Source organism: Cyprinus carpio, chromosome A3 (genome assembly GCF_018340385.1).
Source record: "Cyprinus carpio isolate SPL01 chromosome A3, ASM1834038v1, whole genome shotgun sequence".
NCBI lineage: Eukaryota > Metazoa > Chordata > Actinopteri > Cypriniformes > Cyprinidae > Cyprinus > Cyprinus carpio.
In genome coordinates, this window is record NC_056574.1 from 32,491,199 (window position 1) to 32,612,247 (window position 121,049).

General features: G+C 37.9%; 5 protein-coding genes across 8 annotated transcripts; 2 read left to right on the forward strand and 3 right to left on the reverse strand.

Annotated features, from left to right (window-relative positions):
* Positions 1–4,029: 4,029 nt before the first annotated feature.
* LOC109083670 (Na(+)/H(+) exchange regulatory cofactor NHE-RF1-like) lies at positions 4,030–30,146 on the reverse strand. Its single transcript, XM_042730622.1, has 6 exons — positions 29,464–30,146; positions 16,525–16,695; positions 14,445–14,598; positions 7,621–7,664; positions 6,321–6,446; positions 4,030–5,346 (listed from the first exon to the last, which is right to left on the reverse strand). Exons 1-6 carry the CDS (start codon positions 29,947–29,949, stop codon positions 5,200–5,202), a joined length of 1,128 nt encoding a protein of 375 aa, XP_042586556.1. The 5' UTR covers positions 29,950–30,146; the 3' UTR covers positions 4,030–5,199.
* A 2,814-nt stretch (positions 30,147–32,960) lies between these two features.
* On the reverse strand, positions 32,961–58,922 carry LOC109065589 (ras-related protein Rab-37-like). Of its 2 annotated transcripts, XM_042730640.1 has the most exons (10): positions 58,698–58,922; positions 46,028–46,138; positions 43,163–43,168; positions 38,084–38,119; positions 37,479–37,545; positions 36,911–36,963; positions 36,670–36,735; positions 35,551–35,607; positions 35,384–35,460; positions 32,961–34,124 (listed from the first exon to the last, which is right to left on the reverse strand). In XM_042730640.1, exons 1-10 carry the CDS (start codon positions 58,905–58,907, stop codon positions 34,016–34,018), a joined length of 792 nt encoding a protein of 263 aa, XP_042586574.1. In that variant the 5' UTR covers positions 58,908–58,922; the 3' UTR covers positions 32,961–34,015. The 2 variants fall into 2 exon arrangements, with proteins under 2 accessions (XP_042586574.1, XP_018938103.1); XM_019082558.2 differs by lacking the exons at positions 43,163–43,168; positions 46,028–46,138; positions 58,698–58,922 and adding exons at positions 42,130–42,240; positions 43,509–44,119 and having other exon boundaries at positions 38,084–38,125.
* Positions 58,923–62,695: 3,773 nt separating this feature from the next.
* Positions 62,696–85,550, reverse strand: LOC109065557 (xylosyltransferase 2-like). 3 transcript variants are annotated; one of them, XM_019082518.2, is made up of 11 exons: positions 85,352–85,550; positions 71,692–72,214; positions 71,424–71,599; positions 69,140–69,342; positions 67,995–68,075; positions 66,340–66,556; positions 65,939–66,115; positions 65,454–65,710; positions 64,306–64,501; positions 63,749–64,082; positions 62,696–63,358 (listed from the first exon to the last, which is right to left on the reverse strand). In XM_019082518.2, exons 1-11 carry the CDS (start codon positions 85,508–85,510, stop codon positions 63,039–63,041), a joined length of 2,643 nt encoding a protein of 880 aa, XP_018938063.1. In that variant the 5' UTR covers positions 85,511–85,550; the 3' UTR covers positions 62,696–63,038. The 3 variants fall into 3 exon arrangements, with proteins under 3 accessions (XP_018938063.1, XP_042586586.1, XP_042586594.1); XM_042730652.1 differs by having other exon boundaries at positions 62,696–63,361; positions 85,352–85,549; XM_042730660.1 differs by lacking the exon at positions 85,352–85,550 and adding an exon at positions 74,217–74,572 and having other exon boundaries at positions 62,696–63,361.
* Positions 85,551–89,121: 3,571 nt separating this feature from the next.
* LOC109073904 lies at positions 89,122–99,508 on the forward strand. The gene is made up of 5 exons (XM_042730668.1): positions 89,122–89,419; positions 90,769–90,878; positions 96,081–96,179; positions 96,472–96,642; positions 98,325–99,508. The coding sequence occupies exons 1-5, from the start codon at positions 89,341–89,343 to the stop codon at positions 98,514–98,516; spliced, it is 651 nt and encodes a 216-aa protein (XP_042586602.1). The 5' UTR covers positions 89,122–89,340; the 3' UTR covers positions 98,517–99,508.
* A 2,448-nt stretch (positions 99,509–101,956) lies between these two features.
* On the forward strand, positions 101,957–109,040 carry LOC109073902 (butyrophilin subfamily 3 member A3-like). Its single transcript, XM_042730674.1, has 10 exons — positions 101,957–102,095; positions 102,817–102,917; positions 103,480–103,578; positions 104,782–104,883; positions 105,522–105,656; positions 105,808–105,945; positions 106,040–106,088; positions 106,289–106,318; positions 106,449–106,475; positions 107,201–109,040. Exons 2-10 carry the CDS (start codon positions 102,861–102,863, stop codon positions 107,800–107,802), a joined length of 1,239 nt encoding a protein of 412 aa, XP_042586608.1. The 5' UTR covers positions 101,957–102,095; positions 102,817–102,860; the 3' UTR covers positions 107,803–109,040.
* The last annotated feature ends 12,009 nt before the right edge of the window (positions 109,041–121,049 follow it).

Below are 121,049 nucleotides of genomic sequence, written 5' to 3' on the forward strand. Positions count from 1 at the left end.
TTAACAGCAGCTTGAAAGATCAGCCTTCAACCCGGCGTGGTTGCCTTTCTGTCATTGCCTCTCTTTATGATCCACTTGGATTCATCGCTCCATTCAGCCTAACTGGAAAGCGTATACTTCAAGAGCTGTGTCACAGAGGCATCGGATGGGATGATCCACTCCCAGAAGATATAAGGCCACGGTGGGAGGAGTGGATAAATGGGCTTCAGAGGTTGAAAGAGGTTTCAATTCCGAGATGTTACCACCCATATGACTTCCATAACATTGTCAGAGTAGAGCTGCACCATTTTTCGGACGCCAGCTGCGTGGGATACGGTGCATGTTCTTACCTCAGGTTTAAAAATAACAAGGATGAAGTCCATTGCAGTCTCGTGCTGGCGAAAGCAAGGGTTTGCACCCTCAAAGGTCAAAAGTATCCCGAGACTAGAACTCGCGGCAGCTGTGGTTTCTACGAAAGTCAGTGTCATGTTAAAAGGTGAACTTGACATAGCGATTGATGAAGAGGTTTTCTGGACAGATTCAAAAGTTGTGCTTGGGTATATTAACAATGATGCCCGTAGATTCCACATATTTGTTGCAAACCGTGTTCAGCTGATAAGGGATAACAGTGATCCCAGTCAGTGGCACTATGTGGACACCGCAGAAAACCCGGCAGATCATGCTTCCCGAGGTCTTCGTGCTCCAGACATTCATTCAACAAACTGGCTGCGAGGACCGAAGTTTCTCTGGGAGAGTAAATTACTTCTAACACCCAGCGCTCCATCAGAATTACTTGTTGGTGATCCTGAAGTCAAGACAATTCAGGTGTTTGCAACAGAAGTCAAAAACTACAATGACATCCTCAGGCGTCTGTGTCAGTTTTCCTCCTGGACAACAGTTCTTAAGGTGGTGTCTGGGAACGGCAGATCAGAACTGTTAGAAATGTGCTGAATGCCGCCTTTGCACAGTGCCCAGGTCGACTTGATGATGCCTCCCTCAGAACACTGCTATATGAGACCATGGCTATCGTTAACAGCCGCCCGTTAACAGTGGATGGAATCAATGATCCACAGGCACTGGAGCCTATAACACCAAATCATCTCATTATGATGAAATCTAAAGTTGCTCTTTCTCCTCCTGGAGTATTTGTCAGGGAGGACCTGTATGCGACAAAAAGGTGGAGAAGAGTTCAGTATCTCATCGAACAGTTTTGGAGCCGCTGGAAAAAGGAGTATCTGCTGAACATATCATTGAGACAAAAATGGCACTCACCTCAGCGCAACCTCAAAGTGAATGACATTGTCATTATTAAAGACGACAACCTCCCAAGAAATCAGTGGCAACTTGGACGGGTGATTGAGACTGTTCAAAGTAGTGATGGCTTGGTTCGTCGAGTTAAAGTGCAAGTTGGTGAGAGGAAACCTCATAAAAAACAAGATCCACCCTCCAAGCCCTCAGTTATTGAGAGACCAATCAAAAAATTGGTGCTCCTCCTAGAGAACTGATTAAAAAAAAAAAAAAGCGATTGACAACACTGCACAAACTGCTTTATTATGCATAATGCCATATAGTTACGCCTCTGATAGCTTAACTTCAGGCTATTCATTTCTTAGAGTCAAGAAATCCTGCACAATTCACTTACTCTTTGTATATTTGTTTATTCATTGTACTATTATTTTGAAAAACTGTAAATGTCTTATAAATCGCATTCATTTTCTCCTACACAGTTTATAACATATATAACATTTTATATTTATATGTTAAGACATTATAATTCTACAGTGTCACTTTGTCTGTACCGCTTTTATTTTGAAAAGCGCCGTTTTTCTTCGGATGTTTTTTTTTTTGTGACGCTAGACTTCCGCTACTCTCTCTTCACAATGTGGTGTTCACGTATCGTCGGAAGAACGAGCTCCGAACTGTGAGGGAGTGTCGAGCTAGAGAGCATGGTAGCTGATGGCAGAAACTCTTTGATTAGCGCCCTTGGAGAAGCAGAATGAGTTTTCACGGTGTTCATGGTGCATGGTGCTCGTTGAGAGGAAGAAATAAATTGACACCCGTTTGAAACTCTCTGCGTCTTGATCAATATATCCGAGGGGCCGCTACACAGTATATGACTTGTGACACTGGTTCTGAAACTCTCCCGATAATTGCATTGATTACATTTTGCAGCAAGAAGAGGAGCCAGATATCTGCGACACTACTGCTGCTCTCCTGACATCTGGGACAGACCCCTTCAGTGCTGAGAAAGTCTTTGTTGTACTTGAGGGGAACATTGTTTTGAGGGATCTTCCCAGGTTGGCTGAGGCATTTGTATTGTTATTTGGCCTTATCTATGCTTTCAAGTATCCAAAGAAACTCATCCACATATTCACATTCATTCAGAAAATGCTGGTGTGTTTAAATAGGGCCCTATGATTTCCGCTTACTACACACATTCTGAAACGCGCGTGACGCTCGCGGTGATTTCAGCCTCTGTCATCTCACTAAATAAGGACATAAATACATGAACAACATCTCCAAAACTGTTCTGAGAGTCACTTCACGAGCATTTTACCGTTTGAGTAAAATTAGCGTCATATCATATACACACAGAACTGTAAAGGTATTCATGCAACACACCAAAATAAAAGTCCGGTTTAATTTGAAGACATTTGTACCAGAAATATATTACTAATGTCCAGTAGATTATGCATGGACTACTACTACTACTACTAGAATGAAACAAACATTCATTTTAATTGTAAATCCCCTTTGTTTGCCAAAAAATAAAGTTAGCTTCATTTCCAATAATTAAAAGATAAATGAAATTAATGTTAAATGCCTTCATTTGATAACCAGAAAAATTTAAATACACACTAATAATAATAATAAAGGGATAAAAAACATTTCATAAGGCTATTTTGAGAATAACATGCATTTAAATAATTAGACATTCAAAAAAAAAACAGAACTAATCACAGAAATGGCTTTACTGACTAAATGCGCATAACAATCGCGATTAATCGTGTTCGATTAATCGTGCAGCCCTACACTTGGTTGGGTTAAATCAGTATTTTTATATTTCTTGTTTTAACTCAGCTGTGTTATGGTTTAGCCTTCGTGCTAATAGATGTCCATAGTGTTCATTTTAAGGTGTTTGTTTCAATCTGCACAGCAGTCCTGTCTGGTACTTTTTCCGCAGTGAACTTTGGTGAAAAATGACCAATTTGTGAGTGCAGGTTTATGGCTGTATAAATCAAACTAAATTACGTACAAATAGAATAGCTGAATAAGTCAAGACGACTATAACTTAGGATATTTACATGACTAAATTTCTTCATCTTAATTATGCATAGAACACTGCTTTGGATTTCCTTACCAACGGGTATGTATAAAAGTTTGATATTTAAGTTACAGCACTACATTCAGCAGTTCTTCAGCTACTGAGTTTTAGAGAGAAATTAATTTACTTACCTGTCCAACAAGAAGCAACCTGGGCATTTTCTCTTTTCGGCCCATTTTCTCAATCCGCCATCAGAGCTTCACACTTTGTGCATACCCAGTAATTACGCTCGTTTTATCTGTCAATCCTTCTTTTTCCTGTATTAAGACATAATCTACTTCTCATCCGAACATGTGCTGATTATGTTGTCCCCGCTGGTAGAGGATGAAAAACTGGTAAAGCATAACGCGCTGTTAAAGTGCGTTTGTTGACTAATTTTCGCGCCTCGCCAAACAACACTAAGCTACTGCCGTATCTACAGAGGCGTCAGCCAATGAGCGTGAGGATTGTCTCTGACGTTTATCACGTCGTTTCAACATGGCGAAATACAATTAAAACACGTTTTATAAAACTTCTCATATAAACTATTATGATCACAGTCTTAATGTCACGTGAGTGTACAGCATTCATAAAAAAACTATTTCTTTTTTTAACTATGAAAATTAGTAACAAACTAAGGAGTGCACATTTAAAACCCCAGGATTACTGAATTAAAATGTTGCATTTTCCTTTTCACATAAGGAGCAAATGAGCAACTTGGAATCATTTGTGACCCAACAACTGAGTAATTTCCCAAAATATATTTTCTGAACAAAATGTATTGTTGCATGTAGAAATAACATTCACATGTGGACATATGTAGGACAAGAAGTGCAGATTATGTAATGACATGCCAACACTGTACTACATAGAGAGAGACAGAGAGAGAGAAAACAGAAACAAACAGCAGGTGTCTCAGAAAGCCTTACCCAGTGGGCTCCAAACATCTCAATCCCTTTTCTATTTAATGTTGTATTTAATACAAAATGCTTAATTGCAGATTATAGCCTATTTCAGTGTCTTTTGGGCATCACTGTATCTGTTCATAATAGAAAGCCGTATTACTATACATATTCAGTCATTCAAAATCATCAAACACACTCATTGGCTGATAGTCAGGAGTTTAGGATTCACTTCTCTTCACTCTTCATTCGGTCCTTCATTATAAAACAATGAAATGCATCTCAGCAGAATTGGAAGAGAAATGAAACTGAGAGTGGCTATAAAAAAATCAGTCAGAAACACACATGGCAGAATCACATCTGCTCAATGTCAAACATGCTGGATTTGGAACAATGGCTCTGTTCAGAATAGCATACTAACATAATATTATCTTCTGTGTGATGTATTGTGTGCACAGTTGCTGAAATATCCCACAATGCAATGCGACTTGGCTTTCCATTGCCAATGAACTTGGAAGTTTTATCTATTGTTTGATCAAATTTTAAAAGTCATTTTCACACAACATTGAATTAATACAAAATAAACTTTATTTTCAAGATGATAACTGGATGCTGCTCATTAAATTAAACATGCAATGTAGTGGTTGTGTGACAAAAGTCTACAATACCACGGTATGCATTACAGCATAACACTACTACTACTGTTTTACTATAGTCTAAAACAGTACACACTTCAGTTTTCAGTGAGCAGTCATATTATAAGTTAGTACTTCTTTCTGAACACAGCCAATGATTGTAATACATCACAGTTGTACAATGTTACATTCCATTTCCCCTGTAGCTGATGTAATCTAATATAATCTGTTAGTAATTAATATACATAATTCTGAATACATATAAATCTGTGTGTACATATACACACTGTAGATACATCATATTGAGCCTACTCTCTGTTTCATCAAGTCTTGAACAAAGCTGATGGAGGGATACATGGGTGGACGGACGACCAGAGGTCTATAGGTTACTGAAGAGTTCATTTTTCTTGCTCCAGTCCATGGGTGGAGCTCTCTTATTGGAGCGTTTCTGGTGAGCGCGCTCTTTCACCTGCTGGAGGGACAGACTGAGTTCTGGGATCGCATCTTTGATGGATGGCTCCACAGCCTGAGAGGAGGAGAAACAAACATAAACCCATGAAATAACCTAAAATGGTGACTTTCAGAGTGTGTTACGAGCATGTGCTCAAGTGACAGTGGAGTTTTTTGAAACGATTTAAAATATATTCCTAATGGTTGAAGGTTGATGTGCTTTAAGGTACTTATGTTATGTTATGTTTGAAATGGAATACCAGCTGCTTACCACACAATACTTACATACTTTATATGGCTTACTATTTTTAAAAATAGTTTGTGAAAGAGTATGCGATGATAAATGTCAAAGAGTAGTATGCTAGATTCGTCACACAACCTCGTTATGTTTACTCCTGCAAAAAATGTTTAATTAAGTGTACTTGCAGCATAAAAACTATTAAACTAAGTATGCTTCAGTACTTTCATAAACTAAAAAGTGAACTAGAATCATATAGTTCACAGTATAGTTGCACATGTAAACATGTAAATATACATTTAAGCTAAAATTATACATTTATAAACTAAAAAATGGGCCAATTTAGTCCCCAAAAATATTGAAATAGTAGACTTACAAGTATACTATTAGTACACTGATATTAGTATACTTATTACATTAAGTACATTTGGAAAATATCCTTGAACTCACATGTACTTTAAGCATGCTTATTTTGTGAGTATAATACATTATACATGTTTGATTTTGTGGCACATCTTTAAAATTAGAATATTTTTGCATTTTTTATTTATTTTTGTGTAAAAAAATATCTTAACCCTATATGTCAAACAAAAGTCATTAAAAATCATGGCTGATATTACTTCTACTTCATTCGTCACATAGGAAATGAAAAAAACCCTGAAAAGTTCATGTTGAGCACATTGCATTGTGGGATTGAGTACCCAGTGTGCAGTGTGCTCTGTAGTATACTGCATATTTTGGCAACTGTAGTACTAGGTCACCTGGGTATTCTGTTTATGTAGGAAATTCTAAACATCATAGGTCAGTCTCACCTCAGGGGGTGGAGTCCCAGTGGGCGGAGTCGTGAGGGAGGCATTGGAGGATGCATTGGATAGGGACGGACTGATTGATAACTTTGAGTCCTTCAGCTCCACGTCTTTGGCCACATTTCCATTAACCTGAACAGCAGACGGTAACATGTCAGATCACCATAGTATGACTCTCCTAAGGCTCAGTGCTTGGCTTTGTGCACTAGGGGTCAGACTTGAGCCAGTAAAGTGCTGCATGGCAGCTGCAGTGTGTGGGCCTCAGGCTGCTGGAGACAGAGCTTCATTAACTGTAGGATTGGGCAGCATGAGCCAGGCATCACTACTGCTCCTCTGACAGGTGACAGCGCCCTCTTATTACCTCCTGCCAAGTCAACCATTAGCCAGAGCCTCAAGAATCCCTCTTACCTTCCCCAACAACCCTCTTTATAGAAACCGTCCTCAGCGTCTCTCTCTTCCGGAGACACAGGCTCTGAACTTATCTGTACCTGATCTGTCCATAAATATACATAAATAACACAAATGACCCATGAGCTCCAAGCACCAGTTAAATGAAACCAGTTCAATTAACAACAAAGGCCTTTTTGAATAAGCCTGACTGAAAACGTTAAAACCTGATAGAGATTAATCCTGTCAAATTCTGAAAAGAGATTGATCTTCAACCTCTAATGGGCTTCTTTCATGCAGTGACTTTAATCATTGTCACAATCAGAAATGAGTGTGTAATACAGACACAGACTTCCCTTCATATTTGTCTAGAGGGCTGACTTCACTAAACACAACGATATGCTAATATTTCAGTAATAGTCTAATATCAAAACATGCAAAGGTTTCCAATGACCTCTGAGAAACTTGCTTTAGTGTTTGTTCCTGCTGTGAGAACCCAAGTTCAGGAACAGGTCAACATAAACAACTCAAGTTGCTGTATTTATTTGGGAACGAGTACATTGAAAAACAAATTAAACCCAAACTGGAAAGTGCACATGGCTGAAAACTGAGAAAAAAAATTGATCTCGATATCCATGTACTCTATTTGTTCTAAAACAGCTTCGAATTGTGATTTTTGTTTTGTTTGACATTTCATTTGTAGCCAGATTGATTCAAAATATCAAATTCCAGAACTTTGTTTTTTACTAAATGAAAACTAACATTATTTAATGAACCCGATTTTGACAATGATGCTCAATGTTATTAAAGCAACGAGCCTCAAGATACCATGAATAACGACATGAATAACGTTTTTGGATGAACTATCCCTTGAATATGGCCTGCTAGTATTCTGTATTCATCTGATCTGTTGTCTTACCGTGTCCTCCATGTCTCCGTTGACCACAGGTTCAGGCAGCGGTCCTGCGGGCAGAGAGAAGCAGAACGGGTCAGTCACAGATCAAACCTAGTACATCTGCATCCTTCAGATGGGACTCTAACGCTCCTCATCAGAGACAGCGAGGAAGCACAGATAAAACAAGACACTTCCAGACCCCTAGAGAATAGCTAGTATGACATTCACTCCTTCTCGTGTTGCAGTGAGCAGATGTCGACTCTGTTACATACAGTACCACAGGTATGTGCTTCATTTATTATTCAGATGACCATCATCACCCTGGTGAGAGCCATGGTACCTGGATGCCTGCCGACCCCCGCAATTCTATATGGAACAAAGTCTAGAGGCCGTCATAGTGGATTACACATTACCAAATGAACTGACATGAGAGACGAAAGACGTATGTGGAGATCTGCCAAGACTTGCTTGTGAAAAAAAATGCACACATACTTTTAAAAAAGAGCACTTATTAGGGAAATAATACATTTTAAAGAATAAACTTAAGTGCAAACTTAATTAAATGTTTTCGGGCACTTAATTGTAAGTTATTTAAGTGAAAATTACAATAGTAGCTGTTTACAGTTAGGTGAAAATTTTTATTAAATGGAATTAGCTGAACATTAGAGTGCTTTTTGACCCACTTTAGTACATCTTAAGTGCATCTTTATATTCCTATTGTCTTTGAAATATGTTTTAAGTGTACTGCCAAATGTACTGAAAAACATTTATGGTAAACTAAACAATACTTGAATATAATTTCTGTTGAAACTTGGGTAACGCTTTAGTTTAGGGACCAATTCTCACTATTAATTTGTTGCTTATTAGCATGCATTTTACTAGCATATTGGCTGTTTATTAGTATTTATAAAGCAAACCACCATATTCTACATCCCTAATCCTACCCCATACCTAAACTAACAACTACCTTACTAACTATTAATAAGCAGCAATTACAGTAGGAGTTTATTGAGGCAAAAGTTGTAGTTAATAGTGAGATTAATTTTGAAGGGTCATAACAAAGCACCAGTGACCGGTGGAGATGCAGTGTAACTGTAGGTTGCTTATGGTTACCAAGAAACACTACAACTTTCTGCATTAACATTCAATTGTAATCGACTAGATTATGAAAAACTATGCATTACTTCATGCTTACATAATATTAAATATTTCAGAACTATACTAATGTTCCTACCACCAGATGGCTACAAGGTTTTTAGGAAGAACAGCAAACTAGTAAGGCAGATAAGAGAATTGAAAAATAATCCCAACACCCTTACCGTCTTCTTGTGTCAGAATTTCTATCTTTCTACCGACGTCTGAACACTACATGAGTGGTAGAAAACTGCAGGGAAGATACGATAACACTCAGCCCTGCTCAGATCCATCTGGCCCCCAATCGGCCCAAAACACACACATCACTGGCTGTTTGGACACTTCTGACGCCCTTCAGTCCCAATACGGCAATCTGAGAGCCACTCCAGACCGGCACCTTGGAAACCACACAAATGCTGCTTCCAAATTTGGGTGACAGGCAGCAGAGAGAGACAGAGAGAGTGAGTATGAAGTGTGTGTGTGAGAGAGAAGAGAAAACCGCTGAATGTACGGCTGTGTAGAAAATAGAATCCTACTGTATCTCACTACTTACTATTGAATACTGCACAGTATACACGGTATATATATATATATACAGTATATTGCCTGCACATTTGGAAAAAAGTAGCAATAGAAATAATAACTATTCTACAAAAAAAAAAAAAAAAACAGCAAATCGTTGTCATATGACTTGGCATCCATAATTAAATTTTGTATAAGCATATTTAGGCATTTGTTTCAAATAGATGTTAAAAAAGATGGCTGACATGAATTCTATTTGTTTCATTTGTCACACTGGAAATGGAAAATCACGTGGAGCGCATTACAAATTATGGCAAATGTAGCAGGTCAACTATATACTGTATACTGCAGAGACAGTAGGAGTAGTAACAAAAAGTAGCAATTTTCACAAAAATATGAAGCAGCACAACTGTTTTCCACATTGATTAAGAAATGTTTCTTGAGCAAATCAGCATATTAGAATGATTTGACACTTATATGACACTGAAGAATGTAGTAATGATGCTGAAAATTCAGCTTTGAATCACAGGAATAAATTACATTTAACATAATACAAATTAAAAAAAACACTAATTTTAAACTGTAATGATATTTCACAATATTACTGTTTTACTGTATTTTAATTAAATAAATGCAGCCTTACTTCTTTATCTTACTCACACCATGAGGCAGAAAGAGGGACACGCCCCCCCCCCTTTAAAAATTATTATTATTATTTTTTTTTTTGTAGTTTTACTACTATTTTTTTTTTTACTACTTTCAGTGCTGAGAAGTAAGTGTATTAGGTTGGAAAGTGCATGATAGTCCAGGGTCTGTCCATGGAAGCATGTTGTATGACTGCTGCTTATTCAGTGTATCAGTGAAACTGCAGTAAGGTTGCATAAATACAATACAAACATTAAGACTGAATAATACTTTTAAAGGAGTACTATTATATCCTTTTTACAAGAAGTCTTAGGTGTCTCCAAAATGTGTCTGGGAAGTTTCAGCTCAAAATACACCACAGATCATTTATTATGCTGTAAAAGCCCCCTTTTGGGTGGAAACAAAAATGAACTGTTTTCATGTGTCTCTCTTTAAATGCAAATAACTGCTGCTCCCCACCCTCTTTCCAGAAGAGAAGATGTTTTTCCTGTCCGCAGGTTGGAGTGACCCCTGGAATGTGAATTGTACCAGGGGAACCCTGCCAAAAACTTGTATTTTACCCTCCAGAACACGATTGGGCTAGTTTTGGGTAGCAACTGGGTGGGTATTGTTGTGAAAGCCTGGCAACCCTGGCCTTGCCTACTACCGTAACAACAAACAAAACCAGTGTTTCTTTTGATTATCATCTCTATCGCAGGTGAAGTTGCAGTTCCTCATCATTATTAAAAGTTTATTATTTGTATGAGTTTAAAAAGCCTTGTTAGTATAAATTTCTGATATTCGTATGTTTTATTTAATATTGTGACATACATTCCCAAAAGAAAACTCAAGACTGCATGTTGAGTTGTTTGAAGGAGTTCAGAAACAGTGCTTACTGATATAGACATTGCCTCCCTCTGGAGTGACTTTGTGCTTTGGTAACTTTGCAGATCTTTTTCATGCACAAACAACATTACGCACCAAAGACAGTTGAAAAGGAAAAAAGCATAATAGGACCCCTTTAAACATTTGTAAATGTTGGCTTGTGCAAATTCCTGCATATGCTAATTTATTTTTAAACAAAATGAATAATTCAGTAAGATGATGCAGCATTTTTTAAGAACAAATATGAACTAAGTAAATGATGACAAACATTCATTTTTGAACCCTTTTACTCCTACATATCCTCACACTCAGCTATAGGCTGCCATCCATTCAATCAGATGTGCCATTATTACCAGTGTTGTGGGTAATGCATTACAAGTAACGCAAATTACTTAATCAGATTTTATTTATCAAGTAGCAAGTAAAGTAACTCATTACTTTTTAATTTACAATGAAATATCTGAGTTACTTTACTTGTTTTCCCATTTATTGACTGACAGCTCTCCTGTCCTCATGCTGAGAGAAACCGGGGAGTAAGTGCAGCGGCGTTGTGTGTGCTGTGTGAACATGATGTTACTGTAGTTCTGGACTGAATGTGAACTTGATGTTACTGTAGTTCTGGACTAAATGTGAACGTGATGTTACTGTAGTTCTGGACTAAATGTGAACGTGATGCTTACTGTAGTTCTGGACTAAATGTCAACGTGATGTTACTGTAGCTCTGGACTAAATGTGAACGTGATGTTACTGTAGCTCTGGACTAAATGTGAACATGATGTTACTGTAGCTCTGGACTAAATGTGAACGTGATGTTACTGTAGCTCTGGACTAAATGTGAACGTGATGTTACTGTAGCTCTGGACTAAATGTGAACGTGATGTTACTGTAGCTCTGGACTAAATGTGAACTTGATGTTACTGTAGCTCTGGACTAACAGTGAATGTGATGTTACTGTAGTTCTGGACTAACAGTGAACGTGATGTTACTGTAGTTCTGGACTAAATGTGAACTTGATGTTACTGTAGCTCTGGACTAAATGTGAACGTGATGTTACTGTAGCTCTGGACTAAATGTGAACGTGATGTTACTGTAGCTCTGGACTAACAGTGAACGTGATGTTACTGTAGTTCTGGACTAACAGTGAACGTGATGTTACTGTAGTTCTGGACTAACAGTGAACGTGATGTTACTGTAGTTCTGGACTAAATGTGAACTTGATGTTACTGTAGTTCTGGACTGAATGTGAACGTGATGTTACTGTAGTTCTGGACTGAATGTGAACGTGATGTTACTGTAGTTCTGGATTGAATGTGAACGTGATGTTACTGTAGTTCTGGACTAAATGTGAACGTGATGTTACTGTAGTTCTGGACTAAATGTCAACCTGATGTTACTGTAGTTCTGGACTAAATGTGAACGTGATGTTACTGTAGTTCTGGACTAAATGTGAACGTGAAGTTACAGTAGTTCTGGACTAAATGTCAACATGATGCTTACTGTAGTTCTGGACTAAATGTGAACGTGATGTTACTGTAGTTCTGGACTAAATGTGAACATGATGTTACTGTAGTTCTGGACTAAATGTGAACATGATGCTTATTGGAGTTCTGGACTAAATGTGAACATGATGTTACTGTGGTTCTGGACTAAATGTGAACATGATGCTTACTGTAGTTCTGGACTAAATGTGAACATGATGCTTATTGTAGTTCTGGACTAAATGTGAACGTGAAGTTACTGTAGCTCTGGACTAAATGTGAACGTGATGTTACTGTAGTTCTGGACTAAATGTCAACGTGATGCTTACTGTAGTTCTGGACTAAATGTGAACGTGATGTTACTGTAGTTCTAGACTAAATGTCAACATGATGCTTACTGTAGCTCTGGACTAAATGTCAACGTGATGTTACTGTAGTTCTGGACTGAATGTCAACATGATGCTTACTGTAGTTCTGGACTAAATGTGAACATGATGCTTATTGTAGTTCTGGACTAAATGTGAACGTGAAGTTACTGTACTTCTGGACTAAATGTCAACATGATGCTTACTGTAGTTCTGGACTAAATGTGAACATGATGCTTATTGTAGTTCTGGACTAAATGTGAACATGATGCTTATTGTAGTTCTGGACTATATGTGAACATGATGTTACTGTGGTTCTGGACTAAATGTGAACATGATGCTTACTGTAGTTCTGGACTAAATGTGAACATGATGTTACTGTGGTTCTGGACTAAATGTGAACATGATGCTTATTGTAGTTCTGGACTAAATGTGAACTTGATGTTACTGTGGTTCTGGACTAAATGTGAACATGATGCTTATTGTAGTTCTGGACTAAATGTGAACATGCATTTACTCATATCTCAGTCGCACAAAAAACAGATTCAGTATTCCTCAAAATTAATAAAAACAGTGAAATGCAAACTCAGAATATGATGCAAACCTGTAATAATTAAATGTTAAAATAACACAAATATCCTTTATGTATTTAATCCTATTCTAATAACTAATGTCTTTGCTGCTGACCTTCGATGATCCAATTCAACCACACTAAAAAGGCAAAAATTATTTTAGATAAACACATTTGTGTTTCATTTTTTTTAATTGCTGAAGAGTGTTGAACTTTCTTCTCCTGTGTCTTATTCTTAATCCAGAATAGCAGCACAGCTGAAAGGTTTCTTTGAGCTGCGCCCTCTACTGTTCAGATGTGAATTTACATTTCCTTCAGCCTGAGGCTTGTTCATTTCACTTTTGGTGTGAAAAGACTTTTACAAAACTTTATATATTAAAAACAAACAAGTAAGCCCAGCCCAGATGAGAAAAAGTAATGCAAAAATAACGTAACACATTACTTTCCATAAAAAGTAACTAGAAAATGCAATTAGTTACATTTTTAGGGAGTAACGCAATATTGTAATGCATTACTTTTAAAAGTAACTTTCCTGTTATGGAAATGCAACACTGCCCTAGTGGGCCCCTCGTCACAGGTCCTGGGACAGTGTTCCCAGTTTTCGGCTAGTCTAATGTAGAGTGTGACAGCTAATCCCACGGCCTGACTGTGAACTGAAAAGAACTATTCACATCGAATCACAGATAAAGAGTGTGATTCTGGCAGAAAACAGACTTGTCATGAGTATAAAATGATCCTCGGTGAGAACAGCAATACCTGAGACATCTAAAACATTCGACTGCTCAGTCCTCCCATTTTCACTCAGTCTCTACGATTGAACTGATTAAATGTGATATTAGCGATAGCAGCTAATGCAAGTTTCCACTAGTGCTGACGCCAAACGCTTGCTCTGTAAATAAAATGAGTAAACATTGTCTCCACTCACTCATGGCTAATCTTGTGTCAAACATAAACACACACACACACACACACACACAAACTTTTGGTTTCCATGACTGCCGTTGGCACTGCACTTTCACTGGAGATCCTTGGCACTGAGTGATACAACGAGACAAACTAAATTGCTTAATAGGAAACCCAAAACCAGTGCAGTGTGAGAGACCAGAGAAAAAGCAGTTACGCATGTCTGAGTGACCCCTGCCAGACAATGACTCTGTGTCAGACGCCACCTAGAGGCAGCGTGACACTTACAGCTGCTGGAAACCTGTCGAAATCTTCTTTCACAAAACAGTTTTACTTTATATCTTGTGTCAGGTGAGAGTTTTGTACCTGTGAGGTGTTCTGCAGTGGGCGTCACTCGACACTTCTTGAAGAAAGCATCTGTGTCTGGATCTACGACGAAGAGTGTCGTGCTGTCACCTCCGGCTTTAATAGCAGCCACCACCTCAGCATGCTGCTTCCCCTCCATCAAAACCCCATTGACCTGAGAACAAACAATGACACATCTGAAGACACACACAGGACTAACTGACTCACACATAAAGGCATAGTTCACCCAAAAAATACAATTCAGTCATCATTTACTCCCCCTCATGTCGTTCCAAACCCAGTTTCAAGACTTTTCATGAAACCTGAGAGATTTCTGTCCCTCCTTTGAATTCCACCAAAATGTTGACGCATTTAAAATAAATGAACGACGTTTCAAAGTCTTATGGGTTTGGAATGACATGAAAGTAAATGCTAAAAGAATTGAGATTTTCTGGTTGAACTATGCCTTTAAGTGTTAAAAAAAAGAGACTGGGTATACTAAGTATATAGTATGCAGTGAAATTTATTTCAAGTAGTAGTATACCATCCACCTTATATTTGAAAGTGGAAGTAAGCTGTTTTCTGTGAATGTGCAAGAATTACGATTCATTGTATTCCATGTATATAGACCATTATATACTATGCACAGTATACAACATGCTGTAGAAATAGCAGGAATATGTAGTATGAGTAGTATGCAACTCAGTCAGCAATTGAGATTTCCTTATTTTAATTAACTGAAGATCAGCCAGGATAACTGCTTCTCATTGTCAAATGAAGAAAAACGGTCACTTTTTAGCACTGCACTGACATCTTTTTTTAGATGCATTATTCACATCTGCATTGTTCCAACAAAGAAAGTGTTTATCAAAGCAAGGATTCATTTTTCAATATTATCAGTCTGCTTTCCTGCTGTCCGAGGAAAGGACATCCTGTGCCTTTAATTCACAAACACTGAAGCATTGCATGTTTGCCGTGATTGCTATGCTGTCATTCCTTACTCACTCTTCAGCTTTTCTAACCTCATATTTTCTTTCCTCTTTGAAACAACAAAAAGTAGAAGGTGATTCATGCTGCATAACTTCAAGAATGACAAGCCAGAGTGTAAATATACAGGAGCTCTGGGAACAGCTCTCTCCGTCTCTCTCTGTGGGTCTATATGTGGAATGAGGGTGTGTCTGTTAGTGGAGCCCAGGCTCCGAGAGGAAACGGACAATGTGCGCTCAGCAGGAACAATAGCTGCCTGTCCAACACAAAGAGCCCGGCCCGCAGTAAGAGGCCCCCTCTGGGACAACAAAGACCCCTCCATCTCTCTCCTCCCTCTGCTTCCTTCCCTCCCTTCACTTGTGGCCTTTCTGTGGCTCTCGCTCCGGATGAAGCGGCTAAACTCAAGAATTACAACAGGACAGAGAAAACCTCACAGAAAAAAACACCTACTTGTGCTTTATTTTCAGTATTATTTACATTGTCTACAAAATGATTACGTATTCGAATCCGTTCAGGAACAAAACACCATTGTGTGTTGATCAGAGATGCACAACAGTTCTTGAAATAGAGCAAAAAAAATAGAGCACGATTGACAATGTTGTGTCTAAAATGCAAATCACTGGATATTAATTTCTTTTTAAGCCCAAAGCCGAATTCTATACAAATTTGAAATAGGTCATGTCACGTCACATCATGCTTTGAAACTGATGGGTAGTGTAACTCTTTACTAGGAAGTGCAAATGAACAATCTGAAGTGCACTTATTTTGATGTGCTGACTAACATACTAAAGCATATGTAAAGTACTTCATTATGATTTTACTCTAGTGTGTTATTCAACATTAGTTAATTATTTTAAATGTAATACATGACATAAAACTTTCAATAGAAATTACAGCAGTACACTTTAACCATATTTCAAAGACAATAGAAGTATTTATGAAATTATACATAAAGATGTACTTAAGTCTTCCTTAAGGGGGTCAAAAAAGCACTCTAAAGTGCTCAAATGTAAACTATAATTCATTTCATAGCAGTTATAGTTTGCTAAAGCGTGCTGCGTGTTCCTAAGTGTGTCTGTGTTTGGTTAGGAACACGTCTAATGTGTCTCTGTACCTGTATTAAGCGGTCTTTGGGCCTCAGGCCAGACCTCTGTGCTGGCGAGTCGTCATCTATAGCTCTGATGAACTGGCCGGGTCTGGACTTCTCGCTGTGCAGGTTAAAGCCGAAGCCACTGGGACCTTTCTTAATGACACATAGCCGGGGTCTGAGCTGGGTCTTCAAGTCTTCAGGACAGACACAACACAACATCAGCACAATGAAACACAAGCACGTGCCACAGCAATGCAGGAAGTTTGGCATCTCATTGACAGTGCCTTTCATCTTATAGGTTATCGTCTTGTATAGTATCTTAAAGTGCATAAGTCCTTAACCTCAGACTCCAAGAAGGCCTCACTAAATCCTGAGGCTGGTTACTGCTTAGTCTAGTCTTCCAAGTTAATCATCTAATTATTTTTTTCCATCATTTACATAAATAGGTAGACTGGTCTATTTGAATCTGAAAAGTAAGACTCTTACTCATTGACAAGTGCTAGCTGGTCAGACTAGCTCTTAAGACACAGTCTAAGCATATTGTCTGTGTTTATGTTTTTGGCCCTTGACCAAATCCAAATCACTGTATAAGGCACAAAAAAGAGCACTTAATGCCTAAACTTAAATGTGGATTTAATCTAATGTTTTCTTGTAATGTTTATACAAATAAAAATAACATGTATTAATGTTAAAATTTATATTAAATATATATTTTGTGTGTATTTATTTGTTTTTTGAGCAACACTAAGTAGGACCAAGGACACATCTTCATATTACTTCTACTGTCTTATGGTGATTAAATATACTGTTGAATGTACTAACAAGCATATAATTTCTATTATATATAAACTTGCATAACATATTTATTTATATTTGTATTTTTTTATTATATTTACATATATTTGTAATTACATATTTGTAATCATCAAGATGCAATTTAGTACATTTAAAATACACTATATTAACTGCAAATGTAATATCAAATAACAAATGAAATTTAACAAAATTATAATCAGGTACTTTACACATGCTTTAGTATGTCCGTCAACACATTAAACTAAGTGTATGTGTACGTCTTTATAACATCACAAAAGGTCATTAAAACATAATTTAAAATCTACTTTAAAGTAAACCTTTTAATTCGACATTTTTACAAAGGGCAGTTTTTAAAAGTGTACTTAAGTCATGAAAGTACACTTAAGTGCCTTTTTCTCCATTATTTTTATATTACAGTACCTGCAAGTACGGTTTACTTAATATTTTTAATCACATTTTTTATTATTATTTCATGGTCTTTTAAACATACGGAACAACATAGACAAACAAAAAGCTATACAACAGTAAATGGAAGAAAAAACAACAACAGCAAAAATAAATAAAACTGTAGACTTGTAGAGCACATTCAACACAATTAAGTGCACTTAATTTTCATAAGGGTTTTATTACGGGCTCCAGTCCTGTCCTGCTGGACTGAGGAATAGACCCAGACAGAAGGATGTTTTCCCTTTGTCCTGAATGTGATGGAAGTGGACAGCATGCAGGATGAGGTCACCTGATTATGAGCCGCCCCTCACTGTTCTCACACAGCACACGTACAGCGCATTGTCATCCAGGAAAATAACACCCTTCCGCTCCAAGTTGGGTCTTTTTATAGTTTTTTTTGGACAGAGATTCAAACTACTATTTGTGTTTAATGCACCATTGATTATATTTAGCCAAATGAAAAAAAAGAAAAAAAAAAACAGATTTCAACACTGGTAGGTTTGTAATTACACCCTTTATTGTAAGGGGAAACAATTTCACTTTCCTGGTAGGTACAATAAACCTAAGTCAGGGTAGGTGGCATATTTAGTTTAACACAAACAAAAACGAGGCTGTCAGGGACTGTCCATACAATATCACACTTTTCTGATCCAAAGTTTAATACGTCAGCAATTTGTTCATATGACTGCAAATATAAGCAAAAATATAAAAACAGGATGAACAAAAACGTCCTCCAGCATTCTCACTCTTTCACACAGCACTACGCCAGCATTTCCTCTCTGTTAGGCTCAAGCGCAGGAAAAGCTGGACTTCCTGTGGACCACACCTGCTTTCCACTGTCAGAAACAATGCGGAACACCACCCGCCTTCATCCACCCTGAACCACAGCACAACTCACACGCTCCATCACAGAGCCGTCAGCCTGGCGCTCTGCCCTGAGGATGGGTGGACATCGTGATCAGTATGAGGGGTGTAACCTGCGCTGATGAATAGTTCTGCTGCTTTTTAGACACATTTTAACCTCCACTCTGAAATCTTTAAATAAATCACAACATGATCTGGGCTGAGTTTCCCAAAAGCTTCGTAAGCCTAAGAAGTTCGTAAAAACGATGGTACGACTGATCTTAATATTACGGTCTGTTTCCCAAAAGCATCGTAACTTAAGTAGCTCTTGAAAATCATCGTAGATCTACGAGTGCTCTGGAGTAATAGTAAAGCCCTAAGTGCATCGTAAGAAGACGGATTTATGCGGTCACCTGCAGGACAATCGGCAGATTACACCTTTAACTTGATTCAAGTGCAATGTGATTATAATATAAGGATTTGATTGTGCTTTATTGTACACTTTATGACTTGTTTTCTTAAATTTTTTTATTAATTTATAAATGAAATAATTAAAAGGGGCAAAAAAAAATTAAATACACATCTAAATTAAATGACTGAACAAAATAAAAAAAGAAAAAAAACAAAAACGAATAAAAGAAGTAAAGTAGGAAATGCTTCAAAGACTGGGGGAAAAAAATGTCAATGACTTGCTGAAGTGCACGAAAACCAGCTATGTATTAGACCCGGAAATAACGTCTCTCTCTCTGTACTGTATATAAAGTATATTATATATTATTATGTAAATATATTAATATTATACACTATAATATAAGATAATATTTGTATTGTATTATAGTTATTATATCAGAGTTGTCTGGCTGGAAAGCAGCATTATGTTAACGTCAATAAACGATGGTGTACTACAATTATGAGCCATTCTAGAAGGTGACATTTCAGCACTTGATAAACGGATAGCGACTCCTAAGAAGCACTTAAAACACAGCTACGTGGGATTGCTTTACGTGCATTTTTGGGAAACGCACGTGAAACAATAACGAATGATCGTAAAATTACTCGTAGAAAACGCTCTTAAGCTCTAAGATTAATCGTTATCGGGAAACCCGGCCCTGATCATTCTGCCCACTTGAATAAATCAATCAGACTTTTTACAGTGGATTATGTAAATGTGGATCAAATGCTTTGAAATAACATTTGGTTACGTAGAAGACAGATTTTTAATATATTTTGTTTTTCTGCGATACATATTTTGAATTTTTCACCAGTTGACTTGAATATATGGAGCCCCGCACATGGCATGCAGGAAAAAATAGTAGGCTAAATCGTGCACACGATTTACTTTTTTGTTGCCTCGATTTATAAATTGTGTGCACGATTTACTAATTCGTTCCCCTGATTTGCTAAATCGTGCACACAATTTTTATAACGACATAATGAATTAGTAAATTGTGCGCACAATTTAGCAAATCGAGGGAACAAATTAGCAAATTGAGGGAATGGATTAGTAAATCGTGTGCACGATTTTATTTATTTTTTCTTGCATGTCATGTGCGGGGCTCCGTACGAATATGTCTGTTTTAAAAAAATTAAGTCCTGTTCACGCCAAGGATGATAACATTAACTATAATGTTTTTAGAATGGTTCTAATAACAAAACAGAGGAACTATATTGTTGGAATCACTTTCAGGATGCATTTTCCAGCTAATGAATGGAATCAGAAATCCACACAGCTTTAAAGCGGCAGACATCAACACTGCACACTTATAATATACAGGACTTTATCACCTATTGGGCCACCCATTCATTTATTGAACTGATGAATGGAACAGATGGACGATGACTTTTAGGGAGCCATTCTTTTAGGGCAGAATGATTTGGTGTGATTTTTCTGATAAAATTTTTTAACTGTGATTTGGCAAATATTTACCATGCCATATTGCTGATGCCTAGACATGCACACTTTACAAAAACTAAACCTCTGTCAGTAACCATAAAGTGAACAGTTAAAATCTTTCCACTTGAGTTATCATAGGCCACATTCCCACTGATTTTGACACATTCATTATGACTATAAAATAATAATGATCATTATTACAAGCAAAATTATACTGTTGTAATAAAACTATCAACTTATTTAACAAAACATTTATTTACTAAAAATAATTGTATTGTTCAGAACAATAGTACAATACTAACATTTATGCCTTTCTTTAAAAAAAAAAATGTGTATTTTCAAATTTGTTAAAGCTTTTATTTTGCATAGAAATGAGTTCATGTGGAGCAGCATTTACTGTGAACCGAGCCCCTCTGAGATGCTGAAACACCGGATCATCAGCTGCTCGTGTGTAAATGAACACCATGCCACGCTTATATTTAAATTGCAGTGATTTCATAAGCCATATCACAATTTTGATTAATCGCCTGAACAAAATTAAATGTCTGATCCCATTTGTTTTGTTTTTTTTTTTGTTGCTCAGCCTCAACAGTAAATGCTCTGCTGCCATGCTGGGCCACGGGCCACGGGCCACATCATCAGTTCAACAGAGAATGTGTTGTGCATCTCATGCGGAGGAATCTCAGAGAGGGCATGGAATCTGAGGAATCTGCTGCAATCACAAAAGCCTGTCCATCTTGTGAGGAGGAAACATTGAAATGAAAATGGGAGGAACCAAGGTTTGGCTTCCACAGAACATCCTGTGTACACAACCCCAGCCTTGACCTGAGATCAGCACTGCCAACCCGAAACAATCACTGCAACTGCCAACACCAAAAGCTCTTCCAAACTCTGAAACATGGAGGGAGTTGGTATATATTTTGGGTTGCTTTACTACTTGGAGTTTAATGGGGGACCAATGAATAGTGTTAATGAAACACTGCTGAGGTTAAATCAGTCAAAATCCAAGAAAATATGCATATTACAAAAGTAAATCTCTGTTCAGGCCCAACAGAGAAAATTACACATACTGTATCACAACGTCCAAATCCTCCAATGCACAGACATGATGTACTGTTATCTGAAACAGGCTGTTCAAGTAAGAAAAGCAATGGAAAAATATCAGAAGAAGCCATCTGGAAAAATTAATCACAATACTTTTTCATTTTCATTTCATCTTATTGTCATACACTCCAAATGCACATTAGACAGACCATCCAGAATTTTTTTTTTTTTGATACATTAGAATTAAAGAACTAAAATTTATCAGATCTTTTATTTATCAGAACCTACTGTATCTATTACATAACATTTGATGCAGACAAAGAGCAGATCATTTTTTATGCAGCCATACAAGCAATTTCTTCAGTCTCCAAAGTGTCCATGAAAATTTTCTCACAGCTGAAAATTTCATGACACAGCAAGATCATATTTAGTAAACTGTGTCAGCTGATTTGATGTTAAAGGAGAAGCTGAACTGAAATCTTGTTGACTGCTGATTCAGTGATAAAGGATTGCCCAGAAAATTACATACCATACACAGTGAATCATAAAGCCCAAAAACCAGCCATAATTATTAGCTTTGCTTATTTAAATGACTGTACCCAATACTATGCAAGCATTTAGCTTTGACTAGGCACACATTTAGCAAAGGAGCGCTAGTATGTAGCTGCCTGTTCAGACTGTGACAAGCTTATCAACCATTTACAATTCTACAATCATGCCATCAATGTCTCTTCAGTCACCACTGTATTTCTTACATACTTGAAAATACAGTCCTGGTGGAGTGAGCCCTGTCTTAGCCAGGAGGTTGTTCTACATTCAGTTTGCATGTTCTCCCCATATTGGCATGGGTTTCTCCCACAATCCAGAATATAAGTTTGTGAGTGTGTATATTAGCCCTTTTATTGACTTGCCATCCATCCCACCCTGGAGTGTCCAATACCGCTCCTGGAGTGCCAATTTCCTGCATAATTCAGCTCCAACCTCCCCAAACACACCTGCCTGGAGTTTCTGGTAATCCTGAAGACCTTGATTAGCTGGTTTAGGTGTGTTTAATTAGGATTAGAACTAAACTCTGCAGGACAGTGGCCCTCCCACCTCGGTTCAGGGTGTTTCACAGTGTCAACCAGACTTGGACTTGAGATGGACTTGAGTCTGAGTCTGGTATTGTCTGGAGTACTACAACACTATTTATTCCCTGTCTACAGCCCGTGATACTGGGATAGACACTAGCATCATCAAGACCCTACATAGGACAAGCGGTTTGGAAAATGAATGGATAGATTTGTGGTGGTTTATACCAGTGTTTCTTAACTCTGTTCTTTGTGGCACACAAACAGGCACAACATCCTATTTTCAAGCTCTGTCTAACACCTGATTCAACTCAGCTTGCTAGCAGAGACTCCAAGACTTGAAATGGATGAGCCAGATAAGGGAGACATCCAAAACGTTGGTGTCTATACACCATCTCTAAACAGGGTTGAATAACACCGTATAATCTACTGTAGACACATACTGTATGGTAGATGGGTTGTGGCAACTATATTCTGTAGGTTTTCTAATACAACAATCTTGACCAACAGTTTATTAGGATACACTGAAAAGTAAACCATCGGACAACAAATATTTACACATTGCCCTAATATATAAATAATTCCCTAGTAAACTTCCTGTAGATGAACTGCACGTATTACAGTGGACTGATCTCCACATGGTCACTGTATAACACAAGTTACATCTGTGCTAAGATATAAAGGCTTGATGAGACAAATTAAAGCTTCCACAAGTATTAAAGATGTTTCTCAACAAGGTGAAAAATATTTCCATTCACACAGCTTCATTTCGCCCTGTTGGGTCCAAAGTTCACCCATATTAGACTAAATGGTCTGCAAATGATCAACCTCACTGTCAAGCTAACCCAGCTCTAGGCTACAAGACTACAGCTGATGTAAAACAAAAACAAACAGTGTGTGTTCATGAGTCAATAATGAACTTGTACTCTTGTTCTGCTAACAGGTGGTGTATTACTGTACTCTCCCGGAATGGTATCAGAGCTATTAAATATACAAACATATCCCACAACTGAGCCCTATTATGTCTTTAACTAAACTCCAGAGAGAACAGAGACTATTCCTCATCTCTGGGAGCAAATCTATCACTCTCCATCCACTCAACTGGTCTGATTCCCAACTTATGGGCATATCCTTTGTGGTATCCTGTAAGGGAGGAGTGTCTAAGGACACATTTACACTAGTGTTATTGAGTCATTTCAGTAAAACTAGAATTGTCTCCTAATAAGTCTGGCTCATGACAGTATTCGTGTTGATGACGCAACCATAAGGTTCTGACCCTAAAATACAAACAGTAAGAAAACATCCTAAATTACATCAGAAACCCACTCGGGGTACCTCAGGGTTCGATACATGGCCCCTTCCACATTTTGATGTACATACACTCTGTTGGACCAATTATTTAGTTAATTATCTCCTCTGTCTCAACACATTGTAATGCATGTATTCATGAACTGGTCTACACAAGCTCTTTACATGCTTCTGTGCTTGTAGCAGTGTGATTGGCCATAGTGAGGATACTAATCTATTTTAGATTAATAAAGTTTGCCATTTCAAGTCAGACTTTCTTCAATAAAAGTTTTAGCTTATTTCCAGAGTAGATTCCATCCACAAACCCCAAGAGGAAAAAACACTCTTCACCTGCCCTTCCTCTGACCAGCCATCCAAAACCACTGACCTGTCTATGAGTGTGAGGTGGGTTTGGCCTGTTCTCACAACAAAAAGATCAGATCTCCTCCCTTGGACACTAGACAGAGAACACACACACACAAGCAATCCCGAATACCTTCAGAGGAACCTGCACCCACCCACCTCCATCTATACAGTCTGTGTTTACATGCTAACAATAATCCGTTTCAGGTCATTCCACACAGAGACTGGTGTTTGTTTATTAAAGGTACAGTGCAATTTGATCTCTAAATCCTTGGCTTTCAAACTGACAACAATGTAGCAGGTCAAAAAGCTACAGATCTAGGACAGAACGTTACCAGATGCTGGTAAATCAAACTGACATGGATCAATGAGAATAAAAAAAAACTGGTTATTTTGATGGTTAAAATTATTTTGACCTGAGTTTCACCTAGTTTCAGTTCACTGGTGCACACCAGCTTTTGCAAAACTGGTTTCATGCCAACCAAACAAAACATTTGCTGATGTCAAACAGACCAAAAGCTCTATTGTGAAAGTGCCGGACTAAACAATCATCAAAAGTGAGAAGAGTTTGTTGCATAAAGTTCTCAAAGAAAAGCCATTTACATGAAAAGAAAAGCTTTGCTGACCACACTACAACTACAAATACTTCTGAATATTTACTGAGACAAACTAAATTTTAAGTGGATCCAACCACAAGACCAAAAGTATTTCCTTTGGACCCTCTCTGGACCCTGAACTTCTTGGCAATTAATAAAGACAGATCCCCAGTCAGATGTTCTTCTTGTTTCTTAGATTAAGAGTGGGAGCACTGCTCCTAGATCAGTGCTTAAAGACAGGGGAAGTGTGATATCTGCACATCCATGAAAACAATCAGAGGAAACCGTTCACAGCTTTCTGGAGTGCCTGCTCTGCCAGCGGCTCCAAGAACAGATTCCCACAGACTGACTACAGCCTCTTTGAAGATCTGCTTTCAAAAACACCCCGATCACATGTTCTTGTCTCTCCATGAGTGTTTTCAGTATAAATGTGATTATATTTAAAAGCTCAAAATCAAAATGTACTGAATTTCATGCAAAAAAAAAAAAAAAAATGGAACAATATAATTAATCTAATCTTAATCTGTTCTTAGTTCTAGGTTCTTACATTAAACATTTTGAATCAATGTTTGTTGATGGCTCCTCTGAAAAATACCCAGGATTTAGCCCAGCCCAGCCTCCAGCATGTTTACACAAGAAATGGCCATTTGATCATGATGGCTCAAGGACTCCAAGTCCTTTTTGTGCCAGCTTGCTTTTACATCAAGTTAATATGAAGTAGATCAGGGATTTCGCCCGGTCACTGAGATTCCAGAGTAAATGTGCCCGGCCACAGGATGACGTACCCTAGTTCTTCCTGACAGAGGAGTTACGCAAGAAACAGCAGTTGACCTGGAGAGTCACAGTCAATTTAACCCAACACAAAAGCACTTCCACGCAAGTAATTGCCTCAGAGAAAAAGGCTTATGTAAGACCAGTCATCTGAACATGATCGAAAAACAGCCCTGCTATCCTCACAGATTTCATTCTGACTTCCCCTCGGAGGAGTACAGGAAAGCAACAGGCTCTTAACATGGAAAACTATGGGAAGAGTCATGTGGTGGTCATGAAAACATCAGAACACAGCCCGGGTTTTCTCAGTTTCTCATTCAAATGCTCCTGTTGTAATACCAAAGAGAATTACAACTCTTGTGCGATCACAAAAGCAAAAAGATAGAACTTGCAACATCAGCAGGTTTTAAAGAGTAGTTCTTTAACCGAGGATAAACTCCGATCTAAGTGGAGTCCTGTGTAGCATGTGATGTATTTTTGCCTATTTTGCCACTTTATAGTTGACCAGGAATGATTTGGAGAAGTAGGGGGAACAGTACTGGGACTTAATATGTAGTAGGACATGCACTAACTACTAGGCCACTAATGTGACTCCTTTTAAATCTTTTTAACTAAGGAGAAAATATGTAAATTTACATTTGTCTCACAAGTACTCACAAATACTAAACTACAACAAGACAAACTTATTGTTGGCTTGACAAAAGGCTAGTTTGAAGAAAAAGAAGTATGCTTAATTGTATTGAATGTGCACTTCAAACCATAAAAGTATGTTTTTTTGTTTGTTTTTCAACTGTATTTGCAGATAATATAATATTAATGAAATAAGAGGCCACTTAAGTGCACTTAAAGATTTCACTTTCAGACTACTGTGTTAACACAATTAAGTCAAAGTGCACTTTTTTAAATAATGTAAAATAAAAGGTTATAAATAAGTATGTTATTAATCTTTTGTCATGCTTTAAGAATTACAATTATTTTGATGTGTTGACCAACATACTAAAGCACATGTAAAGCACTTGATTATAATTTGAACTCTAGTGTGTTATTTGATATAATAGTTAATATATTTTAAAAACTACCTCATTACAAATGTATGACAAATAAGTTTCAATAGAAAGAGTTTATCATAAATGTTTGTCAGTACATTCAGCAGTACACTTTAACCATATTTCAAAGACACCAGAAGTAATTATGAAATTACATATAAAGATGTACTTAAGTCCTATTTAAGAGGGTCAGAAGGTTCAACTAACTGCATGTAATATCAATTTAAACTATAATAGATTGTAATTTAAATGCAATTAAGGGCCCAAAAACATTACATTCAGTTCACACTTGAGTATATTCTGTTAAAGTATATTATTTTCATAACGAGTAGGTCTTTTAGTCTATAGCGTTACTATTAAATTCTCAGAAAAAAGGTACAAACGCTGTCTCCGAGGTTAACCTTTTCAAGAGCTTCCAAAATGTACAATTTAGGTACTAACATGTACACTTTAGGTAATAATATGTACTGTACTTTTAAGGTACTAATATTTACTATTTATGGGTAAATATGGTGCACCTTATTGAAAGATACAACCCTCAATGTACCTTTTTTCTCTCCGAGTGTATAGGCGATTGCTTAAATGTTGGATTTGATGGACAAAAGCTCTAGGGAAGCTCTAGGAGGAGTAACAGTCACTTGTTTTTTAAAGAAACTATATGGAATATTTTTGATCCTCAGCTATGGGTATATATACCCATATAGTACAAAAAGTCCAGTTTGTCAATAAAATTAACCAACATAACTAAACTGGAGGCTTATATTGTTTAAAATATAGTTTAACATATTGTCTCTGACGTATCAGAATCTTGCTTTTCTTTCAGCCTGAACTCAAAATTGTCAATGTGACCCTCAGAGAAGACTTTCTCTCGTGGCATCCCTCATACATACCTGCCCTCATCCGATCAGACTGTTTAGACTAGTGCATCACTACATTACACAGAAGATCACTACAGGTGCAGAACGCATCCACACACTGAGAGCATAATGCCAGAAGGGCATTGAGGGTAATGTGGTTATGCAGATGAAATGGGAATGAAAAGGGGGTTTAGGCGGTCAACAGGACTGTCACCATGGGGAGCCCAGCTGTTGTGGAGTCTGGCCTTTTTCCTCCTTGAGTAATGTGCAAATCATTATCATGAGAGCAGTACACACACACACACACACACACACACACACACACACACACACACACACACACACACACACACACAAGATAGCAGAAAACAGAGCCATGCGTGAGAAAAACACAACAAGAGCTTTCTCAGACAGCTGCACTTCATCTGAGCAAAATATAATCCTTCATCCCTGAAACACAGAGATGATCTGTTCATCAGGTGAGCAGCTTTAAATGATGGAGTTCCAGGTAACAGTGTTCTCAAGACATCCTGGAACTGTGTGATGTGGTGTGAAATTGTGTTTACTCTGGACCGAAGCTGAATGGAGTTGTTTGTCTTCTGTGAGAACACTAACTGTGTTCCTGTGGAGGACGTTCTCCTCAAACACGCCAGCCACCCACAGTCAGTGACTGAAGCACTAGGTATGTGATCTGCCAAGTGCACTACAGTGTGTAGGTGTGTATTTCACAGTTGTCATAGCACACTGTTATAATTGCTTAAAGCAATTTTTCAACTGCACATATGGACAAAAAATCAATCCGATTGATATTTCTGTGATGTGGTTAGGGTTAGGATTAGAGTTTAGGGTTAAGTTTAACCTTTACTTAAAGTACTGTGGCAGTACCATGTTAAAGTGATTACTTTGATAAACAAGTACCATATTCATTCACAATGTACTGTATTTGCATGGTACTTTAGTACTTTCTTAGTGGGTTATACGAGACAACTAGATATTTTAGTATAAACTTGCATGAATGTGCTAGTATATTTACAAAAATTTAATATCAATGTACTTTGATATATTAGGGGTGTTACAATGCCACAGATGTGGCCCGATATTCAGATTAGTGCTCAACCAGTACTTTTTCTTCAGTGGTGGATTCTTATTACATAACTTCCCTTGTGAAAAAAAGAAGTACACTTTTAACATAGTTACAAATATGAAAAAGAATATACATAAGCGTGAACTGAATGTAATGTAAGTAAATGAAAATGTTTAGTTTCAATTTATTTTAAACACAATTAGCTTAACTTTAGAAGTTCAGAGTGCTTTTCGACCCACTTACTGTAAGCAGCACTTAAGTACATCTTAGTATATAGTTTCATTGTGGTAAAATATACTTTAATGTCATTTCTATTGAAACTTGTATGTCCTATATTTAAATATATTTTTGGTATTACCAATTTATAATGCTTAATTTGCAATTATTTACTTTTAAAAAGTTACTTTCTTTAGTATGCAAGTCAACACATCAAAATAAGTGCTCTTAGTAAACTTAGTAAATCTTCTGCTTTGACTTTTTAAAAGTGTACTTAACTGAATTAAGAAAGTAATTAAAGTGTCTCTGCTATAAAAAATATATATACTTTTAAGATTTGAAGTCCACTACAAGTGTTAAAAGTATACAGTTAAGCATACTTCTTTACCTTTATCCTTTATGTGCATTATACCATGATAAATGATTATCATAATCGCGTTTGCATGATGCATTAAAGTATACAGAAAAGAGCTAAAAACTTCATAAGTACCATATTTTTTCTGTCAGACAAACTTACAATAGGAGTATGCAATCTATAAGTGTATAAAACACAACAACCTGCTTATTAATATTTTACTTCTAAAATTAGCACGGTACTTCTGAATCAGAGCGCTCTCCTCGTCTCTCACCGTTTCTGAGCTCACGGATGTTCTGGGTTTCTCCACCGCGGGAAGGTGAACGGGAATGATTTCTCCGTTCCTCTTCGGCACCGGCGGCGGCGGCGTGTCCTCTCGTATCATCTCGTCGCTGATCTCGGCCTCATCATCACACTCGGGCACCGGGACGCCCTCCGTGACAAACTCCTTCAAACACTTCAGCTCGTGTTTCTTCAGCAGCTGGTCGGTGTCCACGTCCACCACTATAAGCTCCAGGTTCCCGGCGCTCGCGCGTATCCTCGCCACGACCTGCTGGTGGCTGTCGCTCTCCACGCGCTCTCCGTTCACGAACACCAACCTGTCGCCGGCGCGCAGACCCGACACCTCTGCGGGGGAGTCGGGCTCCACCAGGCGGATGAACTGGCCGCTTTTGCCCTTCTCTCCGTGCATATGGAAGCCGTATCCGTTCTCGCCCTTCTCCAGGACGCAGAGACGCGGGCGCAGAGTCTGGCTGGGCATCACGCGAGTCACCTGTTGATTTAATCTGACAAATAAATAGAAATGAAGGATAAATGAGAGTCCTGCGCTCAGATGCTCACGGATGAAGCATGTTAACACGCTCGGCCTCAGTAAATGAAGGGATTTGTTGTTGATAAAGTATGAGGGGAAAGTTCTAGTGTTCGAGTGTTTGATCGGCAGCACACCAGCATCCAAATCCAGCCCATGGAGGAGTGACTCCTCCTTCTCCTCCTCCTCCTCCTCTAATGGCTCTCCGCACTCAAAGAGAAAGCAGGGTGAACTCGGGTTAAAGCTGGGACTTGTTTTTTGCACTTTCGACTTATGTTATTTACTGTAATGCCATCATGATCACAAGTCACAAATGACATCTCTCTTGGGAATTGCCAGTTTTGGAAGCTTGCTTTGACAAAGGAAATAGATTATCATACATAAAATACGATTTTAAAAAGATATTGAAATGATGAATGCCATGTTAAATGATATAAATAAATGCTGCAGCAACTGCAGTTATGGTTTCAATTCCTCTTGCCAAAGCCAACAATGGTTTCAAAATTTCACATCAGTGTCAGTGAAGATCTTATAAGGCGTGTGATAAATAGAAGACAAAGCAAAACCAAGGTAAACAACACTTCTAAGCAGAACATTTTCCAATCAAATATCGTCCAATGGAATTTGAAAAAATGTAGTTTGACTATTCAAATCAATATTTTGTTGCATTTTTATTTATGAAGGCTACTCGTGCCAGATTTTTGGGTTTCTTGCCCTCTGAAGGAGCAAATGCAGGCTACTCATCAGACTGTAGTAATACACATTACCAAATGATCCATGTTATTCATATACAGGTGCTGGTCATATAATTAGAATAGCATCAAAAAGTTGATTTATTTCACTAATTCCATTCAAAAAGTGAAACTTGTATATTATATTCATTCATTACACACAGACTGATATATTTCAAATGTTTATTTGTTTTCATTTTGATGATTATAACTGACAACTAAGGAAAAAAAAAACAAATTCAGTATCTCAGAAAATTAGAATATTACTTAAGACCAATACAAAGAAAGGATTTTTAGAAATCTTGGCCAACTGAAAAGTATGAACATGTACAGCACTCAATACTTAGTTGGGGCTCTTTTTGCCTGAATTACTGCAGCAATGCGGCGTGGCATGGAGTCGATCAGTCTGTGGCACTGCTCAGGTGTTATGAGAGCCCAGGTTGCTCTGATAGTGGCCTTCAGCTCTTCTGCATTCTTGGGTCTGGCATATCGCATCTTCCTCTTCATAATACCCCATAGATTTTCTATGGTGTTAAGGTCAGGCGAGTTTGCTGGCCAATTAAGAACAGGGATACCATGGTCCTTAAACCAGGTACTGGAAGCTTTGGCACTGTGTGCAGGTGCCAAGTGAAGTCCTGTTGGAAAATGAAATCTGCATCTCCATAAAGTTGGTCAGCAGCAGGAAGCATGAAGTGCTCTAAAACTTCCTGGTATATGGCTGCATTGACCTTGGACCTCAGAAAACACAGTGGGACCAACACCAGCAGATGACATGGCACCCCAAACCATCAGTGACTGTGGAAACTTTACACTGGACCTCAAGCAACGTAGATGGTGTGCCTCTCCTCTCTTCCTCCAGACTCTGGGACGCTGATTTCCAAAGGAAATGCAAAATTTACTTTCATCAGAGAACATAACTTTGACCACTCAGCAGCAGTCCAGTCCTTTTTTTCTTTAGCCCAGGCGAGACGCTTCTGACGCTGTCTGTTGTTCAAGAGTGGCTTGACACAAGGAATGCGACAGCTGAAACCCATGTCTTGCATACGTCTGTGTGTAGTGGTTCTTGAAGCACTGACTCCAGCTGCAGTCCACTCTTTGTGAATCTCCCCCCACATTTTTGAATGGGTTTTGTTTTCACAATCCTCTTCAGGGTGCGGTTATCTCTATTGCTTGTACACACTTTTTTTCTACCACATCTTTTCCTTCCCTTCACCTCTCTATTAATGTGCTTGGATACAGACTCTGTGAACAGCCAGCCTCTTTTGCAATGACCTTTTGTGTCTTGCCCTCCTTGTGCAAGGTGTCAATGGTTGTCTTTTGGACAACTGTCAAGCCAGCAGTCTTCACCATGATTGTGTAGCCTACAGAACTAGACTGAGAGACCATTTAAAGGCCTTTGCAGGTGTTTTGAGTTAATTAGTTGATTAGAGTGTGGCACCAGGTGTCTTCAATATTGAACCTTTTCACAATATTCTAATTTTCTGAGATACTGAATTTGTTTTTTTTTCTTAGTTGTCAGTTATAATCATCAAAATTAAAAGAAATAAACATTAGAAATATATCAGTCTGCGTGTAATGAATGAATATAATATACAAGTTTCACTTTTTGAATGGAATTAGTGAAATAAATCAACTTTTTGATGATATTCTAATTATATGACCAGCACCTGTATATCCTGATCGCCTGTGTGAACATGCCATAGTTCTGCTGCAGGAGGCACAAGGACTGCAGATGTGGCCAGAGCAATAAACTGCAATGCAATTTAAGACACTTAAGACAGTGCTACTTGGAGACTGGACATACAGCTTATAGTCACTGCAGTGGCAAACCACAAGTGACCATATGTACTCCCAGATGTCTTGCAAGTGAGATCTTGAAAGTGCCCTGGTGGAAGAGTGGAGTAACATCTCACAGCAAGATCCGTGTGTGTGTGTGTGTGTGTGTGTATATATATATATATATATGTATACTTTTAGGATAATTTGCATTTGTGACATTCTTTTTATGACAATTAAGCACATTTCCTCCACCATTTTCATTATCATAATGCACAGTAAGATCCCTTTCTGGCTCATCAAGTCGAGAAGAAAAAATATGACGCCCTTTCTAACTCACTCTTTGCCATGAGCCAAATATTTAGCAAACAGGTGCAGCGTGAGGTCACATGACTTATGATGTCACCAAACACACACACGACCAATAGCAGCCTTCAGACCAATGTCTCGCCAAGATCAAATAACATTTACATTTATTAATTTGGCAGGTGATTTTATGCAAAACAACTTACAAGAAATAATACAACACAAGCATTTACTCATTCAACTAAAGTTTGTTCGTCGTCTCTTGTCCCAAACCGAGACCATTAACCTGATGTTCACGTAATTCACTTTATTATTTAAAAGTACAGGACACATATTTGAAATTTCAAAGGTAAGGCAATTCAATCATTAAGCTCGTTATTATTGATTAGCAATTCTCAATGTGTAATACCGCCCCCCTGTGGCTTTAAATATTAAATAAATCAAACGATGGAAAACACCAGAAGCACAAAAAACCCTTTTACAAAACACAAATGTGGTTACATTGGACTTTCTCATGGCACTTTGTGATCACTATGAAAAATGTAAAGCATACAGATGAGACAAGTCAAAATATTGTAGGATACAACCCAGATTCACATTTCAGATCAATCTCTAAGTCATACAGTGAGTGTGACAGGTATGAAAGTGTGACATGCTTGTACGCGGAGCAAAAAGAAACCTATATTACGTCAGAATCAGGCCTGACTTGGTCAAGCTGTGCTATGATTGTTTTTAAGTCGTCAATATATACTGATTGTAAACATAATAATCTGATATTCTGACTCTGCAAGACACTCAAATGTACAGTAAAGAATTTTATATATATATACAGTATATATATATATAAACCCACTACAGACACAAGCTCACCGCTCCGATTCGAGCACATCTGCGTGGCATATAATGTAATACAATACTAATATATCTTATGCTGTGTGTAGATAGAGGCTATAACCATCAGAGAAGAAACCCGGAAACCACGTTACACTAGCAAACGTACCTGGAATAATCAGACACATCTGGATACTGTACACACCTGGATTAATACAGTTTGTAAAGCAGAAACGTATTACTCTGATGCACCTCAGCAGTATTTGGCTGTATATTCCTGACTATAAAGCGGACAGGGGTCTGGGGGATCGGACACATCAAAACAAAGCACGTTTCATTCACACACGTCTTGGTGTATGAATATCTGGAGCTGGTCACATGATGCCGCCGCAGCAGTTGGACTTCTGCTTCTCTGACTCGATGTAATCATGGATCTTGAACTTGGGCTCGTGGGGCTGCTGGATGTTTCTGTGCTTGAGTTCTCTGAATGAGAAAACATATTCATCAATGTAATAACTAGAAATGGAAAAAGTTCAAGGCAAGCTTTGAACGCTGGTTTGACAAAGACTTAAAAAACCTTGAAGCACTTACATTTGAATAAACTTGTGAAAAACGAACTGTGCTTAATTGTACTGGATGTGCACTTGTAGTGTACTTGAGATTTTAAAAAGTATAAACTACTCGCAGACTAAAAAATTAATGAAATTAAAGAGAGTGTATTCAAAGTGAGACACTTTCATGGCTGTGCAATTTATTACAAGTGCAGTTTTTAAAAGTGTCCTTATGACAAATAAAAAGTTTTACTTTTTTAAGTTTTTTAGTTTTAAGTCCAGATACTTCAATGCAATGTAAAGTGTGTTATTCAAAATTACATTTAAAGTTAATACATTTTAAATATGTACTAAAGTGCAACTTCACAACAAATGTGTAATTACAAACATATTTCACTAAATGACATGCAGGTTTCAAATAGAAATTGCATTAAATTACATCCGAGTTTACCGTAAATGCTTGCCAGTACATTTGGCAATGCACTTTAACCATATTTTACAGGCAATAGAAGTTTTTTTTTTATACTTTATATGTAATAATTACATATAATGATGTAATTATGTCCTACTGTACATAGTACAAGTGGGTCAAAAACACTCATAAGTTAATTTAACTGCATTTAATATAAATTTAAACTATAACACAATCATTTAATCTCTATTATATTAATATCAAATTAATATGCAATTTACATTATATTTAGGTATATTTACATAAGTAGTCTTTAATAAAAAGTATGTTGACACTAAGTCTTTTGCATTAGTTTTACAAAGTTGTTGCTAAATTGTTCTGAGTGGTTGTTGGCAAACTATAGGGTGAAAAAAATTGAAATTTTACAAATAATCACCAAGAAATGGCAAGTAACACAAGTATAAAAACTGAAAGAGCATTTTATTGTAAAACGCACTCTAATAATCCGTTTTGTTTACAACTTCAAAATATCATTTAAAACGGTGTATGTGGTTGCTAATTTGTTTGTTTGGTTGCCAGGGCATTTCTAGGCAGTTACTAGGGTACTCAGACTAAGCAGTTGCTTACTCGTCAAAAGACCCTAGTGATTATTTAAAAAAATAATTAAATAAAAAAACCTAAAAGGAGTCTCATGCTGATGTTTAAGACTTGTATCAATCTGCATACAAGCAATAGTAATAGTGACAATTGTTTAAAATTATATTTAGAAAATCTCAAACCTTGCTATGGCATGGAAAGCCAGTTCCACATTGACGCCGGTCTTGGCACTTGTCTCCATGAAAGGGACTCCGTATTCCTTCAGTAAAGAAAAAAGCAGAGCATTGCAGTTAAATAAATGGCGATGTTTACTGATGATTTCTAACAGCAGTTATCAGTACCCTCCTACCTTAGCCAGCTTCTCCCCTTCTTCATGTGTGATCACCCTCTCAGCAGCCATGTCTGACTGTACAAACACAATTACACATTAATATTACATAGTAATGCATTTGTGTTTTGAAAGACGTTTTCTTAATAAAGTGAGACTACCCTCAAATACATGACATGTCCTTGTTGTCCTTACAGAATCAAATCAAAATAGTTTTAATCAAAAAAGTTTTAATCAGCTATTAGGATTTTATTAAACACTCTGGGTTAACCCTGTGAAGCCTGACGTACGATATGATAGTCTGAAAAATTACATGTTTTTTAATGGAACAATTTATTTAGCATTTAGAGAAAAGTTTGCACTTGTGTTTCATGTTTTATGGCTCATATAATATGATATAGGAGAATATGGAGCTCAAACAGAATCTAATTTCATTCAGAGGCCCAAATTGAGAAAAAGTATGCAATTTGCTGCACCAAGAAAACTGAAATTCTGACAGCTTGTGATGTAAATCAAAGAGAACGCTCTATCTTGGAATGCTGGCCTAGTTTACTCTGACTGTAAATGCATTACTGTAAACACTCAGAGAAGAGCTGAAATGTTGCTCTGTGGTCACTGCATAATGACGCAGCAGCTCATCCCAATAAAGCCTACTGCATCATATTTGATACGCAAATGTCTAAGGGCTCTAAATTAACAACATCCTGAACAGATATCATTTAACATTTCTCATACGTCAGGCTTTAGAGTAGTTTTTAGAGAGAATGTTCTGTGTAACCCAGGAACTTTCCTTTAATATCAGACAAGGCTTTCTGGCTCCATTAGGGGGCGTTATTTAATCCAGTGCAAAACCAGTTAGAGCAGTTAAACCAGAACACACCCTAACCACACACCACAAGGTAAAAGACAACCAAAGGTGGCAAAAATGCTGGTCTAAAATGAATTACACATAAAAGGCAGAGAAACATAAATGACATAAATAAATAAATAAAACACTGATTTGCAGCTCTCTCTCTCTCTCCCTCTCCCTCTCTCTCTCTCTCTCTCTCTCTCTCTCTGTGTGTGTGCATTAAACATTATTTGCACATTTAAAGAGGGGCTGCTTATTTCTGTTCACTCCTTTCAGGAAGTCCCACTTACCTTGTTGCCAAGCAACATGATGACCACATCCTTCTGTGCATACTCATAGATTTCAGTCAGCCAGGCCTGCGTAGTGATAGATATGCAAAAAAGAGAGAAAAAAAAAACACTCTGAAGGACAAGAAACACATCTGCAGTAGAAATGAATGTCATCTCACAACCCACGCTAACAACAGCAAGAAAATGAGAACATCAAATAAACGCGCATCTCAAGACGTCTGGAAATGTTTGTTTGTCTTACTCTGATGTTGTCGAAGGAGGACTTTCTCGTGATGTCATACAGCAGCAGCAGAGCTGTAATGGAAAGCACAGCGTGTTCAAGTCACACCGTACTGTGTGGTCCAGAGCTGAGCTGTACAGTAATTAAACACAGACTCAAAAGTCTGCCGTGTTCTTCTGTACACATTTCACTGCAGTGATCTCCCACACAGACGGAAACTAAACCAAATAATCTACTTTCTACACTACGTTAAGCAAGGATGATATATATATAAATGTGTGTGTTGCCGTCTGGAATTAGAGAAGTAAATGCATAAGATTTAATGATTGGCTCATTATTGCATTGATTAATATATTTCTGGCATGTTTTATGACATCAAACAACAAACAACCGTGTTGTAAGACACCATGCACGTACTTAAGGTTGACAATTACAAGATTCATCAAGCCACCACAGAGTCCTGACCTTAACCCCACTGAAAGTTATTGGGACGTGCTACATGACTTACTGCTTTAAAAAAGCTATGGCACCAGAAATGAAGTCTGTTCGAAGATAAGTGCAAACGTCTCAGTGAAGATGGCATATTTACCCTGAGCATCTCTGTAGTATGCGTGAGTAACACTGCGAAACCTCTCCTGACCGGCCGTGTCCCACATCTGCAGAAGAGGAGCGGTAACAGGTGAAGCTTCATTCGTGTGTCAAATAGGGGTGAATTCAGTTAAACTGGGACACTTGACTTGGGATAAAAAAGTCTTAGATATCATGAATTCACCATATGCATCAACTACATCTAAAATGTGTCCTTTTTTCCAAATCCATTTTACGAAGAGGGAAACCTGAAACCATTACGAATAATTTGTTTCGCGATTTCTGTCCTGATGTAGTAAACCTGATCTTAAAACAAGCAGGAGGCCAACCAAATTGAGTTTTGTGAAGAAAATGTGAGTGGTGCAAAACACACATGAAGTCTGGCTGGTTGCTAGGGCATTTCTAAGTGGTTGCTAGGGTGTTATTGGTACTTGCTATGTGATTCCTTACTGATCCAAGTCAAGAGTTCACTCCCTGGTCTTTATGACATTCTGGTCTAGATACAGCTCGGCTCTCTTTAGTGCCCATATTATTAGTACAGGACAGGAGTTCAATACAGTACTCAAATCAGTGAAATTAAGAGTGATGCTTGTCTTGTTTGCTTACCTGGAGTTTGACTTTCATGTTATCCACAGTCACCACCTTATTTTATTATTACGCAACAGAAAGAAGAAGAAACAGCCATTAAAACACAGTACTCAGAACACCACAATACACTGTTTCTTTATCACAAATGTTCTGAAAGGCAAAATAATGAGCAGTAAATAGTTTGTTATTCAAGGAGATCACGCATAACCAAACAGGAAAACAATTTTGCTAGTACTTAAGTGAGATCTCTAACTGTGCTGTTTTGCTTTTGTGTGGCCAGGCTCTGCACATAGACTTAATTATATAGCGTGTAGATGAAATAACAGACCAGCTCCCTGCATAATTTCCTGTTGACGTCAGCCGTTACTTCCTTTGTGAGCTAAATGTTTTAAAATCGCACCTTCTGCACTGAGAGGACCAGACTTATCAGATGCTTTCGTGCACCAAATGGCAGTGCAATCAGAGACGTCAGTCACACAAATGGAAGTGAGATTTTCATAGATGAGTAATTATCATCCACATACAGGCACCCGATCATTCAATCCTGAATATCCACTGTACACAGCGACTATAGTTAATGCTGACAAATCAAAAAATGTAGGTGTTTAAAGCTGAAGCATGTAAGTTTTTTTTTTTTTTCGCTACTTTCTCCTTTCTCAGCTTAACATGGAGATTCACAAAAGAAAACAAATCACAGATTTGGAGCAACAGGAGAGTAAATGATGACTAAACTGTTTTTGTGGTTGGCTATAGAGTAATAGTAATCACAAATGCATGCTTTGGCTGTTTACTCCTTCCAGGAAGTTCTGAATAAAACATGAAATCAGAGCGGAGTACAAAGCAATTCGAGGAGAACATTAACCGGTTCAATAAGAACGCAGGTATGTCTCTATTGTTCCTTCAATCAGCATTGCATATCTGACTTGAATGAAAACACAATTCTTCTTTTTGACAGAAGTGCACTCAGCAGAGAACAAAACAAAACAAACAAAAAAAATGTAAAGACAACAAAAAATAAAACAAAACAAAACAAACAAAAAAACTGTAGTGATGATGGGTTGAGAATCGAGAATTGCTTCTTTTTCAGAACTGTTTATTTTCATTTATTTTATTTTTTTTAATACGGGAACATTCCTTTAATGGTTCTTGAGCATGTTCGCTTCCACTCTTCACATTGAAAATGCATATATCTATATTTTTCTAAATACTCAATGAATTCAATAAATAAATCTTCAGTAAATATTGATATTTTTGCATTTGCTCTTTAAAAAAAAAAAAAAAAAAAAAAAAAATCTCTAAAAGGTCTTTTTTTTTTTGTTCCAGATAGAAAAGCTATGCACCCTTTTTACATTTCCGGGTTCTCAGAAGTGTAAGTCGTCATAGTTAGGTGAACTTTTATGGAAACTACAACAAATATCATTTTTGTCATTCCCTCTAACTACAAAAGAGGATTATGTTGGCCAATAGAGAGGAAGATGTCAAATCTGCGGTCACTCACTATGTAATTCAATCCCCAGGTAAGAAAACACAAGGTACAGTGTTATAAATGTACATTATATATATAAAAAATAATAAAATCTAAAAGATGTGTGGTGTTAATAACTGTGGAAATGTGTCATCACAGTCTGTGAAAAAGGTCAACTGTTAAAATGTACATACAAATTGTTTACTGCAAAATTATCTTGTTACAAAGCATAATAATAAAGAAGCTGTCAATCACTTCAGCAAATGTTTACTGAGCTCTGCCCTCTTGCGAAAACATCTGCTATGATCAAAATTGTCTAAACTGCAAAATGAAACTCTTATGTACATCACACTTCTGCTTTGTTGGTTATAAAGAAAGGATTTACGAGCATGTAGAACACAAGTGAGTGATCTGAATGAAATGGCAGGGTCTTGAGCTGTACTGAGTGACTGCGAGCTTAAACACCTCTGATTGGTCATTACGTTCGGCACTCGTGTCTGTGATTGGCTACAATACGCAACACTGCAAAAACACTGTTAATAGAAACCTTTGACGCTTTTCACAGAGTGTTCACACACATACACTAGAGAACATTTCAAAACAGTGTCTATCATAGTCGTAAGAGGTCAGTCAAACTGTCTTACAGACTTTAACATTATTGCAATATTTCCTGTCAACAAAGACAGATTATTATGCCAATATTGCTCTCAGTCCTACTTATGAGTTATTGATTTATGTTTGAAACTAAAACTTACAGTGCAAAACTAAATATTCTCAAAACTAAATCACAAACTCATTTCGTTCCAAACCTGACTCGCTATCTTCCACAAAACACACAGTCGCATTAATATTTGTGCTTTTTTTATGGTAGATTTCTGAAGCATGAGCATCACTTTGGGCACCATTCACTTCCACTGGTTTGGAACAACATGAAGGTGAGATGACAATTTTTGGTCTCTCCCTTTACATTAGTGTCAGTCGTAAACAAATATTGACGGGCACTTCCTCGAAAGTACTAAAAGAATCAATAATGTAAAAGTAAAAGACCGGAATCAAAGCCAGAATCATTAAATTCCTTACAATCTCCATTCCTACAGTGGCGATGATATATGATTACAGGATATTCATCTATGAGTTGCTCTAGGAATCCGCTTGATCTCTTTGAGTCTCAACCTATTATTTGAGAAATGGAAACCCGACCTTGGGTCAGTTACAAGACCCTTTTGACACCGGAAAGGATATCGATTTATGAAAAACATACATCTTTCAAGGCCTCTGCCTATCCAGCATAGCCATCAATTTGTTGTAATGGCTTTCCATTTCTCTGGCATAAGACTCGCTCTGCTCTGGCTCCCACACATCCTCATGCTGAGCAAGTGCTACAAGGAAGAGCCCAAAATAGACACAGGCTATAGTGCTGCTGCTGTGCCATTCAAAAAAATACCAGCACAGAAACGCTTCACTGTTTCTCTGAGCTGCGGCAGATAAGATGCTTCATTTCAGACTAATTTTAGACGTTGTTGGCAGGCGATCAAAGAATGAGGGTTTAAAGAGGTTTTTGAACTTCCTAAAGACACCTTCTGTCTCCAAGCATGGCACTTTCTACTCGAATCCGACGTTCGAAACCGGTCCACATCACACGCCAAGCTAACCTTCACTTCCTTGCAAAAACGCATACTGTGAAACCAAATCGACTGTCTTGGCTTGAGGGCAAAAATCTATTTGTGGAGCATGACAAACTTTATTTTCTTCCAACAAAAAACAAGCCCTTAACGCCAACTGACAACAGCCTCTCACATTAGCATGTTGGTGCATTAACCGTCATGAGGCCAAAAAAAACAAAACCATGACAGTTTGAGAAAACAAACCAATCTTGCATTTAGGAGCATATACCAATTTTTGTCCAATCATATGCTCTCTACAGTGACAATGTTGGTAGTAATTGTAATTAACAAATGAAGGTTCCTGGCTGTGATGGAAACAAAGGCCGATGAGCTCTTTAATCTAACTCAATCTTCCTGTTTTAATAGGATATGCACCATTTCATTGGGTCTTTAAAGTGAAACTGAAGTGGCAACAGATCTTTTCTTCTGTATTGCAACAAAATGTGACAGATTATTGTAAAAGGAAAAGTAATGTGGACTTGGTTCTATCCATCCTGGATTTTGAGATGTGGCCGCTGCACTAAAAACCAAATGCCAGCTTGTAGTCAATTGTGGAGAAAACAGGGTTTAAATTACTGGAAGACCAGCATACGTCAGATTGCAAGGTCAAATTTAAAATATAAATATGCATGGATGAATCATACACAACAACATTTGGAAAATAGAGTGAATTTTCATCTCACACCAACATTCAAAAGTAACGTTCCAATAATGTTTGCAAAATCATCAAATTGAATGATAAAACATTGAGAGCCACCCGACATAAAAGAGCTTGAGCATTTAAAGCGGCAGGCGACAACACTTTTAGTTCTGAAACTTACAACACACTTATTTCAGTTCAGCAAGAAATAGATTTATCATGGTATGGCCCCCATCAGTAGATATACACGTTTGCAAAAAGAGAAGCAAACCAGCTTCGTCCACTGCAGGCTCACCCTAAAGTCTATCCCCACTGTGGCAATGAAGTTGCCTCCCAGAAAGGCACCATCTTTAAAGCGCACCAGGATGCAGGTCTTCCCCACTGCCGAGTCTCCCAGCAGCATCACCTAAAGGCATCAGGGTCAGAGAGAGCTGTTAGGCCTACAACCACTTTATTACGCACATCCCGGCTTCATTTAATGAGCTCTAACTCTTTACCAACTCTATGTTAAAGTCAACATGGAATGACATTCCCAACCCACCTTACTTCATTAATTTGACATTTCCGAGTGGAACAAGACAAAACTGTCAGGTAAGAATCGGTTCTATCCGTCGAAAATGACTGGAGTGTGAAAAGTGAGACAAGAGAAAGGGTTGGAAAACAAGAGCAAATTAAATGATTGAGAATAACATACAGCAGCAAATCATGCGCAATAAAACAGGAACATATATTAGTCATTTTTGCTTCCATGTTGACTTTAACACCAAGACGCATTGTAATGAACAGGAAAGTCAAATTGTGAAATGCGCGTTTACCCAATTGTGTTTTACTGGTATTGCATAATATTATTTGCAGAAACAACTGTTGCGCAATTACAACATTGCACATTATCATTTTAAATCTATGCATTTCCCACACTACAAATAAGACGGAGGCAAAAATAGCTCCTCGTATTGGACCAAAAAAATAATAATTCTCAAGAAATCATTCTGGAGACTTGATGTTTTACATCAACTGTGTTTCTTCAGGGTATATACACAGGTTTTTAGATGCATAAATGACTCCCTCCCTGAGTCAATATTTATCCACCAGTGAGGAAACGTCAAACTACTATCACTTTACTTAAATATTAGAGGAAATGCATCAAATAAAATAATAATAAAATAAAAATATGGGTGTTATACTGTAGTCTATATAGCAGTAGTTCTGAACTGGTGGTTTGTGACACAAAACAGGTTGTGGGCAGCAAGGGAGAAAAAACAATGTTAGATAAGGCCAATGCAAATAATAAAACACGACTGACTAACACTGTAGAATTAAGATTTAACTTTATTCTACAAAAATAGTGTTATATTAATAATTTTGCTAAGTTGATTGCAATTTTAAATAACTATTTTCACCATTGGTCGGAACCCAAAACCTCTGCTACACTGTTAGACACTGTGCTACTATTAAATTTGCATATTAAAAAGACATGTTTGCAGCCATTTAAAGTGAATTCTGACAGTTGCATGGCTGTGAACATGCCTTTGCATTCTTAAAAAGTGATTTCCGAGTAGAAGACGCACGCGCGCGCGCGCCACAGGTGCCAACTAATACTGAGCAAATGTTTCAGACACAACAACACAAATCATGACACCAGCAATAAACTAAACAATAAAATGTAACTCACACCTTGAAAGCAATATCAAAATACTCATTGACCGAGGCGCATCGCTCCAGCACATTCCTCGATGTTCCGTTTTTAACCCCATTCTCCGTCAATGTGGCTTTTCTCATTGACATCGCGGAAACAAATAACGAGGACCTTGCTTTCTGTGTTCTTCTCAAGACGCGCCGGTGACTAGATCATAAATGCATCACATAGTGCATCTAAAACGCGTCCAAACTTCATCAGATGCTGGAGGAGGATGAGGACAGATCAGTGGACATCAAGAAACACACACACACGCACAAAATGTATCTATCCGAAAAGCGTCCTCTTTATCATCATTAACGCGCAAAGCCGCAAAACATGATCGTTATCGTGCAGTCGCGCGCATAGTCAAAGCAGCTGATCGCTCCACAACACACACGAGCAACAGGCTCCCGTGGGTCGCGCGCACACAGGTGCCAGATCAAATCTGATCACACTGACTGAGAGGAGGAGAGCGACCAACGACACCCAGCACGCGACGCGACGCGACGCGACCAACACAATCAGCGAACTCTCGGTACCGCGAGCGCGCTGCTTCGGTGATTACAATAGGAGCGCTGTGGGTTTGTCGCGTCGCGTCTGCTGAGCGGCAAATGCTGCCCAATATGTTTTTTTTTTAATTTTTTAATGTGACATAAACCTGTTTTCTGCAGGGGGCGCTTCAAGGCTCAGAAAGCCCATCCTCCGTTCAGCCGCATTCAAATCTTAGGATGTATTTTTTTTTATTTATTAGAGACATTTGTACACCAGAACGTTTAATCGTTCAAATGTATTCGGACACCTGAAATACAAATAAAAACCCGAGCCAGCAATCTCTAATAATTACGTGGAAAGAGATTGCATCGCAAACGACTGTGATTGGTCCGTTCTAAACACTGCGGTGAATAGTAACACGTACCACGTGACAACACTGTCTTTTTTTGTGTGGCGCTTCAGAAGCGGACATTAAAGTCTTGAATTTTTTATGACTGAGTAATGATGCTAAGAAACTTTTAAAATATCTGTGAAATGAAAATACAAATTCATTCAACATAATAAATATATTTTTTATAAATTCCTTCTTTCAAGCCCCGCCCATTCCGTCTTTCTGTTTCAGATTGAGAGTCATTCTGCAGCTCGTTCAGTTTCTGTCAGAGTTTGGCTGAATTTTGTGGTTTGTCGCGACGCTTGCGGGCAATGCAGATGAGGCCTGACAAAATGCAGCCCATTGTAATGTCAAATCCGTAAAGATTTAGTTGTTTTAAAAAAAAGGACACTTCATTTTTCATAATTTACCTGAAATATGAACTCCTCTTAAACACCTCTTGCTGTTTCATCAGTGTTCAGTGAATTGTCCTGCATGTGTCCGTATGATAACATGTCTTTAAATCCATCACGGAAATATAAAATGTAACAATTCTTACGGAATGCTTTACAACTTTCACAACTTAGTGTTACAAATTAATCGAGCTTTAATTGCTGTTGTAAAAGCGTGTGTATTGTGCGCCCCCTACTGACCAATGAGCGGAACACCCACCATCATCCATTCAGTGTATGTGTATTTCATATAATAACATAAAATATAAAAAGAACAGTCTTATAATAAACACTCAGCATCTGCTTTAATAATCATTTATATTTAACAGTATATTTTTTTCTCGTTCTGATCTGCAGGAATATAATGCCTGTATCCTGCAGGACGGCTGAGTATTCATGCATGTCTTCTTTAAGCTCACTCTACCTAAATAGGTATTTAATTGTGCACTGAAAAATCATATTTCCAGAGTAAACTCTGCTCATATTCTGCACACATATTAAACACCACGTTTCACACACAAAAACACTGAGACTAATTACAAAATATGAAAAAACACGTGGAAAACAACAAACAGTGATGATCCAACCGAGTCCAGACAGATCCCTCTGTAATTATAATCAGAGCCTGCAGTCAAATGATCATTATCATATTATTGTAATCAGACGCTCTGTGTTGAGAAAGCCCAGCGGCTCTCTGCAGGGAGTTATGACAGCAGAAAGAAGAGCGAATGCAGCAGGCAGAGCTGACCCGGACGCCACTGATAAATGTGTGTCACTCAACATTTTCAAAGAGAAGAGGGAACACACACCTGATGTGTTTAATATTAACAGTAACATATTTAGATATAAGGTTGGCATGTAGAGGATGATAGGGTTTGAAATCATCTGAAACATTCGCTAATGTACCCCATATTTTACAGCATATTGTTTTTCCCTGCAAATTCCTAAAAAACTGCATAAAATGCTAAATTTAAATGAAACAATATAATATTATATACACACACACACACACACACACACACACACACACACATATATATATATCTAAAATTTATAAATCATCATTTCATTATATATAATTTTATTTTATTATTTTGCAGTGTATGTGGTCCTGTGCGTTGTATTTTCTCCCCATAGAAAACTCATGTCACCTGTGTGTCCTGAGAAAGCAGTATCTGTGTCCTTCTGCAGAGAGACTCACCGTGAAGCCGATGCCCACAGTAGCAGAGAAGGATCCTGGGATGAATTTTCCCTGGTCAAACTGCACTAACAGAGATGTCTTCCCCACTCCACTGTCTCCGACTAGTATGGTCTGCAACGGACAGACACGAACAGATGCACAAACAGGTGGAGGGTCAAATGAAGATAGAGGTACTGTGACACTACTGTGCTTGTCAGGTGTTAGTAGATCATAGTTAATGTGATTCTCTGTTCCTGTGACTCCTCTGTGAGGATGGCTGTATGAACCTGAGGAGTACTAACTATACATCCACCAAAACACCAGCTGATTAAAAGACACTGAGCAAAAATGATAGTGAAGATAGTGAAGAGAGAACATCCTGCAGCATTTGAGCATGGATGCCACTTAGTTTGCTATTATGTTGTCTAGGCTAAATTTACATTGCCACAACAAACTCAAACAAACTGGATCAGTGTGTTGGTAACTGTATGAATTTCTTTCTGCTGAACACAAAAGAAGATATTTATAAGAACCATTGTAACAAAAAAATCACAGCCACAAATTAACAACCATATAACTATTATTTTACCACCATACACCAAAAAATCACCTCTACCAGCAACTATTTGGTTACCAGCATTCTTCAAAATATCTTCTTTTGTGTTCAACCGAAAAAAGAAACTCATACAGATTTGGAAACTCATATAGATCTGGAACAACTTGAGGGTGAGTAAATGACATAATATAAATTTTTGGGTGAACTCTCTTTAATATTAGATACAGTCTGTGATTAGATAAAAAAAAAATACAATTAAAAACACAGTTTAATATAGAATACAACAAAGATTTTTCTCAATGCATGTGCATGTGCATAACATGAGCAAATGTTCAGACAAGTGACAAACCCGGGGAATAATTACACGTCTTAATTTCCCCTTCGCTGAATTCTCTACACAGTGTGGTTTCTGTCACACAGCTGAAATGTGATGAATAAATGAGCTTGAGCTTTAGTACGGGAGAGATGACCATAGCTAGAGTTGTAAAGACAGATTAGTCACTTTCATGTCAACACCTGCTACTGGCCTCAACAAGAATTAGTTTGGTGGGGACAGAAAGCAGCTCTGCACACTCATATTAGGGGTTTTGACTGCAGCTTGTTGGTCAGACTGAAGGCGGGATGATAATAAAACGGGTGAAAAAAGTCCCATAGATTTCTAATTAGGACCTTGTCATATTTACAGACCAGAATCTCATAGTGAAAGTGACTTTAGCGTGGGCTCTTTTGACTTGGGACTGTTAGCAATCACCAAGCAACAACCTAGAATAACACCTAGAAATGGAATATGCTAAAAACAGTTCTTAGACATTATAAACTGTGCAGCAACATCCTGGGAATTCCCAGAAAACTACTGCGACCACTTACAGTAGAGATGCCCGAGAAACAACCCAAACATGCTAGAAACAGTGTAGAAACATGGCAACAAGACACTGTACATCTTAGGAAGTTCACGAACAGCCAACCAGAATACACCAGCAACAGCAAATCAACATGATACACTCTTCTCAGCTTAGTAACCACATAGCAACACCCTAGAAACCATCTAGAAAATAGCAACAATTAACCCTAGCAACATTTAGAACATCTGCATAGCAGATCCCTGGCATCCACCCAGCACACAAGAGAAATGTTCAAGCAACCAACCCAACACCTTACAAACTACTTAGAAATTACCTTAAATCCACCTGGAACCTAGCAACCTTCCCTCGATTTATAATTGTGCGCACGATTTACTATTTCGTTCACTCGATTTATAAATTGTGCGCACTATTTGCCTATTTGTTCCCTCGATTTATAAACTGTGTGCATGATTTACTATTTCGTTCCATCAATTTGCTAAATCATGCACACGATTTATAAATCGAGAGAATGAATTAGGAAATTGTGCACACGATTTAGCAAATTGAGGGAACTAATTAATAACCGTGTGCATGTTTTATTACATCGAGGGAAAAAAATTAGTAAATCGTGCACACAATTTATTAATTTTTTCTTGCATGTCATGTGCGGGGCTCTGTATGTGCATATACTGTACGTCAGTGTTGCAAGAACAGGTGGACGATTTCCAGCTCAAATGCTAACCAAAACCCGCCCAGTCCAACAAAATCCGTGCCAAAACTTTAACTGTCAAAAAAGGTTGATAAGCCATTTTTTACTCATTAAAACAAAATAAAGATGACAAAATAATATAAAAATTATAATTTTCACAGGAAAACAGATCAAATCAGTGCAAATATATTTGAGAGAATTACCAAATAGAAATGTCCAGGTAGACACCAACCTATGTCAAAATGGCAATCATGAAATTGACCGATACCCTCTGAAAAACACATGCATCATTTCAGTGTCAACAGTCAGAATAAGCCAATTTAAGTGATCAGAAGCAACGTAATAAGCAGTTATTTCACACTTGTTCATGCACACACCATGTCAGTCAAAACTGTGGCATTAATTGATACTGTCCAATAATCCGATAACAAAAAATGAACAACAATAAAGCGCTTTGTTGTACTTTAACTTCAGACAGAACTAGAAGTCTTTTGTGAAGTACTGTACATTGTAGAACATAATACAGAACTTTGCAGTCCAAACTAATCAAGTCCACCAGCTTTCTGATGCAGGACAGAATGGTTTATCTTGCAGACATAGGCCTACGTGTGCGATCTGGGATACAAGATCCAAGTGTGGAACATAATGTTGTAATTGTAATTGGCACCACAATCAGATGTAGTGTTATTGGGAAATTATGTATGATTTAAGGAAAAAAATTGTTTTTAGAGCTCTTATGAGTAAAAAGAGTGTTTCAGTTTCACACTGAGTGTGTGAAAGCCTGCCTCAGGCAGTTCAGAGGGATGCAACACCATGCTGTGTGTTTGCATTGAATAGTAAATATGACATGCTCATTAAAACCATCATTAACTTTTCCAATGCGCCACAAGATATAACAAGATTCAGAACAGAGAACTTCAACTCTACTCCGCCAATCTGGTATGACTTTGTAAACTCATGAATGTTATTGATGTACTTTTTGATGTGCATCACTTTCTAGAAAATTTTCCAAAACAACGGTAAATTCTTTAATCATACCCTGTCCACTGTCCTGTACCTCATAGAGAACCTAAGTGACCTGTGACACTTTTGTGGTGAGGCAGAGACATTTGGCGACTCTGTGGATGTTCTTTTTGTAACTATGATGTTTAGTTGTGTGTAGCATAATATTAATAATGAATGGTCCAGCAGAAATGCTCACAATATTGTTTTTATTGTTACTTTTTACACATTTTCTGTGATGGCTGTGGCAGTGGTTCCAGTTCGGGTGTGTTTCGACAGTCCGTCTACAGAGGATGACTACACAAGTGCTATTCTTGTAATAAATCACACTTAATTATGAAGCCTTTGTTTCTGGAGAGTTTTTTCCCCCTTAAATTTTACTTTTATTGTTACATTTCTCAAAACAAGCATTTTGTCTTTTTCTTTCATAACATGTAAAATATGATATTAAAAACACACCTGTGACAATAATTGTGATCCTGCGCTATCCGATATCCGTAATATCAGAATCAGAAAGAACGTTATTGCAAAGTGTGCACATACAATGATTTTTTTTCTTTTAAGCTTCCAGTGCGCATATATAAATACGTAGCAACAGTAACTAAGGGGGGTGGGTCTTTGCGAAGGGTCAATTGCACCATTACAATGACTATAAAACCACTATCAACAACCTAGCAACACGTTGGAAAATCCCTAGCAACCTTCAAGAACACTCTAATAGCCACCTAGAAATGACCTAGCAACATCCGGAACAACATCTGCATAGCAATGCCCTGGCAACCACCAAGCACATTATAGCAAACACCTAGAATTGCTTTAGCGACCACCCCAAACCCCCAGAGAATATGAAACGCTATAACATCCATCCAGAACACCCTAGGAACCATTGAGATCTCTTACCAACCAGTGAAATGCTCTAACATTCATCATCATCAAAAAAAGTCAGGTCACCTTAACATCTGCAACTAACCCAAACTCATACAGACTACATAGAAACATCCTAGCAACCAACCAGAACATCCTAGCAACCATCGACGAGAACTGTTAGTAACCACCAAGGCAACCTCCCGCTCTCTCGTGAAGCCAACAAGGAAGTGACTTAAACTGTAATTCGTCAACTGGCCGCTAGAGGCTGGCTGCAAAAGGGAGTCAGTCCCATAGACTCCCCATGTTAAAATGCCCAACTTTACAGCAGAAAAAAATACATGTTTACAGCCTGGTTCAAAAAATGATTTTGGTCTATATAGCTAATTTTTCCCTTCATGACAACTGTGAGGGGGGATGAATTTTTTTTTATAACTCATCAGTTTAAATTATATTAAGCCTTAAACTTCTGCAAAAATAAGGGCGTGGCCACCTGAGTGACAGGTCGATTGCCACTGCCGTCGCGCTAGGTGGGCGTGGCCTCAGCAACCAGCTCCCGCCTTTTTGCCCATTTTCGATTATCCGGGAGTGACGTGTGTTGACGCGCTGCCAAGATGGCGATGGCCCGCTCTGCACACTTTGAGCTTAAAAAAATGCTCTTCAGGAATCTGCAGGTGACATCAAGGACACTATGTCCATGTTTTTATACAGTCTATGGTAACCACCAAGAAATGCTCTAACAATTATCAAAAAAAGAAACCCTTCCAACACATTTAGAGCACCTTAACATCGGCATAGAAACACCCTAGCAACCACCCAGAACATCCTAGCAACCATCGACGAGAACTGTTAGTTATCACCAAGAAATGCTCTAACAACTATCAAAAACAGAAACCCTTCCACACATTTAGAGCACCTTAACATCTGCATAGAAAAACTCTAGCAACCACCCAGAACATCCTAGCAACCATCGAGGAGAACTGTTAGTAACCACCAAGAAATGCTCTAACAACAATCAAAAACAGAAACCCTTCCACACATTTAGAGCACCTTAACATCTGCATAGAAACACCCTAGCAACCACCCAGAACATCCTAGCAACCATCGACGAGAACTGTTAGTTACCACCAAGAAATGCTCTAACAACTATCAAAAACAGAAACCCTTCCACACATTTAGAGCATCTTAACATCTGCATAGAAACACCCTAGCAACCACCCAGAACATCCTAGCAACCATTGACGAGAACTGTTAGTAACCACCAAGAAATGCTCTAACAACTATCAAAAACAGAAACCCTTCCACACATTTAGAGCACCTTAACATCTGCATAGAAACACCCTAGCAACCACCCAGAACATCCTAGCAACCATCGACGAGAACTGTTAGTAACAACCAAGAAATGCTCTAACAACTATCAAAAACAGAAACCCTTCCACACATTTAGAGCACCTTAACATCTGCATAGAAACACCCTAGCAACCACCCAGAACATCCTAGCAACCATCGACGAGAACTGTTAGGTAACCACCAAGAAATGCTCTAACAACTATCAAAAAAAAGAAACCCTTCCAACACATTTAGAGCATTTCATGGTGGTTACTAACAGTTCTCGTCGATGGTTGCTAGGATGTTCTGGGTAGTTGACTAGGGTGTTTTACTACCAGAACATTAAGGTGCAAAATGTGTGGAAGGGTTTCTGTTTTTGATAGTTGTTAGAGCATTTCTTGTGGTTACTAACAGAACTCGTCGATGGTTGCTAACATGTTCTGGGTGGTTGAAAGGGTGTTCCAATGCACATTTAGGTGCTCTAAATGTGTGGAAGGGTTTCTGTTTTTGATAGTTGTTAGAGCATTTCTTGGTGGTTAACAAGTTAGCAATGGTTGAGGATGAACTGTGGTGGTGCTAGGGTGTTTCTATGCAGATGTTAAGGTGCTCTCTAAATATGTGTGGACAGAAACCCTTCCACACATTTAGAGCACCTTAACATCTGCATAGAAACACCCTAGAACACCCAGAACATCCTGCAACCATCGACGAGAACTGTTAGTAACCACAGAGAAATGCTCTAACAACTATCAAAAACAGAAACCCTTCCACACATTTAGAGCACCTTAACATCTGCCTAGCAACCACCTAGCAACCACCCAGAACACCCTAGCAACCATCGACGAGAACTGTTAGTTACCACCAAGAAATGCTCTAACAACTAAAAGAAACAGAAACCCTTTCCAACACATTTAGAGCACCTTAACATCTGCATAGAAACACCCTAGCAGCCACCCAGAACATCCTAGCAACCATCGACGAGAACTGTTAGTAACCACCAAGAAATGCTCTAACAACTATCAAAAACAGAAACCCTTCCACACATTTAGAGCACCTTAACATCTGCATAGAAAAACTCTAGCAACCACCCAGAACATCCTAGCAACCATCGACGAGAACTGTTAGTTACCACCAAGAAATGCTCTAAGAACTATCAAAAACAGAAACCCTTCCACACATTTAGAGCACCTTAACATCTGCATAGAAACAACCTAACAACCACCCAGAACATCCTAGCAACCATCGACGAGAACTGTTAATAACCACCAAGAAATGCTCTAACAACTATCAAAAACAGAAACCCTTCCAACACATTCAGAGCACCTTAACATCTGCATAGAAAAACTCTAGCAACCACCCAGAACATCCTAGCAACCATCGACGAGAACTGTTAGTAACCACCAAGAAATGCTCTAACAACTATCAAAAACAGAAACCCTTCCAACACATTTAGAGCACCTTAACATCTGCATAGAAACACCCTAGCAACCACCCAGAACATCCTAGCAACCATCGACGAGAACTGTTAATAACCACCAAGAAATGCTCTAACAACTATCAAAAAAAAAGAAACCCTCCCAACACATTCAGAGCACCTTAACATCTGCATAGAAACACCCTAACAACCACCCAGAACATCCTAGCAACCATCGACGAGAACTGTTAATAACCACCAAGAAATGCTCTAACAACTATCAAAAACAGAAACCCTTCCACACATTCAGAGCACCTTAACATCTGCATAGAAACACCCTAGCAACCACCCAGAACATCCTAGCAACCATCGACGAGAACTGTTAGTTACCACCAAGAAATGCTCTAACAAATATCAAAAACAGAAACCCTTCCACACATTTAGAGCACCTTAACATCTGCATAGAAACACCCTAGCAACCACCCAGAACATCCTAGCAACCATCGACGAGAACTGTTAGTTACCACCAAGAAATGCTCTAACAACTATCAAAAACAGAAACCCTTCCACACATTTAGAGCACCTTAAAATCTGCATAGAAACACCCTAGCAACCACCCAGAACATCCTAGCAACCATCGACGAGAACTGTTAGTTACCACCAAGAAATGCTCTAACAACTATCAAAAAAAAAGAAACCCTTCCAACACATTTAGAGCACCTTAACATCTGCATAGAAACATAGAAACACCCTAGCAACCACCCAGAACATCCTAGCAACCATCGACGAGAACTGTTAGTTATCCACCAAGAAATGCTCTAACAACAATCAAAAACAGAAACCCTTCCACACATTTAGAGCACCTTAACATCTGCATAGAAACACCCTAGCAACCACCCAGAACATCCTAGCAACCATCGACGAGAAGTGTTAGTTACCACCAAGAAATGCTCTAACAACTATCAAAAACAGAAACCCTTCCAACACATTTAGAGCACCTTAACATCTGCATAGAAACACCCTAGCAACCACCCAGAACATCCTAGCAACCATCGACGAGAACTGTTAGTTACCACCAAGAAATGCTCTAACAACTATCAAAAACAGAAACCCTTCCACACATTTAGAGCACCTTAACATCTGCATAGAAACACCCTAGCAGCCACCCAGAACATCCTAGCAACCATCGACGAGAACCTGTTAGTTACCACCAAGAAATGCTCTAACAACTATCAAAAACAGAAACCCTTCCACACATTTAGAGCACCTTAACATCTGCATAGAAACACCCTAGCAACCACCCAGAACATCCTAGCAACCATCGACGAGAACTGTTAGTTACCACCAAGAAATACTCTAAGAACTATCAAAAACAGAAACCCTTCCAACACATTTAGAGCACCTTAACATCTGCATAGAAACACCCTAACAACCACCCAGAACATCCTAGCAACCATCGACGAGAACTGTTAATAACCACCAAGAAATGCTCTAACAACTATCAAAAACAGAAACCCTTCCAACACATTTAGAGCACCTTAACATCTGCATAGAAACACCCTAGCAACCACCCAGAACATCCTAGCAACCATCGACGAGAACTGTTAGTTACCACCAAGAAATGCTCTAACAACTATCAAAAACAGAAACCCTTCCACACATTTAGAGCAATCCTAACATCCGCATAGAAACCCCCTAGCAACCCCCCAGAACATCCTAGCAACCATCGACGAGAACTGTTAGTTACCACCAAGAAATGCTCTAACAACTATCAAAAAAAAAGAAACCCTTCCAACACATTTAGAGCACCTTAACATCTGCATAGAAACACCCTAGCAGCCACCCAGAACATCCTAGCAACCATCGACGAGAACTGTTAATAACCACCAAGAAATGCTCTAACAACTATCAAAAAAAGAAACCCTTCCAGCACATTTAGAGCACCTTAACATCTGCATAGAAACACCCTAACAACCACCCAGAACATCCTAGCAACCATCGACGAGAACTGTTAATAACCACCAAGAAATGCTCTAACAACTATCAAAAACAGAAACCCTTCCACACATTTAGAGCACCTTAACATCTGCATAGAAACACCCTAGCAACCACCCAGAACACTCTAGCATGGTTGTGAGTTTTCACATTGTCTTCAGAAGTAACGTTCACAAAGAAACATGCTAAAAAACACTCAGACGACCTTTAAAATTGCATTGCAATGACAACAGAACCACTCTGAATAACCTAGTGACCCCTTAGAAACCACCTAGCATTATGGTTATGAGCTTTCACATTGTCTTGAAAAGTAACGCTCCTCATTAGCTTTGAACAGAGTACTGAGTTTGCGGGGACTGAGAGGACGTGGGCATCATCCAGCTCTGGTTGCCATGGTTATCACATCCAGCCGAGCATCTGGCCAGAGGCTGCAAAAGCACACGCGGTTTGTTCATGACATTAATCAGCTGGAGGGCAGATGGGTGGTTGTGCTCCGTTCGGTTCATAGTGTCTCACTATGTCGCCCTGCGTTTTAATGAAATCCAGCACTCCTCCAGTCCCTGCAGTGAGGACGTGTCTCGGGTTCAGTCTAGTACGCTCCTGAGAGGATGTGATATTGCATTTGGTGACTCCTCCTGTGTTGGTATTTGATGATCGTTTGAGATTGTTTAGATGGTGATATGAATGTAGGCTTAATTCTTCAGAGTTCTAGAAATAATCAAATGCATTGAGTCACATAGCAATGTTTTGCACCGCTAAACAAACAAATACCTGTGGGATGATTTTAGGAGCTGAACACAGAGCCCACAGGCAATCAAACTCGATTACTATTTCATACAGATCTCATCCATCTTTGATATTCCATAAATCCCTCATCACTTATTCAGCAATGAAACGCTTGATTAAGGAAGAACACAATGGAGCAAACCGCATGAGGCACGTGACGGGGACACGGAATGCCATTACCATGGCAACACATGCATTTCCGCAGCCAAAGCACTAGAGTCTCTCCATCCGTAGATAGTGTTGAGATACTTTATTAATACAATCTGACACGGCCTAAAAGCTTGAAATATGAGCGTACCCTCAGGACTTTTCAAAAGCATCGCATAAACATTTCCTATTATAACGTAAAACACAATTGCTTTAACCAGGACATGTTCTCAACCGGTTTTATGAGATTCACTCAACTATTAACCTCAGTTTGTCAGGGATTGTATCAAAACACCTCATTTGATATTAATTTTTGCTTATCAAAATACTAGTTAATGAAAATGCATGTCTTTAATATCTTTATTATGTTGTAACTGTTTAAAATGTTTCAATATTATTAATATTATATAAAAATAAAATATAAATAAATAATAAAATTAAATAATCAAGGCATCTCACACTGTTCCACTAAATGAATAGGGAATATTAATGGGTTTTTATCAGTATAATACATAGAAATAAACAACGATATTTACCTAAATCTAAGTTTTCTAAAACATTTTAAAATATAAAGCACTTATAAACTGTAAATATCCAGCTAAAAGGTTGTTGTTGCAGCGTGTTTGTTATATTTGAATTGATGTTTAAATGAATAAATAAGCAAAAACCTTTTCTAAGCAGAACAGTCACATTTGACTAGACAGTACCTAATTGGGCTTAATGAGAAAGTTTTGCTATGTAGCATTTTAATAATTGAAAACAACAACAGAGAAACAGAGACGCGCCTTCACTCAGAGGAACTGATGTGCTTCACATCTCATGTTTCTTTAATAAACTCATTTCCTGTCATCCTTCCTCACCACATCCACTTACTTTTTGAAAAATACTTAAAAAAATTTAAATGACAATGATTGAAATCAGCGTGATTCTGTGTTTTTGCCTATATTAAAAGCCTTTGTAAAAAAGAAAACACATAGAAATCAACCCCTATGATATTCTGGTCTTTAGATATGGCTCGGATCCCTCCTGTGGTATTCTGTGTCTGTTTTATCACGACTATTGAAAATTATGTCTGTTTGCAAACAAAAGTAATAACACACCTCTCATAAACATGCCAAATGATTTGAAAAACGATTCACATCTGTTGCACAATCAGTGTGGGATACTTCTCTGAAGTTACACTCTTAACTATAAAGTGTAGCTACAATCATTTTCCTTCTGGATAACTAGTTAAGCTAGTTAAGATGGTTTACTATTTTTTCTAGCTTCACAGCCAGGTCAGGGTGGTCTACTGGCTGTGTTAAGAAGTTTTTTATTTTATTTTTTATTTTTCTCAAAACATCTACAAATTGCATAGTTGCAGCAAACACTATAGTGCTTACACTGCACTAAGTTCAGAAATAGTAGCCCAGTGAGAGAACATTATTTAAAATAAAGGTTATTAATTAGATGTTTACAGTACTGTAAGTACAGTAAAGAAACTTTCCTTTAGGCCTGGTTTGTGATCTCATTGTGAACATATAAACAATCCCACCCCCCCACCCCCCATCACAAACAAAACCCACACATACACTTAAATCACCTTTTTTCAAGCATGAGTCAACACCACCTCAACTACCCCTCTGAATGAATACAGCACCTCCACCTCCATGGACCAAAGGTGGGTGTGTAATTGATGCAGCCGTGTACAACATTGTATTAGTTTATCTCTACAGCTCTCTGGCACTGACTGTGAGAACGGTGGGTGTGTGACTTCCTCCACAGGAGCCATAATCACAGCTGATGAGGTTTTAGAAAACAGAAACTAGAAACTAGCAGAAGAGACACAAAAAGACATACAGAGAGACAAATAGATAGACGGATGGATGGACAGATAGATAGATAAATAGATAGATGGACAGACAGATGAATAGATAGATGATAGACGGACGGACGGACAGACAGATAGATAGATGGATGGACGGGGGACAGACAGACAGATGGAAGGATGGACAGACAGATAGATAGATAGATGATAGATGGACGGACGGTAGGACAGATAGATAGATGGATGGACAGGGGACCAGACAGACAGATGGAAGGACAGACAGATAGATAGATGATAGATGGACGGACAGTAGGACAGACAGATAAATAGATGGATGGACAGGGGGACAGATAGACAGATGAAAGGATGGACAGACAGATAGATAGATGATAGATGGACGGATGGTAGGACAGATAGATAGATAGATGGATGGACAGGGGGACAGATAGATAGATAGATAGACAGTTAGACGGACAGACAGATAGATAGATAGATAGATAGATAGATAGATAGATAGATAGATAGATAGATAGATAGATAGATAGATAGATGGACAGATGGACGGACGGACGGATGGACGGACGGACAGACAGATAAATTGATGGACGGGGGAGAGACAGACAGATGGAAGGACTTACAGATAGATAGATGATAGAGGGATGGACGGTAGGACAGAAAGATAGATAGATGGATGGACGGGGGACAGACAGATAGATGGAAGGATAGATAGATATATACATAGATAGATGAAGGATGGATGGAGAGACAGATATAGATAGATAGATAGATAGATAGATAGATAGTTGGACAGATGGAAAGATTGATATATAGATAGATGGATGGATGGACAGGGGGATAGACAGACCGATGGATGGATAGATAGATGAAGGATGGATGGACAGATAGACAGACAGATAAATTGATGGTCAGGTGGACAGACAGACAGACAGAAGGAAGGACTTACAGATAGATAGATGATAGACAGACGGATGTTAGGACATATAGATAGATGATGGACGGGGGACAGACAGACAGATAGATAGATAGATAGATAGATAGATAGATAGATAGATAGATAGATAGATAGATAGATGGATGTACGGACGGTTGGACAGATGGACAGATATATAAATGGATGGATGGACAGGGTGATAGACAGATGGACGGATAGATAGATAGATAGATGAAGGATGGACAGACAGACAGATAGACAGACAGACATGAGGATAGCTGTGGTCACCTTATGCATGAGCTCCTCATTGTATGTGAGGATGAGAGTGCTGCTGGACAGTGTGATTCCGTCCTCTGTGTCTGTGTCCACCGGAGAGGAGCCGTATGCGCTGTCAGGATAAGCGGCCTCTCCCTGCTCCACCGGCTCCAGGTCTGAAGTGTCCTCCATCATCAGCTCCATGTGTGAGGTGCTTCTCAACAGCAGATCTTTGATAGTCATCGAGACTTTTCCTCTCTCACTCATCTCAGAGATGTCACAGCGTCTTTTACCTTGTCTTGTCTCTGATGTGCAACGGTGACTCATCCCAGCGAGTCTTATAACCTGATGAAGTTTAAGCTGTTAAATATTTAACAGCAGTGCTTCCTGTGGCGTGCAGTTCGGGACATGTTCATGAAGATTGTGCTGTACACAACTGTGCTCACTGTGACTAAATGTTTTGGGTCATTCCTGCTCTGTTGAAGCTTATGAACTCTAAAGCTTTTAAAAATGAATACACTTTTGTTATAGTGTAGGATGCTTTGCTGAAACTCAGATTTGCACTTTATTCAATATAACCTTATTATTTACATAATGGAAATGAAGGTTAGCCATTACTAAGTGGGGGACTGACAGTTAACTTGCATGAGAGCTAAATTTAAGATATAATCATACAGATTTCTGTAGTTAAATCAAGCAGGATGAAGGTTTATAGTGCCACAAAACAAAACTACAAAACAACCCAGAACTTTGTTGCTAACATTTGTGCAGTTTTCTTACTAAATCATCTTAGATGCATATACATAGATGCCTCTTTAGTGGCTTGTTTCAATGGACCGCCATATGTAAACCATCCGCCATATTGGAAGTTTGTAACGGTAACAGTCACACCTGGTCTGTAAACACTCAAGAGCAAGCTGACTGCGCATCTGCAACTGTAGTTTTTATAGGTATGCGTGAATATCTGTATCTGCAATAGATTTAAGCAGATGATCTCACTAAACTAGCACAATACAAGACAAAGGTATTAACTAATACAACATTAAAAAGTCAACAGTTTAAAAACCTGAAATATTGTTAATACATATAAAAGACACAAACTAACTTATAATATAAATGATTTATTATAATATAATAAATAAAACATGACAACACGACTTGATTTCACATCTTTATTGTGCTATCATGTGTCATCTGTTGCTGCCCGTCGGCCCTACAAAAGGCTCTGGTTCAATGTGTCTCCAACTTTTTGATTAAGATTGGTGTTTACGGCCCACAGAGACCCGGTGAGACTGATGATGAACATAAAACAAAAGCTGAAGCAGCATTCTCAAGTTCACACCGACAGGTTAAAATAGGAATTTAAATACAAAAATAGCATTCAATCATTCAATCCATCCTAATTTCACTTGTTTCTTTTGTTTGTCACCGAAGCATGTACATGAAGAGAAAAAGGACACTTTAAATCTAAAACACAAAACAACTGTTTTACTGATCAGAAGGTTTTCTGATCAGTAAATCAAAACCTGAAACATCCCCTTTGAATCTACCATAAAAGAAGAATTGTATTTGCAAAATAAAAGCAGCATGTTGCACAAGACACATTTGTTTGAACTTATGTTTCTTAGTGTCTTCACTGGAAGGCAAGAAAGCAAAACAGCACACATAAATGGACAAATGTGGGTGGTTAAAAACAGTAACGACCAGCTATGACACATTAAAATGGAGACCTTTTCCAACCTGAACTGCACTTTGAATTTAAAGGGACAGTTCACTCAAAAAAAATTTAAAAATAAACATATAAAGGAAATTCTGTCATTTACTCAACCTCATGTTCCAAACACAAATAGTTTTTTTTTTTTTCAGTTGAACACAAAAATGAAGCAGACTGTATAAGCTGAGGTTTAAAATCCTGAGGCTGTCAGGCTCTAAAAAGCATAAAAATACCTCAAATCTATATGAATCATGCACTATATTTTAAATCTCCCGAAGCAATATGATAGCTTTGTGTGAGGAACAGACTGAAGCTCAATTAAAACTGAAAATTCACTTACGTCATTCCACATTTGTACGACTTTCTTTCTTTGAAAGACAAATGAAAATATTTTTAATGAAACCTCCATTGAATTCTATTCGACCAACACTTTCAAGCTTCAAAAGGGTAATTAACTCTTTCCCCGTCAGCATTTTTGAAAAAAGTTGCCAGCCACCGCCAGCGATTTTGATGATTTTCACTAAAATTTGATGGCCTACAGTATATTTTGCTGTATGAATATTTGAATATGCAATACACCAAAATAAAGATCAAAGCCTCTACTTTTAAACAAACAAACAAAATATAAATCTTAAAGCATTCCTTTTTTTTTAAATCAACACTTGAATATAGGTAGGTTTCATAAAAATTTATAATTTTGAGCAAAAAGGTGAGAAAATCAAATTTTTTATCAAAAACTACATCTGGATAATATTCAGTATGATTATCAAAGCATAAATCCAGTAAATCGCTTCCATAAACACCTCCACAGCTTGCACAGACATATACCACTTCCTGGATCATCATTTTACTTCGTAACATTACGCAGTTTTCATTGATATGCTGTCTATTGCAGATGATCGCATTATTTATCATATGAATCTGTTTACATAAGAGATCGCTAGTTTCTCAGTCCTGTTCATGTGTGTTTTTGTTCGGGAGGTTTTGTACTCGTTCAGAAGATGTGTAATAGCGCCCCCAAGTGAATAACAGTGAAAACACGAAAATCCGTAAAAAATTGTCAATGGCGGGGAAGCGCTGTCTTCTAAATGACGAGATAACTCGTCAGTGGCGGGGAAAGAGTTAAAGGCATCATAAACGTGACTGCAGTGGTTTTCATTTTTGGTTGAACCAAGTTACCGACTGAAAATCTTCCCCTCCATCCTAACTCTGAAATCTTGGATTTATGCACCAATATGCAATGTGTCCATTGGCTGTTGGGTTTCTATCCAACTATTTAAATACAAATTTCGCAAACCTCAGTGATAACGCGTGATATGTGCATAAACTCAATGCCGATGGAAGCATGTGATTTTTAGAAATGTGCATTAAAAAAATAAATAACCGAAGCCACTGGTTCTTCCTTGTCTCGTAACTTAACTTAAAAAATGTAGCTTTCAACAGATAATCGTAAATGTGATTTTGTAGACACGGAGGGAGGGGTAGATTTTCTGAGAATAACTGTTTCTCAAGACTTAATACAGCACATAAGTAAGTTTCATTCATTCAATGATGTGACCATTCCTTGTAAGGTCTTTTTTGTTCCACAGAAGACAGTCATATTGATATACATAATTATGGGAACATACTGTAGGAGCAGCTACAATAACTCAAGTCTTCAGCTCTTCAACAAAGAGTGTAAAACTTATTCGTAGTTAAAAACCAAACTAGTGGAAGACCCGAATTAAGCGTGACATACCGTTACGCGGTAGATGTATGAGCTACAGATCACGGACTGATCTTCAGCAGGGTCAGATCTTCAGGCAGTCTCAAAGATTTCAATCCACTTCCTCGTACTTTGCGGCTTAGAAAACTTTGCAGGAACGGACGAAAGAAGGTCCTCGAGATGAGGTGTTTTTCAACTCAAAGGACATTCATCATGAAGACAAAAAGTTTTTACAAAACTTAGATTCTTGTTTCCTGACAGACGGCTTTCGTTAGTGTTTGTTTTGTTGCTGTGTACGATGATTCCATGCAGCGCTGAAACTCGTTAAGTGAACGAATGTATCAATCCACTGGCAGAAATTTGTGATGATTCTACAAGCTCCGCCTCCTCTGCTGAGACTCAGCCAATCATAAGGAAGCTTCGTTTTACAGTAAAGTGCACTTCTTCAATCTGCTTCTGAAGTTTTGATATTAATGCTTCAAAATAAGCATAGCGATAAAGCCAGAGGACTCCAGCAACTTGCCTCCAACAGCTTCAAATACCAATTTTGGCCACTGTTTTACCGAGGAAAATAATGTGCAGGTTTTTTTTTTTTCATTTTTCTCGTAACAAAGAGTAAAAGTGTAAAATCGTTGAGATTTGGGTCTTTGTATCACAGACCCACACTGTAAACTATGTGCTAATAAGACTCCGAACCTCGTAACAACGTATTTACATGACATCTGAACATTGATTTATAAAAGCAAGACTCGTATGTCCACGTCTGGCAGTCTTCTTGTGCAAATTTAAACGTTTTCTCTCATAGATTCCCCCTCGACCATTTCCCGTCCTCAAACAGAAGGTGCCTTGACTTAGTAATGGGATGGTCTGAAAGACCACGACTCGTAAACATCACTCTTGTGGACTGTTCTTCAGGGCCTTCGCTGCTCCGCTCCATTTGTTCGAGCTTGCAAGGCTACCTAATGCGACCATCTTTTTTGACAGGACCCAGTTCTGATTTGGGGTCAGGGGACAAAGAACTCCAAGAGGTCTTGGTGCAGAGTCCTATGGTGGGACAAGAGGAGGTCTGCTCAGAGCAAATGTCTCCCGTGACCCAGAAAGCCCCCACAGAGCTGTCCACCCAGGCCTCCAGTGGCTTCCCCACCAGGGAGGTCTTCTTCTGTGCCTCCTGCAGGGCGGCTTCACTGGGCGGCAGCTTCAACACTTGGGCGAGCTGCTGGAAGCTTTGCTCCAAATACACGTTACCTGGAGGACCTGCGTGTACCCAACCATGGTCCTGAAGAGAAGAGAAGACAAGAGAAGACAAGACAAGACAAGACAAGACAAGAGAAGAGAAGATGGGCATATAGTCAGACAGATAATGGTCAGCAGCCTGTGAATATTTTATACAATTTTATTTTTAGAAATTCGTATTTTTATTTAGCAAGGATGCATTAAATTGATCAAAAGTGGCAGAAGAGGCATTTACAATGTTGCATAAGATTTCCATTTCAAATAAATGTTACTTTTTATTCATCAAATAATCCTGGAAAAATGTATCATGATTTCTACAAAAATATTTACCAGGATGTTTTCAACACTGATAAAAAGAAATGTTTCTTGAGTGTATTCGAATAAAAAAATGGTTATTTTAAATTGTAACAATATTTCATGGTGATGTCTTACCTGTGCGCAGGGGCTCACGTCCCTTGAAGGCCAGAGGCATGACCAGAAATCGAGTTTCTGCTATACGCTCCCACAACCGCAGCACACGCACCGTCCAAACTCCAGGCCTGAGGGGGCGCTGAAGGGGTGGCTTGTATTGCGTAAACTCTGCCTCAACGTCTATGCTAATGTCATAGGAGGCTGCTACTATGTGTGCTGGGTCAATCCACACTATGGTGGCTGTCAGGTTGGGTCCACGAGCCCACTTCTGGACTGCCACCGGCTCATCCAGAGGCCCCATCACTCCGCCAAAGTTACGGAAGATTCGCTCCTTTGGGTCCCATTCAGTTCCGACCTAGTAAAAAACAGCATGCACAAAATATACAATGTTAAAGAACTACAGAATGTTTTCACTCTATTTCTATCTAAATGCAGAAATGTATCTTATTGTAATTTTTTTTTACTTTGTAATGTTTAATTAAAATGTCGTAATTGCATCTTCTGGTAGACAAAAGACTTCGATGTGGTGACATATAGTTCTCCAATTATTTTGGCCACTTAAACCTTGTTCTTCTCACCTCAAGGTGTTTGAGGCGCTCAAACTCATGAAGGTTGTGTTCCAGCTGCAGTGTTGCTTGAGGAACAGCCCACACCTCTAGCATCTCACGGGACCTGGTCACCACATTCTGCACCTCCTGCCTGACCAGGTAACCCTGGAAACGGTCATCATAAAAATACAGGTGCACCGAGACGGGGTAGCCAGTAGGTTCAAACCTGTGGGTAAAAAAACATTCATCAAATTAATCATCTGATGACTGGACTGGAGGAATGGATGCATGGACTGGATGGGTTGGGATGAATGGATGAATGTTGATGGAGGGACGGATTGGGACAGAGAGATTGGGATGGATGGATGATTGGGATGAAAGGTGGATTTTGATGAAGGGATGGATTGGATAAATGGATGAATGGGTTGGGATGAAGGGATGGATGGACTGGGATGGAAGGATGGATTGGGATAGAAAGAATAGGATGGACTGGATAGATGGATGGGTTGGGTTGGAATGGAGGGATGGATTGGCATAGAAAGACTGGGATGGATTGGATACATGGATGGATTGGGATGGAAGGATGGATTTTGATGGGGGATGGATTGGGATAGAGAGATTGGGATGGATGGATGATTGGGATGGAAGGTGGATTTTGATGAAGGGATGGATTGGATAAATGGATGAATGGGTTGGGATGAAGGGATGGATGGACTGGGATGGAAGGATGGATTGGGATAGAAAGAATAGGATGGATTAGATAGATGGATGGGTTGGAATGGAGGGATGGATTGGCATAGAAAGACTGGGATAGATTGGATACATGGATGGATTGGGATAGAGGGATAGATGGATTGGGTTGCAAGGATGGATTTTGATGAAGGGATGGATTGGATAAATGGATGGATGGGTTGGGATAAAGGGATGGGTGGACTGGGATAGAAAGATTAGGATGGATAGGATAGATGGATGGGTTGGAATGGAGGGATGGACTGGCATAGAAATATTGGGATGGATTGGATACATGGATGGATTGGGATGGAAGGATGGATTTTGATGGGGAATGGATTGGGATAGAAAGATTGGGATGGATGGATTGGGATAGAGAGATTGGGATGGACAGGATGGATAGAGTGGAATGAATTGGGATGGATGGATTGGACGGATGGGACTGTCACCTGCAGGTCTCAGAACTGCTTTGAGTGTTCTCCTGCTTACGGAGGCCCAGTCTAAAGAAGGAGGAGTATGCCGTGAGGGCCACATCATTGAGGGACGAGACCCCATCAGCCTGCTCGAACAGGCTCTCCCAGTACGCTTTCAGTGCCACTGTGCCCGGAGGGTAGTGGCCATACAGATGATTGTCCAGGATCTCAATAGCCTCCTGGTTCACAGTGGACTCAAACTTACGGGCGAAGAACGTAGGCCGCGTTAGTTGCTATCATGGGGGAAAAGAAGGGTTGAGGTGGTGTCAATGTCTATGATCAGGTGCAGTTTCTAGCAAGAAAAGGCAATTTGCTAATAAAGACACTGATTCTCATTCACTAATAATAGCGTGCACATTTTTTGTATGCATGGTTAGTGAATGAGACTCACTGTGATTGTTTCAATATTGTGTGGCTTCTGACTCAATGTATCTGCAGGTTTCACTTAATGGTTCACTGACCTGTATTCTGATGAGGTCTGAGGGTTTGAAGTCATTTGGTGAACAACCGCACCAGTCCACTATGTGCTTATACTGGCACTTGCAGCCCAACTTCCTGTTCCAGTTGGTAACACGCAGATTATTGTCGACCAAAGTATCACACATGTGACTGTTTCCCAGCACTGTGTGAAAGAAAGACTGAAAACCAGACAGAGAGGAAGTATATAATATACCCTCAAGGACACAGCACTTAAAGTTTACAGCTCACTGCAGTGCCAATTAAATAAAATTACCATGGAGTATCACATCAACAGACTTATCAATTTATGATTCAACCAGATTTAATACAATAACTGTGATTCATCGTGTTTCTTCAAATGGGTCATATCATCTTTTATGATTTAATTTTATTAGCCCGTTACCTCAGCAGGCAGAAGAGCGTAGGTGTAAAACTGCTTGAGCCCCGTCACCAGCTCGTCCTGTGAGTTTATTACATACTCCACAAACTTGTGCGTGAGGGCGAACCAGTCCGAGCCTCCTGACACCTCCAGCCCCTCAGGGATGGTGCGCTCGCCCAGACGCCACATGTGGTTGTCACATTCATGGAACAGGCGGTCCAAACCCTGCTTCTTAATGAACCTATGTGACAGGAGAGAGCAGGATGTAGACTGATGTCATGATAAACACTGTCACAGCTGCATTATTTGAGGCATGTCAACAGTGTCAAGACGGTATAACTATCCTGAAGTCATAATGAATGACAGAAGAAGTCTCATTAAAAGGCCGAAATTCCTGAATAGAAAGAAAAGAAAAAACTTTATAAAAGTAGTTTGGAACGGTCTTGTATATTGAGCTCCAAATCCAAATTATTGTGGTAAACTGCATGACAAGGTCAAAACTCAAAATAATGTGACAAAACTCAAATAAAACTATGATATTTATGATTCAAATATTAAATATTTTAGTAAAGAATATGTGTGAAAACATTTTGAAATTGCGTATTTTAGGTGAAAGATTATTACTTCATTACACCACTTGTAAATAAATTAATTTTTTCCGAATGTATGAAAGAAACATGAAAACAACGATTAAGTTATAATTAGACAATTTAAAACTATAATTATCTTTACAATGTCTCGGACGTTAATAATTATCATGGATCCAAATATAGAGCTGGTCGATATATTGAATAATCAAAATAATTGTTTTGGCGATATTCGCTACCATTAAAAAGTTTGAGGTCAGTGAGATTTTATTTTTTTTAAGTCTCTCATGCTCAACAAGGCTGCATTTATTTGATGAAAATACAGTAAAAACTGTGAAAATATTATTACAATTTAAAATAGATGTTTTCTATTTTATTATATGTTAAAATGTAATTTATTCCTGTGATCAAAGCTGAATTTTCAGCATCATTACTCCAGTCTTCAGTGTCACATGATCCTTCTAATATCATTATAATACACTGATTTGATACTCAAAAAAAATTTTTTTTTTATTGTTATCAATGTTGAAAAAAGTTGTGCGGCTTCATGATTTTTGTGCGATGCATTTTTTTCAGAATTATTTGATGAATATAAAGTTCATAACTCTTGGTAACAATGTCTTTATAGTCAATTTTAATCAACTTAATGTGCCCTTGCTGAATAAAAATATTAAATTCTTTCAAAAAATATTTAACTGTCGTGCATAATTAGGCAACATAATGAACAGCACGTGATTTTAATGCATACAGTTTGGACATTAAGTTTCCTAAAGGCCATGCCATTAGACTGGTTTGAAAATCCTTCCTCATTTCATGATTTGAGTATGAAAGCATCAAGACAGAATTGCTTCAATAGCAAAATAAGCGCTAGAGTTTGATTTATTCTATGAATCAATTCGAATCATTTAAATGAATAAATTCATAACTCTGATCCAACAGAAAAAAAATCTAATCTGCATAATCCCAGCCCACAAACAAAGTAGATGAGCTGTGATTGAGCTGTCATTTAGAGCATCCCAGGATGCAGACAGTATATGAGAACTAGTAACCCCACCTGGAATAACCTCAGAGTTGAATCGGAAATGAGTTTACCTTGCGTTCTCTCTGCCGTGAGACTTCAGGAAGTTCTTGTCACAGTTCTGGGAGAGGAAAGCCACAAGCTCATTGTTGGTCCTGTTTTAGATGACAGTGAGAGAGCAGAGAAGAGATAAAAATGAGCGATTTAGTCAGAAACCCAGCACTGACTGCAGGGTGCCATGGGTGAAGTCTTCATCTGGAAGGAATTAGCTGCTGCTGACAGGATTTGGCTGGTATCAACGTCTACATGTGCATCAGGCCATGTACACCGATTTGGCTTATTTAGCTTGCATTAAAAAAAAGAAAAAACATCAACATAGAACATAGCATTGCATTATGCAAATAGCATTGTATTATGCAAATGTGTTACCCTGTGATGCTGTCACGGAAGTGGGATTCGCTCTATTGGCTTCACAACTTTGCAGATAATTTACATACACAGACAGCTATTTTACACACTGCGTGAAAGGCAGCATTCGAATGGCTTAATGGGGGCACTTTAAATCAGCATCATCAACCAATCTCAAATTTTTTCAATGACCTTACTGCAATGCATTCTGGGATTGCCTTTTCCAGGAAGATAGCACTGAAGGAATCATCCTAACAACCTTTTGGAATGGCTTCATCCGCTAACTGACTAGTCCAGGGTTTCCCAAACGGGAGTTTGTTGAGGGGTCGTGAGGGAATTTGAAAGTTGATGAAAAGCTAATAATTAATAGAATCAAATGTCAAATTCAAAACAGCTGCACAATTAATGAATTAAAAACATTAATCGCAAGATACACAAGTGCAGCTCATGATCCATTGGTCTCAGAGTGACTCACAAACTCAATCTCTAAATGAGTTACCAGTTTAATATTTATATTTGGGAACGCGATGTGCTCTAGGTTGACTTTATTAATATTTGCAAATTCTCCAAAATTTTTGTGGACAGAAGTTTACAGCATAAAGCCAAAATAAAAGCTTGGGTATTTGAAATGGTCAAAGCTCGAGAGTTTGAATGTTTAAAGGTAAACAATTTAAGATATAAATATCAGTATCGTAATTCACAGTGTAAAATAAAAAGATTGTTATAGTTTAGGGATAGAACTGGTAGAACTGACTTTATTGTACAGTTTAACTTTTTTTTTTTTCAGAGCCCTGTCTAAGGTGATGCTGACCTGGTAGGGAAGTCAGTGGCACTGAGGTTGATGAAGAAGTCCCAATTCCAGTCCAACATGGACAGCAGGTCATGCATGCTGCGCAGGTAGGCCTTCAGCAGACTGGCCCCGCCCCAGATGGTGACCATGCGCCAGGGTGTAGCTCTCACGTTGGGGTAGAGCTCTGCCATCTGCAGCACCTCCCGGTGCATGTAGTTTGAACGCTGCAAGGCACAATATAACAAAGATCTTCAATGATCACCAATGGTCTTGAACATGAGTATATCATGAAAGAATTTAAATTTTTAGTCGAACGATTCCTTAAATATTTCAAGCATGTTACTGCAGTTCAGTGCTGGAAGCGGGAAGATTTCTTGTCAGGAATTCAGTTTAGCTCTGAAAGACTTTACTTTTAAGAGGCTAAAACCTGAAATAGCTTCAAATGAAACACTAGAATCAGATGAAATGGGCAAATAGAGAGGAAGAGACAGAGCAGATGTTGTGCCAAATCATATCAGGGTGTGAACGAAGTGCTCCTCCAGCAACAGGCCGGCAAACTTCAGCTCTACAAACACATCTTTGTTCTCCAGCATGTGAGCTGACCTCCACTGCGCTCCGCTAACACTCGAGTTCAAATCAAAACTCAGACGCACAGGGCTGTCTTTAAGGACCCTAAAGAGTTTAGTTCATTTTGGGTCAAAGTGGTTTTGTGAACTCCACTAGAAGCTTAAATGATAAGGTTGGCTTGAACTGGTGTGGTGTGCAGTCCAAAAATCTTGACCGTAACCAAATATTCTGGACCGACTGAGCCAACAGATGAAACCAATGCTAACTTTGAAATGGCAATTGTGTGAAATACTAATTACACTGTTGAATTTTTATATGAATGTACACAACCTCTCTTTAACTGGTGTGACTTGACAATAACACAAAAGCTTCAACAAATGTTAAAATATTGTTTAACTTAACAGTAATTTTCCATATGTTAGTATTGAGCAATATTGATTTTAAAGAAACTTAAAGGGATACTCCACCCCAAAATGAAAATTTTGTCATTAATCACTTGCCCCCATGTCGTTCCAAATCCTTAAAAGCTTAGTTTGTCTTCAGAACACAATTTAATATATTTTAGATGAAAACCGGGAGGCTTGTGACGGTCCCATTGACTGCCAAATAAATAACAGTGTCAAGGTCCAGGAAAGTATGAAAAGCATCGTCAGAATACTCCATCTGCCATCAGTGGTTCAACCGTAATGTTATGAAGCGACGACAATACTTTTTGTATCCAAATAAAACAAAAATAACGACTTTATTCAACAATTTGTCTCCTCTGTGTCACAGCGTATGCTCTTCTGTGTCAGCCGCGCCGCAAGGATACGTTTTCTACGTATATTTACGCTTTTATTTGAAAGAAAACAGCATGTATAGTATAATACATCTCTCATAGATGTTTGTTTTGGAATATCTTTTATGTTCAACAGAAGAAAAACTCATACAGTTTTGGAACAAGTGGAGGGTGAGTAAATGATGACAATTTTCATTCTGAAAGTGAACTAATCCTTTAAACGTGTTGAAATCTGTGTGGGAAAATATTTTTATTTCGCTCGAAACTCCTATTGAAATTACTTGATTTTGCAGCAAAAATGGCTAAAAAAAATGCAAATGTGACAGAAGCTTTAATCACTGAATGGCAAATAATTACTTTAAACCTTGTCCAACTCAAACAGAGATCCATGTTATAATGAAATTATGGTTCATAAGGCTGTTCTTATGGCTCGTTTCCACGGAGCAGTACGGTTTAGTTCAGTACAGTACAGTACAGTACAATTCGGTATGGTACAGCCTGATCCGTCTTGCATTTCCACCACCAACAGTACCCTTACTTAATAGGCATAGTGTATGCCGGAAAGTAGCAATCAACATCTCTTTCTCGAGCAGGAAATGTGCATGCGTGTGAAAATATAAAATTCTAAAATACACCGTTATAATAAAATGTTTGCGCACTGTAATGTAAACAAGAGCAGCATGGCGGAACGAGTGAAGGAGATGCTTAATTCCCCTTGTAGCACACGCAAGTAACGATGTCAATCAATCAATGTTCTGCAGTGAGCCTAGCTCCAGCATTTAGGTACCAGACTATTGTGCTAGGTACCCCAACAGAAGGCTCCCAAAAAAAGTTATGGTTCGCTATTTTGGTACCAATCACAACTTCAGACAACTAAAAATGGAAGTAACTGTGTACTGTACCGTACCGCTCGGTGGAAACGCGCCATTAGATACTAATACAAATCCTGCGCAATCTTACCTTGTCCACATGGATGTAATAAAAGTGGTCTTTGTGATAGATGGCTTTGAGGAGACGTTTCAACTGTCGGACTGCTCGTCCATGAACCACCAGCATAAAAACCACCCTGACTGGGTTTTCTACCTTGGAGAGGTCGATGTTGGCAAAATCTGTATGCTGGATGGCACTGGAGATCACTAAAGATGGACAGGGAGGACACAAACAAACTCTATGTCTATTTACTTTCAAGCATGACTGGATGATATGATGGTTGAAGGAATGCATTTACCATGCTGTGGGCAAAACTGAGGCAGAGACTGAGGCATGAGCTGTCCCTCTTGGTGCTTGCATACGATGTTGGCGATCTCCTGTCTGCACTGCCGCGAACCCGCGCGGTTGAGGGCAGACAGGGCGTCCTTGCCCAAGATCTCACATTTGGGCACAAAGTCACTGCTTGGGACTTGAGGAGCACCCTCAACGCTGCCAGGCTCTCCTGGTGCTACTAGATGGATTTTGGCCATTTCCCCTGCCCGGTTCTCGCTGAAGTTACGGCTGCTCGAGGGATCATAATGGGCCGGTTTTTCAACCGCTACTCCAACTTCTGGCCCGCCAAGACTCTTGTCCTTCAAAGAGGGCTTGTTTCTCCGTCTAGACCCCCTTCTGATGATGGTGGTGACGGCAGGCTTATCCTGGCGCTGCCTCAACTGGCCGTGTTTCACCCCAGACAGGGCGTTTTGCCTCTCAGTGGCCACAGGGTCCATCTTCTTCTCCTGTCCATTGTGGTCAGGCAACTTTGACCGCCTGTGTTTCCGCTGAGAAGGAAACAGAGTAAATAAATCAGAGTTTTGATACTGAATCCCTCCACATCAGGGCAAATGAGAAAAAAAAGGACCAAACTTTATTCTCAAAGGAGGAAGTCCGTTTTAGAACAGACGGATGATTCACACTCCGAGAACAAACTTGCTGATGTTTCTGGGAGCCCAGAGGCACAACATGTTTGCTTTGTTTCTCATTTGTGGTTTCCCTGGCTCCAGTTGTGGCTATTTTTAGCATCGTTTAGTGGCGGGAATCAGAGGAAGCAGAGATCCGTAATGAGGATAGTGACTCACAGAAGGAGGTTTGGGTGAGAGCTCAACCAACACAGAAAAACACTCAGCGCCCTTATCTTACAGCACTAACAGTGGCATATTTTAGGAGCATTTACTGCATTAAGTAAGAGTTCGGTGTTTCACTGTGGGAAAGCATCTGCTGAGGTGCAAATCTCTTGTGTGATGAGAGCCTGAACTGGTCTCTGACACGTCAGTGTTTTAAACAGTGTGCTCCCTGATGAATTAAACCGTTTCACACATGCTATAAAGGTCCATTAAAATGATCCTAGAATTTACTGTATAGTATATAAAAAAACTAGTGAGCATTTACTGGTGGTCATGTGGTGTACTCAATTTATAAACAAATCTCTAATTGCATCACCACTCAAAATGTTCACAACTCTTCATTATTCATATATAATACATTTTACTAAAAATATTTGCATGTAAATATTAGGGCGGTTATTGGTCTCTGGTAACAATTTTAATTTTAATGAACTGATATTGATCCCAAGATCAATCTTTTAATCTATGCTGCTTTCAGTTGACGCATGAACAAAACTTCATAAACCATTATTTGTAGCACACCGCCAATCCCACAATCGAATTGAACATTGTTCCTGTTACTTTTGATATGAAAAAGTTTCAGCTTTCGAATTCTGTACAAATTTTATTGAAATTCAAACAATAAATGTAGTTTTGTCATTTTTAATTTGGCATGTCAGATCACTGTAGCTGCCTTAGTTTAAGCGGCATGTGAACCAATATTCTACTACTAGTTACAGTATGAAATAAAACATGAATGAACATCACAAGGTGTTGAAAGAAACAGTACAACTTAATGAAATGTATTGTGTCAGGTAATCGCTCAGTGTTTCAACCATGTAAAGATGGCAATAAAATTTGAGAAATTTTATATTTACCTCAGGAATATCATTCAATGTCTACAGCTCAATATGTACTAAAAAAGAACTCTAGAGGAGCAATTTGCTAAATATCTGTACTATTAATGTTCATTTTTCAACAAAAATTTGATGTAGAAACAATTATATCATCAGAAAGTTGACAAAAATATACTTGCAATATGTGCAACAAATGTTTGCATACAACTCAGATTTAATTTGGGTGTTAAGTATATCTAAAAATAAACTGCAATTTTATAGTTTAGGCCCTGTTGTTCATTTAAATCTGTAATATTACAGTAAAGCACTAAGTAAGAAAGTTCTCTGTATAGTTTACAGTTTAAGAAAAATGCACAATTACCTTAAATATTTCCAAATTAATCATATTGAATTGAAAGCTGGAGATCATAATCGAATCAAAACATTAAAACTGCATCAATATTCAGCCGTAGTAAATATAGCTGTTTATTACAATGTACTGATATAAATATAAATGAAAATAATTAAATTACAATCACTTTTCCTTGTGTTATATTTGATGTCATAACTATTTTAAATCTGTATGCCTACAATAGTTTGCTTGGTTGTTGGTTCAAAGCAAATACAGAAGACTGAGATACATGTGGGTCAAAGACGAGACGTCATCAAATTAAATTTACAAAACTGATTTTATATACATAAAAAGCATACTGAATGCAAATTTCTACTTTAATGTTTGAAATAGCTTTTGTAAAAAGTCAAAATATGGGTGAAATAATGTTCCACCCTTCATACAGCTTAAAAGATACATTTTTGTAAAAATGAAACAATATAATTATTCTGACCTGTAGAAGAAGTTGACACCATACTGATGTTTAAGTTGTTACTATGGCAGCTGATGTACACATTCCAGACACAATCTGAACAAACAGATTTCATCACATGCAGAATGACAGTGTGAACAATGAGTCCTAAACACTGGTGTGTGCAGAGCCAACCAAACCTAAGAACAGCATGAGAAAAGCCTTATCAGCACACCTGCCAGTGATATTCCAGTGCTGAGCACAAACAAAATGACTTGAGGCATGTGGCCACGTGGCCTTCCATTTTCACACAATCCCAAACAAGTCCATTATGCTACATGTTTCCTCTGCAAACCCAGATGAGCTCATGACTGCACACACCTCAGTGTAATGACCAACACGACTCCCATAATAATGTGAAAATAAGATCCGAGCAAGCACAGCTCTTACTGTTAAGGTCCTTGCACACAGAGTCCGAAATTTTTGCACGTTAAAAAATAAATATGACCTCACGTTGTGTCAGTCACGTTTACACACTGCCTCCAAAACTGACGTCCAGCTTAAAAAAAATTCTAATCGGGGTCAATTTTTTTTTTGTTTTCCGCATCCGTAGCATTGACACAATGTGAGTTCGTATTTATTTTTTAGCGTGCGAAAATTTCGTAAGAGAATTTCTGACTCGGTGTGCAAGGACCTTAACAGTAAGAGCTGTGCTTGCTATGATCTTATTCTCATGTTGGAGAAAATAACGTGAGAAGATAATGTGAAACAGCACAAAATTTGTCTAGTGCACACACGTTCGACGTTGTTTCTTAATGAATTTTTTTTTGTTCGTTTCCTGCATACCAAGACACGCAATCGTAAAATCAAAAGTAATTGTGTGTACCAGAACGAAAGTCCTGTATTTGTTCTGTTTGGTAACAGTTGTTGCTATCACACAACCCTCAACATTGCAAGTAGAGTAAATCACTCACTTATGCTACTAAATTTGGTGCTATGTGACAAAATAATGCCTGTATTTAGCCATTGGCTAATAAGTTATGGTTGTACTTAGTGTCCCCACATTGAAAAAAAATAATAAACTATACAAATAATAATGTATAGTCCTACAAGGCTATTATTATCAGAGCATGTGAGCCAAGCATAGCGTCCCGAGAGGGTAGCGTCATTTTACCAGCACTGCCTAGTACCATGTTCCAAACAGGAGCAAGTATACTACATAGAATTTCCTGTCGGCGCGTTATTTGAGCGGGCTTTGCTTTTCCTTTAAGCATGAGCGATACACGAGTAGAGCGTTCACATGGGCTGTGAGCAACTCAACGGAACGCACATTCATAGAGTGGAATATTGAGCGGAGCGTCACACTGTACAGTGACGATGGAGGGAGAGTGAAACCTGTGCGCTGAACACCACTGGGCAATACGGCGCGCCATATATTTTCGGCCGTTTTTCTCTTTCAGCCAAAAGTTAATGCATTAACTAACGTAAAGAGTTACCTATTGTTCTTTATAATTCATTTGCACTTTAATATACAAAATGTACAGAGTTTTTTTTGCTCTTAAAAAAAAAACAAAACAATTATACGTGTTATAATTCTACACCAGCGGTTCTCAATTCCAGTCCTTGCGCCCCCCAGCTCTGCATATTTTGCATTTCTCTCTTTGTTAACACACCTGATTCAGATAATCAGCTCGTTAGAAGTGAGCTCCGTGCATGAACTGTGTTCCCATTGACATGGTCCCTACACAGTGTTCATTGCTCCCTACTCCCTGAGCAGGGGAATTCTGTTGAAGTTTACTTCACTTTGGAACATTCATTCATGGATTCATGCAGGCACAGAATGTACGTATTAGTTTGCAGTCAGCTGTAGTCTTGAGTGGTGTGTTCAAGCACAGCTCTTTGGTCTAGATGCAGCTGACGCAAGATGACAACACCGTCGGCTTTCAACACCAACTTCTTTGAAGTCAGCTTGGTGTGTCCCGATGTTAATATGCTGATTTGCTGATTAAATGTAACATTCATTCTCTCAAGACTGATAACATTACCTTTAGTGGTCACACAGTATATTGACAAGGCTGACAAACAGGCCGTGTTCAGATGCTTACATTTACACAAGGCTAGAAAATTTGGTCTGACGATGTGGTTGAGATGACAGTGGACTGTATCAAAGTGGAAGTGAAAATCGTGACATTTGCCAAGTATGGTAACCCATACACTGAATTTGTGCTCTATGCATTTAACCCATCCAAGTGCATACACACTTGGAGCAGTGGGCAGCTATTTGCTGTAGCACTCGGGGGCATTTGGGGGTTCAGTGCCTTGCTCAAGGGACTCACCTCAGTTGCGGTATTGAGGGTGAAAGGGAGCACTGGACATTAACTCCCCCCACCAACAATCCCTGCCGGTTCTGAGACTCGAACCCGCGACCTTTGGGTTACAGACCCATTTGAATGGAGTTCTGCCACCCTGAGAAGCTCCCAGAGTGTCTGTTGTGGGATGTTTCACATGTTTGATTGAATACTTTGCTGCAGCCTCTCTCCTAGTTGGCCCTCATGGGAATGGTGTCTCTTTCACAATCCTGATTCCTATAGTGGACACCTACTGCACGTATTACAGCCATACTGTTGCAATGTTCTCTGATTTGCTGATTCAGGAACAATGCATTTTTGATTGACAAAGAAGCCTTTCTTTTCTCATTTCATGCAACCCTCCAGGTGTGCAGACCAGCATGTATGGTGTGCCATTCAGCCCCAAGCTGTCCTAATGGCAGCTGTCGACTTTGTTGGAGCAAGAATCAGGCTGCAGAATCTAAAGCTCACGTCAGGAATAAAGCCCAAAGTATACTTCAGTGTGAAACAAACACTTAGCCTATTTATACAAACTAACACACAACCGAATGACTTCTGACCGCTTGTGTTATGTTGTGTGAACATAATGACAGTCAGCATGCGGAAAACCCACTCAGAAATAACGAAGGACAACCACAGCACATCTACAGGCTTCTCTGACCTCTCTCTCCCTCTGTAGTGTCTCAGCATGATGAAAGAGGCCATTGATTTTGCAGCCTTTGGTCTCTGAGACTGGAAGAATGAGTTACTGCATGTGATGCTGCAGTGACCAGTGCTGCTTACAGAGGGATCAGAGGAAATTTAATGATTCAGATTCCTTTTTAACGATTCAGTTTCCTCAACAGTTTCATTTAGTATTATTCATAAGAATTCATTAGAATCATTCATAAGTGTTTTTGAATCATTAAATGATCCTGCTAATATGAATCATTTGTTCAGGAATCAGAGTACAAACATACATTTTTCATGCAGGAAGTGTGTTTTCAATGCAGCTGTTTAGTGATTGTTTTTTTAGTGATTGTCAGTCATGCCTGAATGAATTCAAGATGCACTTTTTCATTATACAAAAATGCAGGTTATAAGCATTTTGGGTTTCTTTTCACAATATTCTCTTAGCACTTTCTCTTAGACTTTCGTGTGCACACGAGAAATCATTAAACTGAGCCACCTATTGCACCATTTCACGGCGTGGTTTCTTGGCCGCCACAGATTATATGTTAAAACATACCTAAGGGCTTGAAATATGATGTACTGCCTTAAAGCCAAATTTTTAATAGATTTATTTTATAGTGCCAGTCTTTTTGTAGACTTTTGAACTTGGCAAATAGGAAAACGGACACAGCTGTGTTGTGCCATTAGCCCATTTTATGTCATGGTTTCTCCAGCGCCACAGAGGATGCGTTAAATTGGACATTAGGTATGGCCAGCCGTTTTATCTTAAAATGTTCCTAGATTAATTTGTTTGTTCAATACCTAATGTGTAAGTTGTACCCAGTGTAGGCAAATTTGACAACAAACTTCCTCAAACTTCCCTGATTTGTGGGTTATTTTTGAGTGTATGAAGTAAACTTTTGCGAGAGGCAGTGTGCAGACAGCAGTCACCTAATTGTCAGCTGTGAGATGTTGTTTAATGCTGCCCTTTATGCTGTAAGTTTTGTGCAATCTTGTGGGCATAAAATACTTTGTTGTCGGCAAACAAACAGCCCAGTACACTCTATACAGCACACACAAATACTGGGGAAATTAAAACGACCAATTGCAGGTATATTGGCCTGTTTGTGTAGTACTTTTCAGCATTGAATGACTTATACATAATGAATGTCTAAAACATTTAATTGTATTTATAAATAAAAGCTATATTTATCATATTTGTAATAGTTTTTATACTCTGTCCGTTAATAATTTATTTTACTGAGCTCACTGCAGTGTGTTCTAGGATTGTCTTCTCCACAATACTGCCTTTCTTCTGAAACAGAGTCGATACTGTCTAGATAGGCAACTCACTCTGTTTCGAAACAGCTGTTGGTTTACTTTGAAACGACTGAGCTTGAAAGTCCAAACAGCTCCTGATAATGAGGCCCACTGGTGCTGTATGTTCTGACACTGGTCTAGGGCTGCTGGTCACTGGCTGGCTCTCCTCTTCCCACAGTCCATTGTTTTTGTGTGTGGGCAGCAGCAGACTTGCTGTGTAATGTGCTATAGCACAAAGTGCTGGGAATTGCTTGTTATTCCTCCCTCTCCCATTACATACTTCCAGCACCACATCGGCATGCCTTGCGAAGTTGTGGTTAGCTTTTTTTGTCTTACCACAGGACTGTGTTTTTTGCAGAGTCTTTTTCAGTTTGTTTGTTTTACAAATACATTCTTTTGGCAACGATAGAAGCTTGTCTCTAATAGCCCAAAGTATACTTCGCCCACATTCCGCAACTGTCCATGTAACGCAGTTTTCGTAATTATGTGTCCGTGTCCGTGAGCAGTCTAATATACAGCAAGCACAGGTACAAAAAGCACAGGTGCGAGGTGAATGTTGAGAAAGTGAGCGTTACCTGGCAGGGACAAGTTTAAGCAGACTAAATGACTGCAAGTCCTGCGTACGTCACCAGTGAGAAGTTTGTCATTTCACTAGGAGATCGAGTTATCACCTATTGATTAAACATTACGAAGTAATAAAAAAAAATGCAAACAATTTATCTATGCATATGCTTAATTAAGAACTACAATATGCATTTAGAAAAACATAGATACTGTGCATTTTCATTTAAACAAGCTAAAATTTCTGAGATTTTAACAAATTTATGTGTGTTGAACATCATTTAAAACAATGTTGAGCTTTTTCCAGTATTTTCGTCTTCCAGGTTTAAAATCTACATCGTGGCGATGTCACAGGTTGTGACATGGCAAAGGACTATAGTACCTTGATGACGCGCAAGTGTTTCTAATTTATCCATATAGGATACTGAGTTTTTGTATCCTATGCAAAGAAACTGTTTTTTAATTATTCATGACAGCACATGATGCTTTCAAATGACAGACCTGTCAAACTGTGAGATCGTGCAGTAGTTAGGCGGTCATGGGTCGCCACTTTGTGTTTGCTTCTGTGGTGTAAAAGTTTGGGTTTGGGTTGCTTTTGCATGGCTTTCCCCACAATACTGCCAGGGCTAGGGGCGGTTCATTGGCCATCAGCTACTGATGCATCAAAACTGTTTGTTTGCAGCAAGCATATTTCTCGCGAGAGCAAAGAGAACTGGAAAATGTTGGAATTCAGCCTTGTTCATCAATGCAGTTTGCGTTTGGTGAGTGATCAAACTTTTTTTTGGTGCATAATTATTTTCAAATATTTATACATTATAGACACATTTATTGTGTGTGCATAAACAATTATATTTATAATAAATAATAATAATAATTGTATATGTACAGTAATTTTTTTTTTATGGAATAAAATCTAATTTATGCAACAGGGCATTCAGTCACAGAGGGTTATCAGTGTATTTCAGTGTATTTTAACTTGTATTTTCCTCACGTTTTACCCGAGTTTTAGTGAGAGTTGGTATTTATAGTTTTCAGTCACGTGACGTGTGCGGTCACCTGGCGGGCAAAACAATGGGCCGACATGGCAGCTTACACCGGGATCTCCATAGAAACGCAGAACAAGCCGGACAAATTTCCTTCTGTTTCAAGCAAGAAATATTTGAATTAAAACATTTAAACCGCCAGCTTCCTGCCATAGCTCGACTTCAGTGATGTTTACATCTATCTTGTGGAGAATCCCTCCCCTTACACCGACCCCAGGATGAAAGTGTACAAAAGTACAGACAGTCATATGTACTTTAGATCAGGGTGGTTCGTTAAAGCCCTGATTAGACAGAACACGTATTTCAGGTTTGAAAATGCGAGGCAAACCGTGCTGCCCTTTTTGAATTTAGAAAAGAGAAGTGCGCTGCAGTTTTTTTTTATGTTACTAAGCAACCACTAAATCAGCTGTCCTGCGGCTAAAACGCAAGGCGCCTGGGAGCACATAAACCACACGCAAGGGGCTCACTGCCAATAGAAAACAATTAAAGGCACCTCTCACTGCAAAAAACGTGCCTGGTCCGATCGGGGCCTAATGCTGCCATTTGGGAGGAGAAGAACAAGAAATTCTTCATTATCAAAGCAATGGTGAGTCATTTTAGTCAACATTGTAGGGGAGTGGTTTTTGTAGGTTAACACAATACATTATGGCATAAATCTAATCAAAACTTGTTTTCCAATGTCAGGTAAATCATTCCTACATTTTTAACGTCCCCCACTGACAGCCTGGGCTGCTGTGGAGGAGGAGGGCCACTGCACCTGTATGGCAGGTTTAGGAGAGGTGTGTTCATGTAGGTGCCATGCATTTGCTCTTAGGCAAAGTTATTTATTTTTCATTACCTCAAGTTAAAAAATATAGATGTGAATCATTACCCTGAATTATTTTTTAATTGGATGAATGAAACACTTTTTTCAGTATATGCACAGGGAGTCAGATAGCTTTCACAAAGGCCCAGAGAAAGAGATTGGTTGATGGGTGTGGTGACCTTCCCCCTGCCAAGCCTCCACTCCCAACCCAACAATATTCTACATTTATCAGAACACACTGAAAAGGAACCTGTCAAAAAAAACACCTCATTTGTGATATTAGCAATGCACACTGTTGTGACTGTCATTAATTACTATCATTTAATACTTGAGGTGTACAACAGTTTTCTGTTTCCAGATGGGGCACTGAGCCACCACACCAATCTCACAGTCTGGATTGGGGGGCTGGTCATTTTTAGCCCTTAATATCCATGGTTCGGGGCATCCCAGATGGCATAATATCATGTGACTGCAATGAACTGGGTGTGTTGGAGGTAAAGGCACCCAGCAGCCTTCAGTATAGCACTTTAATTGAGAAAAGCAAAGTGGACAGCACATTTTGTTTCCAAGAGGTTGAGGGTAAACGTTCACTGAAGAAGGACCATCAGAACTTTAATCAGGTGCAGACACAAATTCATCTGACACAAGCAAGCTACTGTGACTTTGTTGTCTGGGGACCAGGGGAAACCCACATTGAGAAAATTCTGCCTGACCCTGACTTTTTTGACACACATTTGTCCAGAAATGCAGAGCTACTAGCAAAAGTGTTTACAGATCCTATTCTAGCAACATCACACCACCAAACCATCTGAAGACAACGTCTGTTACTGTGGGGTGCCTGTCCTGCATGATGACGACAGACTTGAGTGCAAGTCAGGGATCTGTAAAAAAAACTGTACATTCACAAAAGTTGTTTAAAATTTGACACCACACATTTAAAAATGTTGGAAATGCAATGACTGAAAGCCGAAGACAACCAAACAAAGGCAGGATAACAGAAAAGAAGAAAAAAAAAACCCTAAACAGTACAAGTTTGAAGCATTTTATTTTACAGAATAATATATTATATATTATAATTTGTTTCATTCACAGACTTGACATCAAATTAGTTTTTTCAAATGATTTAATCACTGATGGGAATAACAATCCGTTGTGCACCAACACTTGCCAAGAACAGCTGATGGAGCCAAATTTGTCAGTGCACCGCACACATGGATTATTATATCCAGAAGTATTAGACCTTTGGGATGCTCAGCTTCACACATCTGAATTCATATTGTACTTTGAAGTATGTATGTACCGATTCCTTGCCTCACCGATAACTCTCTCAACACGAATCCAAACTGATGCAAGTCTTCGTTTGGACTCCAATTCAACAGGACCCAGTTCTTTTCCCCCTGTACTAAAAGCTGGGATCTGAGCTCTGCGTTGTACAGACCAACACATCAAACCCTCTATCAGCCAATATCACATCTCCTGGGTTGAGGTGATCTAAAAATCCAGTTTTCAGTCAAGTATTTGTCTTATGTTCTGCTATCAGATATTAAAGAAACTGTTCCTTGTGGTGTTATGCCAATTAGGTATTAAGAGTAGGCCAGTGCTCTTGCTCTTAGGTCTCAAAAGCAGTCAATAATGTAGGCACATCTGCGAAAGACCAGTCTAAATATCATAGGCACTTAGAGCTGAAGCGCTTCTCGATTTGGCAAAAACACTTAAATCGTGTTCCGAAATGTTCTGCTGGGAGTTGGAATTGAGATCTTAAATATACAACTGAGCAATTTGTACATTTTCAGCCTCATAAGAGTTAACAACAGTTGCTGGAAAGGAGAGTTTGTACCAGTCTGCAAAAATTATATCACAATTGTGCAACTTGGAGTATGTGATTCCAAGGGATTCCAGTCATTGGTTTTACTTTTTTGGTTTGTCTTTTTTCAAAAGCCAGTTCATCGAACTTTCCTGATTTAATAATGTCTTTCAGCTTTTGGTTTTCCTCCCTGAGGGCATAACATTCACTCTGCAATCTTTCAGTCTTTCCCTTCACACACTGTTGTTCATCCTCAGCAGGTGGTGCCAGCTCTTTCTTCTGAACCCTCTTGTTCTTCATTCGCTCATACCTGTCCTTTCTGTCTTTCTCCCTCTTCCTCTTCCTCTTCTTTAAGGCCGATGGAACCCTGTAAGGAGACAGCAGGTCATCAGATTTGGCACCTATAGTGAGAGAAGAAAGTTTGTGTGCAACAAGTTGGGACAAAAATCAGTTGAATGAATAACATTCCTCCAGACTGGCTGAACAGTCTCTCCCTTAAACAGCTGCTGATAAATATTCACACTGAAAGTAAACCTTTCCTTTAATTATATCTTATTACTATGCTATGTATGAACACTATGCAATCATGTATAAAAAGAGAAAGCATTGCGAGTTTATATTATTGAGAAACAACAGTTTATCAGTCTGAGCACAGGCTTAATATATTGTACTACATATGATCGAATAAAGGTGCAAAAGGATTTGCAAATCATTGCATTTTCAGTTAATTTATCTCTAACAGCATGAGCATCCCAACTTTAATTTTAGCTAAAATTTGCGTAACTAATCAAGACCACTGTAGTTGAATGCATCAGCCCACGACAACAAACCATGTAAGAAGAAGATTACATAGAGATGTGATTTATGGCTAAAAATACAATGATTAATATATCCAGTGTTTACGTGTGCTTACCTTTGATGACGTGTTCACTGCAAACACGGGGAAAGAGGCACGTTTAATGGCACAAATCCACAAATTCCTTCCTTCTGGGGTTTATTTTTCTTTTTTGGACAGGATTCTGTAGAAGCAGAGCCCAGGCTTGTCTCCTCGTCAGTTAGTGCATCCTATTGATAGTTTTCACGTGACGCCACACACTCACAGGAGCTTGCTCCACTGACCGCCAGTTATTATTACGCAGTTTGCATAAAGTAGCAATGCAGTAGATGCAGATATTAAAAGGTGAAATTTAGTAAACACCTCATAATTGATGATGTATATCTTGTACAGGCAAGCAGATGAAGCCAGAATATAAACAAAATGCGCAAAGTTTCACAATAAATGATTTCCCACAGAAAACCGTTATAAAGAAAACACTGAACCATTAAGCGAATCTGCATTCATATTCCGACCTCATCTGCGTGCCTTTGTAAACTATGCATCATTATTTATAGAGATTTATAGAGAATTTGATATTTTAATAGTACAGTTTAAATATATTAAGGCAGTGTTTAAGTGTTTTTACAATGTTTGTCGCACTGTTTAATGATAGAAATATTGCCGCGGGTGCTTAATATGGATTGCAACTGGCCAGAACCTGCATTTTTTCACATACCTTTGTTTTATTCTGTTGAGAGGCGATCTAAATAATTGCGGCTGTGAAACAGATGGAAAATTGCTAGGCTTGTGCTGCGGTTCTATGGATGTTTTGCCCTACAGGTCTTCGAGAAAGCTATCACTTGCACAACAACTATCAATGGGCCTCTGACAGATGACAGATGACCCCTCCCCTCCCTTCTCCTCACAGCCATCCACACCACAGATTTTTTTTTTTTTTTTTTTTTTAAAAGAGGCACCATTGCACTTCAGGTGTCCTGAGTTCAAGTCCCGGCTTGAAGGCTCCTATGGGGAACCAAAGTGGTTGTTCTATGGCAGAGGTTATATAAACTGGTCCTGGAAGCACCCCACAGTCTCTACTAATGAGCTGATGAGTTGAATCAGGTGTGAGAGATGAGGAAGACACAGAAAACGTGCAGAGCTGGAGCTGCTCGGTCTTGAAAACCACTGTACTACAGCATCACTGAGAAAACCGCCTACTGGAAGCTTTTATTTTCAGTTGTGTAGCAGGCATTTTTGTCTAGCATATAGTCTCAAAAGCCTAGTGAGCGACCTGCGAGGCTCAAAAATGCTGTCTAGGTTGGACAATTCATACTAGCCCCATACTGTATTCTCGATAAGGCTGGAGTTCAATAGATTCTTACACAGTGAAGCCCGAAAATGTATGCATGAAGATTAAGAAGACTTTGATGCTTAAATATGCGGTCTATGTATGTAGCTCTCTAGGTTTTAATCCCAAAATGGCCAAAAACGCTGCCTTAGTAGACAGCACACTTAGTTTTGATCGCTGTGGGTGAAGTCAGTCCAGTCATTTAAAACCCGAAGCCGGTCAAAACAAACCGCTCTAAATGATCGACAACACAACGCTTGATCAAAACAACCGCAGGGTGTTTCATATACTATACCCCTCTCTGAACAGATGCAACAGACGGGTTTGTTTACACTCGACGGCGCTATTACTGGAGTAACATTCACCTAATGAGTCTGAGTAACGGCTTTAGCTTAGCCTAGCATGCTATCCTACACCCTCGGATCAGACAGCGTCACTGAAGCCAGGAGAACATGTTCACCCGCGTGAAACAGCACCTACCTCGGCCTCTCCCTCCTCCAGACTCCGCAGGCTCCATACCACCAGCCCCTGGATCAACAAGATCGTTAAACCGGTCGCGATTGCGAGTTTATACCGTCTAAGGAGCTTCTGTACACGGGTGCTCGCGACCATCTTTCCCCTGTGAATCTTATATCGCATATGGCAGCGAGTCGCGTTAGCGGCGAGTGACTCACTCTGAGCGAGTCGACTCTGCAAATCAAACTGTGAACCGATCAGCGCCCTTTCAGAGAGCGTTGTGGTTCAGAGTCGTTTAACCAAGTGATTCTGATTCAAGTGAATCAAACAGAGTCACTTTTTTTTTTTTTAAATTGAACAGAATGTCAACACATTCAATACAGTTACAACAACAACAACAAATACAACCGTTTTCATATGCTAGGGGGAGATGTAAACAATATTATAGGAATACATTAAAGAGTGCACAAGCTCACAAAATTCGACTAGCTTTTTGTTTTTACGAGGGCAATATAGACTCAATAAATGCTTTTTTAAATTCCCATAAAAAATTTATATTTTACAATAATACCTAAAATAAAAATTAAATTTAGCCATTAAAATTAAAAAATTAATAATAACAATAAAGAGTTGGTCTGTTTAACTTTAAAGTTTACAATAATGCCTAAAAGAACATATTTCCACTTTAAAATAACATTTTTGTCAACATTGACACATAAGGGCAGTGCTAAAATGAACAGCTGACTCTGGCTTCTGCTTGCAAAAGCTACAGCTTACATCTATATCTTCTTTTCAATGTAATTAAATAAAGTTTTGCAGGGTATATTCTGTGAAGGAGTTTAAAAGTTACTTCTTTAACCTTGTTTGTTAAGAGATATCGATTGGGTAGAAGACAGACTTTTTCCCAATCAACATCACTCACAAATTGACCCCATTATGCAATTAATGCAATTCTGCAAAAGTGCTCTTATCGATCTGTTATTATTATTACAATAATGAGTGGTGTGACTGGGTGAGAGCTGTTGTGGGAGTTGCTAATAATTTAATCTCTTTTTTTTTGCTGTGTAAAAAGCATGCATATTTTAGGAGAGATTGCGCCAAAAACTGTTGTGAATTCATGAAAATTATATTTTACTAAGAATTCATCAAATGTTAAAAGAAGAGCATCTGAATTAAATAATTGGTCTACCAAAACAATGTTATTTCGAAACCAAAAACGAAAAAAAAAAAAAAAAAAAATAGTTTGTTTATATCAAATGTCCTTATTATTCCAAATGAAGTAATGGTGTGGAGAAAAACTGTGCTTGTAAATCAGATTCCACGCTATATAAATGAAAAACATAAAGTTTAACATATACCAAACAAAGCTAACATCAATCAAAACAACGAACCATAGACTTTACTCATATTCAGACAGGAAATGACCAGGTGGCTGCTTGCTAGCGTGAAAAATACATTAGAAGGATTCATATTCAGACAGGACAGAGTCGGCGTCAGAGCAGATCTACTGGAGGGGCATTGGATCATCGGCGGGGGGGCACTGTCGTTTGATAAATATTTTTTGACGCATTGGCAACATCATAGTAGCATGGAAATCCAGACCTAAATCTGAAAGATCTATATAGAATGACAATGAACGATTTAGACTTGGGTTTTTATCTAAAAGAGGAACAGAAGACAGCGCTGAAATTTGTTGTTTTGCCGACCGGATACGGCAAGAGTCAGTTAGCTCCAATGATCTATATAGAATGACATTCTACCCTAGAATGTTAGCTCCAATGATCTATCTATATAGAATTGTGACGAGTGGGGCAGGGCCGAGAGCCGTGGGAATGGAGCGACGCCGGTGGAGTGATTGGGAAATGAGCGACACCTGCTCCACTCACAGGTCTCGAGTCCCACGGAGGAGATTGGGAGGATACAAAAGAGGAGCGACGACAGTGAAGGACGAGAGAGGACCAGGCCTGGGCTTTATTTTGTGTTTGGTTTTTGTTTGTGCGTGGCAGTCGACCGTGAGGGGCTGTCGCGCTGTTTTTATCTTTATTTGGTTTTTTAAAGTTTTATTTAAATGTTCGCCGGTTCCCGCCTCCTTCTTCCCGTGACTATGGAGTTTTTTATTATTACAAGAATGTCATTAAAAAATTTTTTATTTTTATTTTTACCTGTCTTGATCCTAATACACAACAGATGACGATTGTTAGTTAAAGCGTTCAGAATACGATTCCATATAAGGTTAGTATAGCCTAGTTGAGCACTTTGCGAATGGACAGCGACTCAAGTAGCACGTAGCCTATTCTCGAGTTCTACGAGTTCAGTAGCCTACATTTTTGGGAAACGCGCGAGGCATTGCGGCTAATGTTTGTAGCCTAAACAACAGAACAGGACAGAAAATAATAATATAAATATAATATAGGCTAAATAAAAAGCATAAAATAGGCCTACAATAAATAGCAATTTATTTTTTATACTTAAATAATTAACAAATTACGACGACAAAAATAAAACACTGAATCAGTTTGAAGCTTTGAAAAACCGGCAAAAAAATGTCCCCATCAGACAAAGTTTTTTCGTATAGATGTTTCGGAAAACTTAAGGCTTTTTTCTTCATAAAACGAGTTGGACATCATCACACAAATGTCTGCGTATTAAATCTTTTGGCGGTTGTCCGGAGCTAGCATTTGCAGAAGAAGCGCCAGCTCGGCTCTCATAGACCGTGGTACTGGTGGGTCGTGGCTGGAGTATCTAAGTCTGCTGATTGACGAGTCTGCGGAGGTCTAAAACCATTTTCCTAAATCCATTTTTTTTTTTAGAATTTTTTTTTTAATTAGCTGCTAACAACTTTCTATAATATAGACGGACAAACTGTTCTTCAACTTGAAATGGATTTTGCGCGCGTGCTGCAAATCAAATGTAACAAGTTTACTCGGCGACCAATAAGCATTCACAATGACGAAGCCTAGTAACGTGCCATGAACAACCAAAATTATGCATTTTCCCCATTCCTTTTTATTTTATTTTATTTAAGTTACAGTTTGAACATTTAATATTAAGATAATAACTAAAAGGGATATTTTTTTTGGGGGGGGGGGGACGCCATGGCCTGTAGGAGGGGCATCAATGACCGCTAGGGGGGGCACGGCCCTCGAATGCCCCACCACAGCGCCGGCGCTGAGACAGGAAATGACCAGGTGGCTGCTTGCTAGCGTGAAAAATACATTAGAAGCACACGATTCACAAATGCATGATTGTTTATATATATAATGATTTAGAAGAAATAAATAAACCTTTAATGCACGAATCCCTCAAGTGTTCCTTGTGTTATATCTGACCTCCCTATCATCAGATATTCTTATCAACAGGTAGTTTTATTAAGTGATTATCTGCAAAGAAATAATTCGGATATTGTTATGAGGAGAGATCAATGTCTGTATCAGTAACTCTCTGTCGCGTTCACATGTAGAGGGTGCGTGCAGCCGTGGGGCGGCGCTCTTCAGAAGTCTCGCTGGTCTCCAGGACAACCGCGCGTGTGGAACGCGTCAGCTCGTGGATTTCTGCCATACGGTAGAAAGTCTGTCATTTAATTAATTATATTTATTATTCTTTTATTTATATATATATATTTTTTTTAAAAAGAAAATGTTTATTTTTGTATTTCTCGGCTAGCACATAAACAAAGCACAACTTTATTTTAGTCTATTTTACATGTTCCTGTCACCGAAATGAACGAATCCTACTACGATGAAGGCTACGCTCATGATTATTAATTAGTCCGTGCCACTGTTGCTTAGCAACCTTTCCTCAGCGTCCAGTCACGACCGTCATTAGTATTCATGAGCCAAGCCTTCGTCGTAGTAGTGTGTTGAGAGAAGACAACAATGCACCCGCTGCTTCGCGAGGTCAGTTTACTCAACAGAGGTTCTGGGATTTAACTCACTCTCATCTCTCTGAAATGAAGCTGGGGACAAAGAGAGACTACTCTTCTGGTGGCTTACTGTAAGTTGTATTGATCAGAGATGTCCAGCACCACTGTGTCCCCCAAAGTCCCCCCCGCCAGCTCTTCAGCGGACCAGCGGACGATCGTCGTGGGGGCATGTAAGTAGAAATGTGTGGGTTTTTATTAGAAATTAATACAGTCTTTAAGATTTTTAAATGGGCTAATGATATAACAATAATAATAATAAATTGTTTTACTTTTACAAGCAGTATTATTTCATTTTAAAATGGTTAAACTCTATAAATGACAGTACAAGGTCTTAAAGTTTTTTTTATTAATACAGAAATACACAGTTATTGGTTCTTGAGAACATCTTTAATCATAATAACACTATTTGGCAAATATAGGCTACTGCATATATATATATATATACATTTTTTAAAATAGATATATATATATATATAGGTCTAATTAAGACTTTTAACATGAGTCATTAACCCTTTAACTGTCACCCCCCATTTTTTAAAATAGGCATTAAAGTGCACTATCCAAACTTAAATTGTTGTAATTTATGAACACATTGGAATATAAACCTAAGGTTGGTCTCTTTTAACATTAGCAGATTTTGGCAAAAGTGGAATTTTTAAAAAAAAAATTAAAGTATCAAAAAGTTATAGAAGGTTAAATGTACTGTAAATAAAATGCACTATATTAATTTAATTTAATTTAATTTATTATAAATATTTTACATAACAGGTTTTACTCTAAAACTGGTATAAAAATAAAGACTTGTGTCTAAATAAGTTATGTTCCAAATTTGAAGTTGATATGAAAAAAATTGAGGTTCCTGTGAGATTTTATTCAGGGCGTCATACCACAAACAGCCACCGGGAGCCATCAAAACTCCTTAGAATTTTGTTTAATAAACTTTCCCCTAGATTTCTCTGTCAATTTTACTTCAATACTCAAAATAACCACCAAATATGGATTCCTGAGACCCAGACCTTTCCATGGATATGTTTGTTGCCTAGATTATAAAAAGTTTTGATTCTAAAAGACCGTAATGCATTTTGTAATATGACACTTGACACCGCTCACTAAGGGGGAGGAGACGGCCATAAGATTTTAAAGTACCATTTCCATGGTAATGCAATGTTCGATTTCAAAATGGTTTTCACAGGATGAATCTTGGGCTTCTAAGCTTTCAAATGATATATAATTTATGATGATTACCAAAAGATTTTATAGAGAAAAAGGACAACAAAAAAGAGCGCCAAGCGTCCCACAGGTGGGACGGCGACATTTAAGGGATTAAAAAAGACTTAATTATGAAATGAAACATTAAACATAATTATGCATAAATTATGTTTGCTAAGATCTAAGTATTCCTATGAAAGTATGCTTTATGAAATGAAATTAGTTTTGTTCTGCAATATAAATTGTGCCTACATTTTCAGATCTAGAGGTGACAGATCTGACTGATGTGTATTGCTGTTGTCTTCTTCAGTGGGTTGTCTGGTGTTTTTCTTCATGATCGTGGTGCTGCTGTTGATCCTGTACCGAAAGCTTCCGCTCTGCTGCAAAATGAGGGTTTATCAGGAATCTCGTTCTGACGTGGTAAGACCCCGGAGGAAAGTTTCATTGCTACACTTTCATTCTTCAAGGGCTTCACTTCTCAGTTAAGCTTCATTAAGTATCAACTCTTCCTCAGATGTTTCTCCTAAAAACAAACAAACAAAAAACTAAATGACTTTCTCTGAGCACAGTCTTCTATATCGGCATCTCATTAATGAGATATCATTCGTGAGTTTCCTTTCTAATGGGACATGGAATTAAATTTTAATGTAATGTTGGACAGTCAGGTGAATAAATCTAGTATTGTTAAAGTGTTACAACTGACCTTCACTTTTTAAAACTGTACTTAAGTGTGTTGTGTAACATTGTCATGAAAGTGTCGCTCTTTAAATACACTTTTATTTCATCAATACATTATCTGAAAGTTATTTAAAAACACTACAAGTGCACACTCAATACAGTTATGTGCACTTCTTTTCAAAAAAAAGTATCAAATGCAGTTAAAGAGTTACATGCGACCTAGTTTGATAATTTTGCATGTGAAGAATCTTTTTCCTAACTGTGCTAAACGTTCAAGAACATCATCATGCGCTGTGCCAGACACTGACTCAGCTCATGGGGAGCTTGTATTGTTAACGTCAGCTATGATAAAGTAAGCAAAATAAGTCAAAGCTTCAAAAGTTAAAATCAAGTCAAAGGTTTAACTGAATGACTTTTAGAAAAAAAAAGAAAAAAAAAATGAATGTAATTTAATGTGTACTCATTGTAAAGTTTTCAGACACTTAACTGCATGTTAATTACAATTAAATGGAAATGAATCAGTTTGACTTCGAACATCTTTATATGTAATTTCACAATTTACAGAATATGACTTAATATGTACTTTAAAGTAAAACCTTTTATTTGACATTATTAAAAACTGTACTTTAAAAAAAGTGTACTTAAGAAACATAGTCATAAAAGTATCTCTGTTTAAATGTTCGCTTAAGTGGTCATTCATTTTGTTAATGTATTATCTGCAAGCAGTGTTGGGCAAGTTACTCGAAAAGGTAATTAATTAATAATTACATATACAACACTTTAATTAGATTACTGTACTAATTAATCTCCCGAAATAGTATTGCATTACTAATTACTAATTACTTTAAATATCAACCTAAACCAGTTGAACAATAGACATGAAACTAAAAATAAATAATATTAAACTGCCTTAATTATTCTTGAACTGACCAAAGTATTTAAAAGGAGAAGGTTACATTAAAAACATATATTTTAACATTAGATGTTAAATGTTGATGTTAAATCCGCAATTGTTCTAGAGTCTATGCTGTAATTAAATGACAGAAAAACTAAGAGTGATCCCTTACTTAAAATTTTCATGGGAATACAGTAGTAATTAAATTACAGTAATTAATTACATAGTAATGCATTACACTCAGCACTGTCTGCAAGTACAGTCTTTAAAAATATACTTTTAAGATTAGAAGTACATTGCAAGCAGCCATTCAGTGCAACAAATTGTACTTTTTTAACATGGTTGGAGAAAACATGTTGCTAAAAGAATGCTATTTTATGACTCAAGAGACTTTTTATAGTTCTCCGTTATCTATATTTTAAATATTCTCCTAAAATTCCTCTGGAGAAATTAAAATGGAAACATTCGGACTGACAGTAAAATGCTGGTAGCAGAGCTCTAATAATTTCTTCTTGTGTGAATTTGATTCATTCCTACGGAAAACTCTGATGTGATGTCCTGGCAAGTTTGAGCACAGACTGATACATTGCTGAGATCTTTAGTAGCAGAGAAGTGTGAGAACATGTTCAAGTGTGTTAAACAGGTTTTGAAAGTTTGAAGCTGATATTGGTAGCTTGTTCCATGCAGGCCAAGGCCACTTGTGTAACATCTTATAAACAAAAAATAATGTCCACACACTGAAATTACAGCTCCAAAAAATTCACATATTTTCATAAATAGCACACGGGTTCGACCAGCCAGGTCTTCATCAGGCATTTCTCCATTAATGTGTCCAGTCCTCAGGATGTGGGGCATGAAAGCAGATGTTAGATTAGACTGAGAGCACAGAGTTTATCTAGTCGTAAAGCAGATCCCTCACACTTACCCTGAAGTCATACCTTATCCTCTGCATTTCCTTTTCCTGTTCAATTTCAACCCCATCCGTTCCCATCGAGAGCTTTAACCTTATCTCAGCAACAGAGAAACTGCCTCCACATTGTTCCTCCCTCAAAGAGGAAATGCAAAAACATATCTGTGGTGAAGTTAACTTTTACTGGTTAAAAGAGGCACAGAAGAGGTCTGTGATGAAATCACCTTCTCTATGACCACACACACACACAAAGTTTTAGGAGTGACCACCATTTTTACATCATTCTGGTTAGTAGATGAGTTTACCTGTTTGGCATGATGATGTTTAATGTCTCCGAAACCCTCTATATGGTCCCATAGTGCCATTTAACCACTTGTTAGCAGCTGCTTTTTAAGTAAAAGCTTTAACAAAATTGGATATTACTAATGTGTTTTATGTTTTTTGGGGGGGGTCAGTAGAGATACAGAGTGTATGATATATTTTCTTCTCCTCTGTAAACACTTGTGCTGGTTGGAAGTGCTTGAATGCACAGTACAGCGTACTGCACTTATAAGGAAACGCTTTTGTTCCGGCTCACAATCAGTATTCAGACAGAAAGCAGTTTAAGTGGTTTACATGTTGGGAGAAATCAAGATAATAGGTAAAAATCTTGCTGTGTGCTAGTAAAGGTTCTTTATTGTCTTCATTGTTTCCTTGAAGAACTTTTAACATCCATAGAACCTTTCCATTCCACAAAAGACTCTTTAGATTAGTTCTTCACACTAAATGGTTCTTTTAAGAACTGTTCACTTAAAAATATTTAAAGAACAAAAATAAATCAATTTTTAAAACCCTTAAAATTTTAAAATTGCATGATGTTTAACAAAAAAACAAGTTTTAACATTTAACAAACCAACTTAACTCTTTCACCAACTCTCTCATAGAAATCAATCTGAGACATATATGTCCTCCTGAGGTGTCTTCACCATCTGATCGTTAGGTCCTGTGTTTTTTTGTGGGGGATCAGAGGAGACAAAGGTTTTACTTTCGGTCAGGCACTGAAAAAGACACACTGCTGATGAGGTCCTCCCCCGACTTCGGACTGATTTTACACGCTTTTGCTTTTTCACACTGCCTGAATCAGAGGAGCAAACAAAAGAAGGTCTCTCTTTTTTAGGGGACTCTGAGACTGTTGAAAGTGCCAACCAGCGAGGGAAGGTGACCCCCGACCTCACATTTACTAAACGTGTCTCTCAGAGTCCCGAATAGGAGGGGTGATGGGAAAGGTCACAATACGTCACCGTGAGGGATGTCAGAGCTGTCTTGTGTCTAAGTCCTCACAAGCGTCACAGATTAGGATCCACACTTTACAGAGGGATGATACTTGCCTACTAGACATGAATGTCAGGGGCATTTTTACCTTTAAAGACACTGTTTTTAAAACAATTATTGTCCCTTTATTCTTTAAGTGGGGTAATAAAAAACTACTATTGCTGTTTATTAAAAAATAAATTTATCTAAAGTTACACACCCTTGTGAAAAAGAAGTACATTTTAGTGTATTTTTAAAAATAGTACACAGTATACTTTAAAAATATATAAATTAAGTGTGAACTGAGTGTAATATTTTCAGACACGTAAGTGCATGTTAATTGCAATTAAATTCAATTGTATTACAGCTTAAATTAATATTATTTTCATTTAACTTAAGAGCGTTTTTTACACTTAAGTAGGACTTAAGAAAAATCTATAAATATAACATAATATATCAAATTTAATACCATCTATGAAATAATTATAAAGCTAAATTAAATCTAAGTAAACTGCTGAATGTATTGACGAGGAATTATAGTAAATTAAAATATACTTTAATGTAATTTCTGTTGAAATGTGAATGTTGTGTATTTAAATATATTTGTAATTAAACATTTTAGTTGCAATGATGAAGTTGCAATTGAGCACATTTAAAATATTTAAATATCATAGTTTTATTGAATAACACAGTGCAGTTAAAATCACAATCAAGTACTTTATTTGTGCTTTATGTAAGTCAACACATCAAAATAATTAAAACAAAGATTTAAAATAGACTTAAAAGTAAAACTGTTCATTTTATGTTAAGTGCATATTAAAATAGACAAAACTTCATTAAATAATTTAATCATACTAATGAAATATTGGGAAAAACTCAAATAGTAATCATCCATACACATCAAGTATAGTGCTAGAAAAAATGTGTTACCCCAAACAATTCAGTCAGAATGATAAAGAAAGCCTTTATTTGCTTTGTCCAAAATAGATTTTTTTTTTTTTTTTGACCGTAGTATGCTTTGACATTTTGTCGCTTGCCATGGCATTTTGCCTCGAGCCCTAATTAACCCTGCACTGCATGTTTTGTCCACATAATGCACTGTCTGACTGTCTGGGTGACATGTGGGCCCATAAAACCAAGTGCAATCGTTTACTAGTACCTGCCACAGAAACAAGGGAGCAAAACAGAGGCAGACCTTTAAAACGCCAGTGTGGGGTTTGTTACTCAGGACCCTGATGACACAGTAAGACGCTGTATTGTCCCGGGACACAAAGGCTTCTATTTAGGTGTGGGGTAATCACAGAGTGTCCGGCTGGGCTGGAGGAGTTCCTCTGCCTCATGCGGGTCCGCCTGCCTAATCTAGTCCTGGATGGGAGGGGTGGCTGTGGAGCAAACAGCTTGGTGGTCCTTCTCTTTAGCAACATAATTTATGACCATCTACAAGTCTGCCTCTAACACTGCAGATTTAGGAGGAGGAGGAGAGACATTACAGAAACAAAGACGGGGGTGTGAAACTTGGTGATGGTCTGACATGCAATCAATATATTTTAAAGTAACACATGCATAGTTTTTCATCAAAAATCTGTAATCAATTGCATTGACATACATGCATTTTTAACTGTGGCCAAACAGTTTTCAATGCTGAAAAATGTGTGTAGTATCTACTTCTAAACAATTTTCACTTATACACACACACACACACACACACACACACACACACACCCACACACACACACACACACACACACATATTCTTGAGCAGCAAATCAGCATATTGGAATGATTTCCAAAGGATCATGATATCAGAAATGCCTTATTAACAGAGGTTTGTCATTTCTTGATTGAACAGGAATCTCCTCCTCAGTACTACAACAGCAGACAGACTCTAGTTGCTTCGTCTGATGCTGAGCAAACACATGACACTGGTCTTGATCATGTGGATGCGCAGGTAAGTGTAGGAATTTTTCAAGAACATGAATGAATCTGCATCCTTCCACACAGTATTTTACCCATAATTAAATCTGTCTTCATTTACTCACCTTCATGTAGTTATAAACCTGTATGACCAATAGGCACCGAAATACTTTTCCTGAATGGAAAGATGTCAAGGTTTGGAACAACATGAGGGTGAGATTTTCTAGAAATAGAACCTGTGATTTCTTAACGTCACCCGTTTTAGTTCCTCGTTTGGTATGACACATATCATGTATTCATATTTTGTTTCTGCTTGTGCTTGTCAGTCGGGCTCGTTGTTCCTCATTGGTGTGCCGAGCAGCTACTACCTTTCCTCACTGGAGCCTCCTCTTCCTCGTCTGCCCTCGTATGAGAGCGTTCGCAAGAAAGACAGACAGCGGCAGATCCACATGATGATAGCCGACCGCTTCGGCCTGAACGGACCTGTTGTGACAGAGGTGACTCGCTCAGCTGCAGTAACGGTGTTAATCTGCACATACTTCAAAGTAAAAAGCAAATTATTTGTACTTAAAAGCAAAAGTTATATCTTAAAGGGATACTCCACGCCAAAATGAAAATTTTGTCATTAATCACTTGCCCCCATGTCGTTCCAAACCCGTAAAAGCTTTGTTCGTCTTCAGAACACAATTTAAGATATTTTGGATGAAAACCGGGAGGCTTGAGACAAGTAAATAACAGTGTCAAGGTCCAGTAGAGTATGAAAGACATCTTCAGAATAGTCCATCTGCCATCAGTGGTTCAACCGTAACGTTATGAAGCAACGAGAATACTTTTTGTAAATGAAGAACACAAAAATAACAACTTTATTCAATAATTCCTCTGCTCTGTGTTTCTCCATATCACCGTATGCTGAGTATGCTCTTCTGTATCATCCGCGCAACAAGGATGTGCTGTTTCTACATGTATTTAACTTTGATTTGAAAGAAAACAGCGCATCCTTGTGGCGCGGATGATACAGAAGAGCATACACAGCATACAGTGATATAGAGAGACACAGAGGAGACTGTTGACAAAGGAATTATTGAATAAAGTCGTTATTTTTGTGACTATTCAAAATGAGCAAGCCAAAAAAGCTGAAACTGTAAGAGGTGGGATTGTAACAATGCAGTAAAAAAATTTCTGTTACAATTTTTGCTTTTTGTAGTTTTCATGACCTCATTAGACTAGATAAAGTTAATTACTTAGTTGAAAGTGACGAAAAATCAACAATGACTTTGAATACGATTATAAATGTATTCAAATATATACAGTTGAACCTAAAATCTTAACAATGAAAAAAAGTTCACATGAGTCTGGCAGCTACCCAAAGCTTACAAATGTGGCTTTATTAAAGCCCTGCTACAGCAGTTTTGTCTCTCAGCAGCTGCAGTCTGACTGAATTTAATAACAATAGATTTTCAATATGAATGACACAAAATTTTCTGCTCTGTAACATGATCATATCTGAGAAATGGACGCCATTCACTGCCGTACAAACAGACCCGGTGTCCCTCACCTGCACTGTTGCCATGACGTTCACATGCTGCGAGCGCTTCAAGACCCTTCGATGCTGACTTAGTGCCAGGAAAACGCTTGAGTACACACACTAATGTGAATTAATGCACATCAAACATAATAAAGCGGCCTTCTCGAAAGGTAAACATTAGTGGAGAATACGGCTCATTGTCGTTAAGTACTCCCCCAGGGTCCAGTGGGTGGATCGTTCACTCACGGGGGCCGCCCTTCACTCATTAACCACATTATTGAGCTTAATTAGCTTGTTGTCCAGCTGAGGGCTGCAGTTTTGTCTGCCCTAAAGTGGCCCTGTTTTTTTTTTACTCATAGCCTTCTCTAGTGCAGCTCAACCAGGTCTCGTCCCATTCGTCGATAATTGTGATATCACAAATTCCGGAAAATATGTGTTGTAGTCCAAACGAGTCGTTTGTTGTAGTTTTCAAAAAGTGATTTCTGTTAAATAAAATATCTTCTTTTGAAGTGGACTTTGAGCTTTTTAACTTTGCAGATGTTTTTTATGCTCAAACAGCAACATTACACACTAACTAAAGCTGAAAAAGTGAAAACGCATAACAGCACCCCTTTAAGTCAAGCGTTATCTCTGCTTTTTTTTTTTTTACCACAGCCGCCTCCCACATATGAGGAGAGCATCCGTCAGTCTGTTCAGTCCATTGACGTCCCGTTTGACATCCTGGCACCCGAGGAGGAGCCGCCACATGCACCAGTCACAGTCTCTGAGGCCGGCACAGATTTACCTGCATATGAAGATCTACCTCAAATCACAGACTCACAAGATCCCAATACCACTCTTAATTAAAGCGTGCTCATGCACGGGAAGAATGCGATCTATCCTCAGAGGAAAATGAACAGCTGTTGAGCTGTCGCTGCCCTGATGAGCGGCCGGCGTGTGCGTGAATCCACTGTGCTCGCAAAAGACACCAAAATAGGGTAGGACTTGACCTATGCAATAACTTGCACTAGCAAGTAGGAGAAGGATGCTGCATCACTACTGGAAGAAAGGGAGAGAAGAACAAGAATATGCCATTTGAATTATCTATTTAAGTTCTATCTGTTCAAAACGAACATGAATCTGCTACTTTATAGAATTATACTGACTATAGATATTTCAGTGACTTTTCCAAGCCTAAAAATGTAGAAATTACATCACAGAATCTGCAGAAAAACTAATTTAAGGAGTGGGGAATGTCGATTTCAGTTTGATTATAAAAAGTGACATGAGGTATGAAAACAAATGTGTTTTTTTTTTTTTTTAGAATAACATCCACTTATCAGTCGTTCACAGTAACACTAGTGGCATTTATTAACTTTAAATAAATCTATTCTGAGTTCATGATTAATTATTTCAGAGATGGCAGGTTCATCTCGTACCAAAGGAGCGGCTGGTGTACTGTACTGACCTATAAGCACAAAAAGGGATATTTGAAGCCATGATTTGGACATTACAGGGACAATTCATTTTTTATTGCTGTTTCATCATATGAAATGCTTTTGTATGAGAGTATATTCTTTTTTCAAAACTATTTTCTGTAGGTACAACAAATTTCATCATTATTTTAGGCAGAATAGGCAGAGAGAATAGAAATGAGTTTAATTCAGTTCAGGTTTTCAGCAAACTGGTGGGATTTGTTTTCGGTATATATGTGCCTTGTCAAACCAAATGACAGTTTTGTTTCTCTCTTTTTGAATGACCATTTATGAATGTGCTCAATTTTTTCACTGTGAATAAAGATGTTATACAGTTGTGTAACAGATGTTGTACAGTTTGTAGAAGTATTACTAGGCTTGGACATGTTTCTTCTGATTGTATGCTCAGATTGGTTCACACTTAATTGTCTTCTTTTCTTTTGGTTTCTCCGTTTACTGTAAAAACAGCACTTAGACTCAGAGCATATGAGTTCAAACGTTTGCATTCACAAACAAAATTCAAATGACTTTGAAGCTGTTTCATGTGTTTGAGTTTGAGGTCACAGGTGTCCTCATTTTCCTCTGAACACACACTTGCACATTTCAAAGTCTACATGAGAAAAATAGTCTGTATGGACCATTATATTAAACATTATAATATTTTGTTCATTATGACAGTATGTTTAGCAATTAAGCACATTGTCTTTAGTGTATTGCAAGAAACATCAACAATAACAACAACAAAAAATCTCATAATCATTACTGTATAATGTAAAAAAAAAAAAAAAAAAAAAAAAAAAAACCCATGATATTTATACACCATGGTATTGCAGACCAGTAGCCTTCTGCTGGATACTGAAGAAATGTAGAGAAATTGTGTCTTCTAGTGGTCATTTCAGGAAGTAGCAACTTTAACAACCCTAACTAAATACAGATGATCCCTTATAAAGCGTAACTCTTCAGCTCCTATAGTGTCTTTATTTTCCTCAGTGATGCCCTAATGAGAGGAACAACAGAAGCAGCACAGCTGGGGCCTGAATCCACACACACACACACACACACACACACACACACACACACACACACACACACACACACACACAGAGTAAAGGACACATGTCAGTCAGATGAAGACACGCGGATTCGTCTGCTCACCTTCCTCTTCAGTAGATCCCGTAAAACAGCGCTTCAAATGATTTGAACACAACACACTTGCTTTCTTTGCCTCAGAGTTGCTGTTAAAACACATGCATGGCACACAATGTAAGAGTAATGTAAGAGAGATTTCCAACATCTTTACCCTTCTTGATTCTGACACCATTATTGCACACTGACCACAAGAACAGATGTGAATTTGTCCTTTATTTCAGTTAGAAACTAATGATTTATCATCAATTCAAGCATGTTACAACCCTTGTGCGCTTAATTGTATTGAATGTGCACTTCAAATCTTCAAAGTATATTTATTCAAAACATTGAACTTGCACATTGTACATGATATTACAGAAATAAAAGAACACTTAAGTGAACTTAAAGTAGGCTACACACTTTCAAAAAGTGAACTTTGAAATAATGTCAAATGAAATGTTTTACTTTAAGGTAGGCCTATATTCTTCTCATTACACTCTAAAAGGATACTGGGTTATTTTGTTTAACCCAAACCCTGGGTTGAGCCTATCAGGTCATTTTTGGGGTTATTTTTCTCAGTGTTGTGTTACTGGCTGGTCAAATGCACCTCTTTCCCACGCCTCGACTGTGTTTCCCTCAGCTCTTCAGGAAAGAGCGGCTCACAGCGTCCTCGAATTGGTGCTTTTCCGTGGTGAGATACAGGTGTGTGTTATATTTCGTCGATAAAATCGGGTCATGTTAGCCTAACATATGTTCTGTCCTATATTTACCCAAAACTGCATTGTTTTTAATCCAGATATTTTTCTTGTTGTTGAGTGAATTATGTTTAAATAATCTTTTGAAGTACACTTATTTGATGTGTTGACTGAAATACTAAAGCATACTTGATTATAATTTATCTGTAGTGTGTTTCTTGATCTTACATTTATAGTTCATCTATTTTAAATGTACCACATTGGAACTTTATCACTGCAGATGTGTCACATTTGTACATATATTCCAATACAATACGAAAGTTTAAAAAAAAAAACAATAAATTAGATTACCATTAATACCATTAACACTACACACTACATCACAAATCAAAAAATAAAGAATAAAAACAAAATCTTAGTCAAAACATAAAAACAAAAAAACAATTTTATTAATGTTATTTATTTTTTATTTTTTTAAATCACATTGTTAACATGTCAGTCATTGTATATTATTTGTATTATTTGCTTATTTGTATAAAACTGGTGCTAACTTTGGTTTAGAGGTAATTCATAACTTATTGTCAAATAGCAATAAGCGCATACCACCAACAAATAAAATAAAATGACAGACGCATTTCATTATTATGATTTTACAGGCAGAAACTATGACTGAAATAGTACATTTCGTTTGCGAGATATAAATGTCATGTTAAATGTCATGTTAAATAAATAAATAAATGATAAAAAATAAACAAATTCACATTTTTATTTTTATTCACATTTATTTTACATTTTATTTAAAGAACTATATAACTGTTCTGCTTTATATAAAGTATATACATTTATAAGAAAAGAAAAGAAAAGAAAAGAAAAGAAAAGAAAAGAAAAGAAAAGAAAAGAAAAGAAAAGAAAAGAAAAGAAAAGAAAAGAAAAGTTATAATCACTTAGCTGGGCCACAATAAACATGGAGTCGTTTTCATTCTGCGTCCGGAAAAGCCCGAAGGACGTTCGGCTCGTGTTCGGCTCTGCGAAGTCATTGTATGTAAACAAGGTCAAGTATTCGCTGCAGCATTCATTCTCCACTGATTCGCTTGACGACTTTCTCTCGAGAGGGACCCAACCTGCGGCACAGCACACACCCCTTACAGGTACAGTGATGAATGCATTCAGACATATCATATGATGCTATTCTTGCTGATTTATTTTCTCTATGTCTATTTTTTGCAAACTTTGTGCAGCGTGTTGTGTTCTCATATACGTCATGAAAACACAGCATGGCATTGTTTACACACACACTCGCAGTGTGAAGATCACGCGAAAAAGGCCTGGATGTGTCTGACTGACTTAAGAATGACATTCAAGGGCATTAACGTTACCTCATCAATATACATGCAGAGTCAGGTGTCTCTTCCAGTATTTATTCAGCAGCTCTTGTTAGAATAACAGTGCAGTCAGAACATTTCTCAGATTTTTATTAGGCTATATTAAAATGCATGATGATATTTAATAGCTTTTTGCACTCCAGCATAAAGGCTGACATTTACTATTATTATAATTTTATCCTTTTTTAATCCGTGTAAAGCGTGTTGAGAAGTTTATTATTATTATTATTATTATTATTTAAAATCAAATTGCATGTACAGTGAACTCCTGAAGCTTTGCTTTATTCAGGTCAAGGGTAAGGTGTGACTGTTTTGGCCATATATCTGCTTAGTGTTTAATCATTATTCTTGTTGTGAAAGTCTGCACACGGTCTGCTGGGTTGTTTTTGAAGTTTAAAGTAGGTTTGTGTGTCACTCAGTAAGAAAAACATTTAAATGACCTTTAGTTTCGACAGAAACCTCTTTTCACTTCCTGTCTTTGCTATAGTTATTTCCTCTGGTAAAGGATTTCTGTGAGCAGCAGCTACCACGATGCAGTGTCTTCAGTTTCTGGTGGAACCAACCAGGAACGCTACGGAGAAGTTTAAGGTACCTTGCAAAAAATATGCTGGCAATGTGTTCTTACATACAGAGAGGTAAAAAAACAAAGAAACATGAACCTGTTGCTTCAAAACAGTTGACGTCAGTAGTGTCCTTTTCTATCATTTAGTTAAACAAAGTGAGATAAAAGGCTCTTTAGCTGGTCTTTGTGACTGATTTCAATAGCTGTGAGTCTTTTGCTGCTCATTAACAGGAGACAAAGACACGCTGATGAAACGCTGTTTTTATTTGTTTGCTGTAGCCTTCATGAACAGCCTTAACTGACAACATGCTGAAATAGTCTCACGTAGCCAGACTTTTGAACTTTCAGAATAAATTCTGGTCCACATCACAGCTTACTGTTCACAAAGAACCGCCCACATGACAGGAAGAGACCTTATGAATGATATGAGAATGATAAGTTTGTTTTGATTCTGTCAACCCAAAAGTAATATGTATCTGATGAATTTGTTCTTCTTGTGTTTCGTGAGGCAGTCCGTCACTGAGACCTGAACCTTTTATTTAGCGTTTGCTAAGATTCATATAACATTTAATTATTTTATGCGTGTAGGAGATTCGCAAGAAGGTGAAAAATGAGAAGCGAGAACCACTGGATGTGAGCCAGCAGTTCATTGTCAACCTGGCCAAGGATCTGGGACGCGTCTGTCTGGTACTGCCACTGATAAATGTATCATACACCAAAAAATCAGCGCTGATGGCTGAATAATCGCAGGAATGTTCAGAATTTAATTGGAATTGATTTGATCACATTCAACAGGATGATGAATTGGAATTTGATTGACAGAAAGAGAAATTCAATGACATATTTACTGCACAAATTATACTATTGACCCCCCCTAAATAAAGAAAAACTTTATTTAGCAAAATTTAAATCTAGTGGTTTTTCCTAAATTATATTTTTGGTTTGGTTCAAAACCTTAAATTTAGATTTAATATTAGAGCTGTCAAATGATTAATCGCATCCAAAATAAAAGTTTTTGATTACATAACATATGTTTGTGCATGTTGTATATTTATTATTTATATATAAATACACACACATGCATGTATTTATTTAAGAAAAATATGTTATGTTTATATATTAAGTATAATTATATATAATATAAATGATATGAGTATAAATATATACATATATATACTATTTGTGTGTTTATTTATATACGCATAATAAATATACACAGTACACACACATATATTATGTAAACAAAAACTTTTATTTTGGATCATGTGATTAATTGTTTGACAGCACTATTTAATATTAAGCAAAAATATTTATTTTCCCAAAGGCAAAAATATTCGTACAAAGTAAAAAGTTTATTCAATTATAAAGACCGTATACTTAATCAATATGTTTTACTAAGGCATAAGCCATTATATTACATAATGTAGGTCAATATATTATATTTTTTGTCTTTTCATAACTAAATTAGCTGTAATAATAGGAAAGTAGAATTTTCACTTAAGATAAAACTAAAAAAGATTTTGTTAGTCAAGGTTTAATTTAGTTTACTTACTATAAATAAAGACAGGTCTGAAGGACTTTAATGTTCATTGTTATATCCTTTTAAAATATGCATTATATTTGAACTTTTTTAAATGAAAAATAATTAAAATGCTAAATACATCAATTCAATTTGAAAAGTTCTGCTTTCTTAAATTTAAATTTGAAATTCAGTTCTGCGTTCTATCTGCTAGTTAAATTCATGTCCAGTAATTGAAGTGAATTAGCAGATAGGAAGCAGAATGGTCTGATTGATTCAGTTCTGACTGGCTCAGAGTGCTGACACAGGGCTCATGCAGACAGAAGCTCACGAGTGTTACGTGTGTGTTTTCTTCCTCCTGGTGGCCGTAGAGGTCAGAGGTGTTGGAGCACATCTCAGAGAATGAGGATGTGTGGCCCACTCTCACCTGCAGGGCCTTCATTCTGGAGTGGGCATCGCTGTTAGAGAGCAAGGCAAGATACTCATTTATACCTATTATACCTTAACTGTATTTTTTATGCTCCCACTGAAACCAAATTGCTGCAAATGAATGTACTTTTTTGACTCCTTAAAGGGATAGTTCACCCAACAATGAAAATAACCCATGATTTACTCACCCTCAAGCCATCTGAAGTGTATATGACTTTCTTCTTTCAGACGAATCCAGTCGGAGTTATATTTAAAAATGGCCTGACTCTTCTAAGCTTTATAATGGCAGTGAATGGGTGTTATTTTTCATTAGTCCAAAAGAAGTCCATAAAGTGCATCCATCCATCATAAAAGGTCCCCACCCCACTCCAGGGGGGTGAATAAACATTTTTTGGACACTTTTTATGGATAGATGCACTTTATTGGTCTTCTGTTGGACTATTGAAAAATAACACCCATTCACCACCATTATAAAACTTGGAAGAGTCAGGACATTTTTTAAATATAACTCTAATTGTATTTGTCTGAAAGAAGAAAGTCATATACACCTTTGATGGCTTGAGGATGATTAAATCATGGGCTAATTGTCATTTTTGGGTGAACTATCCCTTTAAAAAACTGCCTGTGTAGGCAGCTCACTAGCTCACCAGAACTAGAGTGTCACCAAATATTGTCCTAACAGAAAAGACCAATGCAGACTGATGGATGGCCAGAGAGAAGTGACTGGAAGGATTGGGCTCTGAGCAGTGAGCAGGATATGGAGAGCGCCAAGAGAGTTATTCTCACCTGGACCAAAGACCTGAGGGCCCAACCTGAGGTACACACACACATACGCTGGGTTTTCATGTTTTATGGGGACATTCCAAATGCTATTATTTTTTTGGGAGGTGAACTTTTCCTTTAATAGTTGCATGACTGTTGTGTAGAGCGGCAGCATTTGCATCATTTATTCCCCCTTTCCTGTGTAGCAAAGTGTCTGGCCTGGGGAGCAGGTGGTGGTGGTTTTGGATGACTTTGAGAATCACTGGAAAAGAGGTCGGATGGCCACCCTGCTGTCAGCCATGGAGCTGGTGTTCTGGACGCTTATCAACAAAGAACTAGACAAGGTATGAAGAAAATAACATTGCAGGAACTCCAGAGTTGAATTCAGTGGACAAATTACTTTATTGTAACATAAAACTGATTTATTTCTGCATTTAGGAGAACATTCCCCAAAAGTGGCTTATGTGGAAACAGAGGAGCCAAAAAAAATCTAAGAAAAACTATTAAAATTCCCGAATATCATGAAAAAATGATAAAAAAGGGCTGTGAACAACTTAAGCTTTTGCAAACTAGGTTCTTGTGTCTGACAGGTGGGATGGAAATATAATGCATGGTATTAAAACATCTAGCTGACAGCACCTTTATTTGTATATTTTTACCTCAATTCGTTTTTTGTTTTTTTTGACTTAGGTGCCACCCCATATATTCCTCACATAGGTGAGTCGTGTGTTAATGCTTCTCTTTTGACAATCTGAATAGACACTCTGGACAGTTTTGCAATTATAGGGTGGATTTAATATTAAGACTCACTGTGAACTTGAGCTAATTATTGCTTTTCTTTATTTAGTGTGGGACTGGATCTGTGATGCAGGAGGTAAGGCGTTTATTTGATACTGTAAAAACAGTAATATTGTGAAATATTATTATAATTCAAAATAGAAATTGCAATTGTTTAATTGTAATTTATTCCTGTGATACTGAAGTTGAATTTTCAGCATCATTTCTCCAGTCTTCAGTGTCACATGATCCTTCAGAAATCATTCTAATATATTCTAATTGCTGCTCAATAAATTCAAACATAATAAATATTCCAGAAAACATTTATTAATTGTAAATGTTTTTACATGTTTAAACAATTTAATTCATCATTCCTAAATAAAATCAAAGTTCAAAAGAACATAAAATATTAGAAAGAACAAAATACTACAAAATTATAAATGTCTTAACATGTTGGATTAATTTAATGCATCCTGGCTAAATAAAAGCATTCATTTAAAAAATATTGTAGAATTGTAGATTGAACTATATACTTCTAATTTATCTGAAAGCTAGCCAAATCCTATCTATTTTGTTGCAATGCATTATGGTCTAAATTTTAACTAGAATTTAGTCTAAATTCTAAATAGAGTATAATAGAATTTTGATAGAATTTGTCTAAAGATTATATTTTACAAACCATTGGAAGATGCTTTGTGTGTAAAGTGTGGATTTGATGTCTTAAAATGCTTCCTACATAGGCAAACAAAGCCATTTTCATTGATTCATAGTTAATTAAACTGATTAGACATTAGTCACAGGCCTCTTTTCATTCTATCACAGTGGAGGTGACCCTTGACCTGGATACGGCCAATCCTGACCTGCTGATCTCCGAGGATGAGAAGCGCATGCGCTGTGGTTTCAAGCGCAAAGACGTGCCCAACTATCACCAGCGATTCGATGGTTGGTGGTGTGCGGTGGGAACCGAAGGATTCGTCTCTGGCCGCCAGTACTGGGAGGTGGATGTGGGAAAAATGGACTGGCGCATCGGTGTGGCCAAAGAGTCTGCCTTGCGTAAGGGCTTCAAGTCCCTGAACACCAACACTGGCTACCTGAGCCTGCGGCTGGAGCGCAGCATGGAGCTGAAGGCCCTCACCGTGCCGTTCACCGCCCTGCCTGCCACCTTGATCCCTCGAAAGGTCGGCGTCTACCTCGACTACGACCAGGGCCAGCTGTCCTTCTACGATGTGGAGAACCGCTCCCACATCTACACCTACAACGAGACATTTGGTGAAAAGCTCTTCCCGCTCTTTGGGACGGTGGAGACTGTGAAAGACCTGGTGATCAGATCCCCCAGGAACAGGAGCCACTGCCTGTGTCCCAGCTTGTGCCTGTGGGGTCGAGACCCAGCCGAATCAAACCAGAGCCCAGTGCTTAATCTCTAGACTAGTGGTTCTCAACTGGGCGCAACCTTGTCATTTGAAGTGCTTTGCAGTTATGGGAGTGGGTGGGCGCTTAAGAGTTATTTCGACACAGTTTGCTTGTTTCATTTCCTTGATTTCTCTGAAGAATTATGGGTAATGTTGTTTTTCATTGGGTGAGAAACAATCAAAATTCAAAAAACAATTAGAAACCACTCAAACTTTGTACTTCAGCCAATCACTGTTGAAAAAAACAGCATATGCTGGTTTATGCTGGTCCTTTGCTAGTTTATGCTGGTCATGTGCTGGCAAAGGACCAGCATAAACCAGCAAAAGGACCAGCTTAAACCACCAAAGGACAATCTCAAACCATCAAAGGACCAGCATAAACCAGCAAAAGGACCAGCATAAACCAGCAAAGGACCATCTTAAACCAGCAAAGGACCAGCATAAACCAGCATCCCAGCCTCAAAACATACCTAATTAGCATATGCTGTTTTTTCAGCAGGGATACCATCCCATCTAACAAAAATATGTTCTGAGAATGTTTTGCTATCGTTCCCATTTAGCATTTTGCAAGCAATTATGGGAATGTAACTTTTAAATGTTCTTTAAACCATCTGAAACCTTTAAGTAGTAACCGTTTTAAAAATTTACACAAACATTCCAACTAAAACGTTTCAGAAAAACGTTCCATGAATAATCTATAAACAATGGTTCTGTGCTAACGTTTGGAGAGCGCTGTTAAAGTCCAGATTACGTTCAACAAACGTTCTATTGATGTCACATGTTCATAACTGTGAGAGAACTTTGCCAGAACCTTCTTCAGAGGTCTGAGAACATTCCCTGTTAGCTGCTATGTTAATCATTTTGAGTAATGTAAAGATTAAGGCATTTGTGTATTTGATGCTAAGGACTATTTCTTTGGCAACACTGTGTTGGTTCACGATGTAAAATTTGGGTCCGGAAGCAAAACCAGTTGAGAACCAGTGTTCTAGACCTCATTAGTATTAGATAAACCACTGGGCCATATTAGTTGGTCAGACAGTGATCCATAGCTCTCAAGAGCAGTAATTCCATCAAGCTGGTGTAGGATCTCTTTCAGCTGCTGCTTCTGTGGTCCTGAACCTGCTGCTGTCTGCACCTTATTATAATACTGTGTTCGCTTCTCTGTCTGCACTTTCATTTTCATTTGACAAACTCAAATCATGCCATGAAAACACACTTTATGTGAATAATAAATCCAAGTAAGTTCAACCCTGTGTGTTCATGCTGATTTTTTTCTGTCAAATGTCGCTTGTGTGCTTTAAATGCATCTTCATATATTTTCATATATTTATACATTTTATATAAGTTAATCATTTGTAAAGTTAGAGTGAAAAGGAAAATGTAGCTACACATTCAGTATGCTGTAGGCAGGATATATTATTGAACTGTTTAAAACTATTAAATAGTTGTTTTTTTAACAACCAATAAAAGCACAATAATACAACAAAACATGTTAAAGAAAGAAAGAAAAAGTGCAAGAAAATTTTTTTTCCCTTTCTGTCCTAGGCTTCTGAAAAATATTGTAGACTATTTCTAAATATTGTATAGTGGATATCTTTAAAACCCATCATTTATGGATGAAACATTTTTCCAATACAATAATATTAGGCTACTGATCTGAATATTAAATGAATCAAGGTGTTTTATTTTCAGATGCATAAAACATTTCAAGATACTGTTGCAATTTGTTGAGAAAACCTTTAAATGTTGCTTATGATGGGAGAAATATTTACAGCATAAATACAGAAAATATCTTATATGGCACAACATTAAAAGATCCAGCAGTATCCTTATATCCTCTTATTTGCATTTGCTAAAGAGGCTCTGGGCGGAAATACAGCTGAAAAAGTCTTTCAGGTCATAACTTGAAACACAAACTCTCATTACAATAAAACTTAAAAAAATCAACAAAAATCAAAATGAAAGTGAAAAAAGAAAAAAAATGCTAAAAATCAACTGCATACGGGTTAGTGACATTACAGGTGTACAGTCGTGGCCAAAAGTTTTGAGAATTACATAAATATTGGAAATTGGAAAAGTTGCTGCTTAAGTTTTTATAATAGCAATTTGCATATACTCCAGAATGTTATGAAGAGTGATCAGATGAATTGCATAGTCCTTCTTTGCCATGAAAATTAACTTAATCCCAAAAAACCTTTCCACTGCATTTCATTACTGTCATTAAAGGACCTGCTGAGATCATTTCAGTAATCATCTTGTTAACTCAGGTGAGAATGTTGACGAGCACAAGGCTGGAGATCATTATGTCAGGCTGATTGGGTTAAAATGGCAGACTTGACATGTTAAAAGGAGGGTGATGCTTGAAATCATTGTTCTTCCATTGTTAACCATGGTGACCTGCAAAGAAACGCATGCAGCCATCATTGCGTTGCATAAAAATGGCTTCACAGGCAAGGATATTGTGGCTACTAAGATTGCACCTAAATCAACAATTTATAGGTTCATCAAGAACTTCAAGGAAAGAGGTTCAATTCTTATAAAGAAGGCTTTAGGGCATCCAAGAAAGTCCAGCAAGCACCAGGATCGTCTCCTAAAGAGGATTCAGCTGCGGGATCGGAGTGCCACCAGTGCAGAGCTTGCTCAGGAATGGCAGCAGGCAGGTGTGAGCGCATCTGCACGCACAGTGAGGCGAAGACTTTTGGAAGATGGCCTGGTGTCAAGAAGGGCAGCAAAGAAGACACTTCTCTCCAAAAAAAACATCAGGGACAGATTGATCTTCTGCAGAAAGTATAGTGAATGGACTGCTGAGGACTGGGGCAAAGTCATATTCTCCGATGAAGCCCCTTTCCGATTGTTTGGGGCATCTGGAAAAAAGGCTTGTCCGGAGAAGAAAAGGGAAGCGCTACCATCAGTCCTGTGTCATGCCAACAGTAAAGCATCCTGACACCATTCATGTGTGGGGTTGCTTCTCATCCAAGGGAGTGGGCTCACTCACAATTCTGCCCAAAAACACAGCCATGAATAAAGAATGGTACCAAAACTCCCTCCAACAGCAACTTCTTCCAACAACCCAACAACAGTTTGGTGAAGAACAATGCATTTTCCAGCACGATGGAGCACCGTGCCATGAGGCAAAAGTGATAACTAAGTGGCTCGGGGACCAGAATGGGGTCCATGGCCTGGAAACTCCCCAGATCTTAATCCCATTGAGAACTTGTGGTCAATCCTCAAGAGGCGGGTGGACAAACAAAAACCCACTAATTCTGACAAACTCCAAGAAGTTATTATGAAAGAATGGGTTGCTATCAGTCAGGATTTGGCCCAGAAGTTGATTGAGAGCATGCCCAGTCGAATTGCAGAGGTCCTGAAAAAGAAGGGCCAACACTGCAAATACTGACTCTTTTCATAAATGTCATGTAATTGTCGATTAAAAGCCTTTTAAAACGTATGAAGTGCTTGTAATTATATTTCAGTACATCACAGAAACAACTGAAACAAAGATCTAAAAGCAGTTTAGCAGCAAACTTTTTGAAAACTAATATTTATGTAATTCTCAAAACTTTTGGCCACGACTGTACATGCAGTTCAAACATGCAGTGACTTAAATATATCTCTTCTATTATAGGTATGTTTTTAATTTTCTGAAGTATAATTCATTTTGAGAGTTTGGGCATCAAGTAAAAAATGTGCTACAACTCTCAACACATTATAATGATGAGACAAGTCTCTTTAAAAGAGTACCATTCTCCAAAAACTTATAAAACAGTTTGACCATAAGCCTTTGTTTTATTTTGTCTTAGAATGTTTCAAGAAAACCCTCAATTAAGTGCTGTTAATTGTTAAATATATTTAAAACTATTAAAAGAGTTTTCGGTAATTGAAATAAAGCTGAAATAAAATCAAAAGATTAGATGGAAAAACTTAAAAGATATTAGATGAAATTTAAATGTTTAAAAAGTTTGTTGAAGTACAAAAATGACTGAAACTGAATTAAAATACATTAAATCTAATAGAAATGTGAAATCAAACGAATGACAAAAACACAACACAATGCAATTACAATTACTAAAACTGATTTTATACAGTAGTAGTTCAATAAACTAAAAGTGACTTACATTTTAGGCACAAGATTGACTGGTTTTGCTCAATTACGCAAACGAAAACAGTTCCAATCAAAGCCACAGCAGAACTGTTGTGTCTCCGAGCAACACACATTTTGTTAGTGAATGAATTCACTGATTCTGTAACCCATTCAGAGTTGCCTCATTTATGAATGAATCAGCAGTTTGAATGAATCAGTTGAATGAATGAATAAATGACTCGTTCATTAAAATATCATTTTTGCAGGCACTTCATATTTAAAAGTATTGCACTTTCCCCAACATTTGTAAGTTAAACAAAACTATTTAAAACATTAATCTTATAACATTATTTATGGATTTGCATTTCTGCGGTGTAAATGCATTTATGGCACCTCTCAGCTTTATTAAACAGTCTGTGATGTCTTGATGCCAGAGTTTCTTGATGCTGATTTAATTTGAATGGTAGCAACTCTGTAGTGTCTTATTATTCTAACTGAATTAATTGAATCAAAGTAAGAATTTGATGTGAAAGATGACATTTAATAAGGTTGGGGGAAAAATGACTATTTATAAACAGTAGGAAATTGTAATGTTTTATAATTTGTTTTATTATGTAACTATTATTTTTTATTTTATTTTTTTATTTTTTGCCCTTTTGTTTGTATATACTGTCAATTATAGTTATTAGAAGGAAAATCAGAATCTGGGCGATCCTGGATTTTGAGGCAATGGTTGCTTTTTGTGAACAAAAAGGGTGAGCTCAAACACAGACACTTAAAATCTGGATTAAGGGTGTAATAAATGTTTAATAAAACAATAACGTGGTTCGAAAACATGCATGAATATTTAGCTCACTTTATATACATCAAATACATGTCATTTTAAGTATGTTTTGCATATTTAATTATTTCACAAAGATTCTGCTCCATTTTCCTCAATCTTAATACAACATGATAGCAGTATTAAGTCAACATTAGTACCGTTTTTTCTTGAATATTACAGTAACGTTAACTTTACTGTTTTTAAAAGAAATCTCGTCTGCTCATCAAGGCTGCATTTATTCCATTAAAATACAGTAAAAAACAGTAATATATTGAAATAATATTGACATGTAAAATAACTTTTCTATTTGAATATATTTTATAATGTAATTTATTCCTGTGATGCAAAGCTGAATTTTCAGCAGTTTTCAGTGTCACATGATCCTTCAGAAATCAGTCTAATATGCTGATTTGCTGCTCAACAAACATCACACAACATCACCAATCTTGAAAACACATCACATCAGTTGTGTAAGCAAATCTTTGATGAACAGAAAGTACAAAAGAACTGCATTCTATCTATACACACCCGTCCAGTCCGCCTCTGGTTTCTTCATCTCTGCAGTTGTGTAAGCAAACACCAGAGGACAGTATTTGGCACTGTTTTTATAATGAGAGAGGTTGGGAATTTAATGCTTATTTGTGACGTTCATAATTAAGGGGGAACGTTTTTTTCCCATTTGAAGCTCTTCAGTGACTGTCGCTGATGAATGTTATGTCCAGCGTGAGCCACTTTCTTTGATCACTGTAATAATGTGTGATATCACAACAGTCCAAGCTAGTTTTGTTCTGGCCCATTGTGGTCTGCTCGGACCCTCCTCTTTATTGTGTAGCCCATGTTTCAGATGGCGGAGACTCTGTTTCTGGTCCTTGTCTTACAGCAGCCACAGCGGCCATAAACACATCCAGTCACAATCAGAGCGATGAATGTCACTGCAGGAAGAATGAAGCACAGAGTTAGTCACATGTCTCAATCCAACTGACATTGACTGGTATCTCTTCAGAAAGAGCTATAATTAGTGGCTTCTGGCAGTTCTCAGGAATGTAATGAAGGCTCTTGTTGTTAAAAGAGTCGTATCATGAGGAATGCGATTTTTTGAGGTCATTGTAAATCAAAAGAGTTACTATTGACTATGAAAACTGTAACTTTCAGAACCCAAAACCTCCTTTCCAGCTGCAGAATGACTCAAATCCTTGGATTTGTGATATTGTTAACATATGTCCTCCCACATTTACAGTCAACTGCTTGTCAGAGCTTTCTAATGTCAGGATAAGTGCCGTGCCCTCACTGAAATAGCAAGCTAAGTATGGATGTGCGCTTGGTGGAAGCCTTTAATCGCAGTAGAAGCTCTCCACCTTGTGTTCAAATAAAACCTCTTCCAAAATGACTCTAGATGTGGCCACAGTGCAGAGATGTAATGATGGTGAGCTTACAGAAGAACAGCAGCATGATGAGAAACGCCGTCTGCGTGAGCGGGTGGGCTTGAGGAAGACCCTGCAGTTTGGTCCAGACGTTCTGGAGAATCGCCATCATTTCCTCTGAAGCGCTCATTCTGACTTCAGCCAGTCTGATTGAAATACAGTCTCACATCAGTCTCATAGTCAGTTCGGTGCGGTTTAACACTCAAAGAAGACTTTTCACACAGGACTATATAGATTATTATATGATTGTGTAATCTGAATTCAAGCAGTACATCTTTGGCAGTGGTTCTCAGAATAGATATTTAAATTTCCCTCACCCTCATCAACATTTTTTCTTTTTTTTTCTTTCTTTGAAGAACCTGGGTTCCTGTGATATTTGAGGAAGCCGGACTTTAAAAGTAAGATTTCTAAGACTTGAAAAAGTCAACACAAACACAGAGTTGTAAATGTGATGCAGAGACGCTGTGATGAAATAAAACACGTGACGGAGACGTTTCCAAGGAAAAACTAGAAAAGAGCTGCTTTAGATTAGCGCTTCATTGTTGTACTAGCACATTATATATTAGTATATTTCATGTTTTAGAGTACACTGCAGCTGCTGTTGGTAGGCTTGCATTATTCTCACACATCATTCTGTGTTCACAAATACCTCATTTAACTATATAAGCATTTAAGAATTATTATTAATAGAGTAATTTGTCCTGTTGTGTTGGCAGCTATTAGTCAAATGAATGCAGTATTTCAGCACTGAGGCCATGCACAGTGTTTCCTGTGAGGAAACTGTAACTTTCTTCAGTTTCACAGTTTTGTGTTCACCGATTGTGACTTGGTGCTTTAAGCAAATAGGAAAAAAAAACAAAACACAGAACCAGCTAGTTGAGCTAGTCATTAAACTTCTGCTGTATCTGGGTGTGTTTCCCACAGTACAGACGCCCGTGGGTGTGCCAACACGGTATAAAATTAACCCTGCCGATGAAAGAATCATTTCTTACTTTGGATTTCCTTTTTAAAATGAATTTAGATTGTCCCGTTTGAAGCTTACGTGTGTACCACAGTGTGAATTTCTGTCTGATCTCTTTATAACATCACTAGAAGCTCATCAGAACACTGCGGTGTTATTCTGTTGAGTGCGTTATTCCTAGTAGAATTATATCTGTTCATATATATGTATGTTTAATTTAGTCTAATATGGAGCTAAAACGGTGTCAAAATCAATGCATTTACAGAAATGTACACAAATGTGTAAGCTAATTCCCAATTCACAAACTCTTATCCTAATTCATATTCACAAAATAGCTGTTGCAAATGCACAACCCAATTTACATTCACAAAATAAGATCCCTTAATGCAAAATGCAGTTCATAAATATGCACAATGCATATTTTTTGAATGTTTCTAACTGTATGAATTTGCAAACTCTCTCTGTCTGTGTGAATCGCTATGTATTTATGTGCGCCTGTTTTGAGAATTTCCAGCCAGGGACCAGTTTACATATTGCAGTTTTATAAAACTTGCATTCTCTTTAGCCAGTCAGGTTAGTATCAACCCAGCCAGTCATTAAAGTGCCCCTATTATGGGTTATGAAAGGTTCATACCTTGGTCATACTTTGGAGTCCCCAACAACAGTTTCAAATGCATGCAAGGTCAAAAAACACTTTAATATGCATTTATTTTTACCTTACTTGCTCAACGACTCCCAAACGATTCGCTTATCGATTCATTTTTCCAAATCCCTCCTTTGCGTGATGCTAATCTTGGTCAGATTGGTCTCATTTTCATTTCATCATGCATGTAATGCCTGATAAAGCTGCGTTTGTGAGCGCAGTGCTGCTTTGTGTACAGTGTTACCGTGGAAACTGCTATTTTTACCACTCCAAAAGCGGCACCTAGTGGCAAAGAATGAATTTGAATTTTCATTCAGACCAATGCGAAAAGACCAACAAGTGGGCGGGCAATGTGCTAATGTTTCATGTTGACTGAAAGGGCTTGGGATTCATTTTAAAAATGAGTGATTCAGTCGACTCTTTCTTTTGAGAGACAATAACTTTATACACGGTGCACTTTCAGATTAAAAACATTGCAGGATGTTTTCATTCACTTAGAGCTGTGTTACACACTGCATGAACGGTAATTTTCAAAAATCCATAATAGGTACACTTTAATGCACCTTACTCATGCTTTGACTCAAAGCAGGGCATGTCTGTAGTGCAATGTGCTTTGATTAGTTTTGTCATTCGGATAACCAAGCTCCACATTTATGCTGTTTTGATAATAAAATGTGGTGTTTGCAAGGCTAGATATTGTTATAATGTGCACTAATCAAGACATTGAATCATTTATCAAGGCCTCACATTTAATTGGTGAAAGAGAGCATCTGTTTGAAAAAACAAAACAAAAAAAAAACACTAATTTGTAAACTGGGCCTGGCAAGAAAAAACTTGCAAATGCAGATTCAACAATCAGTTTATACATGCAGAAGCATTGAGAAATGTGCTGGCATACTTGTGTACTTGTAAATACTGCTTTGCATTCATGAATGTTCTGTACATTTAAACCTTCTTAACCACATATTATACTAAACAAACTAAAAGACAATCTCAATACCAGACAAAATAAACTAAATCATACAACGCCTTCACTTTTCTTCATCATTTTTGGTGTTTCACAGATTTTTAGTGTATGTATGAAGTGTCATAGTACTTTTTGAACAAAATATCAAGTGTAATAATTGTTGTGTAGTAAACAATCATTTTTTTGAGAAGTACAGTAATACAGTTAAATCAAGGCATGTTCTCCACTGAATCGCATTAAATTGTTTTCTTTGTATGCATCTATATGATGAAACATGGTTATATAACAGCAATATTTTCATACACATTTTTGCTAATGATAATAGTTTTTTTTTTTTTTTTTTTTTGATGGAAATCAATCAGTCACTGTTCCTATGAATTATGAGTCAAAGGCTGTTTGGGAAATAATCCAGTTGCACAGCCTTCAGAAAATTGCTGTAATGCATTAAATTCATTAATGCAAACTTAATTTTGCTAGTAAAATTATATTGCCAGCAAAATTATAATTATAATTTAAAAAAAGACCAGCCTACCAAAATTAAATCATTCACAAAATAATACCACATCACAACCTTGGAATTATAAGGTTATATATGACATTTTTGTCAAAATTTAATTATTCACATATTCTTATTCTGTGACAACTTATTTACATTATGTGATAGATTTTTTTAATGTTGTATACATTATGGGACTTTTTATTTAAAAAACAATAAGGTTCTATCTACACAGTCGAATGGAACACAAAAACTTTGAAGCTCAATATCTCAAAACTACTCGTAATGCAGATAGAACCTTATAATTCCAAGGGGACGACATTTGAATGTTTGTAATTTAGAATTTAAAACTCTGTGTGTAATTTTAATGTGTCAGATTCTTTGTGGGCCCTGTGCAGTTGAACTTTTCCCCACCCATTCCTGCTTTATAAATGTCTCTCATGTTTTTGTAAGTTGTAGATGTTCCAAGTACAAACTGAGTTCTGCTGACCAAGTCATTATTTTCATGCTCACAAGCTCGCAGTTATTCAAGCACATAGATCTACACACATACACGCAGTCATCCAGATATTTTTCTGCGCTCACCTTAGTTTGCAGCTTTGTTCCCGTGTAACCCTCCTCACATGGACTTGTGTGAAGTTTTGAGCGCTCTGTCCTGTCCCACAGTTGTTGTGAACTGCTGAGTGACTAGCTGCTGTGCAGTCATGCTGTGTTTGGCCTCCAGTGTTTGAGATTTCCAGTATGACGAGTCTTTTGGGATGGGCACACACACACACCACACGTTCTGTCAGTCTCGATCTCTCTCTCTCTCTCTCTCTTCTCTCTCTCTGTTTACCACATCCATCCCCACCCCCTTTTTGTCTGGCTTCGTCTTTCTCCTCCCCTCAAATCACTGTGGAAACAGTTTTTTTTTATTTCTCCCCCTTTTGTTAAAGTCTGGAGGTCCTGTTGAAATGGACTGTTTTGTGTCTCGTGTGTGTGTGTGTGTGTATAATGGTTTTGTAAAACAAATGTAATATAGTGTTAAACATCTCTTTAAGGTTACATTTTACTTGAAAATCAAGAAAGCAAGCATTAATTAATTAAATTGAATTAATAAGTAAATAAATAAATATTATCTTATAATAAAAGTATTGTAACATTAAATGTAATATAGAAATATCTTGCCTAAAGGCAATGAAGTGTCTTTAGGACATTTTTTTTTTACAGTGAAAATACAATAATGCAGTGTACAATTGTACAGTTCATAATGTACTTTTTTGTTTTTAAAAAAGTGGCAGAATAAATTAAAGACAAATTGTATAATAACTTAACAATCCAAAAAATAAACAATTAAAAAAAATATCTAATTCCAAACTTTCGCGTCTTATAAGTGTGTTTGTTTTCCATTTGTTTGGATTCAGAAAGGAGGAAAGCATTTCTCTGGATGTGCCTTAAGAGGAAATCTCTAATGGGAGAAGTGGTCTAGTGAACAGTGAGAGCGGGGAATGGGGCTCTGGTTATGAGCGGCAGTGTTGGCACAGTGGGTCTTTGTGTGTCAGACCATGTAAATGTGTTTTGGGAGGGTTTCAGCCTCTATCTGCCCCCTATAATCTATTTCAGACTCTGAAACCAAAACACAATTAATTAATAATCTAAAAAACACATTTCATAATTAAAACTACACATCACCCAAAAACAAAAATCTTAATTCTATCAGCTTACCCCCCACTTCCATTACATGACTGACAGACTGCAACGGTTTGAGTTAAAAATCCAAGTTTTTTTCATACAGAAAAAACAAAGTCACCTACATCTTGGATGCCCTGGGGGTAAGCAGATAAACATCAAATTTCAATTTTTGGGTGAACTATCCCTTTAAATGCATAGTGGCAGACTGTTTTTCATACAATGACCAGCAGGGTTTTTTTTTCTTCTAAAATGTCTTTGGGTATTTGGTCTAAATGTGCGGTCACATTGATGAATTTCAGTGTGATGATTTAGTGGGACCAAGCTAAATCTACAATATATTAAAATGACTGTATTTCTGATAACAACTTGCTGTGAAAAACAAAACAAAAAACAACAAAAACAAAAAAAAGAAACATTCGCAATCATTCGCAAACATTCGCAACCAATAGCTTTAGCCAGAACTTTACCATAAAAAATCTGAAGTTTTACAGGTTGAATATGTGTTTAATTAACTGAAATAATGTAACTATACCAAATTACTAAAATATGGCCACATAAAAGAATCAAAGCTCGTCACAAATCGTTTTTCCACAAGCTGAGAAAAATAATTATAACAATAGACATCATCATGGTAACACACAACACTAAAATAATACAATAAACATTGTTTTACCAACATAAATAACGTAACATAAAACCTTAATGCACATGACTGATAAGAGAAAACTAAGAAGTTGTTTTTCCATCATAATCAAATGTGAAGTGTCACACAGAGAATTCATTGTGAATGTCAATTTACTGTTTTTCACTATAAATTATAAGATTATACAGAAAACTTTAACAGTATTTTTCTGCCTCATTAGATCTATTACAGTGTTTTGCTGTGCACAATAAGGGAATTTACTATTAACCAAATAACAGGCTTTTACCATATAAATTTTACAGTCTCTACTTTTTACAGTCTTTTGTGTTCCATGTCATGAAAGTTTGGAATCATTTCATATTCTTTTTAATGGTTCCATCATTCTGCCACCATCTCAGAGTTTTATGGCAATCAGAAGCCCACTGCACCGGCGCGTGTGACTACTGCCATGACCCCAGACTCGTGCGCACTCAGCTGGCGAGAGCAGCGGCCCTCAGCACCAGAACGGGCCCGGCACAGAGCCCAGGGGGCCGTTCGGCTTTCACCCAGAACTCTACGCAGGAGGCAGGAAGGGTTACGGGTTCGAGAGTTCAGCTGGCCTGTTGCTGAAGAAGCCGTACTGTATTGATCAGAGCTGCTAGTCTGTGGAGACTCAGCGCTTCTGTGTGTGTGTACGTGTGCAGATATGATGAGGAATAGGACAATGAGGAAGATGACTCCGAGAAGAGGAAGAAAGAGTTCGGAGATCTCTTCAGGAAACAGATGAGTGTGAGAAGGGTGAGCACATGGACAGGGCACTCACTAGCATAAACTAAACATATCCAGTTCACTTTTCACTCCAAAGAATTATGGAAGCTCATTTCCGACACTGAATAAAAAAAAAAAAAAAAAAATCAATCCAACAACTATTACCCAATACTCTGAATTATATAAAATAAACTCAAATCTATTACTATTTTCCAACAATTCGAGTGCTATTTAGTCCAGTACAATTCTATTTCTCTATTTTTGTGCAATTTCATGTTTTTCTCTCACAATTCTGACTTTATGACTCGCAATTCTGAGAAACAAGTCATGTATAAGAGATGTAAACTCAAAAAGAATTGTGAGATAAAAAGCCACAATTACTTTGTTTTATTTTTTATTCAGTGGCAGAAACAGGCTTCCATAAAAGATTCAGTTGCCAACCATGGATAAATTATATCATATAAAAAGTTCTATAATGAAAACTCTTGGCAGAGTTGGCAGAGATTGTCATGATGATACAAACTGAGCCTCATTCTTTTGATTGACTGATATATTTTGTTGTCATTGTGCATCCTTTTTTAGCTTTGACAAAACAATGCTTGTCACTGGAATATTGTTGCATTGCAGGTGGTTTGTACACAGCGTAATGAGTCGAGTTACTTTTCATTTTTTTCATGCTTTTTGAAATTCCCAGGATTTCCATGAGTAATACAGTAAATAAAGAAATACACAACCTTTCAAAAGTTAGTAGTCAGTAAGATACATTACCATCTGAAATAAATGTTGTTGTTTTTTTTACTTTTTATATA

Bases quoted from the DNA above. Each gene is read 5' to 3' on its own strand.
- LOC109065589 (XM_042730640.1), bottom strand. From the start codon at position 58,907: ATGACTATCAAAGATCTGCTGTTGAGAAGCACCTCACACATGGAGCTG. The intron at 35,608-36,669 runs GTAAGTGGGACT...GTGTTTGTACAG, and splicing joins TCATGTTGCTTGGCAACAAG to TCAGACATGGCTGCTGAGAG. The intron at 34,125-35,383 runs GTTTGAGATTTT...TTTCTCATTCAG, and splicing joins GCTTTCCATGCCATAGCAAG to AGAACTCAAGCACAGAAACA.
- LOC109073904 (XM_042730668.1), top strand. From the start codon at position 89,341: ATGTCCAGCACCACTGTGTCCCCCAAAGTCCCCCCCGCCAGCTCTTCA. The intron at 90,879-96,080 runs GTAAGACCCCGG...TTGATTGAACAG, and splicing joins AGGAATCTCGTTCTGACGTG to GAATCTCCTCCTCAGTACTA. The intron at 96,643-98,324 runs GTGACTCGCTCA...TTTTTACCACAG, and splicing joins ACGGACCTGTTGTGACAGAG to CCGCCTCCCACATATGAGGA.
- LOC109083670 (XM_042730622.1), bottom strand. From the start codon at position 29,949: ATGCCCAGCCAGACTCTGCGCCCGCGTCTCTGCGTCCTGGAGAAGGGC. The intron at 14,599-16,524 runs GTACAGAGACAC...GTTTGTTCTCAG, and splicing joins CCAAAGACCGCTTAATACAG to GTCAATGGGGTTTTGATGGA. The intron at 7,665-14,444 runs GTACAAAACTCT...CTCTGCCCGCAG, and splicing joins CACTGCAGAACACCTCACAG to GACCGCTGCCTGAACCTGTG.
- LOC109073902 (XM_042730674.1), top strand. From the start codon at position 102,861: ATGCAGTGTCTTCAGTTTCTGGTGGAACCAACCAGGAACGCTACGGAG. The intron at 105,657-105,807 runs GTACACACACAC...TTTCCTGTGTAG, and splicing joins ACCTGAGGGCCCAACCTGAG to CAAAGTGTCTGGCCTGGGGA. The intron at 106,476-107,200 runs GTAAGGCGTTTA...ATTCTATCACAG, and splicing joins CTGGATCTGTGATGCAGGAG to TGGAGGTGACCCTTGACCTG.
- LOC109065557 (XM_042730652.1), bottom strand. From the start codon at position 85,510: ATGCGATATAAGATTCACAGGGGAAAGATGGTCGCGAGCACCCGTGTA. The intron at 68,076-69,139 runs GTCAGCATCACC...CATCTAAAACAG, and splicing joins GCCACTGACTTCCCTACCAG to GACCAACAATGAGCTTGTGG. The intron at 63,362-63,748 runs GTAAGACATCAC...TCTCTTCTCTTC, and splicing joins ACGTGAGCCCCTGCGCACAG to AGGACCATGGTTGGGTACAC.